The sequence below is a fragment of the Aplidium turbinatum genome, chromosome 12 (assembly GCF_918807975.1).
Source record: "Aplidium turbinatum chromosome 12, kaAplTurb1.1, whole genome shotgun sequence".
Taxonomy (NCBI): Eukaryota; Metazoa; Chordata; class Ascidiacea; order Aplousobranchia; family Polyclinidae; genus Aplidium; species Aplidium turbinatum.
In genome coordinates this window covers 100,631-237,935 of record NC_137483.1, presented here as the reverse complement: position 1 = coordinate 237,935, position 137,305 = coordinate 100,631, and the positions used below count along the sequence as shown (strand labels likewise).

At 38.5% G+C, this 137,305-nt stretch overlaps 5 protein-coding genes and 1 long non-coding RNA gene across 6 annotated transcripts; 4 read left to right on the top strand and 2 right to left on the bottom strand.

Annotated features, from left to right (window-relative positions):
* Positions 1-1,480: 1,480 nt before the first annotated feature.
* LOC145780765 (uncharacterized) lies at positions 1,481-2,299 on the top strand. The gene is made up of 3 exons (XR_014290670.1): positions 1,481-1,566; positions 1,792-1,910; positions 2,203-2,299. It is a non-coding gene; the product is annotated as an uncharacterized LOC145780765 (long non-coding RNA).
* A 20,071-nt stretch (positions 2,300-22,370) lies between these two features.
* On the top strand, positions 22,371-23,516 carry LOC145781246 (general transcription factor II-I repeat domain-containing protein 2-like). Its single transcript, XM_082593024.1, has one exon. It carries the CDS (start codon positions 22,371-22,373, stop codon positions 23,514-23,516), a length of 1,146 nt encoding a protein of 381 aa, XP_082449150.1.
* Positions 23,517-23,543: 27 nt separating this feature from the next.
* On the top strand, positions 23,544-24,269 carry LOC145781245 (general transcription factor II-I repeat domain-containing protein 2-like). The gene has a single exon (XM_082593022.1). It carries the CDS (start codon positions 23,544-23,546, stop codon positions 24,267-24,269), a length of 726 nt encoding a protein of 241 aa, XP_082449148.1.
* Positions 24,270-26,704: 2,435 nt separating this feature from the next.
* LOC145780997 (ubiquitin-associated and SH3 domain-containing protein B-like) lies at positions 26,705-90,015 on the bottom strand. The gene is made up of 17 exons (XM_082592691.1): positions 89,791-90,015; positions 62,253-62,306; positions 62,102-62,178; positions 59,948-60,057; positions 47,688-47,889; positions 46,961-47,133; positions 45,236-45,336; positions 36,554-36,667; positions 35,982-36,105; positions 34,489-34,629; positions 29,575-29,713; positions 29,348-29,457; positions 29,021-29,126; positions 28,789-28,860; positions 27,761-27,931; positions 27,585-27,691; positions 26,705-27,352 (listed from the first exon to the last, which is right to left on the bottom strand). Exons 1-17 carry the CDS (start codon positions 89,898-89,900, stop codon positions 27,218-27,220), a joined length of 2,046 nt encoding a protein of 681 aa, XP_082448817.1. The 5' UTR covers positions 89,901-90,015; the 3' UTR covers positions 26,705-27,217.
* An 8,675-nt stretch (positions 90,016-98,690) lies between these two features.
* On the top strand, positions 98,691-99,443 carry LOC145781244 (uncharacterized). Its single transcript, XM_082593021.1, has one exon. The coding sequence runs from the start codon at positions 98,691-98,693 to the stop codon at positions 99,441-99,443; it is 753 nt and encodes a 250-aa protein (XP_082449147.1).
* A 15,454-nt stretch (positions 99,444-114,897) lies between these two features.
* Positions 114,898-119,286, bottom strand: LOC145781241 (uncharacterized). The gene is made up of 2 exons (XM_082593019.1): positions 118,602-119,286; positions 114,898-115,003 (listed from the first exon to the last, which is right to left on the bottom strand). Exons 1-2 carry the CDS (start codon positions 119,273-119,275, stop codon positions 114,898-114,900), a joined length of 780 nt encoding a protein of 259 aa, XP_082449145.1. The 5' UTR covers positions 119,276-119,286.
* Positions 119,287-137,305: the final 18,019 nt, after the last annotated feature.

The following is a 137,305-nucleotide window of genomic DNA, read 5'->3' as shown; positions in this document are numbered from 1 at the left end:
CCTCTAAACAGTTTTAAAAATAACGCACTACATCTAAATATACGCGGTAGTTTGTTTGTTTTTCCGGACACCTTGAAGAAGTTACGGGCTCCTAACATTATCCAGGGCCCGAGTTCAAAAGTACTCCCTGAACTCCCCTGACACCGCTACTGGTGGGCAATTCCCAGCTTCAGGAGCAGTCATGTTGTGTCGAAATCGCTCCTCAATTTCTTGAAGCGAGATTTCACAAAACGATTGCTACTTTTACTTTCAACAATTCGGCAAATCGTTTTTTCTCCTCCCGCGGTGCATAGAAAAACACTGCAGACACAATAATTGTTGTGAAAACTCCATTATGACGTCACTACTTAAACTTTGACTGGGCAATATGACGTGTTGAAGTGAAATAGGCAACAAAGCTTTAGAATGCGGCGATGTGTTATATCAACGTGAGGAAATGCAATTTAGCAGAACTTGGTTTGTTTTGATGAAGGAAGACAAAGGCCATGACTTAATCCTTTGCTAAAGGGATTATGACGTCACTCGATTCACTTCGACTGTTCAAGCATGGCGGTTGTGCGCAATACACAATTACGTGGAGAGCCGAAAGCACAATGCATATGTGAACAGCGCTAAGAGGAATTTTCGCTTCTTGCATCGAAAATATAAAAAATCGAATTCAATTGAGATATTAGTTTTAGCAATGATCAATTAGAAATGAGCCAAAAGAAGTTTTAGAAATGATCAAAATGAAACTATAGGAATGACTTACGACAATGTTTATGAAAACCTCTTAAGTGAATGTCTTTTATTCATTGAACCTGAAATAATTGTGTAAAGTCGTTTTTGTCACTAGGCTACGTTTACACAATTTAAAGAAAGTTATAAAACTCAATTTAGAGAAAGTTATAAAACTCAATGACCAATGGAAAACTTTCATATGAAATATTCTCGTGACAAATTTAGTGCCAGTGCTCCTAGATGAGTGCTAAGAAGATATCAGCAAAGTAGCAGAGCTTGTGATGTCCCACAACATGTGTAGGGTTTTGCTCAATCTTTGATTTTGCTGCTCCGGCAGTGTTTGCCTGACTGCTTGAATGTGTTTGTATTTTTCTGTCGTGTGGATAGGTCTGTGATGGTTGTAGAGTATTTGCAAATGTAGCTTTCATTGCCGTCAACTGAATAATAATAATATGTTTTATTTTGCGCCCATTGCGCCCACAACATAGCCTACAGTAGCCTACACTGCGACCTACATACGCAACTCACGACTGGAATCTTAAATAAAACTTTAAACATTGGCTGTCATTTGTAACAGTCGAAAATTTCTGTAACAAGTGCTGAAGCTTTTTAATATGATGGATGAAACCCCTGTCATTACATTCGATTTACATTTTGCAAGTGGCAAATTTAAGTTAAGTTGTTGGCAAAAATGCAAGCGATTGTATCAGTGGACTTATTCCAACTATTATTATCGAACACAACACAGTTCAAGTCATGTCGAGAACAAAGAAAGAAAAAAAAAGATCGTGAAGTCTAAGCACTCGTTTGATTGTTTAAAAAAGAATCTGAAAAAGGTTGTTCTTGGTGAGTACGGATAAATGTTTCTACTACGACTAAATGATTATGTCATAACTATGCCATTTTGCTCTTTTGATTAATGTATGATGTAATTGTGAAGAGTATTGAGTAATGTATGAAAATGTTTTAGTGGTGTACTCGCATTGATGTGAACAACGAACATGGTGGTTAGTAGGCTATGTCGGCATTTATATACTGATTTAACACTTCTTTTTTTACTTTCATGATTAGACATGGTGATGGCGCACGACAAAGCTGCTGCCGTGCAGCAAATTGATGAAGAGTTTCAGAGTGATTTCGAAATTGGAAGGACAGGCAAGGTGGCCGAAAACGGCAAAAACTAACTTTTGGTGAGCTTGTTGTATGTTTGAAAGACAACTGCGAATGTGTTGCTTTAGTTGTTGAATAACTATCTGTACACGCAATTAGAATGTATTGGAACTTGATTATCGCTCTGCGTGGCGCAGAATCGAATGATAAGTTTTTTGTCACACACGTTGGAGAGAGGGATATTACCATGGATATTACATTGATATTGCAGATTGTCAATTAACTTCGTATTATCCTGGACAACAACTGATCAAAATCCTACACTGTTGCCAAACAGCCCTCTTGAATTAAATATTTTTGTTTCATTCGCAGGAATTCAGAATGATAAAGATACGCAAGAAAAAGCTGCTGATGTGCAATGAATATCCATCTGTCAATACGATTTGATGTAGCTTGTTTCTAATAAATGTGAAAATATAAGAAGCTCGGCTGTTACTTTGCTTTGTCACAAAGGGAGTAGTGTTGCTTATAAATCCGTATTGCTGCTGTTCTTTCGCCCAAGGATTAGCTAGGTTCAACAATAAACTTTTGGTGATGAGCGAGGTTTAGGTACAGAGACGTTTGGCAAATGTAAATGCCAATGCTGTTCAGATGTTTTATGCACCAGCTTGCTTCGCATGGCCAACCTTGGTCAAAGCGCAGGCATCACAATAGTCAATAGGTCAGATGAAGCAGCGTCATGGTGCATAAAAGTCAACCAGAATTTAGGCGCCAGATGAAGCAAAATGGTGCACAAGCCATCTTGCCAACGCTGGCCAGATACAGATGCCAACGTTGGCAAGATGAAGCAAAATGGTGCATAAAACATTTTGCCAATGTTGGCAAGATACAGAAGCCAACGTTGGCTAGATGCAGAAGTCGACGTTGGCTAGATGCAGACGCCAACGGTGGCAAGATGCAGACGCCAACGCTGGCCAGATGCATCCAAATGGTGCATAAAACATTTTGCCAACGTTGGCAAGATGCAGAAGCCAATGTTGGCTAGATGCAGAAGCCAAGGTTGGCAAGATGCAGAAGCCAGCGTTGGCAAGATGCAGAAGCCAGCGTTGGCAAGATGCAGACGCCAACGCTGGCCAGATGCATCCAAATGGTGCATAAAACATTTTGCCAACGTTGGCAAGATGCAGAAGCCAACGTTGGCAAGATGCAGTAGCCAGCGATGGCAAGATGCATAATCCAACGTTGGCAAGATGCAGAAGCCAACAGTGGCAAAATGCAGACGCCAACGCTGGCCAGATGCATCCAAATGGTGCATAAAACATCTTGCCAACGTTGGCGTCTGCATCTTGCCAATGTTGCGGCCAACTTCTTGCCAATGTTGCCCCAACAATCAATGTTTACTGGGTTATTGAATAGACGTTTCAAGAAGTGTTTCTCTCTCGGTCGATACATACAGACGAACGGATTCGGGAATCTTATGTTACAATTTTCCCACGAAGAGATTATGGTTTACCGCTGTGACCATAAAAAATAAAAGACGAGTTCTTGTCAGTTGGTAGGTCAAGAAGAAATTAAAGCAAGAAAAATAAAAAACGATTTGTTAGCTGGTAGGCCAAGAAGCACTTGAAGGCATAAAAATAAACGACGTGTTTGTTGTCAGCTAGTGCAGAAGAACTACTTAGAAGTACAAGAAATAATAAAAGAAGATTTGTTGGTTGGTAGTCTACACTCTTACAGAAGCAAAGAAAAGTAAAGACAATTCTTCTCAGTTTGGTACAGAAGAAAAATAACTTTGACATTCATTGGCAAGAAAGAAGATTAAAAGACAATCCATCTGTGCTTGTAGATTCAAGTGGAAGAATCCAAGCAAGTTTTGTGGACTTTAGGACTTCATACCCGTACAGCTACGGTATCGTGCATTTAAATTCTTTTTTGTATTTTTACGATCTTTGCAGTTAAGTTTTTTATAACTACTGTAGCCCAATAAATTTGTGTGTTAGTGTAACTTAATTTTTTTAATTGTTAATTTAGCCCCAACATTTAATATGTCTACACTCGGTGGCGACAAGGACTCGACCGCCGTAGACTCGACTGAGTTTAAGCCTGATGATGTTCTTTGCGGTCGGGCAGGCCATTCTGGGGAGGGACCCAGTAACGATGAGGCTAAGTCAGTTCGAGAGGCCCGGCATCTTAGACGGAATATTTTGACTCAAATTGGGAAACTTTCTGTAGCCCTAGGTTCTTTGAGTGATAAGCAGGAACTGTTAATTTTTAGATCTAAGTTATCTACTTTAGAAGAAGAATTACGGCATTTCCATGCTCTTTTGACTAAAATCTTTAACTCTGCAATCTTGGCAGAACTTCGTGATAGGGTAGATCCCGAATTTAACTCGTTAAAAAATAACTTTGAACAAAAAGAAAGTGAGTTCTCAGATATGTTGGATGCTGACATACATCCTGAGGATAGCGCCTCAAATGTAAGCACTAGGATGTCTAGGACTTCGTCTCGGATAGTGGCACAAATTAACCTGCAGCTAAGACGAGAGGAGCTCCAGATACAAGCTGAGGCCGAAGCGAGAGCTGCTGAGGCTGCCGCGAGAGCTGAGGCCATTCGAGCTGAGGCTGCCGCGAGAGCTGAGGCCGAAGCGAGAGCTGCCGAGGCCGCCGCGAGAGCTGCTGAGTTCGCACTCAAAGACGCTCAGTTGAGGGCTGAACAACGTAAAGAGGTAGTTTTAGCTGAATATCGATCAGAGTTGGGCTCTCGGCGTAGCTCTAAGAAGGGCTCTTCTAGGCATTCCAGAAATGAACATCAATCGCAGTTTAATTTACATAACCTTTTCCAAACGCCCGTTCAACCTGTGAGTGGACCAGGGCAATCCACACGTTTTCCAGCTGTTTCAGGAGTTCTCGGGGCCGCGGCTAAGGGTCTTCCGAATGCTGTAGAGCCAAGGTCTGCGAATTACAACCGAACTCCTCCCCCAGAGCGTACAGGTCACGGGGTCGCCATTAGTAGTAATGCTTTGCCCCCTTCACAGTTTTCTGCGCCGCTAGGTTTTGATCGCCCAGCTGCACGTAATTTGGGTGGTTGTGAGAGGCGTATCGCGTCTCCTGATTTTAACGTGTGTGAGAATCGTGATCGGGCTGTGCATGTGACTGAGCCCACTCAGCCCCTTAAGGGATATAGCTTGTCTTCTCCCGCTAAATCGAGTTCTCAACAGCAGGATTGCTTTTTTGAATACCAAAATAGTAGGACGTTTTTCGATAAGGCGGCCTTGATTGGTTACGATGGTAATAATATGCCATTTATCTTCTTTAAAAATCGTGTTACGGCCTTAATGGCAGCTTCGCCCTTTAAGGGGACTTGTTTGACTTTGCTACAAGCAGCTTGTGTTAGAACAGCTGCGCAAACGATTACTAATTTGGTTTCTGACACCCCTGGCTTGTCAGAGGAAGACAGGATAGAAATGTCGTTAGCTCGCTTGTCCCAGCGTTTTGGGGTTCGTGGAGGTCTTTTCGCAGAACCAGAAATTAGAAAGTATCGCTATGGTAGCAAATTGACTTCGACCTCTTCCAGTGATCTGAAAGAGTTTAAAGATGAATTATCACAGTGTTTGCTTTACGCGCAAGCTTATGGTCAGCGTGACAAATTGGAAGGACGTTTTGTCTTGGATTTGGCTAAGCGACTCCCGTTTGACGCTAAGCAGCGTTATCTTGACTTTTTAGGTGATCAGTATGGTGGCACTAATGAGCCTACTTTTCAGAGTTTGTTCGATTTTGTTGTACGAGAGGAAACGCGTAAGTCGACTGATTTTAGCATTATGCTAATGAGCGATTCTGGTGAGTCGCAGCATTTTAAAAAGTTTGGCAAAGGAAAATTGCCTTCATGTCCGGTTAGGCAGACGTCCGTAAAACCCCACGATGATGTGATGTCAGGGAGTTCGCAGTACTCGACTGTTGTTGGCGCATCGCGCGGTGGTGAAGCCAGACGTAAAAACCTACCGGCATGCATTTGTTGTTCGTCACGTGGTCAAGTTGAATATCATTTTTTGTCTAATTGTAAAGAATTTTTGCGCTTGACACCTAAAGATCGGAGAGATGTCATTGTGAAAGCTGGCAAATGCTTGAATTGTTTGCGCCAGCATATGGTTAGGGATTGCGTTCATGCAAATAACTGTCGTAAGTGTGGGCCTAACAACGATAGGAAACACTATTTTCTTCTGCATGATTTTTATGTGACGTCATGTGATTCTCTGGATTCTGTTGGGAAAGATGATGCTCGTGCCAGAGTTCCTGTGCGTAATGTTAAAATTGGAAATGTTAAAGCAGCTTTTAACCGCGTTACTGCTGCTCGTGTTTTGAATCCAATGACTGGCAAATCGAAGTTGGTGTATTGTCAGCATGATCCTGGTTCGCAGTTGACGTTTGTTTCGAGTGATTTGGTGTGTGAACTTGATCTTAAACCGTACGATAAAGCGTCGTTTAAAATGGATACCCTGGCTGGTCAGAAAGCTACTTGTGCTGACCTTGTCAAACTCAACATCCAGTCGTTAGAGACAGATGAACTGTTTTGTGACATAACTTCAGTTCAGTTCAGTTGTTTTTATTTCTGACCATCATATCAAAACAATACACGTCAGCATAGCAAAGGTCGAGAAAAAGGTAGAAGCGACAAAACGCGAACGTTAAAACGTGCTTGTGACCGAAGTAAGTTATTGAGTTGAAAGAAATTTGGCACGGTCGCAACACCTTCAGAAAAATTTAAGATATAAAGGGAAAATAAAAAAAGAAAATGTTACAAAAACAACATATATTTAAGCTATAGCTTTATTAGCCCACATAGCTTTAGCTGATATATTTAAGATTTGTATGGACAGTTGCTATGAAGATCGGCCATGGTGCGTTATCAAGAGTGCTGATGGTCATAAGGGGAACACGTCTTGATGCGTTTAGCTCATAGCAAAGAAGAGCAAGGCAGGCAAAGAAAACCCCACAAAGAAATCCTACCACGGGCAAAGCCATTTCAAGCGCAACGCACCATAGGCCTTGCACGACTCACAAAATAGATAGGCTATAACTTGACGACATAAAAACAATGACAAAAACAAGTAAAACAAACTAGCAAAAACAACATCATCATCTTGCGGAAATTTAATTATACCCACGAAAGTTATGTCTTGAAGATATCAAGCATGCTTTGATAAAAGTTGCGTTGATAAAGCGATAATTTTACACCTCAGTCAGCTAAACTCGTCACCTCCACACTGATCCAACGTTAGCAAACGTTGAATCAATGCAAAAACGACAGGCATCGCCAGTTGGGATGTAGTAGTGGCATGACACAGTAATATGATAAATTTGGGTTACCGTATGTTTTACACGTTAAACCATAACAAAAAACAAAAAAAATCCAATTCGGCATGTTAGAAAAATAGATCAACAATCAAACAATAGCATGACGATCCAGTCCAAGATATTGATATAATAACAACTGGTTGGAGCACATGGCCACCGCTTCACCGAAAGATGGCGATTGGTCGAAGAGGATGGAAAAACTTCTGCAGATTCTGTCGAACTTCTGTGGACAAAAAAAAAAAAAAACACAAGAACCAGAAGGCCAGTAGGAGTACTTACAATCTTACTATTTTGCTAATAAATCTACACACATTGGCCTATCATTTCTGGGCAAAAAAAATATATATATATATATTAGTAAGTTTGGTGCATGTAATACTTAGATAGGATTATTTCAAGGAAGATTTAGCTTGTTCATTTTTGATTTAAAGCCTTTTACAGTTTTGCATTCATTTCTTATAGTAGGGGAAAGCTTGTTCCAAACTGTTGGCCCCATGTACCGTATTGATTGTTTGCAAGTGTTTATTCTGCAATATATCGGAATATAAGGAGAATTACTTCTTGTTGTTAGGCTACTTGATTGTTTACACATAATTATATCATTGAATGTTGTGGGAAGTAGCTTTTTTGAATATTTAAACATGAAAGTTGCAATCTCTGTATTTTTTATGTGGTTAATTGATTTTAAATTATTGAGTTCCATAACTCCTTTTATGCTTTCTCTGCGGTTAATGTCAAATGCAATACGAAGAAAGTTATTGCATGTACGTTGCAGCTTTTGCAATGTAGTTTTGTTTTCATGACACCATGTTGAGATACAATATAATATCTGACTCTCAACTAGAGAATGGTAAATGGAGAGAAGTGCTTGTTTGTTTAGGAAAGGCTTAATTTTTTTTGTCACGCAGAGTGTTGATCTTATTTTTTGAAGTAAGATTTCCATATGAGATTTCCATGACAAATGCTCGTTTACAATTATTCCCAGAAACTTTATTGAGGCAACTTGTTCTATGTTGTTTTTTCGAATATTTAAGGGTGGGTTGCATGATACAGTGTTGTCAGATTGGGCGATTTATCTGCAATTGGGCTACTTTTAGTTGGGCTTGGCGCTAAAAAATGTTGGTTTGCGACTTGCGCTTTTTTGGGCTACTTTCAGACTTTAATTTGGCGCGAGACCGCGCTTTTTGGCTTTCTATTTGCATTTATTCGCCGGTATCGGTGTGAAATGTGGAATGATAAATTATAACAAATCGTAACAATTGATGCATTGTTACGCTATCATTGCTGTAACGTGCTGACCAAAAGTAACCTTACGCCTGCTGCTTTTCTTGAGTGTCCTTGCGTCATATTGCCGTTGTGAAATCTGCGTTTGTTAGTAATTTGAAACACTAACAGTAATTGTGCGTTCTCTTGCAATCGGTAGTTTGATCCACATCTACGTAGTTTTACATTTTTTTAGCGCTGTAGCCTACATCTGCCGCATGCTGCATTGTTTGAAGCACTCTCATCACACTGAGTTTCCTTTGTTTAAATCAACCGTCTAGCACAGGGGTCACCAAGCTACGGCCTGCGGGCCAGAACCGGCCGCGAACTCATTTCATCTGGCCCGCCACGTGCTGCGGAAATTACAGCTGCAACTACAACTGTTAAGGAAAAAAGTTACCAATCTTTTTGTAAAGGAGTGACGTGTTCTGTTTTTATCGTTAGGCCACCACAAATGGGAACAGCCTAGGCCAAATTTGAAAAAATGTAATGTTTTTTCAAGAGAACGATGCCCTCTAGTGTATCACAGCAGGGGATAACTTTTCCAGCAACCTTTCAATTTTCATCACAACTTTGCTATTCCACCGCTGACTTTGTTATTTATTGTGCTCAATTCAAGTCAATGGAGATTTTAAATAGTCGTATATCTTTTCGCAATTTACATCCGGCCCGCAGCTGTTAATCTCGCACCAATCCGGCCCTCAGAGAAAAAAGTTTGGCGACAGCATTAAACTAAAATCAGTCTGGCTTTTGCTCAGTCATAGGGTGGTGTGTTAATTTCAGTCTTTTCATGAAAGTCACAGTGTCAGTTCAGTTATGGTTGTAGTTTAGTGATTTCGATTCAGTTCATTGTATTCTGTTTGTTATCAAAGCATTATTTGGCTGCAAAGTTTTCGATCAGGAAGTTTGTTTTTACTTTGCAATAAACTCATACTAGTAGAAAACTAAGGTATCATTTTCAGATCATCCCCACTAGCCTACTATGCTTGTACTCGGGATGTTGCTTTAACAGTTACAGCTATATAATTCAGAAGAAGTTCAAATAATTCGACGTCCGCTACAGTGAACAAAGATGTTCCTTTTGCCATGCCCGCAGACGCCCCTAGAAAACTCGCGCCTTCGGCTGTCGACGTCGCGACGTCAAATTGGGCTACTTTTAGATTGCTTTGGCGCATTTTTGGGCTCTTTTTTTGAAAAATTTCTGGCAACACTGGCATGATAGTGTCTTGCTTCCTTGACTTGAAAATAATATATGTTTGGTTTTGGTGACATTTAGAGACATTCGATTTGTTGATAGCCATTGATCTATGCATACAAGCTCTTGATTTGCCATATCATATACAGTAGAAACGGTTTTATTTTTATATATAATGGTGGTGTCATCTGCAAACATAATTGCAGTTCCGTGTTGAAGGCAGTTAGGAAAGTCATTTACATAAATCAGGAATAGAAGAGGGCCTAAGATAGACCCTTGTGGGACACCCAAAGATATGTTGTTAACATTAGAAGATAGTGTGCCATTGAAAACCACTCTTTGTTTTCTATTACTCAGGTAACTCATAAACCAGTCATAGGCCACGCCTCTTATTCCGAAATGATATAATTTAGCTAGCAATATTTTATGGTCAATGGTGTCAAATGCTTTAGATAAATCAAGAAAGATTCCTAATGCAAGATGGTTGTCATTGAGTATACTGGTAATACTTTCTATTAGCATTGAAGCAGCATGGCTTGTGGAATGATTTTTTCTGAAACCAAATTGATTGTTATAGAAAAATTTATGTCTAATTAAAAACGAGTATAATCTGTTGTACATGATTCTTTCTAATATCTTTGAAAAAACAGGTAGTAGGCTGACTGGTCTGTAGTTGTTTGAATCTTTGCAGCTACCCTTTTTAAAGATAGGTATCACCTTCCCCAATTTAAATGAATTTATAAATTTTCCACTCGTTAAAGATAAGTTAAATATATGAGTTAAAGCATGCAGTATATTGTTTGGGGTTGACTTTACAACTATGGATGGTATTTCATCGATGCCACTGCTAGTTTTTGCTGGCATAGCATGAATAATATTGTTAATTTCATTCAAAGTAGTTTGATAAATATAAATTGTCTCAGAGCATGGAGAATCAAGATATGTTGAAAATATTGTATTTGATTTGGGAATTTTTTTTGTAAGGGAATGGGCAGCACAGGAAAAGTGATCATTGAAGTGATTTGCAATAGTTAATTTGTCAATGACTGTACTATCATTTATTTTGATGCCATGGTTAGTCTTAGACTGGGATTTACCTAATAGATTGTTGATTGTTTGCCAAGTAGCTTTCATATTAAACTTTTGCTTTTCAAATTTAGATTTATAAAATTCCTTCTTTTTTTGTTGAACTGTATGGAAGTATAAGTTTCTTGCAGAGGTGTAGTTCTTTTTGGAGTGAATAGTTTTATTTGCTATGTACTTTTTAAACAAACGCTCTTTTCTTCGTAATAGATGTAGTAGTTCTCTATCAAACCAAGAATTATTCTTTTTTAAAGGTGTTTTTTGTAAAGGAAAATGCTTATTAAATTGACTAGTATATTCTCCTATGAATGACTCATAAGCTTCATCAGCATCAGTTTGATTTAAGCAACATGTGATGTCCATATTTTCCAGAGCATTTGAGAAATTTTGTATGTTTGAGAGATTAAATGATCTGGTATATTGATGACATGTAACTGAGGGTTTTCCAATATTTGTACAATGCATAACTGGGAAGTGGTCTGAGATTGCATTAATTAGAATTCCACACCGACTTTCATTACCTGTTTGCACATTGGACCATATTTGATCTAAGACTGTTGCACTGGTGTCAGTTATTCTAGTAGGTTTATTAATTAGTGGGTAAAAAGAATTTGAGAACATCAGGTCTGTAAAATTGCCTACATTGATGTTTTCATAATCCAATAAATTATAATTAAAATCTCCCATTATGTAGCATTGTTTTGATGTACCTATGTTGTTAATGCACTCACTAAGAAGGTTTTGAATGTGAAAGCAGGGATATCTAAAGAAGGGGATACGAAGGCTTTTATTACGTGTGACAATAGAAGGGCTATTGTTCATCGCAAATAATCTCTGTTTATCGTAAAATGACAATTGGCACCGATAGTAGTTTAATAAATCTTGTTATGATAACCTGCATTGCGCTGTTAGCATCAGGCCTGGATACTCACTGCATGCTTATGGTTACTTGTTAATTCAACTACCCGTATACTTGCTTTACATTTAGCCTACCGCAAAGGCTTTGTTAGAAAAAACAGCTTTTTGGTAACTTTTCAACTGTCTTTCCAAACAAGTATTCTTTAAATATGTTCTATGTAACATTTACTAATTGTCTTCTGTAGCTGACTGTACCAGTTGCACTACAAAACTTTCTGCAATTTTGAAAAGAACCGCATGTTTCACGCGCTGCAAACTACCGCCCTGGTAGTGTCATCAGAATAAGGCAATCGCTGTGAGCCTTCATATCCCCTTCTCTAGATATCCCTGTGTGAAAGATGCAAGAAGATTGAGGAAGGAATGATTGGTCCTGTTGAAAAGCTGAATGATGAAGTTGAATCAGTAAATGCCTTTTGCTATCTAGGAGATAGATTGAATGCCAGTGGTGGTTGTGAAGCGGCAGTGACTGCAAGAGGAAGGTTTGGTTGGGTGAAATTCAGAGAGTGTCGAGAGTTGTTATGTGGTAGAAGATTTCCGTTGAAAATGAGAGGAAGAATTTATACTAGTTGTGTGAGATCTGCAATGCTGTACGGAAGTGAGACATGGTGCTTACGGGAAAACGAATTGGCGATTTTAAGAAGAACTGAGAGAGCGATGGTGAGAGCAATGTGTGGTGTAAAGCTGATGGACAAAAGGAATACCGAAGAACTTATGAGCTTGCTTGGGTTGAATGAGAGTGTTGATAAGTTGGCAAAAGCGAATGGAGTGAGGTGGTATGGGCATGTTTTGAGAAGGGATGAAGATGATGTTTTGAGAAGAGCGCTGGAGTTGCGAGTGGAGGGTCGGAGAAAACAAGGAAGACCAAAGAAAACATGGAAAAAGCAAGTTGAGGAAGAAAGCAGCAAGGTGGGCTTGACAAGAGAGGACGCGTTAGACAGATCGATGTGGAGGCAGGGTGTGAAGACGATTGCGGCACTTGGAGGTGAATCCGGCCACCCTCGGTAACGGGGACATCACCGGATAAAAACTGGACTACTACTACTACTAAGAAGATCAAGAAATTCCAAATTTGACTTAGCATCCAATGCAGGTGCTCGATAAATGCTACCACAGGTCACTTGTTTGCCACCAATAAAAATATCAACAAATAGAGATTCAAATACTTTTTCTTTCATAATGGTTATGTCATCGCGCTTGGTATACATAATGTCACTTTTTAAGTATATTCCTACCCCTCCACCGCGACTGTTTATCCGAGCATTTGATATGAATGTATAGCCTGGTAGGTTTAAGTAAGGACCTTTTGAATTAGGCTGAATCCATGTTTCGACAACAGAAATTAGATCAGGACTAATGGGTATAGACATCAGCAGGGCCTCAAGTTTGGTGAAATTATTTACATTGACTATGGACCGAGCATTGATACATAATGAAGAGAAGACTGGCCCCAGTGAGCAGTCCATTTTTAGTTTGTTGACAGTTGTTGAGTCTAAATATGTTTCAGATATGTTAGGCATAAAAAGGTCATCTATGTCATTGTTGCTTGTGTGAGATATACTAGCAAACATATCATTCAGATAGTCAGGCTTAAAGGTAAGATTTGATACACTGTGGCTTCCAACCAGTGTAGCTAATTCTGTATTGGATAGATGTACAAAAGGGGGGTTCCAGTCACTGCACAATGTACATGTCCATTTTTTTGTGTCCTGGTAAGTTGCGCTTTTTTTACAACATTTGATATGAGCTTCAATGGGACAAGTTAAGCAGTTAATAAACTTTTGATTTTTTCGGATTGTTTTCATGCAATAGTTACATTTTGGTTTTGTATTCATGAATAAAAACTTGAAAAAATAAAAAGGTATAAAGTAGGGTTGGTTCAAAAGATAAGCTTTACAAAGGTTCTAGGGAATGCACCAAGTAAAAGGTTCCTGAGTTTGGTTTTACAGTCATTTATAATAATATGTCATATGGTTTGTTTAGCTTCAAAATAGTTGAAAAACAGCATAATCATTTATAATAATATGTCATATGGTTTGTTTAGCTTCAAAATAGTTGAAAAACAGCATAATAAAAACAGAGAGAGACTGTTCACAGCATAATGTAAACTATATAGTTAAATAAGCTTATATAACTGTAAACAGGTAACATGTAATATGTAAGATAACAGGTAACATGTAATATGTAAACAGGTAACAGGTAATATGTAACTGTATAACTGTAAACAGCATTATGTTATTAACAAAATAGTTTAAGATGACTTATGGTTAAAGATTTTAGGAATGTCTGAAAAATCATCTATGACTTGCCTTTTATTATCCCAGAAGCACCACACAGTTCCTTTGGATGTCCAGACATCCTTGAAGCCAAAGGCATCTCTTGCTTGACGAAGTAGTGCAAGACGTCGCTTGGTCAAGGACTCTGTGATTGACAGTTTAGGACCATCATCAGTTTTCAATTTACTTTTGCAATAAAAAATTTCATCCCTTGTCATCCTTCTAACAAATTTAATAATTATTGGTTTATTTTTATTTTTTGATGGCAAGGGGTGGCATGCATCTATGTCTCTCACTGTAAGACAGTTTGTTGGTTTAATGATTTTATTTAACTTTTTTACTACATATTCAGAATAATCAATGTTACTTCCCTTGCTTGGTGTATCATTGCATCCATGCAGTATGAGGCAATTGCTTCGCCCATACTGCTCCAAGTCATCCAGCTTGCGATCCGTTCTGTATGCAGACTGTTGGAGGTGCCAAACTTGTTCTTGGAGAGCATAGACCTGTTTGGATAGCTCCGACAACTCCACTTGTTGAGCCTGCTGCAGCCCATCTGCAAAAGATGAAGACACAGCAACAGCAGGGGGTGCAGCAGTGGTTAGGTCATTATTGAATTTTTGTTCATACCTTTCTTGTCTTTTCAAAATCTCTTCCATGCCTGTCAGTATCTGATCCATCTTTGCCTTGCTGTCCTCAGAATTCATGTTGCAGTTTGATATTATTTTTGGGTTATTTAATACGATATTATTAGTGAAAGGTACAGGAACCTATACAACACTCTGCTACTCCAGCATTCCCTGAAACTTATTCAAATAGAATGAACTTCGAAATAGAACTTCGGTGGTTAACCCAGCTTGGGCTGACGATGTTAAAACTTTACCGCATAAACAAGATTTAAATGGTTTCCGTCATTTTCATGACGTGAATATGTTTCATTTGAATGATTGTAGTACTGTAGATGTACTGATTGGCAACGACAACGCTTATTTGATGTGTGCAAAAAAAGAGCGTGTTGGTGAAAATCGTAGTGAACCACATGCTTTGCTCACTCCTCTCGGTTGGTTGGCTTGTGGTGGTAAGTCACCCTTAGATGAAAGCGTTGCTAAAGTGTGCAGAGTGCAGACGTCTTCAGAGTCGGATGTCATCTCTGGCTTTCAGCGTAAAATTGAGTCTCGTGATATGGAAATAGCAGACCTGAATAAAGTCATTCAGGATTTGACGTTGCAAAATGAAACCTGTGAATTGTCTCGCAATGATAAGTTGGCTAGAGAACTTGTTGAACCGAATATTGAGTTGAAAGATGGTCGATTTGAGATACCTGTTCCGTTGAAGGAAGATATTGATCTACCTAACAATTTTGTGTTGGCGTCAGATAGAGCTGCTGCTTTAAGAAAGAAAGCTTTAAAACAACCTGAACTTCGTGATTTCCTTACTGACACCATGAAAGATCTTAAATCAAATGGCTATATTGAGCGTACTGGTGAAGCAGGAAATGTCAAGGGATTTGAATGGTATTTACCATACTTTGTTACGTCACAATTAAAAAAGCGCATTGTTTACGATGGCAAGTCTGAATTTCGAGGAACTTGTGTTAATGATGTAATGTTTTCGGGTCCTGACTTGTTAAACCCTCTGGTAGATGTCTTGGCTAGATTTCGGCTTGGTAGATTTGGTCTCATGGCTGATGTGACTAAATGCTTCTTTCAAATAAAATTACCTGAGTCCCAAAGGGATTTGTTTCGTATATTGTGGTTTGAAGATGATGACCTTGAAAATGGTAGGATGGTACCATTTCGTTTTTGTGTACACCCTTGGGGAATAAAGAGTAGCCCGTATATCGCTTGCTTGGCTATAAAGAAAATGATCGAGCAGAATCCCAGCAGTGCTGGTGAATTGACTCTCTGCAATATTGCAAATAATATGTACATGGATGATTTTATATTTTCGGCTGATAGCTTAGAGGAAGCTCAGCAAATCACTCATGAATCAATTGCTTTGTTTGATAGCCGTGGGTTTAAACTTGGTAAGTGGAGTGCTAACAAGGAGGCTATGATTGTCTTGTCAAATTTGGATAATGAGATGCTTTCACCTTTGATTCGTGACATTGACTTTCAGACTGAAAATATGACTTTGCCATCAGCGAAGACATTGGGTTGTGTGTGGCAAACCGAGTCTGACGAGATGCGTATCGCATGTTCCTTAAAGCCCTTAGCTAAACACACGCGCCGAAGTATGCTCAGTCAGCTTGGACAAAATTTTGATCCGCTAGGCTTTGGAGCGCCATTTTTTCTAAAAGCACGCCTTATACTTCAGCAATTGGCGATAGACAAGTTTGATTGGGACACCGAGGTCCCTGATAGCTTTGTTAAAGAGTGGGAGTCGTGGCTTCGCTCTTTGGACCTGCTTAAGGATTTTTCGTTACCGAGATGGTATTTTGCAAACTCTGGTGTGTGCAGTCCGGATGATATTGTTTCATATCAATTGCATGGGTTTAGTGATGCTTCGAATCAAGCTTTCTCTTCTGTTGTTTACTTACGTAGACTGGTTAACGGAGTTCCGAGTGTGTCTTTCGTTCTGGGTAAATCTACCATTGTTGTAAAAAATCAGTTTTCTTGGCCGATAGCTAGGAAAGAGCTTGTTGCCGCTTTGAATACAGCCAGACTCGTGAAGCAGGCCTACGAGGCATTGAAGATGCCCGACTGCCTTAAGTATTTTTGGTGTGATTCTCGTACTGTGTTGCAGTGGGTTAAAAACCCTGATTTACGTTTGAATAAGTTTATTACGCGTCGAGTTGAGCATATTTTATTGTTGTCTGGAGCCCAGGGTTGGCGTTTTTGCCCTACCGATATGAACCCAGCTGATGTTGGCACAAGGCCAAATCTTATTACAAAGAAAGAATTTCGAGAGTTGTGGTTAAATGGTTCTAGTCTTCTCTACCAGTGTGAGGAAATTCCATCTGTAGAAAATGCCACTCCAGTACCTGTCCATAGCCTATATCTTCGTGACGAAGAGGAGTCGCTTGACGTTGGACAGGGTGGTCTTCACAGATTGATCGAGGCCGCACCTTCTTTGTATGTTATGAAAAAGAGAATCGCTTATTTGGTTGCTTTTGTTGAATTTTTGTGCTGTAAAACGAGAAAGCGTAGCTTTGTGAAGCCAAAACTGGATGCATCTTATCTTAACAGTGCTTCAGAGTTGGCTGTGAAGTTTGTTCAGAAGAGCGTGTATGGCGATGTGGTACATTTAATGACCAAATGATCGCCGGATGCCCTTGAGGAAGTGATAAAGCGGGGTAGTGTTGGCGCTTCGCAACGTGAGAAGGAACGGTTGAAAGAATTACGTTCACTTAAAAAGTACAGACCTTGTGTAGATGACGCTGGTGTAATCCGCATTGAAGGGCGCTTAAGTAATTCTCCCGAGATCTCTCTTGAAGCAAAGCATCCGATTGTTTTGCCTTCGAAGCACCCCTTCACTAGGCTTGTTGTACTGTCGCATCATAATGGAAATGCGCACTGTGGAGTACAGCACACTTTGTTGTCTACGCGACAGAAGTTTTGGATCGCTAATGGTAATGCTTCCGTGAAGAGGTATCTTAATGATTGTGGTGTATGTGCGATTGAGAAAGCTCGGCCTATAAGGCAGCTCATGTCTGATTTACCTTTGTCTCGCACAACTGCCCATAGGAAACCCTTTTTTGATTGCGGCTTAGACTATCTTGGACCTTTAACTTTCGTTGAAGGTAGAAGTCACAAAAAAGCTTGGGGACTCTTGTTCACATGTATGGCATCTCGCGCTATTCATGTTGAGCTGGTTACGTCATTGTCGCTGAGTGATTTTTTACTTGCCTTTACAAGGTTTACAGATTTACTTGGGCAGGTTAATGCTATCTATTCCGACAATGGAAGTACCTTTCAGGCAGCATCTAAGAAGTTACCCGAGTTGATAGGATCAGCTGAATTTCACAACGCCCTGAGACAGAGAGAGATAAACTGGAAATTTATACCTCCGTATGCTCCGGCGCAAGGTGGCGCCTGGGAGGCAATGGTTAAACAATTTAAAATTGCATTTTTTCACATTTTGGACTCTTCAATACGTAAGCCCAGTTTTATTGAACTGCTTACGTACACAGGCAGTGCCGTTCGGATCGTGAACGAACGCCCTTTGGTACCTTTGAGTGACGACCCTAGAGATTTTACTGTCATCACCCCTGCCTCACTTTTGACCCCATACTTAGACCCATACTGTGCTGTTGGGCAACCACATGATCGTGACCAACTAAGAAGGGATTATCGGTTCAATTTGTCACTTTCTCATCAGTTTTGGAGTAAATGGATCGATTTTTACTTGCCAGGTCTTCAGGGCCGGAAAAAATGGCTAAAAATGGCCGAGAATTTGGAGCCTGGTCAACTTGTAGTGGTAGGTTCTCTCCAGGACATTGGTAAACGTGGGAAGTATCAACTTGGGAGGGTGCATGAGGTAGTTCCACAAATTAGGAAAGGGAAGCCTGTGGTTCGTAGAGCTAAAGTTGCCGTCTGCAACTATGATGAGAGTACGGGGAAAGTGAAAGTAGACTATGTGTTGAGGGATATTTCGTGCCTCGCCCCCGTAAAGAACACTTAAGTGTTAGGGTTTGAGCCTGGTTTTGTCTGCGGTGGCCGACCCTTGTCTGAGCCCAGAACAGTCGGTTATTATCGCAACCATGGTATATAGCGTCATTTTTTGCGTGTACCTAATACCTATGGTACCAATTTCATGTATCGTCGTGTTTATTCTTATTGCTGTTCATTCTTTGCATGCCCTTTGTATTTGCGTATTAACTTAAACGTGAGTGATTCAAACAATTTGTGTATCATGTGTTTTTATTCATTGGCTCACAATTGTCGTCAATTCTTTTTTAGTTATGCCATGTCAGACTGTCATAACTAGGGGCCGCTATGTTCCAGACGGTTGTTCGCCTGGTCAAACGTCATGTAGAAACCGTTCGGGTCTACTGAATATTACGTCATGGAAATTCCTAAAACATGAGCCAAAATTGCACCATCGTCCGTAAGACTCGTGTCAGACCGGTTTAAACCTGTTTCAGTTTGAAACCTGTTTGGACATGTTGTTGCGTCGCGCTACTGCTGGCGTGCCTTTGAGTTATCACAAATTTTTCTGATTCATTCTTGAAGTTGTTTGTTGGAAGTCGGTCGCACATTTAACTGGTTTATTTGGTGCTTGCTGGCTGGACAAACTCTCCGTCTTTTATCCAAGTAATCTGTATCGTAGTGACAGTTTTAGAGGTGTACGGCGTTGCACCAGTCATTTCGATAGCCGCGGGCTAATTTTACTGGAATACACTTTGAATAGACGTTTCGAAGGTGTGTTTATTTTTCGGTCATTACGTACAGACAAACGGATCCGGGAACTTTATGTTACAATTTTCCCACGAAGAATATTATGGTTTACCGCTGTGACCAGCCTGCAAAGCTTTACCTAACGCTGTTGTGTTCATAACAAGTCATTGTTTACCATGGGAAAGTGGGCAAAATATGGCCATCTCTGAAATTGTTAGATAAGGTTGACGTGAATATGTATGATCATAAACGTGTAGGTAATGTATAATTGGTCAAAATTGGACAGACTGTGTCTGCTGTGCAGACCTGTATTTAGTAAAGTTACATCCTATTTGTTATTTTAATTGGCGTTAAGATGGCGCTGTTAAAACAAAATAAATTGACTTGACCTTGAAATTGAAATTGTTCCAACAATTTCAATTTGAAATTGAAATTGTTCCAACTATAGGCCCATATCACTATTGTCCCCCTTCACCAAAATATTCGAAAAATGCCTGTATGAACAAATGTACAATTATCTAACAAAAAAAGACCTAATCACACCACATCAGTATGGATTTAGACCACAATATTCCACTTCGTTAGCTGTGTCAAACGTTTGTGATAACATCTTAACTAACCTAGATAATAAAGATACAACTTGCTCTGTATTTCTTGATTTAGCTAAAGCCTTCGACACAGTTGATCACACTATTCTCATACAGAAACTGCAAACATACGGTTTTCGGGGCCTTCCATTACAATTGTTAAAAAGCTATATCAGCAATCGTCTACAGCACACGGTCGTCAATGGAATCTCTTCAAACTCAAGACAGGTTACCTGCGGTGTGCCCCAAGGATCGACATTGGGACCCCTTCTTTTCTTACTGTATATAAATGACTTACCAAATTCAAGAAACATGAATGTTAAACTATTTGCTGACGACACCAATCTTACGATGAGCGACAAATGTGAAATAAATTTGCAGAACAATGTGAATGCCGAAATGCAAAAAGTTTACAACTGGTTGAAGCTTAATAGATTATCATTAAATTTCTCAAAAACTGAATACATGCTAATAACAAATAAAAAACACATAAAAAATTTTAACATTAACATTGGTAACACAAGCATTCAACAAAAAGATCAAATAAAATACCTTGGCGTTTACATAGATAACAAATTAACATGGAAATATCACATAGATAAAATTTGCGGAAAAGTAGCAAAAGGTTCATGGGCGTTGCTTAAACTCAGAAATTATGTCAACACAGACACTTTAAAAGATGTGTATCACGCTTTGATTTACTGTCATTTGCAATATTGTATTTCAAGCTGGGGAAAGGCCTGTGACAGTGCACTGGATCCATTAATAAAATTACAAAAAAAAGATTATAAGAATAATTACGAAACAAAATTACTATGCTCACACTAATTTTTTATTTTTCAAAATGAACATCTTGAAACTAAAAGACATACATAACATTGAAATAAAAAAACATATGTACAAAGTTCATATGAATGAGTATCCGTCTACGTATTGTGATTTATTTACAAATGCTTCATCTATTCATCAGCATAACACAAGATATCAAACAGGCAACAATTATTTTATAAACAGATCAAACACAGAATTTGGCAAGAAGTCCATGCAGGTATTGGGACCAATGCTCTGGTCAGAGGTTCCAAGTAGGCTAAAAAACTTATCATTTTATTGTTTCAAAAAAGAGATCAAAACGTTAATTTTACAAAGCTACAGTGCATCGTAAGTGATATGTTATGGAAACCAACTTGTCAGTTGCTTCGGAAACTTTATTATTCTCTGCTTGCTTCATGGAATTTTGTGTTTTGGCCTACGTTATCATCAATATGTTTTTTTTTATGCGTATGCTGTTGTTGAAGCGCGGGAACGTTTCAATTATTATTTTTCTCTTGTAAGCTTATTTTAAATGGCAAAATCGTAATTTCCGTAGGGTGGCAATTGACTAGTAGACCGTATGGTCGTCTCGTTGTCTCCCTGTCGGTATGGGAACTTGTGTAACTTTTGTACTGTGTATATTGCATATTTCAAACATGTACCTATGTTCCTGTTACTGACAAATAAAACATTGATTGATTGATTGACCTGACTTGACTAGTTGCAATGTACTTATCTCAATTTTTACACATTGATTGTTCTTTTTTTACAGGTAGGCTACATGCTAAATTCATCGTAAAATTATAAGATCTAGATATGTTAGACATCAGTATGTAGCCTATGATTGAATTGAGACTGTCAAAAATATTTGGAAAGTTTGATGCATATTGGAAATTGGGCTAGTTTTGGGCTGGTTCAGTGATCATTTTGGGCGGGAAACATTTTCAAAGGTTGGCAACACTGGTCACAGTGCAGTTTGTAGTAGCCCAGGCTTGCCAGATTGGCCCTTTTGGGGCCAAATTTGTGAAATTTGGCCCTTTTTAGAGGTAGTTGGCCCCCAAAAAAATTGTTTGGCCCCTTGGCCCTTTGTTTTCAATATTTGGCTCTTTTTGGAAGCAGTTGGCACATACTATCAAACTAGCTATTTAAATAAATGTCTTTCGGAAATTGAGACTGAAAAGTGTTATTACGATTTTTTAGACAGTGTTTAGCTGACAATATTTATGCCAATGCCAAACATTCGAGTGGAAACACTGTAAAAGATGAAGATTTGGAATTGTTCTTGTAGAATGTAGACTGTGTTGTTGCAATGTTGTAACGTTATTGACGTTGTTAACGTTATTATGTTTTATTAGCAACGTTATTAACATTATTGAACAATTTGGCTCTTTTTTACCCGGTTTGACCCTTTTTTCGACATTGTTTGGCTCTTTTTCTCAAAAGCTGTCTGACAACCCTGTAGTAGCCTGTAGTATTTTGTAAGCAGTTAAAAGTGTCAGATACTCTTTGTTAAATATGTAAATCGCCATTAGTTATTTATCAGTAACTTTGGCAAGTTTGCCAAATTATTGCCAGTTGCCTATACCAGCGTTATCTTTACTAGTAAGCCTAGTTTCCGTAGTCTAGAGCAGCATCTAACTGAAAATCTTTTATTTAGTAAAGAGTTTAGAAACGATATTACAACAATACAGTATAGTCTTGTATCGATTAATAATTAGCAATGGAAAAGTGTAAGAAGAGAAAAGGTGCGAACGAAAACAGAATGTTCAACCCCTCATGGACAGATTCATTTGCTTTCATTGCTAGCGAAACTTGCTTGCCGGTATGTTTGTTATGTGATGAGAAATTAGCAAACAACAAAAAATCAAACGTTGAAAGACATTTTCTGAATAAGCACAATGTCTTTGCACAAAAATATCCTGCTGGAGATCAGCGAAAAAAAGCAGTTTTAGAACTTCGGCGGAGATCCGATCAAAGCAAAACTTGTTTCAGTAAGTGGATGAACTCATCCAGATCAAGGGCTTCTGCTAGTTTTATAGCGGCTCGAGAGATAGCCTGTCATGGAAAGCCATTTACAGATGGAGAATATTTAAAAGAGACATTCATCAAGATATCAGAACATCTATTCTCAGACTTTAAAGACAAGAATAAAATCATTCAGAAAATCAAAGACATGCCCCTCTCAGCAAAAACTGTCAAAGACAGAACTATAAGAATGGCAGCCAACATCAGTTCTCAACAAATTTCGGATATCAATTCAGCCCCAGGATACTCTATTGCCTGTGATGGTTCAAAAGATATCAGTGATGTTGAGCAAATATCGCTGTTTTGCAGATACGTAAATTCTACTGGATTAAAGGAAGAATTGATTGAAATAATACCACTAAAAGGCCAGACGCGAGGTGAAGACATCTGTGGGGCAGTTTTAGACTGTCTCAAAACAAAAGAAATAAACGCAACTCACTTGGTTTCGGTAGCTACTGATGGAGCACCAAATATGATAGGAACGCAGAAGGGGTTTGTGAGTTTACTTCAGAAGGCACTGGATAGAAAGCTGTTGACGTTTCACTGTATGTTACATCAGGAGGCATTGTGCCCTCAAACATTTCCCCGAGAGTGCAATGAAATGATGAATCTCGTCATTCGAGTAATAAACAAAATAATTGCACAAGGATTAAACCACCGACAGTTTCGTTCATTATTAGATGAACTTGATAGCACATATCCAGATCTGCGGCTACACAACAATGTCCTATGGCTATCCCGAGGGGAGGTACTGAAAAGATTTGCTGTGAGTTTGGAACACGTAAAAACGTTTTTAAAAATCAAAGGGCTCTCTTTTCCTGAATTGGATCAGCCAGATTAGGTAGAAAAGTTGCATTTCATGGTGGATATGACATCGCACCTCAACACGTTGAACAAAAGCTCGCAAGGAAAAGGTAGCACAACCCTGCAGATGCTGGAGGAGGTTTTGGCTTTTGAGCGCAAGGTGACAGTGTTTGCCAGAGATTTACAAAGAGGTACACTACTTCACTTTCCCTTTCTAAAAGAGTTCAAAGAAGCACACAACCAGCTAAATTTTGTTTACTTTCAGCAAGCTATCATCGATATGCAAACTGTGTTTCAACAACGATTCTGTGATTTTAAGAAGGAAAAAGACACGTTATCCTTCCCTATTACCCCTCTGGAAATCGATCCATTACTGCTGAATATGACTGCATCCACAGCTGTAAGTCAATCTAGTCTTGAACTTGAAGTGGCCGACATAGCTGACAAGGATGTGTGGGTATCTAAGTTCCGAAGCTTGAGAGCTGACCTTGAAGATCTTGCTCGCCAGAAGGCCACGCTTCGTCACAACCACAAATGGAGTGACCTTGAAAAGCTACAAAAACCAGACAAGCTCGTGTTCGATACGTGGAATGCCATACCTGACTCTTACATGAACATGAAAAAATGTGCATTTGGAGTTTTGTCGATATTTGGATCAACATATTTATGCGAACAAAGTTTTTCGGTAATGAATTACTTAAAAAATAAACAACCCTCACGCCTAACAGATGAGAGCTTGCAGTCCCAGATGAAACTCAAAGTGTCATTTTATCAAGCTAATGTACTGTAGATGTGCTGTGCAGTGAAATTCAGGAGCAAATATCGCATTAGCTGGGTGAAATAAATGATTATTTGAAAATGTATGTTTTTACCCAATACTGTGCCCGTAGGTAGCCTACTAAAAAGTGTTGTGTTTAATAGTCAGGCTTTGTTTGTTGAAATTCTAGAATATTCGCATGTACAAAGCAAAAATTGAAAGAAATTCTACATGAAGTGTAGGCTATAATTACCTTTGGTTTTTTGTGGCCAACTCGACAGTTACATGTTATGGCTCCGAATATGTCTTAATTTGAAGAAACTTGGGAACATTGGCTCTTTTAATGCTAAAGGTTGCCGACTTCTGGACTCTATTTGATGAATTAAAGCAAAACGTTAGTAATTCTAATCTAATTTGGTAAAAACTTGTTTACTGTAATTCTAGTTCTAATGATCCAGAGTTATCAAATTAGCGTTTTTATCCTAATGAGAAAGTTATGTGATGACTGTGTCAAACTAATTCTAATCTAGTTTAAACTCTATTCTAGTTTGCGAAAACTTACCTAGCTCTAATTTTAAGCCTAGTCTAATTTGTAAAAACTAGAATAGCTGTAATTATAGGCTAATCTAATATGCTCAATTGCTCAAATGTCCTCTTTTTAGCATTGCTATCATTTTCAATAAGGTTTTATTTTTATGTGACCTTGGCGAAAGCTAAATAATGCTAAGAACAATACCAAAAAGGAAAAGTAGGCTATGTTTTCTGTGAGCTGTGGCAGAAGTAGGCTATCCTTGTTTAAGAAAAGTGTTTATTGACTTTGAGGTTGACAACACATTGCTTGCTGTGGATATGGTGGATAGGCTACATTTATTTCTGTGGTAAACGAAGGCAGTGTTACTCGATGACCATGTCAGATGTATTTCTATTGTTCGACTCTTGTGTTGCCTATTTGGATGAATAGACCAATAATTTCATTTTCTGAGTTCACATCCTTTGATTAGATGGTTATTGCTTATGCTGTCTTAGGGAGGGGGGGGGGGGGGGGGTTTATGCAAAGCGTTACGTTAGCGTCATATCGGGGGGGAATGGTTCAAGCAAAACGTTACGTAACGCTTTCGAGTACGGAATGGTAGTTTTTTGTGCTGAATTCGTAGTGAAAAAGCGTTACATGGGGGAGGGGGGGATTGAAAAAAGCGTTACGTTGGCGTTACATGGGGGAGGGATCAAAAATTCGGAAAAAAAGCGTTACGTAATATTTGAACGTTCCCTTACACCAAACAATAGGATAACGCTTTTCAGCGGTGTGTGAAAGTATCTGTCAGGCTAGCTAGTGCAAAGGCATCTAAAACCTGATAGCTAGCTTGCATTAGCTTTGTTTGAATGATGGCACATTAGAAAATGGACAGAATAGTTCAAATATTGCAGAACTATAGATTTTTTTTAATGAATTGTTAAAAATTGAGCAATTCTTCATCTACAAAAAGCTATGGCTCAAAATGCAAATTTATAAAATACGAATGTTTTCTGTGGAGAAAATCAAATGAACAGCAAAATGTTCATTGACTGAATCTGACAGATAAATATTTTATGTTTTTTATTTGTTACTTTTGCTACATAGGCCTATAATCATCTAAGAAGACGTAAAAATTCTCTGGCATCTTACTTGCTTACTAAACATGTCCTCTTTTTGGGTGATGAAAATATGGTAGGCCTAGGTTATAGGAAGTGCTAGTCCGGCCTATAAAGCATTTTAAAATCACTTGAACCTTGTATGCAACGGCTAGGCTAGTCAAGACTAAGCTCAATAACCTACTAGCAAAGTTTGTCTCCAAAGCAATACTGTTAGTTTTTTTAAATTACAGCTTAGAAATAGCCTACATCAACTTTTCAACAAAGTTTGAAAGTATTTTTTCAAAATTTGGGGTAAAAACGTGCTCAGAACGCACCAAATTTAATGTGAGTTTGGCTCGACACCTCCGCAATTATGCTGTGAAAATGTATTTTTCAATCGTTTTGACTTCGCAAGGTGCCAGTTCAAGACAAATGTCGCAATAGCGAGAGAGCGCTAGTTCCAAACCAGCGGATGGCCAGTGGCCACATCTATCTGCAGACAGCACTTGAACAAGTGGAAGCTTTACCCTGTCAATCTAAGTGACCGGCCTTGCGTCAGTGGTTCAAAGCCTCTTTCTACAGGTAGGTTATGTGAAACCGCCAGGAACAAAGTTCCAAACAGACTTTGTCAACCCGAGATGAACATTCTTACCATCAATTTACATAAAACTACAGCAGGATATAGAAGCTTCCAACGTAACCAACAGAAACCTTGCAGGTTGACTGGTATGCGAATTGGGAAACAACCCTTTGGCTAGAAATGAAAACTTTAATTCCCATCAGGGCTATGCTTGTATTTTGCGGTTTGGAGCGAAACGACTTTCTTCGCTACAAATAAGTTATATGACATCACCAAGTGGTAGCTACATATCTGTTTATTGCACAGCGAATAACGATCGCCCGATATCAGACACAACATCTCACTAATGTGGGGCGGACACAAATCATGAAGGAGGAGCAGACACAACATCTCACTAATGTGAGGACACAAATCATGGAGGAGCAGACACAACATCTCACTAATGTGGGGCGGACACAAATCATGAAGGAGGAGCAGACACAACATCTTACTAACATGGGGAGGACACAAATCATGGAGGAGCAGACACAACATCTCACTAACATGGGGCGGACACAAATCATGGAGGAGGAGCAGACACAACATCTCACAAATGTGGGGAGGACACAAATCATGAAGGAGGAGCAGACACAACATCTCACAAATGTGGGGAGGACACAAATCATGAAGGAGGAGCAGACACAACATCTCACTAACATGGGGCGGACACAAATCATGAAGGAGGAGCGAAGGACAAAGATAATCTCAAGGGAAGCCACAAAAATATAAACTGCGCGTTCTTTGCATTTCATCACTCTTGCAGCATCTTCCAATCAAAATGGGGGTTTGGGGCGTGTGTCATAGTAGGGTAAGGGGGTTCAATTAGCTGCCAAACCCCCATTTCTTCAGTGAAATCCTCAAGAACTAATGAACCGCAGTAGGGAATCTAAACAGATAATGCAAGTTATGAGAAGTGGTTCCCAACCCGACAAGCAACCATCACATTTGTTCACTTCTGCTTTGAAGGGTTCAATTAATGGGATGAGCAGCGTTAAATAATTCTACAGGTTCAAAATTGAGCTGTCAGTAACGACCGAGGATGGGAGGGCCAGTGATTCGACACCCCTAGCACGCATCACAGCTATACGTCACCAAACGAAAGCAAGAATACTCCTCACCTTTGTAACAAAGCTCACAAACTGGGGCATCGGTCTAGGATTGAGGCCTTGCATCTGCCTGGTGAGGCCGTCCAAGGATCCAGCGTGTGCGGTGATGAGGAGATCGCCTGGAGAGGGTTGTATGTTAGTCCACAACCAAGGTGTTGCTGGAAGTTAGTGTCGAATCAACATCTCACCTGAAGTCTCCTGAAGTGCGGATGTGATGAACTTATGGCAACGGTTGAAGTAATCTTGGCACCTCTCGTTGAGAGCCATGGACTCCGGTTGTGTTTTCGAGCGGTAGGAGGGAGACACGTTGATACCGAACGCGGTAAGATGAGAATGGTTCATGAACTTCGGTAAGCCACCTGCGTCATAAGGACACGTTTGTGACGTCTGAGGTAGTGACGTAGGAAGGAGGCTACCATGCCTAACTTAAACTCTTCGTCATAAAAAATATGTCTGTATGCTGATTGCTGACTTTAACATTATTTGTCTTAGCAGATGACTAGGGAACTGTGTTTCGAAACATAGTGCAAACCGCTACCACCATAACCCGCAGCATAAGTGTAAAACAGGTCGTTTGTGTCTACATTGTGAAGTATTCAATCATAATCAGACAGATAAAACCAAGCAACCACGCGGCATTTAACATCATACATTAGAGTGAACATAAAACTATAAACTACGAACGTTTTCGGCCATACTCAAGATAGCCCTTCTCAAGTACCGGAAATAACTGATTTTACAATAACATCTACATTGAAAATAACTGATCTACACAATGAACTGAAAAACGAAATGCACATGAATGAAACTGCAAAGCAGAGGAGAAAGGCACATCACATGGCAGTTAATTAAGCGAGGCAAGAAACCACATCACACAACAAATTATGAAAAAACGTTTAGGAGATAGGAAGCACCTGCGGCAAACAACTGCGTATTGAGGCGAGGATTGCAAGATTTTATGAGCAAAGCCTCGTGGATTTTCGTATCAAATTCGGTGGAGCATTTACGCACAATTCTAAAAGACTTCAAGGATGGTTTCTTGACAATCATAATTGACATGAACGTCACCGGTGCTTTGACAATGGATTCTATTGTGGCCACTTTGAAAGTGTGTGGCTGCTATAACATCACGATTTATTTTGTTTTAACAATATCTTGTATGTGAAAGTGTAGCAGCTTCCAATGGTTCACAAAGTGTGGGTTACCAAAACCTCACCTTGGCTCCATTTCATCCACTCGTAAAGTGATAAATCGACGTTGATTGCGCATTTCTTGTCCAATTCCAAACCTAGAAGTGTCAACCAGTGTGAGAACTGGCCAAGTGACCTTTGACCTTATTAGCATTGACCATGTGACATTTGACCCTACGGAATTGAAGTGAATCGTGAACCATTCAAGTAACATTCCAGATAAGCTGAATGCAATATTCAACTTCTGACACGGCCTACCTCGCAAGATGGAATCAGCCGTTTGCAAACAGCGAAGGGAGGGGCTGGAGAAGACGTGGCTTATTTGGGCCCCGGTCAGCTTCAGTGCCTGCCCAGTTAAGTAACCCTGCATGACAAAGTGACATTGTGAATCATACAATGTAGCGCATCATATCCGTCACAACATGGCATACCGCTTTCGTCATCTATGCCATTGATTGCTCACGTCGACGGGGTGCTCCATAAATTCGTTCTGTTGGTGCATAAGTTGAATATTGCCAGGATGAATACAAGCATCCAGTAAAACAATGTAATCTGATGCAAACCTTACATCAACAATATTCAAACCTGGTGACGACCCATTTCAGTGATGGGGCTGTCGTTCTTGAAGTCAGTGGGGCCGCCGGGCCGGTTAGGGAGCTTCTTTGGCATGTTCAGATTCTTTCGATGGTATCGGCCTAAAAATATACAATGGACATCAACTTAGCAGATAACAAGATATGACGATCGATGCTAGGGAAATAGCGTTATGGCGTAGTAAGCAGCAAAGTGACCGGCATTGTTACGTCACAAACCTTCATTATCAAAAGACAAATTAATCCATTGTTTTCCAAAAGTGACGTCAACTCTTTCAGCATGACGAAATATGTAAACGCGTCGTGACCTTTGAACTATCTTGGATGGGACCGGGACGATTCCTTTCGGTTTCTTCACCTGAATGAAATCCGATAAAGTGACAATTAGATCAAGCGCTACGCGCATGTGGAATGCGATGCTATGGAAACTCAGCAATCATTTAAATGGTGAGAAACATTTCTTTTCGCAGCTGGCAACACTGCTTAGGAGGTATAAGGTGACGCCTTCCAATGGTAACCAGGGGCGGTCGACAGAATTTTAACTTGGCGAACATAAACAAGGGGGTCTAATGCCACATCATCCATGTTTAGTCTGCCGCCAGGTTGTATGATGGTCTACGGTGGGGAGGAATTGCTTTCAAAATAGAAAGAAGTTGTTTTAATTTATCAGACGACATCTTTCCAAACCGTTCGGCAAACCACTAGCGCTTGTGATTATGACATGATAATAAGGAATTGATTCAATAAAGTTGATTACACCCGAAGGTTTATCAACCATCAAACACCGGTGGTCGTGGTATTTTCACCAAAATGACTGAGACAATTTTTCATGCTGATTGCGAATATGAAGCCGATTTCTTATCACGTCATCAGTATTTTATATATTTTTTGCTTTACACTGCTAATAACAATGTATTGTGAGAAGCATGTCGTTCGTATTGTTGCTTCACCGTAGTCATTGTCTTAATTGTGTCACTTTGTCATGACGTCATAATAGTTTAATTATGAGTGAATAAACTGATCTCCCTGGACCTGCTTGAGTTTTGAAACAGAGATTTAATGTTGAAAGGTTCAAGTGATGCAAGAACACTGCCCGAAAAGTGATTCTCCCAAGCTGCTTCACCAATCTACCGAAATGATTTCACAAAAGAAATAAATCTTTTAAAAGAAGCTTTGCAACTTTTAGCGTCAAGATTAAAGGAAATAATTCCTTGCAAAGAGCCCAACTTTTGCGTGGCACAGACTCAGAAAAATAATTCACACATTTTAGTAAAAAAAATACTTTTCCTTACTATACGGATAACAAAATAAACGAAATCACTTAAGTTCAGAAAATTTTTCAAAAAGTTTTATCAAAGCTTTATAGTAATAATAATAACAATATTTATACAGCGCCACATCCACAGTCAAACTATGCTCCTGATAATGGTGATAATAATTAATACGGTACTTTCAGTCATAATGTTCATTGAAATAGAACGTTTTCAAGCGAGCTTTGAATTCATTTAAATTTTCAGCTTCTTTTACACAAATAGGCAAACAATTCCAGCAACTGGGAGCAACAACTGGGAAGGTGCGATTTCCATATTGTGTCTTACATGAACGGTTGCACAAGAGCAATTGATGTTGAGAACGCAAAGTTCTGGCAGGTTAATAATGAACAAGCCAAGTGTCCAGATAGTTCGGAGCAAAACCATGGAAAACTTTATAAATTAATAGACATATTTTGAAGCGAATACGATACAATACTGGAAGCCAATGCAGGGATTTTAGTATAGGAGTAATATGCTCAATTGCTCATGTTTACGTGTTAAAGTAATTAACCGAGCGGCAGCATTCTGAACTCTTTGAAGACGCAAAATAGTACAATGTGGAATGTTACTTAACAATGAATTTGAATAATCAAGCCTGGATGTTACAAGTGCATGAGTTAAAGTTTTACAAGCCTCAACAGTCAACATTTATGAACTGTTTGATGGAACCAATATTTCTAAGATGAAAAAAGCAAGATTTAACAGTGGAAGTGGAACTGACAAAGTTTTAGCAATAAACAGTTTCCGAACCTGACTGACTTTGTTTAATTGTTCGGTTGCACCCTAAATGAAGGATTCTTGTATGACTTTCCATCCTCAATTACATCAAGGAACCAGAACAGAAGTTGGGAGACATCAGCTTCGACTTTGTAGCGCCCTGCGTTTTCACTTTAAGGCTTTTCAATCTTTCTTAACGCTTGTTACCGCCTTGATATCAACATTCTGTTGCACAGATGTAACGTTACTCTGGAAGTCAACCAATTCATGTAGTTTGGCAAGTATGCTTCGGGCTTCCTGAAGTATGATTAGGAATTTGATTAGGAATTTGCTTGCCTCTTAAGAAATCGTTTGCCAATCAGCTAAAAGCATTCTTGCAACCTGCAGTTTCAATCACATATGCGTAGTTATTCGTCTTTTCAACGTTATAGTTTACAGATGCTTCATTCCTCAGCGACTATGTATATCGCGTTTTGGCCAACCATTCGACAGAGAATTTTAGTTTTGCTTTAGTCTTTAGTTAATTTTATTTTAGTCTTCACACCCTGCCTCCACATCGATCTAACGCGTCCTCTCTTGTCAAGCCAACTTTGCTGCTTTCTTCCTCAACTTACCTTTTTCCATGTTTTCTTGGGTCTTGTTTTCTACGACCCTCCACTTGCAACTCCAGCGCTCTTCTCAAAACATCATCATTACTTTTATTATGAGGATGTTGAGGGTTTGATTGAAGCATTTGCGATATAATATTCCAAAGATTGGAAGTTGTTTGTGGATAGTTTGAAGGTAAGCATAAAATCTGTGTTGCCATGCGAAAGATCATTTTCACATCACATGTCAAGAAGGTAAACACAGAAACGATGCCACCATCAGCACAACTGACTGAAGACTTGAAAGTTGCAGCTCAGCGACACCAAATTGCTCCGTTTTCATTGTCTCAAGGACAATTGAGCAGCGGAAATAGTGGTCACCAAGAGATAACTTTCTGCTTGGAGCAAAATATGACATCACATAAATTTCTACATCAAAATTTGGTGAGAGGTATGGACTAAGACTGGGAAGGATTTAGGTTCCAGCTGGGAAAGTTTTTGGCTTCATCATCTTCTTCATGCTGAAGTGCAAACAGACATTTTCAGTGGAATCAGGAGACTGTTGACGGAAGATTACGAAAGGAAATCACACTTTTTAGTTTTTTCCTAAAAATATTTCCACATATGAAAAAGCATAGAAGGCGTGTATTTTATTGAAAGACATCCCTAGGTACAAACCTGATGTGTTGTTATTGATACAATTTCATTGCATTAATATAGTCGTCTCATTTCAATAAAAAAATTTGTTTGATCACGATAGGACAATTATGTGCCACAGAAGTAGTAGACCAGTTGTAACCCGGTAACGTTACCGAGGGTGGCCGATTCACCACCAAGTGCCGCAATCGTCTTCACACCATGCCTCCACATCGATCGAAAGCGTCCTCTCTTGTCAAGCCAATTTTGCTGCTTTCCTCCTCAACTTACCTTTTTCCACGTTTTCTTGGGTCTTGTTTTCTACGACCCTCCACACTTGCAACTCCAGCGCTCTTCTCAAAAGATCATCTTCATCCCTTCTCAAAACATGCTCATACCGTCTCACTCCATTCGCTTTCGCCAACTTACCAACATTCTCGTTCAACCCAAGTAATTTCAATGAGAACGTTGAAGGCGAATGGCACAATTTTGTGTGAACCAGTGGTTCTCAACGGGGGAGGTACCGCCCCGGGGGGCATTTTGATTTTCCAGTGGGGCGGTATGATTACCTCGGCTTAAGGGGGGCGTTTTGATCATTAGGAGGCATTCTGGTTTAACCCATCTACCGCCCAGCGTAACGATTTCGTCAGAGCTCTTATCTTCGCGGTCTTCACATTTCCTACCTCATACCTGGTGCAAACGGGATTCAGCTGTGTTGTTCTGCTGCATTCCAAACAGCAAAACCCACTTGACATATCCATAAGAGGTGATCTTCAAATGTTTCTCACTGACTTTACACCAGATGTGAAGAAACTGGCACATCTCACCAAGCCCAAGGTTCACACTGACTACCAGTAGGCCTATACTGTTTTCATGCTCGCAAATATATATTTGCTTTTCATCAAATATAGTTACTAGCCTCTAAAACCCTTACAGCCTGTTTCACCCTAAAAGGGGGATCATCAAAAGGTCCTTATTCTAATAGAATTCTATTTGAATAAGGACCTTCTGATAATCCTCCTTTTAGGGTAAAACAGGCTGTAAGGGTTTTAGAGACTGGTAACTAGCCTATATTTGATGTAATTCGCTCTGCTTGGCTTTTTGCTTGGCATTGAGCACTTTTTGTAGTATTAATATTTTTTTTTCGCTTTTCGTAATTAATCGTTTTTGTTGGGGGGCGGTAAAATTTTGCCAGTTCATGAAGGGGGCGTTGGGCCAAAAAAGGTTGAGAAACACTGGTGTAAACCAAACCTTTGAGTCGAGTTCGATGTTATAGTTTGGTGTTATTCAGCGATGAAATACACTACGAGTGGCATTACTTTGAAGCAACAGACGTGATAGGTAGAAAGGACGCGAGATATGGAGTCAGCACCTTGAAACATTAATTGCAAATTAGGTATATTTGAATGTTTTTAGTAAAAACATAAATTGAAGTTGAAAAGTGTTGATCAGAGTAATATTAGATTCGAATGAATAATAACAGTGCAGCTTCCAGCGCGCTTACGTTCTACTTATAATGGAAACATAAATTTGGCCTAGTGGCAGGTTTGGGTTGGACACTAGAACTGACGTCACACTGTGTCATAAGGAGCTGATGCTTTATTTCTTTTATCAAAGCTACCCTCTTGGCTATGACGTCATCGGTGGAGTTTTGTTCAGTCAGGAATGCAAGAGAGGTGGGGTTTTGTTCAGTCAGGAATGCAAGAGAGGTGGGGTTTTGTTCGGTCAGGAATGCAAGAGAGGTGGGGTTTTGTTCGGTCAGGAATGCAAGAGAGGTGGGGTTTTGTTCGGTCAGGAATGCAAGAGAGGTGGAGACACTCCCAGTTTGTTTGCTAGAGTTGCGGATCTAAGCGGCACCTGGTAACATGAAAGATACTTACTTGAGCGTATACGTCATCTTTGGGAGGGCGGGGTGGGGGTTCACTTGACGACTGGTTGCTAGGTAACGAACCAGCAGGGCGTAGAGATGCGTCACTATTGGTTTCAGCGGCAACGCTCTCCGAAAGTGTCGTCTGGATATCCTGACAAACAATGTCGTGCGTGATAATCATGACAGTGACGCAATAATCGAATAAAAGCAGAAGAGTAATCTATTAGCTACAGTAGTGTTGGATGAAACCTTCAATTAATTAAAGTTCAAGAAGTTTAGGAACCATGGTAAGACTGACTGGTATTACTAAGGCAGTACAGAACAATATGGACAAAGCAAAAGCATGAAATTGAATTAAGATCGAGAAGATGAATCAATGTTCAGCAATGCCAACGCTAAATAGTAAGTTGGCAATCTCGTTGTGGTTGTAGTATCAGGGGTTAAAAAACTTTTAATAATCTGCTGGTGTCAAATTATTCTGCATGTGGCAGTTTGAGTGGCAGGCATGATGGGGGAATCACAGACCACATCATCAACTACAACAGTGCACCAACTGCGCGGCTCGGACGCGAAATTTTTTTTCCCACAAACTTTCCGTCTTATTTGCATATTTCTGTAAGCGTAGCCATTACTGGTTACCGCTAAGCGAGCGTAGCCTAACTGTTTTTACCGATTCATTTGTTTCGCGCGGATTTCAAAGTCAGCAGCCAATTTTCGCCCTCCAGGTCCAAATCTAAACATTGAACTTGAAAAAATACGTAGCCTGGAGACACACCTAGTCTAGTCAAGTTTAAAAAAGTTGAAAAGAAATTGATTCTGATCACTCTAAAAGTAAGATTTTCCGAATTAATGAAAAATTAACCCTAACCCTACTTTTTTTGAAAAGCTTTTGTGCACCGTAAAAATTAATTTAAAGAAAAAAAATTGACTTCGATGGGCGTCGAACCGATGTCCTCAGGAACATAAGGTGCAAGATGAAACTACTAAACCAAACACGCCAACGAGAAATGTTGCATTCACACTGTATTAATACAAACTCTATGCGAAGTACCAAAAAGTTCGTGGGAAAAAATTTTGCGTCCCGGACGCGAAATTTTTTTCCCACGAGATTTCTGTTTTATTGATTCTAGTCACTCTAAAAGTAAGATTTTTCGAAAGTGTTTTGAGAGATTGGTTGATTCAGATTGCGAAATAACTATTTACCAATGAAATTCTACAATGATAATAAAATATAAGCTTTCCCTAACCCTATTTTTTTGAAAAGCTCTTGTGCACCGCAAAAATTAATTTAAAGAAAAAAAAAGTTTGACTTCGACGGGCGTCGAACCCTCGTTCTCACAAACACTAGGCAGAGGATGAAACCACTGAACCAACCGTGCCAACGAGAAACTGTTGCATTCACACGGTTTTAATACAAACTTTTACCAAAATATGTAAATGAGACAGAAAGTACGTGGAAAAAAAAATTTTGGCATCATAGCTTGAGATTGAACTACAAATCACCGTGTGCAGCAAGCCGTGGGAAGAAGTGTACCCGGAAGTATGGAATTCATCAGCTCCTCTGGAATATCTGCGGGATAGCTTGGAATCTTCTCTACTTGAAGCTTTGCAAGAAAGCGAGAACTTTCTGAAAATCATGAGGATTTCAAATGGAACAACGAAGCAGCATGCCGGTTGTGCCCACAAGGCACGAAGTTCTAAGTGTTCTGATATACAAAATGCATGTTATAGATAAACTGAATATCTTGCTGCTTCAGCAAAAAATCACCATGAAAGCGCAGTCACTCAAAGTATATTACATAATTTCCCAAGCTGTTAGTTGCGTACAATCTCCGCATTACGGACACAAACGACATAAAACCGTGCACCAACTAACCTAACTAAGAATGCTCTGAAACCAACAAACACAATAAGCTACATGCAAGAACAAGGTTAGGATCAGTTTGAAAACACGTACGAAGCTGCACGAAGTGATCATGGAAACCATGCGGTGGAGACGATGACGTATCCGCATGTAAGTTCCAATATTTAAAAAAAGATCCGACTAAAACAAACACGAAAGCAGCCGTACTCACTTATGAAGGGTCCAGGTGGCTGTGTCCGTGGACTTCTCTGTGTGGCTTGAAGGAAAGAAACCGCTGCAACCAGTCATCCATGACGTGCCGTAGAACCAGCCCTCGAAGCCGCTCCTGTTTGCAAACAATGTTCGGCTTAATGACGCAACAACCGAACAGTAGAAGACATGAAACCTTGGCCGGTTCCGCATCCAAATTGATTCCCAGTGGTTGCAAACATCAATTCACAAAACGGAAAGTTAAGGAAGGCAGCCTTTGTGTTCACTTTCACGCATGTCCTTAAGTGTCTAACCACAGCACAGTCGCATGCTTTAGAGGGGTAATAAACCAGTATCCACTAGATTGTACAACCATGAAGCCAATTATACCAGAGCTTTGGTAGAGAGTTTGTCTTGTTGAACGATAGGCACGCCAAGCCCAGCAACGTAATCAAATGTAATAAACTTAAATATGTTAAACTTGATTACGTTGCTCGGCTTCGTGTGCAAATTATGCAAATCAACAAAAATATCACACTGAGGGACAAGAAACCGTTTAGTGAAACTGCAGTCCCGGCCACTAAAACGAAACGGTCGCTACCCACCTTCTACCTCGTCATTAAGTGGCATGTTAGAATATATCCGCGCGCTCTACAAAGCATCGAACGGACGCCCTGACTAGCACCGGGCAGACAGTCTCACCACTGAACTACTTATAGCTGTCAAGTAAGCTGAGTCAACATAAGAACAAGATTGAAACATTTGAAGACTTCGCTTTGCCATAAACAGAAGGTTGACAACAAGGTCACTAGGTTGAGTTTCTACACCAGGGGTGCCCAAAGTGCGGCCGGCGTAAACAATATGTACGGCCCCCGTCTATGCTCGTAATCTACCTAAGCTATATCCATATATGATGAAAAAAAATTAGCAGCTCGTCGTCGTCGTGTGAGCCTCTGGGGCCGAGGGTCTATCTTTTTACCACCCCAGATTCACGATGTTCCCGGACTACACTGGAAGGCTACTAGAGAGCAGCCAGTCTTTGGTTTCATCATCCATGACACGCAGACCTTCCACTCCGTTAGATGGCTTGAAGATGGAACAGTCATTGATGATGTGGTCTGCGGTCTGTTCCTCGGCACCACATTCACAGGAGGAAGAGGCCATTCCCCATTGGTGCATGGTTGAGCGGAAAAGGCCGACGCCCGTACGGAGACGGTTGAGGCGCACCCATGCCTGTCTTTGTAGTGTTAGGCCGATGGGGCGTGTGCCGACGTCGGGGATGAACGAATAGAGTCTGGTGGCACTTGACTTCCATTCAGAACTCCATTTATGGTCCGCCCAAGTAGCCGCAGAGATGTCTTGTACATCAGCTTCGTTGATAAGAAGTTAAGCGGCTGGCACGAATGGGTGTCTTGATTTCAGTTGACTGGGGGTGCTCGTTTGGGAGAGCAGAGATCTTGTGATGGAGAAGGTGGTTAGGCTCCAGTGCCCGTCGACCGAGGGACAGAGTGGCTTCTTCGCGACGAAGCTCAGCGGGTTGGATGCCAGCGAGAATGGGGAGATTGTCCAATGGTGTGGGACGCAGGCATCCGGTCACTGTGCGCAGGGCGCTTCGTTCTCGACAGACTTCGTTCTCGACAGACGGACAGGCCACACCCTCGACATGAGGATTAATTCATTGCCTGTATAATCAAAATTGGTTGATGATGATGACTTTATTAATTTTTCAGAAATCCCAATTATGATGCAATGTTTCTTCCCTTATACCCCAGTCCTCAATTATGGTAGCCTTTCATTACTAAAACCTACCATTATGACACAACAATGCAGTTGAGATTGGATTCTCGAATCTTTAATAAATTATGCCAATTGAAAGCTTTTTTAATAGTTTTATGCAAATAAGGTAAAACTTAGCATTTGATATAATTCCTTGCAAATACCAAAATTACTTCTTTTTGTAACACCAAAGTATCGGCCAAAATATCGGCCTAAAAACGTGATATCGGTATCGGCAAAAATATTGGTATAGGTACATCTCTAGTAATAATCATACATCATTTCTCATTTGTTAAACAGTTGCACAGTCAGTCAACCCAGCTTTAATCGAACCGCATCTGGACCAAGTCAAACTGGTTCAATTAAGCGAAAGAACAAACTTTATTAATTTTGCGTCTTTCTTCTTCGTGTGAACCTTTATCGTCTTCGACATTCCAAAGGTCAAGGGGCTCTGTCTTTTATTACCCTTGAGCAGTGGCGGCGACTCGGTCTAAATACTGTTTAGGCAGGTATCGAGCAGCCACTGAATTGGTTCGTCATCCTGTTCATGCAGACCACACGTCATTCCTCCATCTAAAGATGGAACTCGTGTCTTGAGTTTCTCTGTGTTGCTAAAGCCGCACAAGACAACGTAAAATAAACACAAACTCAAATTTTTATCAGTCAGGGAAAATTTTTGCGGGCGCGGGTTGTGAGGTGGTTGGTTTCATTTCATTTCAAACCAAAGTTCACAAAATAAATCTCATTTCTGGTTAAAAGTTTCGTTTTTGACTTGAATTTGCGCCAAGTTTTAAAATAATTAATTAACTAATAAAACTTTTCTGCTTTTAGTGAACCACCCAGCAAACTGTCCACTTGAAGCGGTTGACTGTCTCTTATCTTTAGTCTCGTCCTGTTGCTCAACACAACAAACAGTGTAGGCTACCAGCCTCATTTTTGTAATCAAATATCGATTTCGCTTTTAAAGCATCTTCAGTTTGATATTGTCAGAGAGAGAGAGAGAGAGAAGTTTTAAAATAGGCTGCTTTTGGGCTTGTTTCAACTTGTAAATGGAATGAGCTACTTTTAGTTGCAATTGGGCTGGAAATATCACACGTATCTAGTCCTGGTTCGACTCTCGGGGTGTGCACCTGAGCAAGGCATTTCAGAACTGTTGTCCATTCAGCGGCACCTAGTGGGGCAACAAGACTTCAACAATCGGAAACTTCACACTGACAATCTCGGTGACCGGGCCTGCGTCAAGAGCCTCTACAAGTATGCAAAACCGCCAGGATCAAGCTCTCAAAGAAGCTTTCTCAGACCGAGGAGAAAGATCAAATCAATCAACCAACCTTATCACTAATAGCTCTGCAAGGGCGTAGCGCAATGCCCAACATCAACTATAAGTGTAATCTCGCTAAACACAAGAACAAAGCTATAACCAAAAAAATAATTTTGGGTGGGAGAGTGGTCCAATCAAGCAGCGAAAATTGTACAGAAAAATTGATTTAAGCAGTTTGGGAAGCACTACCCTACAATATACAAACATAAGCTTAGGCCGAATTTCACGGACAAAATGAGTGAAAATTTGAATGCGGCCCGTGGCTACAAAACTTTGGGCCCACCTGCTCTACACTTTTCTTCAAAGCCAAGTTTTCATCTCCAATTATGATTACGTTACTCAAAGTATATTTAGCAACCAAATCAACAGAATAAAACGCTTTTAAGACAGCGCCTTGGTCTGAAAAACATGAATTCGTAGAAGCTACTGCATCACGTGACGTTGGAACAACGTGGTTCAGACGAACTGGTTTTTTCATATGCAAGGCTCACAAAGGCTGCAAAGGCACATATTTAAAAGGCACACTATGGCTGAAAAAACATCACTTGTGCCCACAAGTTGGCACAAGCATAATATTGCAATGCACTGCAGTGTGAGATCACAATTACAGGAAGCATACACCGATGACGTAATGTGCATGCTGCGTTTCCGTTTGGAGGCTTCGCTACAAGCTGCGTTAATTTGAAAGGTTTGATTCGATGGAATAAAGTTTGGCTTCATGCAATGCCGAGGTACAACTGATGCCATCTTCATTATCCGTCAGCTTCAAGAAAAGCACCTCACAGTAAATAAAACTCTTTATATGGCTTTTGTAGACCTCGAAAAAGCTTTTGAGCAAGTGCCGAGGAAGGTGATCTGGTGGCCATGCGTAAGCTGAATGTTGATGAATGACTAATACGGATAATACAATCAATGTACATGAATGCTAGGAGCCGTATGCGTGTTGGAGACGGATACAGTGACACTTTCAGAGTGGGAGTGGGTGTACATCAAGGTTCTGTATTGAGCCCGCAGCTCTTTATAATCTTCTTGGGAGCCCCTGTCTCTAGAGCTGCTCGCTAGCTGCCCTTGGGAGCTGTTGTACGCTGATGACCTTGCCATCATCGACACCTCATTACAGACACTTGTTGGAAGAACCACATCTCGGAAGAAGGGGATGGAAGCAAAAGGCCTAAGAGTGAACATGGAAAAGACCAAAGTAACGATTTCTAGTCTCAACGTGGACTCACTGAGATCAGAAAAGCATCCTTGCTCGGTATGTCTCAATGGAACCGGAAGAAACTATCTTCTGCACCAATTGCTCTCAGTGGGTCCACAAGAACTGTAGTGAAATAAAAAGCCCACTCAGACCAGACCCACACTACCTATGCCCACGCTGTAAGGGCACAAATAGACCCATAGACGGTAGGCCAGTAAGCGAGGTTGAGGTTGAAGGTGGCACATTTGACGTGGTAGCTGGACCTGCCTGGTCAAGCCTAAAAACAACTTCCAGTTTGGAACTTTTTTATCCAGGCTTAAAATAAGAGACGTTGGTGAACTCCTCCACACATGGACAGGGTGTCCACTAGGGTGTTTTTAATTTTCTCATATCGTAAGTTTGATTTGTACAGGGCACCAGGTTGTTACAATTGGTAAGAAAACAATGTCTTTCAAATTTCAAGAAATTATTTCAACATTTACAACTTGCGCAAGGAGGTTGAAAAATTCGCAAAATCAATAAAACAAGCAACTTTACAACATGCAACCAAATAACCAGCTTTATTCAGTACTTTTAATATGCACGCATTTCAGGTACGTTTATAGGATAACAAAGCAAATATAGCAACAAAGCAACTATTCCTCTAACAACCTTTACACCGTGTTTCACCCATAACCGAGATGATCAGAAGCAGTGGCGTATTTAGAAAGCTTATTAGGGGGGGGGGGGGGGGCAATACATTGTGTCAGTCAACCGTGTAGCGGTCCAGAATCACCAAAAATACCGTCATATGATATTTGAACGGCCCCCTACTTTAAATCAAGAGTGATTCCGCAGAAGTAAGTTACTGTTCCAATCAATGAACCAACAAAAGATATCAAACACTTCAGAACATAAACAATAATGGAACATAAACAATAATGGAACATAAACAATAATGGAACATAAACAATAAGTTAGTCCTTACGACCTCGAATACTTTTGAATATTCTCGACGATTCGCAATGACAGCCATCGCATCAAACTTAGAGTTTGCGCTTGGCAAATATGTCAATGACTGCATCATACTCGAGTACAATATCCTTGTTTAAATACATCTGAGCTAGACCATCCAAACATGGCTTTTAAATTTTTTTGGCTACGGGAATTTTTTTTCAATGATGCTCCACTACCTGCAGAACGTACTGTTTCTGCTCCTCATCTCTGGTCAATGTCGAATTGAACTCTGTCATAAGCGCCACTCCTCGTTCTGCCAAATCGTTTGTCACCCTCAGGGCAGAAACTGTTTCCTTGGCACTTTGGTACGCCTCATTTTCAGCCCAGTATTTAGGATCAAGGGTTAAGAAGCTTTTGTCTAGACCAAGTATTGTGAATAATCGTTCAGTTGCAGTAGTGCAGAAATCAGACAGTTTTCTCTCAGCAATATCGGTAGGTACCACGGCCCGGTTTGGCGGATCTTCAGATCCATGACTGTTTGCCATACTGTGAACCATTTCCCTCTTATCAATGTCAGTGACTCTGCTGTCAAACAGTGCAAAGGCAATGAGACCTTCCGACAAGTACCACAGGTGTCTGGAGTAAGCCTTGAAGGCTAATTGAGACACTTCTCCATCAGCATACGTTGTTAAGTTCTTCATAAAATTCAGGTCGTTGAGAGGTGCCTGTATGGCTGAATCACAGCTATACCAGTGGCCTATGTAAACACTCACAATAAATAAGCACATGCGTAGCAATTGACTGGACGTTTTGGGCTGCGTCTGTCTTCGGCCAGTGGTACGAAGGTCCAGTTGGAATTGCTTCCTGAACAGCCATATTTTAAGGGAATGTATCGCTCGTGCCATCCATCTGGCTCGATGAAGTGCACCACGGTAACGGAATTTGACACCTCTCTTCGGCACTCCTCCGAGAAATATGATACTGAGTTCTAATAATTCAGCGTAATCGTCCCGAGGATGATTGAGATCCAGCTTGTCGGCCGCTAACTTCAGGATTTCTGCGCGGACAGGTTGTAACTGATCGTCCAGAGACGTGCTGAAGTTCGCTTGATCTATATTTGGCCAGAAGTCGCGAAACCGAGCGAATAAGTCGATGACTGGGGTCTTAGAAACAGCATCTACCAGAGAGAAAACTTTTTCAAGGACAATCTCCGACATGTGATGTCGACAGGCTAATTTCAAGAGTTGTTTCTTGAGAGAACCTTTGATCAAAACACAGACTCCGTTCTGCCAGCCAGTGTTGACACTGGTTGTGTCGTTGCACGTACACATTGCACGTACAAGATCCGCTATGCCCCAACTGGTTATAGGCGAATTCTTCGTAAACAATTCTTCGTAAAGCAATTCTTCGTAAGCAATTCTTCGTAAAACAACTGTTCGTAAACAGTTGTTGGTGAAATGAAATCCGTAAAAGAATTTTTCGTAAAGCATTTCTTCGTATACACCAAATCTCCATTGCATGCACGAATAAATGCTTTGGGAAGAATTGTTTTACAAAGAATTAACTTTACGAAGAATTGTTTTACGAAAAATTGCTTACGAAAAATTGCTTTACGAAGAACTGTTTACGAAGAAAACGTCGGACACCGCCCCAACTATATATTTTGGAGACCACTGCTTCAGCTTCGACGATTGATTTTCCCGATTCTAGTTTTGGTACAGCCAGAAGTTTGGTAACGTCTTTGCCAGACACTAACATTGGCAAACGGTCTACTTTGATGTGATTGTATTGCTCATAATCACCCATGATCTTCCCATCCCAATGTATGGTCAGTGGGGTGCAAGGGTCAAAAGCATCCCTAATTTCGTCCGACAGCTTTTGGCGATAGATCTGGCGAGCTTTGTGAATTGAACTTGGGCTAATCATCAGATCACCGGTTGGATGGAGCAATTGCTTGGACACCGCCAGTGCATTTAAAGTATGAACGGCCTTCCTCGAGGTAGTATTGGTCCTGTCCAATGCTGCTGCTATCTCGGGGGTTACTACAGCAATTTTACCTCGTCGGAATTTCGGCAGACAGCTTGCAGCACTGGACCCAGGCTGTTCGGAGCACGTCGATCCACCAGCTGATGGATGACGCCCATCTCCAGACTTGTCGAGAGATTATCTTCTTGCTGAGTATCCATTTCTGAATCACTGGATTCCAGTATGGTTAAATCAGTAGATTCGGCAACACGAACTGCTTCCGCCTCAACTCGCTCTCTCCCTTCAATGCTTTATTCCTCACTCGCTCGTCTCTCCTGCATAGAACCATATCAACGCCAACCATGGAACCTAGACGCCCCTCTTCTCTCTGGACAAGAAGGAACTGGTGATCTTCTTCTATGTTGATCATTTCCAAAGCATTACTGTGTGCTATATCGAATAGGTGATCCAATGATTTCTTGAAGTCTGTCCGTTTGACTAACTCAAGCGCACTCTTACAATTGATAGAATTTTTCAAGTTTTGGCATTCCTGGTGTAATTTTTCACCTGATTAATCACATGGTTTTGATGGCGTGTTGGAATTCGTGCTCGACTCCAAATAGGCAAAAGTAAAGATATTGTGTTCTTGAAACTACTTTTCAAATCAAAACCTTTTTTACAATAAAAATCAAACAAAACTTGAAGCACTTCTCCCTTCGATGGTAATTTTACAGCGCTGAAATGACCTGAACTGCTACCTACCAGCCAAATTTTATCTTTAGACCTTGTCACAGCCATTGTACAACCGCAAACTGTTAGTAAACTGAAATAAATGCAACAGCACAACAGGCTTGACAGTGTAATTTTTGTAGTTTTACGAGGTGTTGCAATTGTGACGTAACAATGCTTTATTTGTTCTGTGAAGTGACGTAGCCTACAAGTACCGGTAATTGCTTATATTCCGCTGCTAGATTATAGGCTAAACAACCTAAACTTTAGCTTCCTTGCGCAAGTAGTAAATGTCGACGGATTTCAACAAAAATTTGCCAAAAGGATATTTTTACTGAAAGGAAATGAACTCCACCCTGCACATTAATATTAACAATGGTTAGAATTTTGCGTATTACGCTAAAAACACCCTAGTGTTCACACATTGACAGGGTCTCCACACAATGACAGGGTCTCCACACATTGACAGGGTCTTCAATCTTTACATATGGACGAGGTCTCCGGACAATGACAGGCCATTCACACAATGACAGGGTCTCCACACACTGACAGGGTCTCAACACATGGACGGGGTTTCCACACACTGACAGGGTCTTCACTCTTTACACATGGACGGGGTCTCCACACATTGACAGGGTCTTCACTCTTTACACATGGACGGGGTTTCTACACGAGTACACGTGGACAGGGTTTCCACGCATGGACATTGTCCGTACACCAAATTTCCTAAGGAAAAATACAAGCAACATTGCAACAAAGCGTGAAGACTGAAGACTCACTTGTTAGCGACGTCTTCTGGTCCGACAAAGATGCAGTCTCCGTTGATCAGTTGAAGGTGGTTGTCCGACGTTGGGGCGTTGGGGTAAAGAACGCGAAGTGTCTGTGAGGGAGTGGGAATATTACCAATCGATTACACTGGTCTACAAAAAAAGAATTTTTTTTTTGCTCCATGAACTTTGAAGACTGATTTAGAGTAATTTTGGGGTGCTGAATCCGAATCTGACCTCAGATTTATCCTATCACGTCAGGTTTGTGAAATATGATAACAACAAATTGCTACTTTCGTCAAAAGTGGAAGATTTGGCGTTGCGTTTACCACCAACATATGCAGTGCTGTAACGAAAGGTTAGTGTTAGACAGGCCAAAACAGCCTAAATATGGTTACTGAACAAGCATTGCCATAGGCTTGCTTAAATCTTGTGGTTTCATGCAAAACATTGACGGGGGGAGGGGGTCAGTTACACGTATAGCCTCCCCTTTAGCTTGTTATTACTGCCTTGTTAATAATGTTGCTTAGAAAACAAATTGGTATCAAAATTATAATTGGTAGGTGTATTTCAGCTACTTATGCACCACATGGCATGGATTTCTGGATCTTGCACAATGTGTATGTGCAATAAACGCAACGTCAAATCTTCCACTTTTGACAAAAGTAACAATATGCTGTTATCATATCTCACAAACCTGACGTGATAGCATAAATCTGAGGTCATATTCGGATTCAGCACCCCAAAATTACTCTAAATCAGTTTTCAAAGTTCACAGAGCAAAAATCGTGTAGACCAGTGTTATTGATGTGTCTGTAAAATAGACAGATACAACCTAGCAACCACAAGGTAGTTAACAATACAATAAAGTGAAAAAATAAATTATAACTTACGAACGTTTTCGGCTATACACATGTTAGCCCTTATCAAGTAACAAAATGACTGATCCTATACATAAATTGATACAGTAATACACAACTGATCTAGATCACAGTTGGATCAATTATATTACAATTACACCATCAATTTTTTTAATTATATTACAATTACACCATCAATTTTTTTAATTATATACTGTACAATACAATTACTTCCAAATGTAATAAAATCAATAATGTCTCGATCGAACAAAGATAGAAGACACCATACTCAAGTTTCACCCTTGTTTGGGATCACCAGTGGTGCAAATCCATGTGTCTTGAGCGGAAATCGAACTTCCAACTTGATTGGGAATCGAACCTCCGTCGAGATTGTACCACGGTGTCCAGTATGCCGTTTCCAACCAAGTCGAAGACGTCCACAATTCCCATCAAGTTGGAAGTTCGATTCCTGCTCAAGACGACATGGATTTGCACCACTGATGATCCCAAACAAAAGTTAAACTCGAGTATGGCGTCTTCCATTTTCGTTCGATCGAGACATTATTGATTTTACAAACCCCCAGATCCCCTTAAAAGTAATTAATTACATTCAACTACAATTATATTTGACCCAACTCTGATCTACATGCAATGAATACAATTTGTTACTTGATAAGGGCTAACCTGTGTGAAGCCGAAAACGTTCATTACGTGTAGCTGATTTTTTCACTTTATGGTATTATGTTAACTACCGTGTGGTTGCTAGGTTGTACCTGTCTATGGTTCAGGAAAACACCTTTTTACCAAAATGGCTTTGATATTGAAACCAAAGCAGTAAACTAATGCAAGTGATGCAGCTCTTTTAAATAGTTTTTACCTCGCAGTCTCCAAACTTTGGGTCTTTTGAATAAAGGCGAACCTCCCATGCAGAAGACATGTTTAAGTCTAATTGCTTGGCAAGCTCTTCTAACTGGTTGAACTGATTAGCAGGAAACTTGTAGGCCAAAGTAATATGAAGCTGCTTGTTACTGTGCGGTTCAACTGACGCTCCTGTGAGTAAATTGGTGAAAAATCAATCAAGCGTGAGCTCATCTTTTCCAGGTTTATGGATTGTAGGCTAGCAGAACATTCAGAAAGGTTTCACCACGGAGTCTTCAATGCACTATACAGAATAAGTCAGTTGTTTCATATAATAAAATAGTTTTGGCCTAGCACAGATTCTAAGAACAAAGAATACAAATGCTTCTCTTGGTACAATTGTTAACACTATTTCTTGTAAAAAGAATTAGCTGAAACAAGGTTTCTCAACTCATTTGAGTCAATCGGTCACCAGGCCAACTTTTTAAACTTTGTGGAAGCCCAAAGGCCAAAATCAGAACACAGAAGAATTTAATCCAGAGCTCTCATTAAACAATTGCCACATTATTTTCGTGTTGATCTGCTTCAAGACTTAACTGTTATGCAATAGAAATAGCTTCTATCATGCTCAACTATGTCGAATCCCTACAAAAGACTTGTCATGTCCAAACACAAAAGTTAAAGTCCTCTTTCCTCTGCAGTATTTTTTTTCATAAAAAACGTTATATCCCAATTGACAATATCACCTGCAGTGCTTAAAGCTTCCTTAGAAAAATTGTCCGACAGCTTCCTCAAAAATCCCGCAGCTTTATCTTCAAGAAATAATCCAACGTAATTCTGAGTGGAGAAGTACTCCACCTCGAACCTGGCGGGGCATGACTGGGCGGTGGTGCGTTGACATGCTACGGTCATGGCTCGGACCAGCTTGGCTACGTTTTCATTTTCACACTGAAATGAAACATCAACGTTCGTTACAATGGCGATAATTAACGTTCATAACCGGGCAATATATTCTTCATAATGACTCACACATTACAAAAAGTCATGTACATTTTTATTTATTTAATTAATTTGTAATTTTTCGTTTGTTTTTGGTCCAGTTGTGCTGACATCTATTGATATTGTAAGCTAATTCTTATTTCGACTCAGTTGTGCTGACATCTATTGATGTAGTCTAATTTTTATTTCGACTCAGTTATGCTGACGATTCCTAATGGAAGAAAACCGGTTCCATAACATAAATTAAATCTTATTGAAATACTATTGTGAGTGTTAGCCTGGTCAAATGTTTTAAGGTTCAGACCAAGGAAAAAAAGCTATTGATTTATTTTCTTAGTGATATTGCTTTCTGTATTAGGTAGATCGCCCATTTGAGGAAGTGTCATAGTACCAGATCACATTTTTCAGTTGGTTTTTCCCATTTCTAACCTTCTGAGCATTTTAAGCTAAAAACCAGCAGCTTAACTTGTTCTTAAATAAATTTTCTTTCCACCTTAATGCAACAATTGCGTATAATGTTAAAGTAATGTTCGGTCTGCAACAATTCTAAAAACAGCCTTTTTCAGAGTGACTGATTTGGTGCCGCCGATTCGTAGATGACCGATTCGATGCTGCCGATTCGTAGACGACCGATTCGATGCCGCCGATTTGTAGACGACTAATTCGGTGCCGCCGATTCGTAGACGACCAATTCGGTGCCGCCGATTCGTAGAAGACCGATTCGGTGCCGCCATTCGTAGACGACCAATTTGATGCTGCCGATTCTTAGACGACAGATTTGATGCCGCCGATTCGTAGACGACCAATTCGGTGCAGACGTTCTTTAAAATCCCACAACAGTTTCTGTTTATTTAAAAAATTGTTAAGAACATTTAAAGTACCGGCAGGCGGTTTCCATGTTTAACCTACCATACCAATGGCAATGAAACTATTCATGTTGTAATTGTGTCACAGTGAGGTAAACAATGATGATCGATGTGAATGGACTTGTGCATTCATTACCTTAATGACGTTGCATAACGCTAATTAATCATAATTATCATACTTAGTATTCGCTTGTTGATTGTTACAGTTTTTCTGTGTTTATCCTAAAGCCCTAAACATTGATAACACTGTGCTGCGTTAATTTTAAGGTTACTAAAGTATTGACGGTTCTTAGTGTACTTTTTGATGCTGAATCCAAAACTGTTATCCGTTTTCTTCCATCAGGTCTAGTTTTTTGGCAAATTGCATTTGAAATTTTCGACAACTGCTGCTTTCAGCGTCTTGCGATTGAGATTTGTGATGTCATAAAAATAACTTAGCAAATGAATTAAGTTTTGATGAAACTTCAGTGACATCACAATGAGAAGAACATGACGAATGCACCTGATGCTTGAAAAGTTAAACATCTAAACTGGTTTTTACAGGCTGCGTTAGTGTGCAGTTAAGATGATAGCTATTGTATTTTATTTGGAAATTAACTATGTAAAGACTTATGTGCACTCAATACTTTACCACGTCAGTATATTTGACACGTTTGTGTGATAATGATAAGTTTTATTTTTACAGTACAATGAGAAAGTGCAAAAATGATGCAGACAGGTTCTGTTATATGTGGCAAGGTCACCCTGCATAGTCGCCAAGCAAAAATTATGCAGTTTGTTAAGAAAGCATATTATGAGTATTTTGGAGTAAAACTAGGCGATCAGGACAAGGCATTTGCTCCGCACATATGTTGTAGAGCATTCGTTGAAAGCTTGAGATTATGGAGCCTAAAGAAAATAAAGAGCTTTCCTTTTGGTATTCCCATGGAACGGAGAGAAGGAAAAGACCATGTCACTGATTGTTATTTTCGCATGATCAACTTACAAGGTATGCTGATACTTGTACTGTATGGAGGCATTTTCATTTATTGTTTGATTTAAGAGTAACAGTGTTATTTTTCATTTCAGGAATAAACTGGAAGAATAAACAATATGTGAAGTACCCTGATGTTCCTTCAGCCATGAAACCAGTATCACATGGCCCTGGTATCCCTGTTCTAGAACCACCTGGAAAAATAAGTGAAATGGAGTGTTCTTCATCTGCAGAGAGTGAACAAGACACATGGGATGCAGAGTAAAGTACAAGCCAACCCAAGCCTCTTACACAGCTTGAGCTGAATGACCTAACACGAGATTTTAATCTCACCAAAGAATAGAAGCATAGAAGCCCTGATTAGAAAGCATAGAAGCCCTGATTACGAAGCACAGGTTAAAGAGCTGCTTGAAAGCTTTCAACCCTTGGAGCCCGGATGTCTGTGAAAATGCACGAAGACCTTCGCCAGATGGAAGAAAGGTACCAAGGATACTGGGACGTAAACATGCTTGCAGATTACTGTTGGTGCTTAAAAAGAGATCTTTCCAATTCCACACATAGAAGAAAATCTTTGAAGCGACAATTTTTGTCAGCATAAATCATTTGTATTTATATTGTTATTGTATTTATCGTCGGAATATCATCATGCGCCGAACAACGCTTTCTGTGTTAAGCTATTTTGAACACTTCGTTTTTATTTCACACATTGATGTTGGCAAGTAGGTATTTCACATTTAAAACACATTTGTGATGTTAAGTGTTTACGTGTTTATAGTGTACATATTAACTTCTACTGTTAGGTTGATCGCCGTTGAACAAAATTATGTCTTAGGAAGCTTTCTTGGTTAGTTGTAAGTGCCTTTATTTCAACTGTGTCATTATATTTTTGTAGTATTTAAAATGGCTGTCATTGTAAAAACCTTGCATTCAAATAAAAATGCCATCTTGCTAAAATTGACAACATGCATGACCAATTAAGCTACCACAGAAATTAGTTTCTCTGTGCACAATAATGACCAAAGCTAGCATAATTAAATATGTGATAAAAAAAAAACTTGACCTGATTGAAAAAAACTGGTTACATTTTTGAGTTCAGCACAAAAAATTGATTCAGAAACACTTAAAACATCTTTGACCTTTGCGAAAAAATTTTCAAACGCAGCACAGTGTAATTTACAAAAAACCAAAACCAAAAGAGGAAATAAAGGTTTTGAACAACCCAGCGAATTCTTATCTATTTCCATGTTTAGTTTTTTGTTTGTTTTGGTATAGTTGTACCATGGCCACCTGGAGATGCGGCCTGATTTTTCACATTTTGTAGATTTTGATTACAGTTACTGCTAGTGTTTGAGTGACATTTTCTGAGATTTTTTTAGTTTTTGCTGTCTCCTAATGATACAAAAGCTTATTGTTGCCTTGGGAAAGCAATAGCAACTGAGAAAAAGTAAGTTGAAAAACACTGAATCAGACTGTTATTGAAAAATTAGCAGTCTGACTAAAATTTTCGAAATCAAATTTTCTTTGTTTTTCAACATCTGAGGATGTTAAAATCTATTGTGTCGTCTGGGGAAAACAGTAAAGAAAGCGTAAAAACACAATTTTTAGACAAATTTATGTAAAAATTCGCCAAAAGCTAGCAAAACCTGAAATTTTTTGCAAAATGTGACAAATCAGGCCGTATCTTTAGGTAGCCATGGTTGTACTGATCAGTTCTTCTTTATCTTGGGTTTGAGGCCGCCGCAGGTCACGTTGTTAAATCCAGATGCAGCAGCCAACTGATGAGTGTGTAACACGTAGCATGCTTCTAACAGACAAATTCCAATTATTAGAAGATTTGGCCGGAACCCATGAGAACGCATTGCAACCATGCAAATGCAAAACCTAAATTCTGCTCTCACGCAATTTAGCGCACAAACATCTGTATTTTGGGAGCGACATCATTGTGTAACGTTTCCGCTTTCATACATCCCACCATAATGTTACTGATAAAAAAGCACTACAATATGAAATGATGCTGGGAATTGAACAGTACTCATAACGTACAAGTCGTATATAAGCCGAAAAGATTTCCATTTTTTAATACAAAAAGAACGACTCTGAAACAGGCAGGAGTTGAGTGACCAAAATTCAAGTTAAACCTCATGACGGAAACATGTTGCTTTTCTGACACCCGTCACAATGAAATAAATTAGATAGACAGGATGAGCAATTCGTAATTTCCCGAGTAGGAGCTTGAAATCTTAATTATTGTAAAATAATAGATTCTTAGACGACAGATTTGATGCCGCCGATTCGTAGACGACCAAATCGGTGCAGACGTTCTTTAAAATCCCACAACAGTTTCTGTTTATTTAAAGAATTGTAAAGAACATTTAAAGTACCGGCAGGCGGTTTCCATGTTTAACCTACCATACCAATGGCAATGAAACGATTCATGTTGTAATGGTGTCACAGTGAGGTAAACAATGATGATCGATGTGAATGAATTGTGCATTCATTACCTTAATGACGTTGCATAACGCTAATTAATCATAATTATTACACTTAGTATTCGCTTGTTGATTGTTACAGTTTTTCTGTGTTTATCCTAAAGCCCTAAACATTGATAATTTACAAAAAACCAAAACCAAAAGAGGAAAAAAAGGTTTTGAACAACCCAGTGAATTCTTATCTATTTCCATGTTTAGTTTTTTGTTTGTTTTGATATAGTTGTACCATGGCCACCTGGAGATGCGGCCTGATTTTTCACATTTTGTAGATTTTGATTACAGTTACTGCTAGTGTTTGAGTGATGAGCATTTCGTAATTTCCCGAGTAGGAGCTTGAAATCTTAATTATTGTAAAATAGATTTATCGGTACCGGACGACTGGTTTAAATTGTAGGCAACCATACCCTAGACAGAAATACCCTAAATTAACCTCAACTAGAGACGCAGAGTATCTCAACGAGTAAAAAAAGCCTACACTGGTGGCTCGTCCAAGCACAAAATAATAATTTAAGGCAATATTTGGTAAGGTTTTAAAGGGTTGCTAGCTGTATATGAAGTCAAGACGTACAAAAGAGAAACCAAGAAAGTGATAACACATTGATATTTTATATTTACTCATATTTAATTTTGACGTGATTTTCTTGAACCGTACACAAATAAAACCTAACCACCACACGGCATTCAACATAATATAATAACATGAAAATGAAGTAAGAATTATAAACTTTTTCGACCATGCCCATTAGGGCCATTACCCATGTTAGCTCTTTTCAAGTTACCAACTGAGGATGTGAATTGCAATACAAAACTGAATACATACACACAAATTGAAAAAAGACACACATAAGAATGAAACGATAAGGCAGAGGAGAGGCAAAATCACATGACGCTCAATTGCGCAAGAAAAAAACACACATCAATAACGCAAAATTACATTAAGACATTTAAGTGCTAATCAGACGTTATCTTAATTGCTTCCAAATCGCATGACGACTATTTTCGCCATTTAAAAAGATTGTTTGAGAGCCCAAATTAATTATAAATGGGCTAAATATAAATTCAGAGAAAGCGTGTTTGGCGTACCAGAACTCGACTTTCTATGCTGTCACATTTCCAAAGAAGGCACTTCACCTTTTAATGACAAGAACAAGACAGCAGCAATAAGAAATACGCCTTAGCTGCAACCTATTTTGGAGCCGCAAAAACTTCTAGGTTGTCTATATTTTTACCGCAAATTTATTCCTAAATGCTCCAACACTCTTTAAGAGCTTAACAACTATACACCTGGGCAATTACCAAAAAAGTGCAAGAAAGCTGTCCCTAGAACTAACCAAAGTAAGCGAGTCCACGTTGTCGAATACTACAGGCCTGGAAAGATCCTTACCTTACACATCGGCAAGGCATGTTACATTTACAAAAACTATTCACTACGATAACACACATCCACAAAACAATCAAGTTGCTTCAAGCCCACCTTGCACCCCTAACTCAGCCTGTTGATTCCCAAGACTTTGATGAAATCGAAGCTCTAGCCTATACAACCAGTCAAATTACGACTTCGAAGATTTGCAGTCAACCTTGATCGCTATCAGTGCTTCAAAACTTGGCAATGAACGCATTCATGATTTCTTGCAGTCCAACATCGACAGCAGTGACCGCGTAGATATCCAATCGATGTTATCGACAATTAGCCAGTAATGTCAAATGTTTTTTGGCAATTTTTTTCATCTATTATAAGCCCATTTATTAATATTGCTAGGCCTTGCTAAAAGCCTATGATTATTATCTGTTGGCAAATTACAACAACGCAGACAATCTCAGCACCAACCCACACAGGAACAAAGTGGAAAAACCACAGAAGACCACCTTACACAAGGTTAACATTACTCAACTCCTCCTGAGCATGAGGTAAAACTGCACCCCTCCTCAATAAGAGGAAAAACTGTATTCTATTTGAACAAGAGCAGAAAATGAATAAATAAAGCTTATTAATTTGTGCGCCACTCCGGCGACACTCAGACAAGTAAGTTTAGAAAGATTCTCTTTAAAGTGGCTACAAAACACCTGACATTGTTCATTCACTGATATCGCATCCGGAATGGCCCGTTTCGGTGAGTCCGATTCGGTGAGTCCGATTCGGTGAGTCCAATCCCTTAATGGGGGATTTTTTCAATTTTTTTTTTTAATTATCGGGTACCGTAACCTAATTATCATTGCCGTGTTAGGGTTAGGGGTTTGCGGTTAGAGGTTAGGAACTCACCGAATCGGACTCACCGAATAGTAGCAGACCCTATGGCATCATCATCTGTCTCCAACTGCATATCACTGCAACTCCAGGTGCCCATTGTTTCATCTAGCCTACGTCCACTAGGCCATTCCTTCTCTTATCGCCCATTCACCGACATTGTATCATCTGTATAACCCACCTACAGTTCTAACGACCTTCTCGCATGTTCCCGTATTGCTTCAAGCACCTCATCAGCCGGCATTTGCCGCAATGACTACGTCATGCCGTCTTGTAGTTTCAACCACATTTATGCTTTTTTATCATGATATACTATCGTGTACGTACGTTTCTCGGCAGCCGATTTGTAGCAAGAATTGACAGCGATAGACACGTGTTTCGCCCATGAGGCTGGGCTCATCAGTATCGCACCATATTCTAGCCACAAATTTATTCGACCACCGCTTTACCAGTCAGTTTAACTCTTATCTTTGTGGAAAGAAAAGAGCCAACAAAACCAGCAGGCGCCACTTCACATCGTGTACGTACCTTACTTATTGCATGTACCTCACAGATGCTACTCTGTATGGTTTTTAGCAGATGCGGCCTAGGGTGTACCATTTTTCAAAAAGTTTTTTGAAATTATTGCGGCTATGTATTACGGGTTTCCACTTTTGTTAAAAAGTATTTTGGTAGAGTTTCAGAATTTTCTCGCCAAAACTGTCGTTCTGCCGCCATTTTGAAAAAATGGCGTCCAGATAGGATATTATGAAAATCTGCAGCCTTAAACTGGCGTAATGTGATCATATAATATGTCGATTACGGGGTTTTTGAGGTTGCAGAACTCGAATTTGAAGTTAAAAACACTCTACGGCAACAATTTTGCAAAGTGAATTTTGACATATAGATGTGACCAGACTGTTTTGGACTGCAGATTTAATGAAAAGAGCATGTTATTGTCATTTTAACCTTGAAATGCATGTAGGCTATGCATAAACTTTTCTAGTCGGTGTGATTATATCAATCAGTATGAGGGAAAAATTAACATGTACTTTCACATCCGATGAAAATCCACTAACTAGTCCACAGTAGGCTATAGCCTGTACTTAGTTACTAACCTACCTGCTTATTAACTAATGGACGGCAACAGAGTAGCCTACCCCACGGCAGACCAAAAAGTTCGAAAAGCCGAAGTGAACTCTTCCTACTGGGTAAATGCTTTACTTCTACACGACGAAGATCATCATTAGCTCAGTGACTCGAAGAGTAGCTACTGATCGTACGCATTACGCAAGTTACAAGATTCAGATTAGTAATGGCACTGAATGAGACGGCCGGTGAAGCACACCGCTCACTGGCACAAAAATAAAGTTCTTCCTCATTGGGAACACTAGCGAAAGACTAGGTGTTCCAAAGCTTCCTAAAAGCTCTGACGTTCTTGCTAGGCTGTTGTTCCTTAGAGATGAAAGTCACAGAACGATCAACCAATCTATCGTGATAGCAAGGGAGGAAATTCCCCTGGTATGGAAACATCATTTTGGCGTGGGTTAGGTATTTGGTAAGAAAAACGAGAAACAATCTGGAACAGAGAAGTAATCGTGAAAGGTTATTGTTAAAAATGTGGATATAGACCGGCATCTGAAGAATTTGTATGAAACTTGGTATCTAGAACTTGATTCCAGGCGTGAGAGGAATAATAGTGATTCATTTAAAAAAACGTTAGCATGATATGGAAGAAAAGCTCAAGGATCCTCTGAATATATGTAAGACTACTTCGCGATCAATTCTCATGCATTCCGGTATTATTGACTGGGAGACAGATTTGGAATATCTGAAACATCAGCTCCAGAGAGATCAAGTAGGCTAGGTTGCGCATTGGGCAGAGAGATGCTCTGTAGAAAAGACGGGACTGAGCTAGAGAAAAACGACACAGTGCAGCTGGTGAAAGGAAACAGAAAGAGGATGTTGCTGACAATCTGAAAACCGTGAAGTTGGACTTAAGTGCAGATGAAGAAACAGAAAGTGACAGTGACAACTGGAAAACTCCTGAATGGAAAAGAAAATGGGTATTACGTCGCCTAGCCTATACCTTTAACATCTGATCGACTTGGATGAGCTATCGGCAAAGAACAATGTTCGCTATGTGGCTCAAGCGTCCGGCATACAAGTCGAAGATACTAATATCAGTCACAGCAGCTCATAGACTGGCTAATAAGACTATAGGTCCTCTCACTCCCAAATTAATTATCAGAGATGAGTTCCAGGCCCCTGATTTGGCAATAATTCACTGGGCCGGTAAGATTCTGAAAATGAGAGGAAATGTTTCATCAGAACAGTGCTGTGTAGGCCTATATGTATCTGGCAGTAGTTTTGATGATGAAGGTAATACAGAAAGGAAAGCTTCTGGGGGTGCATGAGACCAGACGGCACCAGATCATCTCAGGAACAGGCCGTTATAAAATTGGTGGAAGACTGGAGAGAGAAAGGTGTCATTTATGGAGGTATTTGATACGACTGCCGTCAATTCAGGGAAGTGGCAAGGTAGCCTACTTGTAGGCTACATTGCTGGAGGCAACAATTGGGAAAACAATTTGGAACTTACTGATCAAAAGTGGCAAAAAATGCCAGTGTCAGAATGGAAACATTTCAGTGATTATAAGAAACTAAGCAAATTCGTTTTGAACGTAAGGATGGTCAACGATATTGCGGAATGCGGATTAAGCTAATCACTGATTTTATTGACAGGTGTTCTGACGAAAGCCACCGGCAAGCTCTCTTGCTTGTCTTGCAAAGGCACAGAGAACAGTTTTAAAATTACAAAAAAGCTACCTTAGCCAAACTCAATTGTTAAAGAAATTCGTCAAAAATTCAGTGAATTGAGTGTTTGCATAACTCTGGTAGGCTATTGTGTTGATGAAATACTGGGAATTGAAATCAATCAGGACTGAAGCATAAGGAATAGCATGCTGAAGAAACAGGGATTGATCATGTCTGAGAGTGATTAACTCAATTTGTTTGTAAATGAATCGTGTTGTTATTTCAACAGTTTAACAATATTTCAGGAATGCTCATTCTGGGGTGAGGTATTCTTGGTCAGGTTGTGTCCATGTCTGCAAAATTTCACCATAAATTTCAAGTGGTAAAATTTCACTTTGCAAAATTGTTGTCGTAGAGCGCTTTTGACTTCAGATTCGTGTTCTGCGACCCTAAAAACCCCGTAATCGACATATTATATGATCACATTACGCCAGTTTAAGGCTGCAGATTTTCATAATATCTCATCTGGCCGCCATTTTTTCAAAATGGCGGCAGAACCACAGTTTTGGCGGGAAAATTCTGAAACTCTACCAAAATACTTTTTAACAAAAGTGGAAACCCGTAATACATAGCCGCAATAATTTCTAAAAACTTTTTGCAAAATGGTACACCCTAATGCGGCCCTCAGTCCTCACTACATGGTTGCTGCCAGACAAGATGTGAAAGACCTCCAGAAACTAACAGCACTACGACAGATGACACGTCAGAGTTCTCAACGACATCACGCTGTGGCCCTCATCCACTTACCTCGGCATGAGGAGTCTGCTACTATTCGGTGAGTCCGATTCGGTGAGAGCCTTTTTCGGTGAGAACCTTTTTCGGTGAGAGCCCTATTCGGTGATTTTTTTGAATTTTTTTTTGAACATTATTGGGTACCGTAGCCTAATTAAAATTCCTAACCCCAAAACCCCAAACCCCCTAACCTCAAACCCAAAACCCCAAAAACCCAAACCCCCAAAACTCCCAAAAAACCCAAACCCCCAAAAACCCAACCCCCCAAAAACCCCAACCCCCAAAAACCCAAACCCCCAAAAACCCAAACCCCCAAAAACCCAAACCCCCAAAAACCCAAACCCCCAAAAACCCAAACCCCCAAAAACCCCAACCCCAAAAACCCCAACCCCCAAAACCCAAACCCCATACCCCTATCCCCTAACCCCTATAACGGCAATGATAATTAGGCTACGGCGCGCAATAATTTAAAAAAAAAACTCACCGAATAGGGCTCTCACCGAAAAAGGCTCTCACCGAATAGGGAACTCACCGAATCGGACTCACCGAATCGGACTCACCGAATCGGGCCATTCCGCGGCATGAGATGCCTCTATTCAGAGATGCCTTTACTTAAAGAAGCTCTACGGAAAGGACGTCATCACAGCTAACCTCGCAGCAGCCGACATGTACCGAAGCTGCATCGCCACCTTATAAAATATCACCACACGTATCACCGAAACCATGGACTGTCCCAAACGCATCTGGTTTGCTTTTTGAAATGATTTTCTTCAAACTATTTCTTGCTTCAAGTAGGCTACCGTAGCCTACATGTTGGATAACTATTGCTTCACAGAATCACAGCAAGTGTCGAGTGACAAAACTGTGATAACAATTAAACATTAGCAAACAAAAGTATTTGTAAAAGACAAGATCCTTATTCAAATAGAAATAGATTCTAATTGATGTAATTTGCTCTGCTTGGCTTTTTGCTTGGCACTGAGTAGTGTTTGTAATATTAATAGTATATATATATTTATTGTGTAAAAGGCAAGATATATATCATACTTAATTTTAATGGATAAAGTAGAAGTTGCATCAAGTCGTCTAGAGGTGCAATGTACGTATACAACTATATACACTTTGGTAAAAAATCCTTGTGAGAAGTCGGCCGAGACAGAATGTCCTGATCCTGTTTTTTATTTTATATACATTATGTCAGCGCCATCTGTGACTTGTATTGTTATTGCCTATATTACATTGCAAACGCTAATTTATGAAGATGCAAAATGCGACACTTCAGACCTACTTGAAACTGTTTCTTTACAACTAGGTTTTAACTTGCAAATAATTTCTTAGAATGTACATCACTCTCCTGAATGATCGCAATGAAATAACAATAATGCGTTTTTATATATCGCTGTATCCATCGCAGAATGCATTGCTCCTCAGCGCTTTACAAAGCAGACAATGTGAATTATTGTAAATCCAGTCAGTGAAAAAATCCCATCATGGGATTTTTAAGAATTTCTATCTTCATGCGACAATTGTATTTTAGTCATAAAACGCTGTTGACAGTGTGTCTGCACCAAATGGGTCATCTCCGAATTGGGATATCTCCAAATCGGCTGCACCGAATCGAGCCATTCCGAGTAATGTTTGGCTGGGATATTTCTACAATTGCTTTTAGATCATTATTCAGTTTAAGTTTATCTGCACATGATCGCTATAAAAGTCAAAACAGAACATTTTCTAATATATCACTTTTTTTCTTTGGTAGGCTACATTACAATACTTGAAAAAAGTTGCAACTAATTGGATTATAAAAATAATGGAAATAATTCAAAATATCTTGTTGCATATGTTATGTTCATTTTGGAAGAGTTTGAAGTTGTAAATAAGTTGCAACAACTCGCCCTAGTGTTACCTTGAAGAACGAGCAAAGTGTGACGTGAGGAAATGAATTGTGGACACCATTCCTCCCACATGAAACAAGGGATTGTTGCCAAAACTCATCCAACTTTGCTCCAAATGGTCCTAAAAGTATGATACTCACGTAAGACTTTCTAGTTTGTGTGAACATGCTCTCTTTTTAAGCCATACTTTTATCGCTTGAATAGTCCCACTACTAGCTCAACCCTACAGTAAGTCAATAAGTTTTATATTTATTGTATTAATCAACATAGCCTGTCCCGATAGCTCAGTTGGTTCAGCGGTCGGTTTAGTACACACAAAAAAAACCCGGCAAGATCAAGCAGCACTTCATTCATTCATAGCTTGTCACGCCAGTGTCGGAGCCAGGTAAGAGCATTGTTTGTGATGTTTTTGAGGTCGTTGTCATCACATGAAGGGCTAAGGGGGCAGTTGGTGAGGATGCGCTTCATCGTCTGATTGTCTAGGCCGCAATCACACGTTGGGTCAGGAGTCATCTTCCATCGGAAAAGATTGCTTTTATTTCTCCCGACTCCGCAGCGGGCTCTGTTTAGGCAGCACCACTCTCTTCTCTCAAGGGTGGGAGTTTGTTGTAGACTTTCGGAAGGACTTGGGATGGCAGGATGTTGTGTCCTATCGGGCTCAGACGTCCACATTTCTAGTCGTGCAGCTGTCGCGCTTGTGTGTTCCAATGGGCCAACTTTGATGAAGATTTTGCGTGACTTGAGTCTTGTTGGAATAAGTTTGTGTTCATAGAGAGGGTGGCGTTGGTCGGATATTTGTTTTACTCTTTCCTTATTTGTAGTGACTTCTCTTCGGATATGAGGCAGCGCTCATTCAGCTGAATGAGTGTACGCTCAATTCCAATAGATGGAATCCCTTTTTCTTGCTTGCACTACCTCACAAACCCAAAAATCTGGAGAAGAGCTGGAGTCTCACGAGCCACCAGAGGACCTACAGAGTTATCTTCCGATATCTCTTCTCTGTGTTCACTTCAAAATTCCCGAAAGGCTAATCTATGCCCACGTCAACCCAATCATGATCAACCAACGTCCAACAGAGCAAGCTGGGTTCCAGCGCAAAAAAAATCTACTGTAGATCAGGTCACAGTCCTGACTCAAGACATCGAGGATTGCTTTGAGGCAAAAAAGAAGGCCGGCGCTGTCTTTCTAGATCTCACAGCTGCCTATGACACCGCGGCCTTACTTGCAAGCTGCTTCGCCTGTTTCCTGACAGACATATGATTTGTATGATTATGGAACTTGTCAGGAATCGAAGTTTTACCCTCACCACCGGCAACTCACAGCGAAGCAGATTGAGATAACTGAAAAAAGGCATCACACAGCGATCGATCCTGGCTCTACTGCTTTTCAACATTTACACCCACAACCAGCCAACCACGGTTTCCACAAAATATGCATATGTGAATGACCTGGCAATTCTCCACTCTATAAAGTCGTGGAAAAACCTAAAATACACCATGAGCCAAGACATAAAAACCTTCTCAGCTTATCTCCAGAATTGGCGACTGAAACTCAGTAAAACCAAAACTATGGCAGCAGCTTTTCATCTACAAGATCGGGAAGCTGACTTGAGGTCTGTGTGTCTTGGATGATGAAACCAAAGACTGATTGCTCTCCAACAGCCTTCCAGTGTAGTCCGAAAATATTGCAAATTAGGGGTGGTAAAAGGATAGACCCTCGGCTCCAAAGGCTCACACAATGAAGAAGAAGTGGTTGGAATAATTCACATATGACGATACTTCATCAAGCAAAAGTTACCTGGCAATTTCGGTGACCGGCCTAGCGTCAGTAGTTCAAAGCCTCTACAAGTAAAAATTGCTACGATTAAGCTATCAAAGAAGATTTCTCTGTCTGACGCTGAAGATTTAACAGTTACTGCAATACTGCTTCATTCAAATTGCCCTCATGTACAAATAGTGACTGAATAATCATCTTTGTCTGGCCAGTCAGCAAAGTTATGGAGCAGAAACAGTATTGGATCATTTTTTATGCTATAAGCGATCTGCTGACTTGTCTTAGAAACTTTGTATTCTTATTCATTAAACGATTAACTTTTACACGTAGGCTACATACCAAAAGGCATAACACATGAAATAAAAGCTAAATATAAACTCAACCGTAGTTACCAGTAGGGCAAGCATAAAGAATAAATTCTCGAGGTGTTGCCTGGTCCAGTGTTGGATCTTTGACATGCGCGAATATCCTGAAGGGATAAGACACATTGTTATAAAATAATATCTGGACTGTTTGAAACAAACAGATCAATTTATAACCTACCAGTCACAAGCAACTTGCACACCAGCATCACCAGTTGCTGCCAGAGCTTTTAATCTGAAATAATAAAACAACAAGAAATTGAAAAGCGTCACGCAAACAACTAAATTTATACACAACATTCGAAGCAAACCAGACATACATTGGTATGTCAACCAGACATTTGTTGACAAGGGCCGGGGAACACTTAAACCCAAACTTAACAACCAAAATTGCAATTAAAAAGCACATCGCCTCTTGTGAAACGTGCACTATGCTCATAGTAAGCCTACACCCTACATGCTGGCATAACTCAATAAAATAATGCACTAGGGCTGTTTAACTATGAGGCCTTCTTGCATAAATGAGTTTTAGTGTTAGGGTTATTTTAGTACAAAGTGGCATTACTTGATTTCTGTGTACTGTACAGAAACATCTGTGACGTGTGTTTTCAATTTATTTTTGAAAACTTACTTCACAATCACATTCCTAAAGCCAAATTTGAATTTTGTTTTAAGTGCCTTGTAGTGTTTTTGTTCATTTTTTCGACTTTTTAATAAAAACTGGACAAATATGATGTTCTGGCTGGTTTTTTTTTGTTGCTGAGACTTTTCGGTCATTTGTCCGAAATGACTTGAAAAAATTCGGTAATTTTTTCTGATGAAAATATTTCCTTTCAAGTAGCTGATATACAAACCAAAATTTGCACTTCCAGATTAGCTACAACATTAAGTTTCGCTGAGAAACGTTGTTTTTTTCGGACATTTTAACCGAATTGACTATATTTTTTTCGGACATTTTGCTAAAAAATCTGTCAATGACCGACAAATGACCGAAAAAAAACAAACTCCAGTGCTCTGGGTTTTTTGTTTTTTTTTAAGTGGCTTTTTATAAAAAAAGCATCCGTTTTTTGGAGGTTGGGTAAAATACCGACAACCCTGTTCTTGGTAGTTGTGGGTAGAGCTGAGTCGAAGTGTGGGAGTAGTTTTGAGTTTGCCTTTTTCTGGTAGAACTCGTGGTGGATTATGCTTATCTCTGTCGATCTTTATGGTGAAGACCAGCACAGTAGTGAGATAGCGTTGTCTGCTGTTGGTAGTCTCATTTCAAAGTTAATAGCTGGTTGCACTTGATTGAGGGCGTTTTAGATGGCTAAGGCTTCTCTGTTGTTGATTGTCAGCAAGAATCCAAACCTTGCCGGCTACAAAACTGCTCACTACAGAACGACGACATGTGTACCACCAGGAATTGTGTTTACAAGATCCGGAATGGCCGTTTCGGTAAGTCCGATTCGGTGAATCCGATTTGGTGAGTTCTCTATTCGGTGAGAGCCTTTTTCGGAGAGTTCTCTATTCGGTGATTTTTTGAATTTTTTTTTAGCTTAATTATCATTGACGTTTTAGGGTTAGGGGTTAGGATCTTATTTCAACGTTTAAAAAAAAATTCAAAAAATCACCGAATAGGGAACTCTCCGAAAAAGGCTCTCACCGAATAGTAGCAGACCCACAAGATCATATGCAAGAAATGGAGGAAAGCTACATAGGCAGCACGATCCGCTCACTTCACTCCCGCCTGAAATAATACCTCAGCTCAGATAAAAGTTCAGTCTCTGATGATTAGCAACAGTGCCTCGCTGAGTTTGAATTTGTAATCATTGCCAGAGAAAACGATGCAGTTCAATTACGCTTCAAAGAGGCCATTTTCAGAAGTAGACAGAGTCCAAAGATCAACAACCTTGCCAATAGGGAAGAACTACGCCACCTAATCTATTAATCAACTGACTCAACAAAATTTCACAGCAATGGCGCCTAACATTGTATCATACCAATACAGAGACTCAACAGACAGCAGCTTCAAGCCAAACAGAAGAGTCACATAAAACAACGACTCACTGACAGACACCATTCGTCATAGCACATGACTGGGGATTGGGGAACTGTGTTCCGAAAGTTAGTGGAATTTGCTATTACCACAGGAACGCGCAGCATCAGGCTAAAACAGGTCCTTAATATCTACATTGTGAAGTAAGCAACAATCATCCTGCTCAAAGCAAAAGTCAATCTATTGCAATGCATAAACTAGTGCATGGCTGAGAAGATTGGGAGCTGGTGTACAAGTCTCTGCGCTGGTCATAAATGATATAAGTATAACGTCAGGCCTCGAAATTTACGGCGGAAATGTTCGACGTCACAGCAGGAAATGTCCGTGGGAAGTACCATCTAGATGGGTCCTGGTTTTTTTTGCTGAGACTTTTCGGTCATTTGTCAGAAACGACTTGAAAAAATTCGGTCATTTTTTGTTTATTTCGGTCATTTTTTTCTGATGTAAATATTTCCTTTCAAGACAGGCCTCGAAATTCGTTTTTGCTGACGGCGGACAAACGTGTCCGATCTGAGTAGCTATCTCGGCGGACAAATCAAGTCTCATGGCGGACACACCAGTTTTAACGTCGATCGTCATGCTTAATCACTTTATCTTGATAATTCTTCGCCATTTGAGAACTATAGCTACGGTTTAGAAGGCTTTTTTTAATTTTACCGAAGTAACTCTGAAAGGCTTTCATCAGACCAACGACGTGTGTTTGAAGAGTCAAAGCGCCGTCTAGCTGCCTAATACGCAGGGTTGAGAAAAACCCGGGTTTTTTTTAAAAAAGCCCAACCCGCCCGGGTTTTTTTAAAAAAACCCGGGTTTTTTTGGGTTTTATTGGTTTTTTTTTAAAAAGATGCAAAAAAAGGTAGATTCATGCTTATTTCACCTCAAAACTACATTTTACGAATGAAGTGCCTTTCACTCACAGTACATGCTTGCATAACTCAATAAAATAATGCACTAGGGCTGTTGTTGCTTGAATGTTGCATCATCCATTAATTTCAAGATCAAGTTGGATGTTGCATCATCCACTGATTTCTATACCAAGTTGATGCTACCGTGGTAGAAATCACATTATTGCATCATTTGCTTTAGATTTGAAGGCAAGGAGCATTTATGCCATCATGTTTAAATATTTTTTATCATTTATATATATATTATATATAGTAATGGATGAGCATTGAGCAATTGAGCGATTGCGTGGCCATTGGCCATTTAGGCAAATGCTCTGAAACAGCCATGCGTTAGAATCCAGAATCTGTAATTGGTAAATAGCCTCCTAAATTGTATTTCACATCATATATACAGACTACAGTAGAGTAGTACTTTCACCAGTTTAACTATAAGGCCTTCTTGCATGAATGAGTTTTAATGTCCGCTCCGATAGCTCAATTGGTTAGCGCGTCACTTCTGGAACGAAGAAGCTTCAAGATCAAGCGGCGCTGGTTCGACTCTCGGGGTGTGCGCTTATGCAACGCACGTTAGAGACTGCTCTCCATTCAGCGACATCTAATGGATGGAGTAGTTCCCCGGCAACAAGACTTCAACAGGCGGAAACTTCACTCTGTCAATCTCGGTGACCGGGCCTGCGTCAGTGATTCAAAGCCTCTACAAGTATGCAAAACTGCCAGGATTAAGCTCTGCATTGAAGCTTTCCCAGTCCGAGGATAAAAATTCAATCAATCAATCAATGTAGTATACATACACAAAGTGGCATTACTTGATTTTTGTGTACTGTACAATATCCACTGCGTTTTCAGTTTATTTTTGGAAATTTACTTCATAATCACATCCTTAAGTCCTAATTTAAAGTTTGTTTTAAGTGCCTTGTAGTGTTTTTGTTCATTTTTTTTAATTTTCTAATAAAAACTGGACAAATATGATGCTCTGGGTTTTTTTATGGGTTTTTTTGGGTTTTCTTAAGTGGGTTTTTTCAAAAAAACCCACCCGGGTTTTTTTGGGTCAGGTAAAATACCGACAACCCTGCTAATACGCCGCATAACAGGAGAAAAGGGATTAAAACAATTGCTGCGCGGAAACAATCGGCCACCCCCACTAGTGGGGAACAAACCGACGATGGATTATGATGATGATGATGAACTGATCAAGTGATTAACTTCCACCAATCGAGGTCGTGTGGCTTCTTGCGTCACAATGCTCTGGGCACGAGTCGGAAAACTTCTACACTAACGCTACTATTTTCCAGTGATGCACGCGCATACAAAAAATATTGACGTTGTCAGCGCAAACACAAACGTTTGAAAAACCATACGCCATATGCGTCAACGTAACTTGTAAAAAAAGTTGTCGGCGTCAGCGCATACACTAGCGTAAATCCATTATGTTTGCTAGGTGCCAAACATTCACAAGGTATAAACCACACGAAACAAACAAGTTTTATTTTGAATTTCCACGAAGAAACACAAGCATCTGAAAGTGTTCATCTGACATTTTGCTGTGTTTTGGTTCCAATATGAATTTGCCCATTGAAAACATTCTTTCAACTTATTGAAAATTTGAAAAGTTTGATAAAAAAAATTCAACCAACAACTAAGACATCAAAAAGTATGCGTTGACGCCAGGGGTGCAACTAGGGGGGCTGTCTAGTCGGCATGACAGCCCCCTTTAAGATTTGCAACTTCAAGAAGAGGGACGACTAACTAGACTGAGACTTACGGTATGTACTGCTTAACATGTGTCAGTTCAAGCTACGTTCTATGCATACCAAACTTGTTTCACACTCAAGTCGCATAAACCGCAATACAAAATATTAACAGACCGTCATTTATTCACGCAAACTTGTGTCATAGAATTTTCTTCCTGAATTTGTATCGATCGCTTTAAATGAATGATTTCGTCCGAGTACACCGGTTCAGATAACGCAAGCTTTAAAGCACCCGGCGGCCATCGCCGCTAAGTAGGCTAGTGCTTGAATGACTGCCGGTGCTACCTCCTCAGTCGGCCAAGTTTGGCCGCCGGTTTCTTCCAGCCAATTATTTAATTTCGCATTAGAATGATCGTGGATTAAATGTCGAAAATATGTAGTATCAAAGAGTGACGCAGAATTAGGTCAGCGCGTCATAATCATCACTGTTGCATTGCGCGGGAACATTTGCTATATAAATGGAATATATCCAGCTGCGATCACCAGCGCTGTAAGTCTTGTTTGCAATTCCCGACGTTTATTTTAACAAAGTGTTAATCCGAAGTACTAATTTACATCGGCTGGCAATATTGTCGTTTTTATATCGATTCAATGTTGTAATAGCTAATCCTTTGTCTTGATTGGGATTACGAGAATGAGGGTGGAAAAACTAAAAGGATTTGTTTTCCTTTCTTAGAATTTGGTTTCTAAAATTTGGTAAATTGGATAACTTAGGATGCAACCTTATTAACCTACAAAACGAAACTGCAGCTGGCTTTAGGCTAGTCTGATTCGTAATCTTCGTATGGTCGCAACTTCACACATTCTTAAACCAATATTATAATTTTGGTATCAAAAAGACGGCAATTAAATTTTCTTTGCAATCTTGTCAAATTTGACATGCATCCAGGCCCTAAGCTTGTGTGGACTACTTTTTAAAATGTGGGCCTGGAGAGCAAACAATTTGCTGCCTACTTTCGAAAGCGCGGGAAACTTTTTTTGAGAGTAGCAAGCGCAGACAGAGCGAAAAAGGTCGCTTCGCACGTCACAGAATTGGATCATTGCGCTGTCAATTTACATTAGGCTAATATTCTAACAACCTAATAACTGTGATATATTCGCTTCTTCAAATAATTGTTAGCTTTCTCTCTTGTTGCCGACCCCTTTTGGTTTTTTCTAGTTGCGCCGCTGGTTGACGCTATGCGCTAAAACACCGCAAAAATTTTACGGCGTAGCCTCAAGCGCAAACTATCCAAAAAAATGTGGCCGCAAGCGTTAGCACAAACAAAAAGTCTACGCCACAAGTCTGCGGCGTAGACTTTTTGTTTCATTAGGATTTTTCTAGGTTTATTTTTGCTTGTCATGTGAGCGAAATTGAATTTTCCCTGAACCTTTTCTTACGGTAATACCAAAACTAAAATTTTGCTGCATCTTGCTGAAAAGCCTACCCATATGTATAATCTAATTTTGTAACCAACCTTGCCGTATCAATATTACTCGGAGATCAAAGCCAGACATTGTGACGTAAAACTTGAACTAGGTTGCGCGTGGTTACTGATTAGTGTAGAAGTACGGTACTCCCATCAATTCTTGGCGAAAAATTCACCTTTATTACGCTAATTCAATGTCATCAATCGTTGAAGCAACGTAAAAAATCAAAAGTTTTCCTGCTTGAATGGAAGCTAAAAGAGATACGATACAGTAGGCTATTCACATTTTGTAAATGCGCGCTAGAATGCACGGGAAATTATATTCTCGCAAAAATTGTTCGTGCTATGCAATGACGATTTGTATCGCTAGTTCCTGTGTTATTTCTCGGACAAATATGACCGATCTAGATGGTACTTCCAGCGGACATTACATGCTGTGACGGCGGACAAGCCGGACATGTCCGCCGTGAATTTCAAGGCCTGAGCTGATACAAACCAAAATTTGTACTTCCTGACTAGCTACAACATTAAGTTTCGCTGAGAAACGTTCGGCGTCGTCATGTGAGCGTCTGGGGCCGAGGGTCTATCCTTTTACCACCCCAGATTCACGATGTTTCCGGACTACACTGGAAGGCTACTAGAGAGCAGCCAGTGTTTGGTTTCATCATCCATGACACGCAGACCTTCCACTCCGTTAGGTGGCTTGAAGATTGAAGTTTTATTTGAGAAAAGTTAGAACAGACAAACATTTCTTCAACGTTCATCAGCGAAACTCAACCTTGCAATACCCGGCCGAATTGACTATATATTTTTTCGGACATTTTGACCGAATTGACTATATTTTTTTCGGATATTTTGCTAAAAAATCAGTCAATGACCGACAAATGATCAAAAAAAAAAAACCAGGATGGTTCATATTTGTCCGCCGAGAAACACAGGTCCTAGCGATACAAACCGTCATTGCATAGCACAAACAAATGTTGCAAGAATATAATTTCCAGCGCATTCTAGCGCGCATCTAGAAAATGTGAATACTGTATCCCTTATCTTCCATTCAAGCAAAAAAACTTTCGGTTTTTACGTTGCTTCAATGACTGATGACATTGAATCAGCGTAACAAAGCTGAATTCTTCGCTAAGAATCGATGGGAGTACAGTACCGGTACTTCTACACTAATCACCAGCAACTTAGTTCAAGTCTTATGTCACAATGTCTGGCTTTGATCTCCGAGTAATATTGATAAGGCAAGGTTGGTTATAAAATTAGATTATACGAGTAGGCTATTACAGCATGATGCAGCAAAATTTGTTAAAGGCCTACTAAATGAAATTTTCAAACAGGAATTAAGCAATAAAATGCGTAAACTGAACATTCAAGAAAACATTTCAAAAAAAAATTACCAAATAAAATTTGTTTTCAATGGCACTGGCAAGTCCCAAAGTCCAATGTTTCATTTATTTTTAATTTTTTTCAAAATGACCAAAAAGTGCAAACACTGCTCGAGATTACGCCACTATCGACAGCAATAACATAAGCCACGTTACCACATCTGATGTTTTAACATCAGACCTGAGGTTTTGAGTGAACTGTTTGATGTTTTGATGTACACACATACATAGCCTACAGTTAAACCGCCCGCAGTAACAACTATTGCGCAATCAGCTGATTGCTAGTCCATAGTGACGTAGACTGTACAATCGCACGCTTTACTGCTCACGCCCAGTCCCGTTTTGAAAGCTCTGACAAAAGCACGCGCGGAATGGTGATCAGCCCGAAATGGGGCGAAATTTTAGTGAAAATCGTTTTATGGTAGCATGTTAAACACAAAGAACGTGGAAAATCGCCAAGTTAGGTTTTTCCTTCAGTATATATCCCTTTAAGTTTTGGTATTAGGCCCAGGGAAAATTCACTTTTGCTCACATGACACGCAAAAATATACCTAAAGAAAAAAGCATAGTAAAACTTTGCACAGCAGAAAATAGTAGCGTTAGTGTAGAAGTTTTCCGACTTGTGCCCAGAGCATTGTGACGCAAGAAGCCACACGACCTCGTTCGGTGGAAGTTAATCAGTTATGTGGCGTATTAAGCAGCTACAAGTAGAGATGTAAAAAAACGTTTTTTTTTTGTTTTTTTTACCTATTTTGACATTAAATGTCACAATATGCAGCCATTAGGGTAAACTCATTGCAATAGCGTCTTTTTCAGTAAACAGTCTCATAACTCGTATAACTTATTTCAAATCAGACTATACGTCTGGTAGGCTCTATTGCAATTTTGTAGATCTCGAGTCTCAACACACGAGCCATAAAGATTTCTCATCGTCTCAAATAGTAACAGTGTCCTATGGTTGGCACGGGTCTGCTACTATTCGGTGAGTCCGATTCGGTGAGTCTGATTCGGTGAGTTCCTAACCTCTAACCCCTAACCCTAACTCCTAACCCCTAACCCTAAAACGGCAATGATAATTAGGCTACGGTACCCAATAATTTAAAGAAAAAATTGAAAAAATCCCCCATTAAGGGATCGGACTCACCGAATCGGACTCACCGAAACGGGCCATTCCGGGTTGGCACATCTCAAGTATTGTCTGTAATTTGGTCCAGCCAGTTGTTAAATGCAGTACCACACTCGTGTACAGTTTCGAAGCCACCTGGGATTTTGGTTAACGAGCATGTTAGGACCAGGTGGTCAGTGTCCTGTTTCTCTGCTTCACAAAGGCACTTTTGACCAGCACACCACACCTTTTCCAGTACAACGTCAAGAGGTTGTTCCAGTAGATGTGCATTTGGTGCAAACTTGATGAAAACCACACAAGCGGTTCTCGAGTTATAAGTGAAATAACCTTAGCCACTAGGTGGCTTCATAGATACGGAGCAATAGAAAAACGGCAATATCTCAAGAACCGCTCAACATATTTGGATAGTTTTTAGCTCTACCCCCATGTTTTCTGGGTGGGCTATCTGTTTATAAACATTAAAACAAGTTTTGGCTATTATATACTTTTTAAAATAAAAAGAAATTAACCTCTTGTCGTTATGCATCGATAAAACCATGATGCGTATCTATAAAAAAAATTTCTTTTTTAATTGGGTAGAGGAAAGATAAATGAAAAGTTTGGCAAAGTGCTGAAGTCCCAACTTTTAGCCTAAATCACATTTGAATGTAGTGAAAGATGGAATATTTTGATGTTTTTTTATTTTCCCTGAAGAAGTTCAATACTCCTTTGTGATGTCATAGTCATGTTTGTTTTCCCTTAATCAGACCATTGTGCTGTCATAGACATGGTTAAAAGAAGTATAGTTGCACTTAATCCATCCAATTTGAAGTAGTTTGCAGGACTTCGAGACTTTAGCACTTTTCTGTTTTTGCCAAACTTTTCGTCAATCTTTCCTCTATCCAATAAAATTTTTTTTTTAAAGTTACGCATCATGGTTTTATTGGTGTGTAACGACAAGAGGTTAATTTCTTTTTATCTCAAAAAGTAGTAGGCCTAGTTCCAAATTAAAATAAGTTTTCACCTTTGGTGTTTGTTTTATATTTTTATCCTGCATTGCGGGAATATGGGTAAAACTTTATATTATACTTGTCAGGAAAAGTATGTATTATGAAGCATTTATTCACTACGTGAACACTGAGCAGTGCTGAAAAACTCCACTTTAAAGGGAAAATTTCTTCATTTAGGGTTGGTAGATACTAGCAATAGTCAACATGGGTGGTGGGCATTTGAAAGGAACATTAACCTAAACCTTTTCCGACAAATGCACTTACTTTTGACAGCTAAAAATATCAGTGATAAGATCTCTTGCATTATGTCACAAATGATCTGCAAGAAGCATCAATGACAAAGTGTCTAAGACCTTACAAGTTGCAATACACGAAAAGAATACTTATGTTTCAACATTTGTAAAGTATAATATACATCGTTGTTAAGCTATCAGTTGAAAAACATGTTTAAACAAGCTATTGGCAACAGCTTACATTAGTAAATTACCACAAACCAGGTAATGTGTGTTCTAAATGCTGTCATCTTGTTTTTGCCAAAATTTCGTCAACCCATTGTGTGTGTACAAGAATAAATAGTCCCGGTATACTAACATCTAACATCGTAGGCTAACTTCCATAGAAGGAAAAATAAATTAACTCATCCACATTATGTCATGTATCAAATTGCATTAATTCAATGTTTGTCAAGTCTACTGCCACAAACGGGTCTGCTACTATTCGGTGAGTCCGATTTGGTTAGTCCGATTCGGTGAGTTCCTAAACTCTAACCCTAACCCTAAAACGGCAATGATAATTAGGCTACGGTACCGGACAATTTAAAAAAGTTGAAAAAATCTCCCGTAAAGGGATCGAACTCACCGAAACGGGCTATTCCGGCCACAAACATGCCTGAGAATGAATAAGAAAGCGAAACAACGTAGAACTATGCAAAAACATATGCTTCTGCCAAGCACAAACACTTAGGAAATTCAGCACAACCATAAAACCATTTTTACTAGTTTAATGTTTTTCAAAAGCACTATAATGAAACTAAGCTGCAAATTGTAAAAAATTTGCAACTTTTCTAGAAAAATATGACAAAAAAACTAAATAAAACAAAAAACGCGTGTTTTTTTTGGCCCAATTTGTTTTTGAAAAAAAACGGTTTGTTTTTTTGCATTTACAACTTTAGCCTACACGGCATTTTGACTAAGCGCATGTCGTTGGTCTGATGAAAGCCTTTCAGAGTGACTTCACTGAAATTTTAAAAAGCCTTCTAAACCGTACGGTAGCTATAGTTCTCAAATGGCGAAGAATTATCAAGATAAAGTGATTAAGCATGACGTTCGACACTAAAACTGGTGTGTCCGCCGTGAGACTTAATTTGTCCGCCGAGATAGCTGTTCAGACCGGACACGTTTGTCCGCAGTCAAAAAAAAAACGAATTTCGAGGCCTGTACGTAAACATAAATCAAGATTGGAATCGACCAAGCCATGTAGGGTGAAATGAGTGAACACTGGACAGCTATAGTGTTGGGCAATATTGAAAAAAAACAAAAAAACGATACAATATTTCAAAAAAGTGCTCGCTATTTCAATACTTTTCGATATTTTTGTTCTAATTAAGAAAAGAGTTTCTCAGCCTTCGCTATTAGTGTCGGCAATTGCCGACGCAGATGCATGGATGGCGCATTAGCGTCGGCAATAAAAATGCAGAGGCCACACGAGCGCTTGTATTTGTAAGGTTAGGGTTAGACATTACTCCCAGTCGATATGCCACAGCCATAGCTTTGTTCTGTAGTCAATACCCTGATGGAGCTCTGCGAAAGAGGCGTGTGGACTGTGGATGGGTATCAAAGCACGACAGCCGCAAAACGTGGACGCTTCATTGCGAACGGCGAAAACAGTGTAGATTTACAGCCAAGCGACGAGCCTCTTGATGTGTCCGATTCCAGTGATGACGTGACAACCTCATCCTCCGATACAGCACCTGATGATTCCGATTCTGACAGCTAGTTCTTTATCGAACAGACTTTGTGTTGCTCGCAGTATCCCAATTGTGCCGAAATTATGTCAGTGCATATGTAAATCCAAGCAATCTTCTCGCTGGGAGCTGGGAGCTGTTAATTTGTTACCGGTACCTGGTTGAGCAATTAATGTTATTGTACAATAATTCAATGTCGCTAGATGGCGAATTAATGTAAAACAAACGTAAATTTCTTATTGGGTATCGTTGTTACGCAATATATCCCGCTGGAAAAATTAAAATTAAATCGATTTGTGCTGATTTGAACGTTGAATCAACCCAAAATTAACTACTTTTCCCCAGTGCCGTGAGTTATTTAACACCGTAACAACGTGCACAAACGTAAATTTCTTATTGGGTATCGTTGGTACGCAATATATCCCGCTGGAAAAATTAAAATTAAATCGATTTGTGCTGATTTGAACGTTGAATCAACCCAAAATTAACTACTTTTCCCCACCGTGAGTTATTTAACACCGTAACAAAGTGCGCACAACAAATCAAACAATGCGGTCATGATAGACTACTCTAGTATATTTTTTGCTTCTCGTTTTACATGTTTTGGTAGAATTTTTTTCGTAATAAACGTTCACAGCAATTGCCAAGGCAATTTCAACCTTTGCTGTTTGGCCTTGGCAACGTTTTTGTAGGGATTTGCAGTTACGAGTTAGGGCTGTGATAGTTAAAATATCGAACGAAATTGAAATAAATATCGATATTGAAAATACATCGTATTGTATCGAAAATTCGATATATCGCCCAACACTAGACAAAGACAGCTATCAAGTCAAGTTATTTTGTTTTAATGGCACCACATATAAACAAACAAGCAGATTAAATGAAAAGTAAAAACAATACATTAAATAACGTTACAGAGCTGTTAGTTCTAAAGAATATGGCACAATTAGGATGGTAGCAAAAAACCATAAGCGGTCTTTTAGTCAGCCACCACTCCATTACAATAAATGTTATATGCTATGTCTATTATATCATATATAATATACATTCAATCATTCGTGCACACATGTGTGCAAAGCCAGGCAAACTACTTTAATAAACAAAAAAGGTTTAGCCACTGACATTAAAAACAACTGCCTTTGGTTTGATTTTCATCCCCAGATTGAACAAACTGAGGATAAAAATTAAAACCAGCAAACAAGATGAGGTCAACGACCAATCTGTGATTGTGTGCTAAAATACAGCATTCACCCGGTACTTGACAACTGGGCGAGACAAAGTGGGCGAAACCCACTTGGGCGAGACCAGGTGGGCGACGAGCCAAGTGGGCGACGGACCAAGTGGGCAACAAGCCAAGTGGGCGACGGACCAAGTGGGTGACGGGCCAAGTGGGCGACAGCCAAAGTGGGCGACGGCAGCGAAAGTTTAGTGGTGGTGACATATATAATTTATCTAGTTGCTTTGCAGCGTCACGATTTATCGTGAAGCTTGAGAGAAACCCCTCAGAAAAGAGACAAACGAATGGCCAAAGAGTGGTTGAAGTCATCGAAGCTTGTCAGTCGTTATAAAGTCATATTTTCTGTTTTAGATCATAAAATATGACTTTTAATTTTTACTTTAAAATACAATAATTGATTTAAAGAAGGGAGGCAATGAGAGTTCTCACGCTGAGTTTCACGAAGCATTGGAAGCAACATTTTCATTATTTTTTGTAGTCTAGCATAGTCTAGTGATAGCGCTTGCTGTTTGATGTTAATTTGCATTGTGACATCATCTTGACACATTATTTCGCAACACACAATTCAGTCTCTGAATAATATAAACACTTGCGGAAGGTCACTAGGTCAGCCAGTGCTGAGATCTTAACTCCTAAGTAGGCTAGCTGGTTTGGTAGGTACATGCATTAGACATTTGAATTTTTGTAGTGATTTTCAAGCAAAACAGAAGTTTTTTGTTAGTTGTTCGAGTTTGTTCGCGTTTTCACTGACTTAATAGTGGCTCGGAACTTTCTGCCATATTTCGTACTGAAGTATTATTCTGACTTGTAAGTACCGGTAGCTGAGTATCGTTTGAAAGCGGAATGGCCCGATTCGGTGAGTCCGATTCGGTGAGAGCCCTATTCGGTGAGAGCCTTTTTCGGTGAGAGCCCTATTCGGTGAGTTTTTTTTTTAAATCATTGCGCGCCGTAGCCTAATTATCATTGCCGTTATAGGGTTAGGGGATAGGGGTTAGGGGATAGGGGTTAGGGGGTTTTTGGGGTTTGGGGGTTTTTGGGGTTTGGGGGTTTTTGGGGTTTGGGTTTTTGGGGGGTTTTGGGGGTTTTTGGTTTTTTTGGGAGTTTTGGGGTTTTTTGGGGGTTTGGGTTTTTGGGGTTTGGGTTTTTGGGTTTGGGGTTAGGGGTTTTAATTAGGCTACGGTACCCAATAATTTTCAAAAAAAAATTCAAAAAAATCACCGAATAGGGCTCTCACCGAATCGGACTCACCGAATCGGACTCACCGAATAGTAGCAGACCCGTTTGAAAGACGCTTTCGATTGTGGTGACAACTATGACTTGCCTTGCATGTTTTATACGAAGTATTCAGGTCATTTCAATTTGTGAGCACGCTTCTCCAGAATGTCGTGACCTACTACATATATATCGTTGAGGTGAAACCAAACCGGGTTATGTCTACTTTTAGGTTTTTTGTTTTATTGCAGTTTCTCGGTTTTTGAACATAGCTCTTTCCAGCACTCCAGGTTTCAGCCTTGTATGTAATCAAATTCAAGGTGAAGCTATGGACATACTCCCAAATATCTCGCATACTTTGAAAGCAAAACTGGGCTATTTGCAATTCTGTGGACATAGCCCTTTTCTAGCTTGATAGTACAAATAGGTCTATGTCTAATGCTACCATAAATTATGGACATAACCCCCTTATTATGGAATCGTGCCAAGGATTTATGTTCAATTTTCCATTCAGGTCATGATGCAAAGTCAAAAAAAAAATGCAAAAGATTCAGTCCTTTCTATAGAATTGTAACATATTTGAATTGCCAAACAACATTCGTGTGGAAATAACTTGTGCAGTGCACCTGAATTAATATGGTATGATAACTGGTGTATCATCGTGCATTCATGTTATTGTTAATCCTTCCTTTTCTGGTCAGGTGGTTAATGACCAGTCTGGTTGACAGTCACTATACGGATATTCCTGCGCTCATGGTTCGCTTCTTGCTTAAGTCACACTTGTGGTAGAGTGACAGAAAACCTATTGCTACATTAAGACCTTAGCTGATACAAAGCGACATTTAATATAACTTATCAAACAGTTTTTTCTTTGTCAATTGTGAAATGGTATTGACACTAAAAACTTTACTTGTCCCAGATGGCAATTTAGGTATTGATAGAAGCTGCGTTTCTCCTTGATAAGAAGCTAGTACAGCAAGGCAGTCGACACTTTTTTTCGAAGTGTCTTACTGTGTATGAACAAGCGCCACTCTTGAGCTCTGTATTGTGGTACTTCCATTTTCAGCAGAAGCCCTTTGATGTCTTTGCAAACAAATTCATCTTGTTGGCAAAAATATGGAAGCAATTCTTTTTCTCTAGCACGGTAAAATGCTATGGAAGCTCCCATTCCAAGACAGTTTTTGTCTTTGAGTCGACATGCCAACATTTCTGCTTCTTCTCAAGATAGGTTAAGATCCCTGATGAGATCACTCAGCTCCTCCGTGTTTGTATGTCTCTGGAATAGCTGAACTACTTTCAAACACACTTTCACCGCTGTTACTTGCAGAACTTTCTACCTCTTCATGAAACTCATCATACTCCATGGCCATGCACTTCCTCACAGTGAGGCACAGGTCATTGAGCAAACTCTAAGTCTGGGTAATTCGAAGTGTTTTCTTGTGACGATTAAACCCCTGTATGTCTACCAAACAGAAGTACCGTAGCAGTCATTGAAATGTCTTTTTGGTTCTCTCCGAACCATTGGTAGGAGAGAGAGGGGCTAGTTGGCTCAAAACTTTTGAACTTCCTGTCATTTCAAAATTGCACAACCAATTTCAATGAAACTCACATAACACAAGCTCTTTCGGTTATTACTGCCAGGCCCTAAGCTAAAATTAAGCTATCTGAACTGACATTCAGATAATTGTGATATTTTAATTTTATAAAATGTGAGCCAACACGCCCCACCCATGGGGTGTGTTGGCTCAGCTTATGGGGCTAGTTGGCTCTACCTATGAAATACTGCTCTTATACACATATCATATGGCAGAACATTTGTTTACGTTGCAAAATGTCATTGATAAAAAAAGAAGGAAAAAAACAGTAAAATTGTGAAAATATTCCAAGTAACATCGAAACAAAACAATAACTACTGATATTTTACATTCGGAAAGAGTTTGTAGTGTCAAATTGAATGAGAGAGTGCAGACTCGACGACCTCCTACGCCTTCAGGGCTACGGTCTCTCGCACTCTCTCATTGGATGCACACTGTCAGTTTTTGTTTTATGTATGTTTCGGCGTTTCGCATTCAAACAAAAATAAAATGACCATCCATCCAAATTGAGTCTTTAGCAGGTATGCTGTGGTTATTACTCTTTGACTTCATCAAGGGCGTCATCGAACAATAATTTTAAACAAGCTTTGGCAGTACCACCAATTGTGATAGGAGGAGGAAGAATTTTAACAATGTCATTCTCACAGACAGAATCAATATCCTCTGGTTCTGGTCTAGCCAACTAGCCCCTCCACATGTGAGCCAACAAGCCCCATCTTGTAAAAAATTATTAAAAAATCATTATTGATTTTGAGAAATTTAATCTTAAATACCTGCAGCAAACATAATACCAGCATAATATGTCTATCACTTCATAACATAGTTACCTTTCCAGCATATGTATGTACCATGATATTTTGACTCAACCATTTAGACAATATCTTAACTTTGAGGATAAAAATCATGTTTTATATCTACTCAAAACCATGTGGAGCTGCGGACTGAAACTAAGATGGCTGAAATTTGACGTACAAACAAGTCGTGTGATAAAAGTTCAAAGTTCACTGAAGCTCACTTTTTAAATCAGGGCCTGAACCAACTAGAGAAGGTGGTTAGGCTCCAGTGCCCGTCGACCGAGGGACAGAGTGGCATCTTTGCGACGAAGCTCAGCAGGTTGGATGCCAGCGAGAACTTAATTCCCAACTTACGAAGTGATATGCTACCATACAATATATTTCTGTTTGAAGAAACCAGCTCTTTACCACAAACACGAATTGTTGAAATAGGCTACAAAACTGGGCAACACTAAAAGGCGGAAATGCGAAAACGCGGAAATAAGCCGAAATAACTTTAGAATTAAAACAGTCATAGTATTTAATGATCTCACAATTTGCTTCTAAGTAATATCTTTCAATGATATATCAACATAAGAAAATGTTCGGTATTGAGTTGTGGCTAAAAATCGCATTTCCGCCTTTTTCCTATTTCAATAAATTCCATTAAATTTCGAAATTTACTCCAATAACTGTGGAATTAAAACAGTCAAATTATTTAATGACCTCAAAATTGCTTCTAAACAATATCTTTCAATGATATTTCAACATAAAAGTAGGTTTGGTGGTGAGTTGTTGTTAAAAATCGCATTTCTGCCTTTTTCCATGTTGCAACATTTCATTCTTTCATGATGAAGTTGTTGCTATGTTAAACAATATGGACGCCAAGATCGTATTTCCGCGTTTTCTAGATCGGCATTAAATCGCTACTTCTGCGGACAATACACCATTTCACGCCCAGCTTATTTCCGCGTTCCGCATTTCCGCCTTTCAGTGTTGCCCTACAAAACTCCATTTGCAATGACTACATGATTGCAAACAAAGCCATGCTCTTTCAAAAGCACCGTGCATCAAATCCAATCCTCGCAGTGTAACGGGCTATGTCCAGTTTTTGTTTTACAACCGGTTGTTACTTTGAGAACCTCATTGGGCTATCTCCAAAAAAGGGTGTAAAAAAAATGGGGGGTGGAACTCAATTTTGAAAAACATCTAGTTGTGTGCAAACCAAGGAGAGCATGGTATGGTTGTAAGTATGTGGCACTGGTGTTTGATCCATTTGAGATATCAAAGACATTCAAAAAAATAAATGTTTTTTTGCGTTTATCTCAGTTTGATGATTTCGAACATAACACCATTTGGTTTTACGTCAACGATATATAGGTCACCAATCGAATGATTGTCCGCAATGGGCGAAATGAAGTAAAGCTGGGACAGTAGGGTGTTCCATTTTGACAAAAAATTTTGAACTTGCACTTACAAGTAATAGTGATTATGAGATGGGATTTTTGGTTAAACGAAGTATCCTTTTTAAATTTTTGACCAACTCGAACGTTTTGAGGTCCCATGACCCCCTTGAAATATAGAGAAATACCCCCTCGGTAAACATAAAATTCAAATGTTTGAATGATCATAACTTCTGGTTAGAACGTAGTAGAACCATCATCTTTTCATTAATTTTGCATGGTTTTTCATGTTGAACAAGATTACATGGTTTTTAAGGTTGTAGAGTAATTTAAAAAAAAAGTTTTTTTGCAAAGTTTCAAAAAAATTACAATACCGTATTTCGCAGCGTATAAAACGACCCATTGTATAAGACGACTCCTGACTTTACAAGCAAAAATCTGTGATTTAAGGTATTTTCGCCAGATAAGATGACCCCCCCACTTCCATCTGTTGGCTATACCGTAGGTGACATTGCAAGTCACTGCATACACTAGTGATACTGCTCTAAGTTTATCGCTTGTTTGCTGTATTTCACGTAGTTAATAACGTTACAATTGGAAGCTGGTATAGAAGTCCCCCCCCCTTGGTAACTCATGACAAAGACTGGACTCACCAAACATAGAGGGTAAAACTACTTTACCTTTGCTTTACTGTTCACACACACTTCAATCCACATGTTTTGGTCAATTCCTCTTTGTCATGAGTTGCCAAGGGAGGGGGGACTTGTATACCAGCTCGCACTGTTTGACGCGCACCTTCTATTTATCGCATGAAAACTCGGTTAATCCCTTTGTTAAATAGGTTCTTCCCGCTGTGAACAGCCGCTTACTACTTCCATTATCTGCCCAGCTGAGTTACACGTTGATTTACCATCTCAAGACGTAGCTTTACCTTAAAAGTCCGACCTTGGATTTTCAGTTACAATTGAGTTACAGTTACAGTACTGCAGTTAACACAGGCTCAAAAAAAGGAATAGTGACGAGAATCCTGAAATATTGCAATCTGAAATACGGCTATGATGTAATATCGCTTGAATGTTTGTATCATTGCATTGAGCTGCTGTGAGGAGATAGGAGATGTCATAACAGCTATTGATGGCAATACAAAATCACTGGATCTTTTAAGTGATGGAGCTGTGTTTAATTTCATTAGCCAACTTAATGGTTGATAAACTACAAAATTACAGAGATAGGCTACTTTGATTAAGTCTTCAGAGAAAAGCAAAAAAATCCTTATCCAATTTTTGAGAAAGATAGCGACATCAATTCCAGGCAACATATCCATAAGAGCTGACCAAGCTTCACTCTTAGTCCAAAGCTGTGCAACATTCCAGGACATTCCTGTTGAGTTGAAGCAATACTTGTTCGTTGCACAGGAGGCTGTCCATCATGCTCGCTGGTTGACTAAGGCTAATGGCTATCTTCGTATTCAACTTTTTAGGCCATTTGCACTCAATGCCACTCAACTTGCTGGATAAAGGTCTATCAGTCAATTTATAGTTGATGTGTATGCTCCAATGTTTATGTCAATTTTTTGCACCCCAGTGCTGTAAACGAACCAGCCATTACACTTTTCAATAGAGATTTGATGGCAGTGTCTGACATAGGCGCCGACTCCGGGGGGGCGGCGTCCCCCCCCCGTGAATTTAGCTCGGGGTGGCTGCCCCCCCGCAAATTATTTAAAAAAAAATCGTAAATCAAATGTTTCCAAGTTCAGATTTGTGTTAGTTTGACCTTCATTGCGGATCGATCTCAATTAAAAGATCTTGTTGATCTTATTTATTGCAACAAGAGCGCTGCTCCTAAGATAACAAAAGAAACAGAAATACGGTAGCTGATAAACGCCAGTATGGTGCCGTTGAAGCATAGTAACAATGATTGAAAAACGTTTTTCTTGATTTCTTCTGCTTTGTTTTTTCTTGGGAGTGTCAATAACGAGGTGCAGTCCCTAAGTTTGCTGCTTGCTCAGTTTAGTATCTACGCGTATTAAGAGCTAAAGTTCAAAGTGACCAGCATATAATTCGAAGTAGCCTACAGGCCTCGAAATTCGTTTTTGTTGATGGCGGACAAACGTGTCCGGTCTGAGCTGCTATCTCGGCGGACAAATCAAGTCTCACGGCGGACACACCAGTTTTAGCCGTCGATCGTCATGCTTAATCACTTTATCTTGATAATAATTCTTCGCACGGTTTTAGAAGGCTTTTTAAAAAATCAGTAAAGTCACTCTGAAAGGCTTTCATCAGAACAACGACTTGCGCTTGAAGAGTCAAAGCGCCGTGTAGCTGGTCAATACGTCACATAACTGATTAACTTCCACCGAACATGGTCGTGTGGCTTATTACATCACAATGCTCTGGGCAAGAGTCCGAAAATTTCTACACCAACGTTACTATTTTCTGTTGTGCAAAGTTTCACAGGCTTTTTTCTTTAAAGGGCGGGGAAACCCAAATTAACTTTTTGCGAGTTTTTTTGTTTCAGCGTGATGTCATTGTGTACAACATGCGTTTTAGCAAAAAAAAATCCAAATTTTGTTGCCCTCGTCTCGCTAAGGCCGCTTTTGTTTGACACCCGTTTGCGAGGTCTCGCGCGCATCAAGCTGTGATGCTGTTCGCTGTGACGTCACAAGGTACATATAGTTGTGGCCAAAAGTTTAAGACCAGACTTGATTTATGACCATTTTTGCATTACTTCAAAATACTGCATCATATATTGTTTCAGTTGCATCATGTTTATGCATCATCTTATATCTGATGCAGTATTTTAAAGTAATGCAAAAATCGTCATAAATCAAGTCTCGTCTTAAACATTTGGCCACAACTATCTTGTGACGTCACAGCGAACAGCATCACAGCTTGATGCGCAACGAGACCTCGCAAACGAGTATCAAACAAAAGCGACCTTAGCGAGACGAGGGCAACAAAGTTTAGATTTTTTTATTGCTAAAACGAATGTTGTACACAATGACATCACGCTGAAACAAAAAACTCGCAAAGTTGATTTGGGTTTCCCCGCCCTTTAAGTTTATTTTTGCGTGTCATGTGAGCGAAAGTGAATTTTCCTTGAGCGTTTTCTTTCTTACTGTAATACCACAACTTAACAAATTTTGTTGCATCTTGCTGTAATAACCTACTCGTATAATCTAATTTAGTAACCAATCTTGCCGTATCATTATTACTCGAAAATCGAAGCCAGACATTGTGACGTAAAACTTGAACTAAATTGCGCGTGATTAGTGTAGAAGTACCTGTACTCTTATCGATTCTTAACGAAAAATTCACCTTTGTTACGCTGATTCAATGTCATCAATCGTTGAAGCAACGTAAAAATCGAAAGTTTTCCTCCTTGAATGGAAGCCAAGGGATACAGTATTCACATTTTCTAGATGCGCGCTAGAATGCGTTGGAAAATATATTATCGCAAAAATTGTTCGTGCTATGCAATGACGATTTGTATCGCTAGTTCCTGTGTTATTTCTCGGCGGACAAATATGACTGATCTAGATGGTACTTCCCGTGGACATCACATGCTGTGACGGCGGACATGTCCGCCGTGAATTTCGAGGCCTGAGCCTTCATTATAAAACTTGGCGATATACAATGTCGGCAGCCGTGGCCGAGTGGTTAGCGCGTTGGGCTCGCAGTCGAGAGCCTGCATGTTCGACTCCAGTCACCCGCACTTGCTGTTGTTTCTCTGGGCAAGAAACTTAACGATAATTGCCTCTACCTAGTGGTCGATTTCGAGTAATGGGTGGTACCAAATTTAAGTCATAAGTAAAGTAGACAACCGGAAACAGACATTGCCGTCGGCTGCAGCGTGGGTCAGGTGTATGTCGGAAGGCGTACACCGATGCATAGCGCTCAAGTCCACTTTCCCGCAATGCAGGATAAAGATAAACAAACAAACAAACAATGGCAGATAGACGCAAACAAACATCAGCATTTTGAATGCAAGCAATCGGACGGCAAGAAAGTTTGCCCCCCCGGCAATTTTCAAAACCCGGCGCCTATGGTGTCTGATCATGCTATTGTAAAGTATGCGATGCCAAGTTTTATCAGGCATGGAAGGTTGGAAGCTTGTGGGTTTCCCCAAAAAATGTCACCCTGGCATCTCATTCTGATGAACCACCAATTTTACCAGAAAACATCAGCAAGATTGCAAGAAAGCCAATAGAGGCCAAAAAACTGAGTCAATGCTTGCGCTATCAAGTAAAAAGACACTCATTTCATTTTATGATGCCACCAGTAAGTGTTCTCCATGTCTTTCATTGGGCACACCGGATGCATGGTGATCGTTCAAAAACAATCAGATGAACAATGAAAGAGTCATTGGACTGCTGAAACGATGTGTCATCTAAAAACGAGTCAAGGATAGCACAGATGCCAATGATGATGATAAATTAGAAAAGACTGACAATGATATTTGCCAATATGTGGTTGCAATGATGCAATAAGATGTCGCATGTTTAGTTATGGTTTAGCATGTTACAAGTTTAATATGAAAATTTAGTACGTTATCGTGAATGTTTTACATTAACTTTGGTTAGTCTTTTGTGTTTTCTTATCTTGTATTTTCTAAGTTGCCTTCTTCTTCTTTCGTTTGAGACTAGATCAAATCAAATTTGGGCAGGTGATGGAGAGCCAGGTGAGTGTAGCTTCGTCCAGTGTTGCTATACCATGCGTTCCATTTGGTGCCTTATAAATCGGACATTCGAGAATGACATGGTCAGCAGTTTGTTCCTTCGCGCCGCATTCGCAGGCCGGTGAGGGAGCCAAACCCCACTTGTGCATGTTGGAATGGAAGCGACCGACTCCGGTTCGGATTCTGTTGAGCTTGACCCAAGTCGGCCGAGGCAGGTCCATACCAGGGGGGCGCGCCACCGGGTGAGGTATAAAACGATGTAGTTTCGTGTCGGTGGCACACCACGCTGCATTCCAATTGTCTTCCATGAAGTGTGCTGCGCTGATGGCATGATCGCTGAATGGATGTAGTAATTCTAAGTTGCCTGTGGAGTGTATTGAAATTCCTTGTATTACTTTCTAAGTAGTGAATGCTATTATCAAGTTTTGTTTAAAAAAAAATATCAAAATCAACTTTTTTGCAATTTTTAAAAAATTACTTTTTTTCCCTTTCATTTCAGGACTTTAAAAACCATGTAATCTTGTTTAGCATGAAAAATCATGCAGAATTAATCAAAAGATGATAGTTTTATTGCATTCAAACCAGAAGTTATGACCATTCAAACATTTGACTTTTATTGTCTAACAGGGGGTATTTCTCTATATTTCAAGGGGAGTGTGGGACCTCAAAAAATTGGAGTTGGTCAAAAATTTCAAAAGGATATATACTTCGTTTGACCAAAAATCCCATCTCATAATCACTATTACAAAAAAACTTTTTTGAAATGGAACACCCTACTGGGACAGACGCATGCGATCAAAACAAAGACAAGTGTCTGCAATCCCAGGCCATAATCTTATGTGCTAAACGTTGTAGAGGAAAACCTCCATCAATAGGACAAATTTTGCGTTTTGCTAATTTTTTTTAATTTTGTAAAAATGCAGTGGTTTTTTTTTTACAACACTTATACCGATGCATGTTTTTTTCAAATAACACTTGGTTTGATTTGTAAAAATTTGGTCATTTTTTGTTTATTTCGGTCATTTTTTTCTGATGAAAATATTTCCTTTCAAGTAGCTGAATAACAACCAAAGTTTGCACTTCCTGACTAGCTACAACATTAAGTTTCGCTGAGAAACGTTGTCGTGTTTTATGTGAGAAAAGTTAGAACAGACAAACGTTTCTTCAACGTTCATCAGCGAAACTCAACCTTGCAACACTCGGCCGAATTTACTATATATTTTTTCGGATATTTTGACCGAATTGACTATATTTTTTCGGACATTTTGCTAAAAAATTGGTCAATGACCGAAAAAAAAACAGCCGCACAATTAGTGTTCTAGAGCTAGACGCTATAAATCGTATGTGCGCGGAAAATCCAAAGTCTCACAGAGACTTGCTATTAACTTACGTAACTTACAATGTTGTATTTGAAAGTATCAATAAAACTTTAATGGACAGGATCCACCACAGACTATGCGAGACTTCTCAAGAGGCACAAGTCATAATTTTAACTTGGGCACTTAAAGTCAACTGATATTTTTTAATGCGAATGCTCTAGTCTAGACACTGCGTAGCCGCATCACTATCAGCAGTTTACAGAACACACTGTGACTGACAGTCAATACTAGCATACGCGTCGACTTCCGAGGGGGGTCGGGGGGCGACGCCCCCTGTAAATTTATGGTTGAGGGGCAAACAAAAATGATTATTACAAGTGGTGTTTCAAAGATAAAATACTTCGCGAATCGCGAAAGAGATTTAGATCATTTGAACGGACTTAAAGAATGCTGAAAGCGAAAAATAGTCTTACGTTGCTCTTGCCCGCAAAACAGCAGTTGATCGCATGGCTTTCTCATAAGCAGTGCCGGTCTTTGGGGTGTGCAAACCGTGTGATCGCACAGGGCTCACAAATTAAGGGGCCCTCAATTTACTCAGAAAATGTAGTGATTTTTGTCATTTCCTATGGAAAAATTTCGATTCAATCCTTGAAGTCAGTTTCGGCTTCAGCTGTATTTCCGAAAAATGCCAAAGAAAACGTGATCTTATCGTTTTGCTATGCCACCGAACAGGGACAGCACCATTTTACAGTAATATTCATACTCAAATTTTTGTTAAACATGCTCTCAGAATGCAACAAATACAATGTAATTTTTCAAAATTTTTGCCCGCCGCCGTCAACCTCCCCCTCCCTTTCAAAATAGTCTAGCTACGCTACTGAATTGGATCATTGTCATTGGGGCCCGCAAAGGATATTCCGCACAGGGCCCAAAATACCCTCAGACCGGCACTGCTCATAAGGTATGGAAATTTCGAAGTAGGCTAGATGGTAGAGTAACTTACGCTGCTGGAATAGTCACGTAACTATTCACTGCAATATTAAGTAAACCAGCTAAATTAGATGCGCTGTTTTCAACGAGGTCTTCCCGCTGTGAGATCAAATATGATTCAACAGAACGCATTGTTTTGTTCGCAATGTGTGAGAATTAAATTGAAAACCGATAAAAGAAAAGGTGTTTAATGGTCTTGGTCGCAGATATTGCTTGCTTTAACGACGTCTTTTACCGCTGTTATCACCTAGCCAACCTGACATGATTGTTTTATGCGGCCGCTAAGGTTTGACATCGACTTCAAGTCTTCAACGATCATGGAATGTTACGTAATTAGAACGATTATTATTATGTATAATATATCCTACACGCAAAAACAAAAAAAAATTGATCTCTTAAAACAGCTCTTTCCGCTGTTTTGTCTCGTGAGCTTTGCATATTGCTCAACAAGTGCGTAAAGTTTAGAATTGACAAGAAATCATTAAATTTAAAAATTTAATTTGAATCACTGCAAATAAACGTATTCAAAACTTTTATTTCGGCCGACACCATTACACACTCCGTAATCTACGTCGGCAATGATTTTGCCCTATAGCAAAAATGTGTTCATTCTGAAAACTGCCGAGCTTGTCCCGTGTACAAGTTGACCTGCCTTTTTGAGGTGAAAATCACTTGCGAACATCTCGACCTATACGCGGTTTTCGATAAGAGAAAACACTTTGTGGTTGTTAATGCTTTGAAGGTAAGTAATTAGCAAAACGAAGCTAATAAAACTGATAGCGGGTTTCCACTCTGCTTGAGATCATGATTTTTTGCGTTTTATTTCGATAATTTTGTTCTTGATTGTTGTTATTCACTCGCACGAAAAGGAAATGAATCGGCTTGTTTTCCAACTGTTTCAATTATGAGCTAACAATATCAAAAGTTTCACGACTAGGCGTACTGCATGTGTAAAACTAATCGTTTCAAGCAGCGGCTCTAATAAATTCGGTTTGCGACCTAGGTGTCAATATAAACAAGACACTAATCTACTGTAAATCAAACACTATTTTAATGGAGTAAAATAGCGTTATGGTTATGACGTCATCACCTTTCTCGCTCCCCAAGGTTTTTTGAAAAGTCGGCGCCTATGATTACTAGGGCCATTTTTTATGACCTAAAAATTGAAAAATATGACTTTATATTTAGAAATATATGACTTTATTCTTTGAAATATATGACTTTATTTTTAGAGCATTAAATTTATGCTAATCTCCGTAGTTAATGATTCGTATGTAAGTTTTTACATGTATTTTGAACAATAACACACTCGAACAACTAACAAAAAACTTCTGTTTCGCTTGAAAATCACTACAAAATTTCAAATGTCTAATGCATGTACCTACCAAACCAGCTACTTAGTAGTTAAGATCTCAGCACTGGCTGACCTAGTGACCTACCGCAAGTGTTTATAATATTCAGAGACTACAAAAAATAATGAAAATAATGCTTCCCCAATGCTTCGTGAAACTCAGCATGAGAACTCTCATTGCCTCCCTTCCACAAATCAATATTGTATTTTAAAGTAAAAATTAAAGGTCATATTTCATGATCTAAAACAGAAAATATGACTTTATAACGACTGACAAGCTTCAATGACTTCAACCACTCTTTGGCCATTTGTTTGTCTCTTTTCTAAGGGGTTTCTCTTAAGCTTCACGATAAACCGTGACGTCGCAAATTGCAAAATAATGTGTCAAGATGATGTCACAATGCAAATTAACATCAAACAGCAAGCGCTAATACTAGACTACAAACAATAATGAAAATGTTGCTTCCAATGCTTTGTGAAACTCAGCGTGAGAACTCTCATTGCCTCCCTTCCTTAAATCAATTATTGCATTTTAAAGTAAAAATTAAAAGTCATATTTTATGATCTAAAACAGAAAATATGACTTTATAACGACTGACAAGCTTCGATGACTTCAACCACTCTTTGGCCATTCGTTTGTCTCTTTTCTGAGGGGTTTCTCTTAAGCTTCACGATAAATCGTGACACTGCAAAGCAACTAGATAAATTATATATGTCACCACCACTAAACTTTCGCTACCGTCGCCCACTTTGGCTGTTGCCCACTTAGCCCGTCGCCCACTTGGTCCGTCGCCCACTTGGCTCGTCGCCCACCTGGTCTCGCCCAAGTGGGTATTGCCCACTTTGTCTCGCCCAGTTGTCGTGTACCGGCATTCACCAAAGTTTTACAAAGCTATTGTGTTTCTTCATTGTATGTTGTATGAATACATTCCCTATACTTCGCTATTTTCTAACCCTAATCTTCAGGGTTAGGTGAGAGTTTTGGCTGGGTTAGAAAATAGTAAAGCAAAAGTAAAGCATTCAAGACACTTAACAGCTACTTCAACCTATATTTTTGGTCAATATGGCATTTTTCATCAGGGCTGAGACGTACACCAGCTTCAAAAATTTGAGGTCAATACTTGCCACAGCGGAATGGCCCGTTTCGGTGAGTCTGATTCGGTGAGTCCAATTCGGTGAGTCCGATTCGGTGAGTCCGATCCCTTAACGGGGGATTTCTTCAATTTTTTTTTTAATTATTGGGTACCATGGCCTAATTATCATTGCCGTTTTAGGGTTAGGGGTTAAGAGTTAGGGGTTAGAGGTTAGGAACTCACTGAATCAGACTCACCGAATCGGACTCACCAAATAGTAGCAGACCCTGCCACAGCAACCCCAAATGAAATATAACCTGGAAAAATTAAAGAGATACCACCACTATTCAGTTTAACTAAATTTAAATCATTTCGATTGTTTAGGAAACAAACATTCAGGGATCTGAAACCCACATCCGACCATCTCCAAATTATTGACATCACAAGAACACATGAGTATGGTGTGGCTGGCTAAAAATCACTAATGACAATATTAAAAACAGGCATAAAACATTTTCAAACTTACGCTCTATCTTTGGGAAAACCCATGCTCAGAAGTACTTGCAAAGATGAAGTATTGCGTAACAATGTGTCTGCGGCATTTTGCTGGAGAAATAATCCTTGGTCTTCTGCCATATTAAAAGTCACTGCATCATACTAGAAACAATGCAATTTGTGTTCCACTACTTTTGTTTAGGATAGGCCTACAGTTTTTTTTTTAATTTTCTTAAACTACAAATTTTTTCTTTAATTTTCTGAAAAATATTAAATACCGTTTGTCACAGTTTCTTTCTATCTCTTACCAGGAAAGAGACTTGGAAAGGTTCAATGACGTAGCTTAATGGTTATAACCGAAAAGCAGTCAATCAAATGTCGAATAGTTCTCTTAGTGAAATGATAATGAAAATTCTTGAAGGACTTTAACGAATGGTTCAGCACTTTCAGCAAGTAATCAAAATAATAGTAACAGTGAATAGCAATAGATTCCAACGCTTACAATTATTAATCGAGTTTCACGTAATCCACTCACAGCTTCTCATACGATTCTAATTTCAATCAGAAATTATATTAGCATTAACTTTGCTTTACTCGTATTCAATAACTTCAACGCTCGATCAACAATAATCTTTGCGTCTATTGCAAACTACTACTACTACAATAACGATCTCTCATAATAATGATATGCAAATTACACCACTATTTATTAGGGTGTACCAAAAAAAATAAAACTTTTTGGATTTTTTAGCCTATTTGCTAAAACTTGCATTTGGGGTCACAACCAACTTTACAACAAAAATTTTTCAATTTCAAAGACGTCTCACGCCGGTATTCTGCGTTTCCGTGACAACGCGACCAAAATTTCATATTTTGGTCATATTTTCAGATCCGTAAGTGCTAGAGACTTCATTCTTGGTGCTATGGATGCAGAATGTCCACTTTCCTATCACCATTCAATACATTTATATATATACCCTAAAGTCTTTACTTTTTGAGATTTTTGCTAAAAACTGATTTTTGCCATGTTGTCATAGGGATTTATCCAAAAATAATCTTAAAAAACATGAAATTCAACAAATAATTCATGCTAAATGTGCATATTTATACTGGTACCGGTATGTATGATAGTTTAAATCCAGCTGCTTTACTAACTGCTTTTCATTTGTTTTTTGAGACAATGCAATTTAAGTGGTATAACTAGCACAGTACAAACCGGCACCAGCCAGTTATATTACAAAGCAAGAAACATAAAATGTTAAACAAGAATGTTTGTCTTGTTGCAGACAAATATGAAATTAGCCATAGCTAGGCCAATAACACAACTTGTATTTGCAATAGGCTTAGACTTAAACAATATCATAACCAGAAAATCGTACATGTGGTATATCTGTAATGACCACCAAAAAAACGCGGGATAAAATTAGAACTAAAATGGGTAGTCAAATTAAGAGAAACAGTGAAAAACTCTCAAAAATGCTCAACATTTGCGGTACAATCTACTGTACAATGGGATGGCCAACTTTTGCATCCTACAACACAGCACACTCAAACAAAAACGCAACACATGGCTATACTTTTGCAATGCCTCATTGAAGATGAAGAGATCCTCTTGTCTCTAAGTGATGTGAAAAATAGTGACTTTGAATCTAATGCGATAATTCAACAATTACAAAAATATTGTGTTGATATATCCCAAATTGTTGGTTTAGTGTTTGATACCACTTCTGTGAACACTGGTTGTAACAAATGTACTGTGATTCGTCTTGAAGAATATTTAGATGAAACCTCCTTCTATTTGCTTGCCGGCACCACATCTTTGAGTTAGCATGTGGTGTTGCATGCAAAACTGTTTATGGACTGGAAAGACATCCTCTCCAAAAGACATCACATTTAATGCTTTTAAGGAACTCTGGTTACGATATTTGTGACAACAGTGCTTGGCCACGATGGACTAAGACCAGATGTGAAGATGTGCTGATGTTTTGTTACCTGGCCCTGAGTATTCAAACAAATTCCGTAAGGATTATACAGAACTTCTTGTGCTTTCTGTTGTGTTTCTCAGAGGAGCATTACCAAAAAAGGAGAACTTTACATTTAAAGCTCTAGGAGTCCAGGTGCCACCAGTTATGCTAGGTGGATGGCAAAGCTTTTCTACACTTTTAAAATTGCTTTATTTCAATCGCAGTTGAAAGCAAAAAGTGTTTTCAATGAAGAAGTTCTGAATAAGGTGTATTCTTTGGCAACTTTTCTTTCTCTATATTATGTAAAAAGCTGGTTAGAGTGCACTAGTGCATGCGATGCCGCACTGAATGACTTACTGCTGTACAAGCAGCTGAGTAAAGATATTCCATTAATGAAGAATGGTGCATCTTATCTCCCTGCTCAATTGAGTCACATTGCTGAAGAAAATTTGAAGAAGCTAGACTGCTATCTCTGGTATCTATCTGAACGCTTGGTGGTGATGAGCTTGTTTGGCGAAAAAGTAACTACAACAGAAAATTCTACTTTGAGAAATCCTTTTAAAATGCAAAAGAAAAAAAAAACAACCACACGTCAGCATAAACCAGATAACTGAACAGCAAATGCCCAAAAACATCAGCAAGGACACGCAGCTGCGAGATTTATTTGGCTCAGAATCATGGATTCTTCTGGACACAATTGGAATAGACTCTTCTTTTCTAAACAGCCATCCAAGGAAATGGGCAGAAGACAGCAATTTCTTGAAAGATGAAGAAATGGTTCACATTATTTGTGTTGCTAGTGATTCATGTGAAAGAGCATTAGGTTTGTTGACAAAATTCCACAGCAACCTCATCACCACAGACAAGCAACAGAAACAGTTTTTATACAAAATAATCCAACAGTTTTCGAAAGAACAAGCTATTACTGCAACATCATCCAAAAAATTCACCAAACAAAATATGATCAAATACTTTGCTTAGCTTCTAACACAAAGAGCTTATTGAAGACTGCTATAATGCTATATAGTATGGTCAATTTAGGGTGGGGTGAACCAAAAATTTTGCTTTGTCTCGTTGATATTTCTTGTGGAACAACTTAAAACGACCAGAAACCGAATTTGAGGAAATTTTGATCTTGGGAACCTACCCACTTTTTGCGTTGAAAATTCTGCCTTTTTTCGAAAAATATGCAAAACATGCTTATGAAAATAGAACTTTAAAGACACTTTTTTTGGCTATGTTCAATATACTATTTTACACTGCACTAATAATGACTTGGACTAGCTTCTAATACAAGTTTTGTTTAGGTTTTGAGATTTGATTGCTTTAATTTTTTTGCAAAAACATGCAATTTTTTTCAAAAATCGAATACCATTGCATTTTAAAATCAGTTTTGGGAATATAAAATGACAGTTATGCAAAATCAACTGGATTTAACAGTCACTAATTGAATTGTAACACAAATATACTAGCACTTGATTTTAGTGTTAACAGTATTTGCAAATGTGCTTGGCTGTAGTGCGCCTTTGTGTCTGCAACAGGAATCAGATTCCTGGAAGCTATACCAGCACGGATGAATCCATCTCTTCTATCAAACCCACACACTTTGTACGATGCATCAGTCACCAATTTCACAATTCTTTCTACTGATTGGGAGTGGTTTGGATAGCTTTTCACTTCTATTTTGCTTTCACGGTATGAGATGATGTCATCAGATGTAATTGTGGTTGTGAAGATAGGTTCATAACATAAATCTATAGTGATGTCGGAATAATGGTTGGCCTCATAATTTATCGTTGGAACAACAATCTTCCAAACGGATCTATCACCAATATTTGCCCCATTGCGAATTTTCAATATTGCAATGACTGCATTTTTTCGAACTTTTCTGGAGTCATCCGCAAGCATTGCTAAACTGCTAAATAAGTAAGGTAGGCTATTCACCATGTGGCTGCTCCACCAAAACATAATGACTTCTTTCACATGTGTTAGCCCCCTTGTATCCTCACGATGACCAAGAGTCTGGTCTTTTTTGCCATCAAAATAGAGCGCATCAATTTGTTCATCGGCATCATTTGGCCGAGAGTCACCAATTAATTTGTTTCTGAATGCATTTCTTTTCCTCCTCACTTTGTTTTTGTCGATTATCATTGTCTGATCTAGTTCGGTCACTAAGCCAAGGCCGCAAAGTAGTGCCGTACATATTGTTGCAGTAGCACGGTCAGATAAACCATACCGTATCTATCAGCTTCTCGTTCGACGTGTTTTAACCGTAGTCTCATTTGGTCACCTAAACAGAGAAAAGAAACATAAATTAACCAGATTATTGTCTGCTAAAACACAGAATCATGCTTTCTAATGATGTTCTGTAAGAACATTGAGTATGATTTTATTGTAATATGATATCAATATTTGTGATATTAAAAGTAGTTTTGTTCAAAGGTGCAAGTTTGATGTGCATAGCATCATAAACTGTCAAATTCTTTTTAGGCTATAGTGTTTGAATTAGCATGAATTAAGTAATGTTACTGGTTTGATAAGTAAATAGGTTCGTTGTCATTCTAGATTTTTTTCAATGCAAATTTACAAATACACTACTGAGTCTTTGGACCAGTGGCGTAGCCAAGGGGGGGGTTTTGGGGGTTACAACCCCCCCCTTTGGCACGCGTGTGACGTCACGATATTGAGAATGATGTTTTCAGTTTAAAAAAAAATTGCCTAATTTTAAACAAAATTGCAAGAGCGAGTTTTGCCAATACCAAACATTCAAACATCTCAGCCAGGACTTACCAACAAGAAAACACAGATACTTAGCTTTATTTCTGAAAAATGGCGAAGAAAACATGATCTTATCCTTTTGCTATGCTACCGGACAGCACCATTTTACAGAAATATTTGTACCCACACTTTTGTTGAAAATGCTCTCAGAATGCACCAAATTCAAAGTAATTTTTCAAAATTTTCTGGGGGAAGACCCCCAGACCCCCCGCCGCTGGGTGGTCAAAACCCCTCCCTTTCAAAATTCCTGGCTACGCTACTGCTTTGGACTATCTTTATATTGAAAAGATTGAGCTACTTTTTGTCTGGTCTTTAGTTTTAGTGAAGTTAGGCTGGAGATTTTCAAATAATCTGACGACAAGGATATTCATCAATTGTTACCCGGTTATTGCTGTAAGTCAGTTTAAATTGTTGTTGAATCCAGCTAGGCTTAATATATATTTTTGTGCCACATAAGAGTGCTTCAATTTGATCGTTTATTTAATTGGGACACAGACAGGTCTATGAATGCACGTTAAAGTTAAGTTAGCCTTGTTTTGCTGTTTTATTTTAAAATGCATAATAAAATGCATAAAAAGATAAAATTTGGGCAAACTTAGAAAAATTTGGGCAAATTTTGTTCGCCTCCCCAAAATGTTTTACTCTCCTACGGCTATGCCCCACCCTAATGGTCATTCCCCTAACCACGAATTTTTTTTTTGAAACACAAAATGTTTTTCATCACCCACTCTTTAATTCTGAAGATATATTTTTTTGGTGGTAATCCACTTCTAGCTACTTGCGTCTACCTTACAAAACAATTCATTTCAGGCGAAAACTAAATCAACTTTAGACAGACGGAAGAAAAGCGTCACATAGGGGAAGCATTTTCGAGGAAGAATTCTTAATGCGTAAATGCGCAGTTGGGGAAGTCAGGGATATCTAAAGAAGGGGATACGAAGGCTTTTATTACGTGTGACAATAGAAGGGCTATTGTTCATCGCAAATAATCTCTGTTTATCGTAAAATGACAATTGGCACCGATAGTAGTTTAATAAATCTTGTTATGATAACCTGCATTGCGCTGTTAGCATCAGGCCTGGATACTCACTGCATGCTTATGGTTACTTGTTAATTCAACTACCCGTATACTTGCTTTACATTTAGCCTACCGCAAAGGCTTTGTTAGAAAAAACAGCTTTTTGGTAACTTTTCAACTGTCTTTCCAAACAAGTATTCTTTAAATATGTTCTATGTAACATTTACTAATTGTCTTCTGTAGCTGACTGTACCAGTTGCACTACAAAACTTTCTGCAATTTTGAAAAGAACCGCATGTTTCACGCGCTGCAAACTACCGCCCTGGTAGTGTCATCAGAATAAGGCAATCGCTGTGAGCCTTCATATCCCCTTCTCTAGATATCCCTGGGGGAAGTTCGTGGATAATAATTTTTTTTCAATTGCACGTTTATTTCGTAATAAATTTGCTTCCATTTGACATGGTTAGCTCCTGCATACTTACTGATTATTTTCACATAGTTTCATTTGAAAAAAAGAACAAACCTTGGCGTAATGGATCCCGAAAACGATGTTGGTCGGTAGGAAAATATGCATAAATTTCCTCGGATCCGCAACTTTCCTAATTTTTATTTATTTAGTGAAAAAATATCAATCCAAAGATTTTAAAGACTTGAGAACACAATAGCAGAGATAACATTACTCATCAATTGATTGATTAAATCTTTATCCTCGGACTGGGAAAGCTTCTTGCAGACTGCAGAGCTTAAACCTGGGAGTTTCGCATACTTGCAGAGGCTTTGAATCACTGACGTAGGCCCAGTCATCGAGCTTGACCATGTGAAGTTTCCGATTGCTGAAGTCTTGTTGCTGGGGAATTATTCCATCCATTAGATGCCGCTGAATGGAGAGCAGTCCCTAACGTGCATTGCTCAAGCTCACAACCCGAGAGTCGAACCAGCGCAGCTTGATCTTGAAGCTTCTTCGTTCCAGAAGTCACGCGCTAACCAACTGAGCTATCAGGGCGGATCTTGTGTTGCTCACGGAAGAAGGGTCCGAATAGATTAAGTAAACATCCAAGAAAATGGTCACCGTACGTAACTGAATGTAATGGAACGAAGGATTTATTGAGGAAATCTTTATCCTTTGATTAATAAAGCTTCTTTGAGATCTTAATCCTGACAGTTTCACATACTAACAGTGGCTTTCAACCGCTGACGCAGGCCTGCCACCGAGATTGACAGAATGAAATTTACGATTGTTAAATTGTTGTTGCCGCAGAGTTATTCGATTAATTAGGTGCACATAATGGAAAGCTGTCCTTGAAGTGCGTTGCTCAAACTCACACCCCGAGAGTCGAACCAGCACCGCTTGATCTTGAAGCTTTTTTGTTCCAGAAGTCACGCGCTAACCAACTGAGCTATCGGACGCTAACCAACTGAGCTATTACACAACGCAACAGTGGAAAAAAGAAATTTATTAAAGAAATTAAAATCAACAACACAGCATAATATGAACTACACAGCGACATTGCCATTTGTTGCCTTTTAAGAGGCAGCATGGACGCAACAGATATTACGTCACATGCTGCAAAAATGGAGATGTCCGGATTTAAATGATCCGGGACATTTATGAAAATTCCCGGGCTAGTTGGCACGTCCTTAACGCAGCAGTGGACCTCGAGCTTGGACAATGGTCCTCCTTGATCTTCAAGGAAGCGCCTGCATATCCTGCCAATGTAAAAGATTTCTTCTTTTCTTTAGCCCCATACTAGCCTGTAAATATAATATATGTATATACATGTTTAAATAAGTTTCTACACTCTCTAATGCATATGTCTTAATTACATCTGCATCCTAGGCAAAGACTTACTCTTCATTACACTTCCTCACTTTTTCTATAAACTGATCACAACGGATATATAGTCCGAAACATAGCATCTTTTCACAAATTGGGACTAGGTGGGCAAATTTTCAAAAAAGGGCACTTTTAGCGCGAGATTTATGTTAAAAAGGGCACTTTTCGCGCGTAAATGATGGGAAAAAGGGCATTTTTCTCGAGCTTAAAACATGTAGGAGCTTAAAAATGTAGATTTCTCAGACAAATTGTTGTTAAAAATGCATATTATACCTAGACTAAACTTTTGAGACCCATAATTGATTCCTATATTCATCTCCGCCCACAATATGTTATAAATAGCCTAATAATGTAGGTAATAAAATTTAATTTAGCAACATTTAGTTGCAGAGGTCTCATTTTACTAACGTAAAAAGAAACAACTACGATACATAATCTATAAAACACAACTGCTTAAGATATTATAATGAGCAGGCCAGGATTTAGGGGGGCAGAGGGTGCAGGTGCCCCGGAGGCCCCCCTACGTGGACAAAATGTAGTTTTGTGTTATTATTTTTTTCAGCCTTCGAAGTTTCTGCAAAATGCTGTGCAGTGCTGGATTAATGCTACTGTAGACGTAGAAGTGGTTTTTCACGGGGGGCCCTCGATTTAAAAGCGCCCCGGGCCCTCCATCAGCTAAATCCGGCCCTGATAATCAGTTGAATCTTTGCAGAATTAGATGATTTTAAAGAGCTGGTATTTTATTTTGATGAAAATCAGGAAACAAACTTAATTCAGACATTTAGAATCTCACACAAAATTTGAGGTAGGCTACTCACAACACAAATTGCTAATTAATCTGCTTGAATAGAACATTAAGAATATTATAAGTGATGTTCGCCCTTCGTTTCTGTAGTATACCTAAAGTGATTGTACGGCATGCAACGTGATCTTGCCTGTAGCTGCTAGCCGTTTGTTGCATTGTTACAACAAACTGTAGCCTACGTGTTTCACAGTAGCCTACGGTAGCTTTGTAGTCAACCTACCGTCAGGTTATCTGTTTTGTTAGTTTATGTATCTTTGTTAAAAGGAGGTTAATTCATGTTTTGTTTTCTAGACTTTCGTTATAAGTTAGTTTAAGCTTTAATAAAGCAAATACAATGTAAAGAATAGTTTCATTTCAAATAAACTAACTTATAACTTACTATGGCAACTAGCACGCTGAAAGAAATATTGAAGCCGGCAAGGTTTGATGCAGAGCCTAACGCGCAAAATGCAACAAAGGTCTGGAAGCATTGGTTGCAGAAGAAGACAAGCTCAGCGTGTTGTTCGCCAATATTAACCCAAATGTCTATGAAATGGTAGAAGACTTTCCTAGCTACGAAGCAGCAATCTCGAAACTAAATGGAGTGTACATAAAGACCCCAAATTCGATATTTGCAAGACATCTGTTAGCTACAAGGAGACAACAGCCAGCGGAGTCTCTCCATGATTTTAAGAGAGCATTACATTCGCTTAGTAAAGACTGCGAACTAAGGGATGTCACTGCCGAGAGGTACCGTGAGGAACTCATTCGAGATGCTTTTATAAATGGGTTGGCTGCAAACCATATCCGCCAACGATTATTGGAAAGCACGGAACTGACTCTTGAGGCTGCCTTTAATATCGCAAACTCTTTAAGCACGGCACAGGCAAACTCTGCAGCCTATACGCCAAGAGTGGATGACCTCGCTGTACTAACTCCCTTCCATGATGAACCTAACCAAGACAGCGCTTTGGGAAATTGGAACATGTCTGCAGCCATATCAAAATCTAAGTCTTGCTACTTCTGTGGTCAAAAATATCACGATCGACGGCGATGTCCAGCTAAGCACGCTCAGTGCTTCACATGTGGGAAACTAGGCCATTTCGCTAAGGTGTGCCGTTCTAAAGTGCCTTCCTCCAAGAGTTATACGCACGAGAGTCAAATTAGTAGCTCAACATCCCTGGCTACGACGTCGTTGCAGTCCTCTGTTTCCGCGTCATGTCCTGGAAGCTTACAGAGTGCATGTTTGCCTATCACACTAAATGGAAAATGCCTCACCGCTCTAAGGGACACCGGCAGCTCCTAAAGTTACATCGACTCAACAGTGTGCAAGAACTTACAGTTAAGCGTTTATCCTTCATCCCAGCAAGTTCAAATGGCTGCTTCCAATGTAAAAATGAAGTCTACCGGATTTTGTTTGGCTAACTTGAAAATACATCAAACCAAGTATGACATGACTAGACTAAATATCCTTGAAAATCTCTGTAGTGACGTCATTCTTGGATTAGACTTCCAAAGTCAACACAATCAGTTAATTTTCGAGTTCCAAGAAGTATCGCCGGACCTTGTTGTTTCAAACAAGTTAAGTTGTGCCGTAACTGCAGCGGAGACCAGCAAAGCATCCTTATTTTCAAACTTGTCGCCAAACGTCAAGCCCATTGCTACGAAATCCCGACGCTTCAGTCAAGAAGACAAAACCTTAATAAACGAAAACGTCGAACAACTTCTTAAAGACGGAATCATTCAACCGAGCCAATCCCCTTGGCGAGCTCAGGTAGTTGTAGTTAAAGACGATACTAACCGTCATAAAAAACGACTGTGCATAGACTATTCCCAAACGATTAACATTTTCACGGAGCTTGACGCATATCCATTAACGCGCATAGATGATATGGTAAATGAACTTGCAAGATACAAGGTGTTCTCGACGTTTGATTTACGCAGCGCTTATCATCAAATAAAAATAATCGTGTCCGAAAGTAAATATACTGCGTTTGAAGCCTGTGGCAAACTTTATGAATTTACCCGCATTCCCTTTGGAGTAAAAAATGGCGTTGCTGCATTTCAACGAAAAATATCAGAATTTATCAAAGAAGAGCAGTTAAAGGACGTATTTCCATATTTGGATAATGTTACCGTGGCGGGACGTGATCAAGAACAGCATGATAAAAATGTGCAAGCTTTTCTAGAGGCGATCCGAAAACGAAAGTTTACTCTAAATGAGACCAAAACTATTTCCTCGGTATCGAGTATTTAGATTCTTGGATACGTGGTAGGAAACGATGTCATAAAACCAGACCCTGAGCGCATGCGTCCCTTACAAGATTTTCCGTCGCCAAATAGCGCTGCTTCATTAAAACGCGTGCTTGGGATGTTTGCGTATTATGCGAAGTGGATACACTGTTTTGCGGACAAAATTCGGCCTCTTGCCCACACAAAGCAATTTCCCCTTTCAAATGAAGCTATGAAAGCGTTTTTGCAGCTGAAACTGGAACTGGAAAATACAGGTCTGAAATCAATAGACGAACGTCTACCTTTTGTCGTTGAGTGTGACGCTTCTAATATTGCTTTGTCTGCTACACTTAATCAAGGTGGCCGCCCTGTTGCATTCATGTCGCGGACCTTACAAGGGAGTGAGCTAAACTATCCCGCGTACGAGAAAGAAGCTACAGCCGTAATTGAGGCCGTCAGGAAGTGGTCGCATTTGTTGGCCAGAAAAACGTTCACACTGATTACTGACCAAAGGTCTGTTGCCTTTATGCTGGACAGCCGTCGCCGTTCCAAAATAAAAGCTAATAAAATTCAGCAATGGCTGGTGGAAATGGGTTCTTTTTCTTAAGAAATCAAATATCGCCCCGGCCAGAGGAATGTTGGCCCGGACACTTTCACCAGAGCATTTTGCTCATCGTCTTGTTCAAGCACACTTCATGACATACACGACAGCCTTTGCCACCCAGGAGTGACTAGGATGCTACACTTCGTTCGATCCAAAAATTTGCCCTTCTCCACAAACGACGTAAAGAAAATGGTCTCAGCATGTAAAATATGTGCAGAAGTCAAACCGCATTTTTTTCGCCAAAATCGTGGAACATTCAGTTCAGTTGTTTTTTTATTTCTGACCATCATATCAAAACAATACACGTCAACATAGCAAAGGTCGAGAAAAAGGTAGAAGCGACAAAACGCGAACGTTAAAACGTGCTTGTGATCGAAGTAAGTTATTGAGTTGAAAAAAATTTGGCACGGTCGCAACACCTTCAGAAAAATTTAAGATATAAAGGGAAAATAAAAAAATAAAAAATGTTACAAAACAAATAAACATATATAGGCTATAACTTTATTAGCCTACATAACTTTAGCTGATATATTGGAGATTTGTATGGACAGTTGCTATGAAGATCGGCCATGGTGCGTTATCAAGAGTGCTGATGGCATAGCCGTAGGAGAGTAAAACATTTTGGGGGGGCGAACAAAATTTGCCCAAATTTTTCAAAGTTTGCCCAAATTTTATTTTTGCGTATATATTTCAAAAGCACAAAATTACTCACAATCTCTGAGGTAGTGCATTTAATAACTCTACAGGCATCAACTTGGCCGTGTACGAAAACACAGGCAACATAACATAGGCTACAACAGCAATACAAGGCTAACTTAACTTTAACGTTCATTCATAGACCTGTCTGTGCCCCAATTAAATAAACGATCAAATTGAAGCACTCTTATGTGGCATAAAAATATATATTAAGCCTAGCTGGATTCTACAACAATTTAAACTGACTTACAGCAATAACCGGGTAACAATTGATGAATATCCTTGTCGTCAGATTATTTGAAAATCTCCAGCCTAACTTCACTAAAAGGCCAGACAAAGAGTAGCTCAATCTTTTCAATATAAAGATAGTCCAAAGACTCAGTATTTGTAAATTTGCATTGAAAAAAATCTAGAATGACAACCTATTTACTTATCAAACCAGTAACATTACTTAATCCATGCTACTTCAAACACTAGGCTATATAGCCTAAAAAGAATTTGACAGTTTATGATGCTATGCACATCAAACTTGCACGTTTGAACAAAACTACTTTTAATATCACAAATATTGATATCATATTACAATGAAATCATGCTCAATGTTCTTACAGAATATCATTAGAATGATATTGTGATATTCTTACTTCATAATGAAGCAGCTACTCAAATTGCAAGCACTGAAGAAAAGCGACTCCCAGGTAGTAACTTCAAACTTAATCCTTGCCACAACAGATTACAGACCACATTACCAACAGCACTATTTACATTGCCTGATGCATCAACTGCATGAATTGGATGACAAAACATGAACAAGATAACATGTGTTTTTATATTTGATTGTTGTTGCTCTAATACTGATCATAGATAGTAGGCTTAATAGCTGAGCACATCAACCCCAGGACTAGCAAAGACAAACAGCAGTTTAAACAAAAAACTTCTTTACATAATAGAAAACATTTAAACCGTAGCCCACAAATTACACGAAACTAAATGCTGGAAAATTTACAAATTGTTTTCATTTAATATACTTTTTCACTTTGTGCAGGCCTATGCGTAGTTAGTTACCGAGATCAAATGCTCACAAAAGTGGTGTATATGTGGCCTCACGACTGTTGATTTTTAGAGTTTATAACAAATGCTTAACTTGTTTGGCCATATCTAAAAATGATAAGCTATCTTTGTAGTATTTAAGTTAAGTTTTGTGAACATAGCATAACTCCTGATAAGATTAATTTATCCAAGAACTAGATAATTTTGCTCATACAACTACATTAGTACAAGAATCCAGTAGGGTTTCAAAATTCTACCAATGAAGAAATGTAAGCTAGTGTGTATACTGTATATATCCTAATGAATATCTGTAATAAGCTTACATCAGCTCGCCAAATGCATTAGTTACATTTACTTTCTTTAGATAGTGAATCGAAAGTTACATTCTGCCCAAATTTCTATACCATATACAAAAGTTTTCAAAATTGTCGATGCTACATTTACATTCAAAGAAAAATGTTAATGTATTTCATACAAAGTGCAACACGATAAAGTTACTAAACTGGTAAAATGTTGAAAACTCATGGTAAGAATTAACGAAGTGGCTATTTTTACACACTTGTTGCCATGCTTGCTTGTGAAAGGTGTTGCCAGAGTTAGGATTAACTTTTCTCAAATTAGGGCAGAATTCCTTATCTGGCAACGCTATTACGGCTATATTTACACTATTATAGTGTAAATATAACCACAGCCATGAATTAATTGATTCAAATAACTAGATATTTTTGCCCAAATGATTTTTACAAACAACTACATCACAGTAGTAGGATATTAAGGAAAAAACCCAAAAAACTCTCAAAAAGTTACCAGTACCCAGTAAGCCTTTAACCCTTTCTGGTATTCGTGTCAACGACACGCGAAAAGCACGAGACGGGACCATTTGGCCACGCCCTGATTAATGGGTTATAACTCAGCCACTAAACATCGCACATTTGAGAAAATTTGCATGTACATAGTCAAATGCTTTTATTTTATATTGAAATTATTTGTTTTCGAAATAAATGTTTAGTTTGTGTATTCTGAAGACATATGTTGCAAAAAAGCTCTAAAAACGCGAATTTTGCTGGTATTTAGTCATTTTATATCCGATTTTCTTCGTTCGAATTTTAATTTTGATGATTTGTGAACATTCAAAAAAATACTTTGAAACAAATTATTTTTTCCTACCATAAATACAGTATTTTTCATATTCATACTACATCAAGCGATTTTGAGTTTATTGTGATGAATTGCACTGATAGGTTCTCCACATGTGGTCATGGCTGCTTAGCATCGCAGTATCTCTCATGACAAATCAAGATGAATGAAAGCATAAAATAGTTGTCTCGTCCCAGCCAGCAAATCATTTTTTTACATTGATTCAACCTTCGCAGATTGATTTTCTGGTTGAAAGAACTCTAGGTTATCACATTCTTTCCCAGCCAGCAAAATTGGTCCTTTTTACATTTATTTAACGTCTGCAGACGTCGAATCATTGTTGAAAGTGGTTGATTTACTGGCTGGGTTAGAAGTGTAGGTACGGTAACACGATTTCCAGTCAGCTGTTTTTTCAGGCGTTTCATTTTATAACATAGAGTGTAGCTTTCATTTCAACCTGCCAAAATGTTTTAGAATCAGAAAAAAAGCTTCTTTTTGATACTTTTCAATGTAGCTAAACGTAGAAACGATATAAAAACCAACTTTTCTGCCTGGGCTGCTGTTTTTTGCTAAATTTCCCAGACAGCAAAACCCGTCATTTTTCAGACGTTGAATCAATGTAAAAATGTCGGGTTTTTCTGTCTGGGTTGTTTAACTTGAGTCTGGCAATGTCGAGACAATGTACCCGCACAACAACGTGTCGTTGGTCCAACGTTAGACCATCGGAAACGTCCCGTGGGCCCTCCGTTGGTTTCCGATGTTGGCGCGTAACAAATTTGGCCAGCGGGCCACCTTGGGCGAATCGTCAGTCACAAAAATCGGTTGGTTAAACGTCGATCCCCAGGTGGCACACTGTTGGCCAACCCTTTCCCAACCATTTGCCACCTGCGACCAACCTGCGACCAAACACTTTCGTTGGTTCGACGTGGGATCCACGACGCAATTTACAACTATCCTCACTGTGGCGAAAAAAGGCTTGGCTAATCGTAGACCCATCGTTGATGCACTGTTGGCCAACCCTTTCCCGACTATTTGCCACCTGCGACCAATCTGACGACCAAACGCTTTCGTCGGTTCGACGTGGAATCCACGACGCAAATTACAACTATCCTCACTGTGGCGAAAAAAGGCTTGGCTAATCGTAGACCCATCGTTGATGCACTGTTGGCCAACCCTTTCTCGACCATTTGCCACCTAGGCTACGACCAAACGCTTTTGTTGGTTCGACGTGGGATCCACGACGCAATTTACAACTATCCTCACTGTGGCAAAAAAGAGTTGTTTAATCGTAGAACCAACGTTAGTGCACTGTCGGCCAACCTGACGACCAAACGCTTTCGTTGGGTCGACGTGGAAGACGCAATTTACAATCATCCTCTCTGTGGCGAAAACGATGTGGTTACTCGTGGGCCTAGCGTTGGCCATCATTTGCTAATCTACGACCAAACGCTCACGTTTTGCTCTGACAAGGGTTAGACATTACGACCTCACCAAACCGAAAACGTTTCTTAACTTTGACCACTTCGCAGTAAACCTTATCACCTATCATACTAGCATTCCACTCGGTACAACATTGCTAGAAAAGGCATTCATACAAGCAAAAAGTAGGACAGATGGCAGTTAAATTTGTTTTTATTTCCAACCATCACAGCAAAAACAAAGAATATGCTAAATATAACAGCGGTCCAGAAAAGGGCATGAGGCAAATTAAAATCAAATTTCCTGTCTTCCTCTTCTCAAACTTCTCAATCCCTATTTCTTGCGTACTTCAGCCAGTCTGTTTTTTTTTTGAAATAGCCAGTCTGAAATAGCGGCATGGATATTTGAATTTGTTGCTGTGGACAAGTTATGGGTTCTTCGTACTCCATCTAAAAATAGTAATGTCATTGGGATAAATTGCCAATAGCTGGTCCAAACCAATATGTCTAGTGGAAAAGGTTAGTTGCTGAAGCCACGTAACTAACTCTAACAAGCAACTTTTTCCCATAAAGCAATGAACTAATCACACTGAAAAAGCTCTGAAAGCATCTCCCATGGATAAACTCAGAATTACACTGATTACAACAGTCTGGAAAAGAAAATGAGAATTATCCTGCTACAAATAAACTTTGAAATCATTTCTTCAAAGATTTTGCGAATTACTTCTATTACAAATACAAAATTATGATTTTTCGTCACTGTAATAAACACCTTTTTCATGCAACCTTGCATCAAATTAACTACAGAAACTTTGTCTGTAGTTATTATTCATTAAAAACTGAAAGTTTGTTAAAAAAGAAACATAAGGTAAAGGGGTAAATGCTTAAGCCGACCATGCTTGTGCTTGGAGTGAAAAAGGATTATCGAAATCTGATGTAGCCTCATCATCATCCGTCATCATCATCATCCATCATCATCAGCCTATTCCTCACAAATAGAGCAAGTTTTCATCGACCTGAATATTCAAAACAATTTACTTTAAAATGTGAAAATGACCTTAATGACCTAACAAAAACTTGACCAAATAATTTAGTGTTTTTTTTAGATTTTATGTTAAAGCTAATTGCTTTTAATCAATTAGATCGCACCAAAATTGCAAAATTGCGATACAACACAGTCGTCTGAGCCACAAAACTGGCAACTTAAAAATGAACAAATTATTGAGGGTGAGCTTTTTTTATCAATGTAGGAGGAAACACTTTGCCTACAAGTGTCCATTTAAAACAAACTGACTTGAAATAAGTAATGGTATTGAATTGACTTTTCATTGATCTATTAAATAAGTATCTGGAACCTTTTCCTTACTTTCAGAATCCTTACAGAAACGCACCGCGCAAGCTTGCTACAAAAAGTTGACTTCATTGAAAAAACAGGAGATAAGCTATTTAGTATTATCGAAACTAACACAAAAATCAATGCACAGTACACACCCAGGTGTGTCCTAAAATCTAAATTTATGAATAATCATATATCGGTATTGCATTATAATTAATTCTAGTACTACATTGAACTAATTGAACCCTCTCATGCTTTATCAAAAATGCTAACAACAATAAAAACAGCGATATGCAGTAGGCTACTTATGCACTCACCAATGCTTTTCCAGGCGACTAATGATATTATTCGAGGCTGGAGCTTGTAGGCTTAAAATCTTCCGCAATTTCATTGGTTGGACCTTGCTGACATACCAAAGCACCGCAATATTATCTTTGTAATTCGTACAAGCCCTCAGGCCTCAAGCCGTCACAACTCACTGTGAATAAATTTGAAAGCAGGGCAGCATAGGAAAAAAGTGAAAAAAGAAGAGGATGACCTAATTAACACCAATGCATGACCTAATTAACAAAGAGCTGTTTATGGCCAGCCAGCAAAGCATGCTTCTGTATCAACATCTGTGAACGTTGAATCAATGAAAATCAATTTCTGCTCTGTTGTCCGGGTGAATCTAGTAATTAACCTTAATTCAAATCAATCAAACTTTGGATTTAATTAAACTACAATTCTATTTGGGTTAAATCACTGGCGAACAAAATCAGGCATTTTACATTGATTCAACATCTTCAAACATTGGATGAATGTGAAAAAATTGGACTTTGCTTTTCAAAAGAAACTTTTAGGTCGAAACGAAATACTTCGAAAATTCGAAGCAAACGAGATGAGAACAACAAGTTTTGTGGCTAAAAGAAGTAATTTGTATTGAACACTCGAAAGTCTGAACGGTTGAGAAATAGTTTTTTCCCACCACAAACATTCATATGATCATTTGTACGCTACTTTATGGGGGATATTTGCGGTTATTGTTAAAACATGATGAAATCATTTTTTTGGTCCAAATTAAATTAATTTATTTTGATGTAGGTAGTTAATTCTAGTCAAACGTTAAATACGGCAGATGTAGGCTAATAAAAATTCTCATTCTCAAACAAGACAAAATTTTTGCATTTTGAGTTTTCTTGGTTATATTTTCAACAAAATATTATTTTTATATGAATTTTTGGCGACGGCTTATATTTCATTTCCAAAAATTTCCGATATGCAACCGATTTACTGACTTCTAAACTATTGAAAAGCTGTAAAAACGTTTATCAAAAGAAGATGAATTTCTTTAATCAAATTTATGCAGCATTTGGTCATGTAACATTTTAATATAGGCTATTTGTATGAGTGATTGTAACATTTTGTTTCGTGAGACTTGTCTTTTTTCTAATTGAAAACTATTTGATTCAATTGCATAAGCATTTTGAATTCTATGGACTTGAGTCGGATTGCAAATAAATAAATATAATAAAGTTAAGATTTGTTGGCAAAAGGTTTGCTTACAACCGAATGCCCACGGCGACGAACGCGCTGTGGGGCCCACCATTGGCTCAACGTCGCTTCAACAAACTATTTTTTATATAGCGTTTTTGTTAGAATAAACCTTTGTTCACTTTAATTTCGTCAAATTGTAACATATACTGGCCAATGCTTCGAATTATTTTGTTGTGAATACAAAAAATGATATTTGTTGTAGAAAGGTTGGTTCACAACCGAATGCCCACGGCGACGAACACGCTGTGGGGCCCACCATTGACTCAACGTCGCTTCAACAAACTATTTTTTATATAGCATTTTTGTTAGAATAAACCTTTGTTCACTTTAATTTCGTCAAATTGTAACATATACTGGCCAAAGCTTCGATTTATTTTGTTGTGAATACGAAAAATGATATTTGTTGTAGAAAGGTTGGTTCACAACCGACGACGAACGCGCTGTGGGGCCCACCATTGGCTCAACGTCGCTTCAACAAATTTTTTTTATATAGCGCTTTTGTTAGAATAAACCTTTGTTCACTTTAATTTCGTCAAATTGTAACATATACTGGCCAATCCTTCGAATTATTTTGTTGTGAATACGAAAAATGATATTTGTTGTAGAAAGGTTGGTTCGCAACCGAATGCCCACGGCGACGAACGCGCTGTGGGGCCCACCATTGGCTCAACGTCGCTTCAACAAACTATTTTTTATATAGCATTTTTGTTAGAATAAACCTTTGTTCACTTTAATTTCGTCAAATTGTAACATATACTGGCCAATACTTCGAATTATTTTGTTGTGAATACGAAAAATGATATTTTTTGTAGAAAGGTTGGTTCACAACCGAATGCCCACGGCGACGAACGCGCTGTGGGGTCCACCATTGGCTCAACGTCGCGTCAATAACTATTAGTCATATTAAATTTTTGTTGAAATAAACTTTAAAAATTCTTCATTTCACAGAATTATAATACATAGCCTACTTGCCGTATTTCTTAATTCGTTTGCCAGAAACACCAAAATTGAGATTTATTCTCAAAAGGTTGGCTGACCACCGAATGCCCACGGTGACGTACGTGACGTTGGCTCTTCGTTAGTTCAACGTTGTGTTAACAACCTATTTATTATAATGACGTTTGTTGAAATAAAAATTTATAAAAGCTTCAATTCACAGAATTGTAATGGGTACTTTTCATTATGTAAGATTATTTCACCCGGAATATCAAAATAAACAATCGGTGACTGGAGGTTGATTTTCAACTGAATGCCCACGACGACAAATGCGACGTTGGCCCACCATTGCCTTAGCATTGTGTCAACAATCAAGTTTTGCACAATATATATTTGGTAAAAAAAATGTTTTATGTGGTTTATATCACCAAATTACAACATGCTGTACCCTTTTTTAGTGATTCTTTGTTCAGTTAAAGAAATAATGTTAGTTGGCAAATGGTTGTTTTGCGACGAAAAGCCAACCGCGACGTTCGCGACCGTTGGCCAACGATCAGCCGACATTGTTTGCTGTGCGGGTAAGAATAGTTAATTTTACTTTTACATAATTAAAAATGAAATGTACCACAACTCTGGATCAACACACAAATGATCGTGGAGTTATGAAAAATTCAGTTTACAAGCATTTAGAGAAACACAATGCTCGCTGTTCTGTTGTGAGTAGTCAGGTAGTGCTTACGCCGGGAAGATCGCTCCTTCTCAACTGTAGCCTACATGTCATGAATGGCATGACATACATAGTTTCAATATGTGCTTTGTGCAAAAAGGCATATTGCATTTGGAGCGACGATCAGAAACTTTGCCGAGATTATTTCTTTTTTTGAAATAACCCGTTCCTCTGATGTCGTCTACACATAATGGTACAACGCTTTGTGGATAACTGTGGTTGATAATTCGGTTGTGATTAGCCCTGTTTTTCTTTTCAGAAGTAGCAAAGTGTAAATACTAAACTAAAGTAACGAATCATTCCTAGTAGCCAAAGTTTGCTTTTCATGTTTTGAACGCGTGGAATCTTCGTAAAAACTGGTCAACTTCACTTGCCGAGATTGTGCAATGACGCAACAAAAACTGCCTGGGATTTAGATAAAACGATAAATTGCACTATGAGTCCCATTGCGTTTAGTTCTAAGTTTAAATGTGTGATTGATGACTTGACTCGCGGTTGACTGCGGCCACTGTGTATACAATAGCAGAAGCGATGAGTCATTTCGAGGCCGATTGCCAAAATATAGGAATTTAGACAAAATTTCTGAACAACCTGTGACAAAATGCTTATTGTGAACCACATAATGTTCCAAAAATAACCAAATTAGGTTTAAACGATGCTCAAATGATAAAAAGTAAAAGTCAAGAAATATCAGCGCTTTAGGAAAATTCCTTCTATATAAAATTTCAAAACTAGTGAAGGGCGGGACCATCAGGTCCCGGCTGATAACAGGTCGAGCTATATCTTAGGCTATATATCTAATGCAGCCTATGTTTTAGTGAAAATCAGTGATAAACTTACATTTGTTTGCCAACTGTGCTCTTTTACAGTTACTTTTTGCAGTTTTAGAATTGAAACTTATCATTTAAATGCCCAGATTGCAATACCACATGCAATAGTTTCTAAAATCGATGATAATGCATTTTACATTCATTGAAAAATATCAATGCATCTCATAAATTATAATAATTATATAAAGTCTATAAACAGGTGAGACTTCGAAACATCATGGTAAGATTGATTTGCCCAAATAACTTGACATTTTTGCCCAAATTTGCGACATTTTTTTTTCAACGGGGGAGCAACCGCCCCCCCTGCCCCCCCATCTCCTACGGCTATGGCTGATGGTCGTAAAGGGAACACGTCTTGATGCGTTTAGCTCATAGCAAAGAGCAAGGCAGGCAAAGAAAACCCCACAAAGAAATCCTACCACGGGCAAAGCCATTTCAAGCGCAACGCACCAGGCCTTGCACGACTCACAAAATAGATAGGCTATAACTTGACGACATGAAACAATGACAAAAAACAAATGAATCAAACTAGCAAAAAACAACATCATCATCTTGCGGAAATTCAATTATACCCAGGGAAGTTATGTCTTAAAGATATCAAGCGTGCTTTGATAAAAGTTGCGTTGATAAAGCGATAATTTTAGACCCTTGTCAGCTAAACTCGCCACTTCCACACCGATCCAACGTTGGCTAACGTTGAATTAATGCAAAAATGACAGTCATCGCCAGCTGGGATGTAGTAGTGGTATGTCCCAGTAATATGATAAATTTGGGTTACCGTATGTTTTACACGTTAAACCATATTAAAGTGACAAAAAATATCCAATTTGGCATATTACGTTAAAAAAATAGATAAACAATCAGACAATAGCATGACGATCCAGTCCAAAATATTGAAATAAAACAACTGGTTGGAGCACATTGCCACCGCTTCACCGAAAGATGGAGATTGGTCAAAAAGGATGGAAAAACTTCTGCAGACTCTGTAGAACTTCTGTGGACAAAAAACACAAGAACCAGAAGGCCAGTTGGAGCACTTACAACCTTACTATTTTGCTAATAAATCTACACACATTGGCTAATCATTGCTGGGCAATAAAAAAAATATGTATATATATTAGTATGTTTGGTGCATGATGTAATACTTAGATGGGATTATTTCAAGGAAAATTTAGCTTGTTTATTTTTGATTTAAAACCTTTTACAGTTTTACATTCATTTCTTATAGTAGTTGGAAGCTTGTTCCAAACTGTTGGCCCCATGTACCGTATTGATTGTTTGCAAGTGTTAATTCTGCAATATATCGGAATATAAGGAGAATTACTTCTTGTTGTTAGGCTACTTGATTGTTTACACATAAGTATATCATTGAATGTTGTGGGAAGCAGCTTTTTTGAATATTTAAACATGAAAGTTGCAATCTCTGTAGTTTTCATGTGGTTAATTGATTTTAAATTATTGAGTTCCATTACACCTTTTACGCTTTCTCTGCGGTCAATGTCAAATACAGTACGAAGAAAGTTATTGCATGTACGTTGTAGCTTTTGCAATGTAGTTTTGTTTTCATGACACCACGTTGAGATACAATATAATATCTGACTCTCAACTAGAGAATGGTAAATGGAGAGAAGTGCTTGTTTGTTTAGGAAAGGCTTAATTTGTTTTGTCACGCAGAGTGTTGATCTTATTTTTTGAAGCAAGATTTCCATATGAGATTTCCATGACAAATGCTCGTTTACAATTATTCCCAGAAACTTTATTGAGGCAACTTGTTCTTTGTTGCTTTTTCGAATATTCAAGGGTGGGTGGTATGATAGTGTCTTGCTTCCTTGACTTGAAAATAATATATGTTTGGTTTTGGTGACATTTAGAGACAATCGATTTGTTGATAGCCATTGATCTATGCATACAAGCTCTTGATTTGCCGTATCATATACCGTGGAAACGGTTTTATTTTTATATATAATGGTGGTGTCATCTGCAAACATAATTGCAGTTCCGTGTTGAAGGCAGTTAGGAAAGTCATTTACATAAATCAGGAATAGAAGAGGGCCTAAGATAGACCCTTGTGGGACACCCAAAGATATGTTGTTAACATTAGAAGATAGTGTGCCATTGAAAATCACTCTTTGTTTTCTATTACTCAGGTAACTCATGAACCAATCATAGGCCACGCCTCTTATTCCGAAATGATATAATTTAGCTAGCAATATTTTATGGTCAATGGTGTCAAACGCTTTAGATAAATCAAGAAAGATTCCTAATGCAAGGTGGTTGTCATTGAGTATACTAGTGATACTATCTATTAGCCTTGAAGCAGCATGGCTTGTGGAATGATTTTTTCTGAAACCAAATTGATTGTTATAGAAAAATTTATGTCTAATTAAAAACGAGTATAATCTGTTGTACATGAGTCTTTCTAATATCTTTGAAAAAACAGGTAGTAGGCTGACTGGTCTGTAGTTGTTTGAATCTTTGCAGCTACCCTTTTTAAAGATAGGTATCACCTTCCCCAACTTAAATGAATTTATGAATTTTCCACTCGTTAAAGATAAGTTAAATATATGAGTTAAAGCATGCAGTATGTTGTTTGGGGTTGACTTTACAACTATGGATGGTATTTCATCGATGCCACTGCTAGTTTTTGCTGGCATAGCATGAATAATATTGTTTATTTCATTTAAAGTAGTTTGATAAATATAAATTGTGTCAGAGCATGGAGAATCAAGATATGTTGAAAATATTGTATTTGATTTGGTAATTTTTTTTGTAAGGGAATGGGCAACACAGGAAAAGTGATCATTGAAGTGATTTGCAATAGTTAATCTGTCAGTGACTGTACTATCATTTATTTTGATGCCATGGTTAGTCTTAGACTGGGATTTACCTAATAGATTGTTGATTGTTTGCCAAGTAGCTTTCATATTAAACTTTTGCTTTTCAAATTTAGATTTATAAAATTTCTTCTTTTTTTGCTGAACTGTATGGAAGTATAAGTTTCTTGCATAGGTGTAGTTCTGTTTGGAGTGAATAGTTTTATTTGATATGTACTTTTTAAACAAACGCTCTTTTCTTGGTAATAGATGTAGTAGTTCTTTATCAAACCAAGAATTTTTCTTTTTTAAAGGTGTTTTTTGCAAAGGAAAATGCTTATTAAATTGACTGGTATATTCTCCTATGCAAGGCCGGATTTAGACCGTGAGAGGCCCTAGGCTATTCCATTTGTGAGGCCCCTCCCTATTTTGAGCTCCGAAATTCTCTCTAAACAACATCACATGTCATTGCTTAATGTTAAAAATATGAGTGTATTAAACTCTTCGTTCTTTTAATTTTCCACATTCATGGGTGCAAATTTTTAATTAAAAGAATAAAAATTTAGTTAAAGCAGTTTTGCTTTTAATTTTAATTTTTCTGATCAAACAACCGTTACAATAATTGTAAAGTTTATTTACGAGCAGTGGCGTAGCCAGGAATTTTGAAAGGTTTTTTTTTTTGACGACGTATTCGCCTAAAACGACACCCAGCAGTGGGGTTCTGGAGGCCTCTCCCAGAAAATTTTGAAAAATTACTTGGAATTTGGTGCATTCTGAGAGCATTTTCAATAAAAATGTGGGTATGAATATTCCTGTGAAATGATACCGTCCGGTGGCATAGCAAAAGGATAAGATCATGTTTTCTTCGGCATTTTTTGGAAATAAAGCTAAGTCTCTATGTTTTCTTGTTGCTAATTCCTGGCTGATATATTTGAATGTTTGGTATTGGCAAAACTCGCTCTTTTAATGCAGTTTCGTTTAAAATTAGGCAAGCTTTGTTTTAGAGACATAAAGAGACTGAAAGCATCATTCCCAATATCGTAACGTCGCACGCGTGCCAAAAGAGGGGTTGAAACCCCCAACCTCCCCCCTGGCTACGCCAATGTTTACGAGGACATAAGAAATAGTTACAGCAATCAAATAGAGTAGCCTAAGACTAGACTATCAAATTTCTTTTTCTAGCTTTTGTCAAAGCAAAATCATGCAACTTAAGACATTGTCGATCTCAGTTTATTTTTAATGCTTTTGAGCCTTGAGAAAGATCTCTCTCCTGAGCAGTTAGTGATCATTAAGCTTAGAAACAGTCTTCCTTGCACATAGAAGTTTATCAGTTAGTTTCGGGACTTGGGTCAACATCTTCCGGATACGCTTCCTTTAAAAGTTTTAAACTTTGATTGTCCATTTTCAGTTTTAGTCAAAACTCTGGTGGGCTAAGGTTATCACTATCATGCAGATTGCAGAGCATTGCACGCTTGAGGCAAAGCTCCATATTCTTCCTGCAAATCATCTAAATCTTCTTCGTTAACAACAGAAGGAAAGTTGATGCTGCCACTCTCAAAATTTAAAAAAAACACTAGATTCTCCAAGAAAACCATTAAATTATTTCATATTGTTTTTTGCAGAGAAGACTGCGGCACTTTAACATAGAAGCTTCCAGCAGAAAGCGAGCAATAATTGCCTCTATTATGATGCAAACGAGTAACGACGTAATAATGACTGTTTGCAACTTGTGTATAGAATTTTCTACTCTGAAAAGCTTGATATATATACTATAGGTAGCCTACTTTAGGTAGGGTTTAAACTTGTCAAGTTTTTAAAAGAATTACAAACTTTGAAATCGAATTTCGAGGCCCCTGGACGTTGAGGCCCTAGGCTTCAGCCTGCCTAGCCTATTGGTAAATCCGGCCCTGCTCCTATGAATGACTCATAAGCTTCATCAGCATCAGTTTGATTTAAGCAACAAGTGATGTCCATATTTTCCAGAGCATTTGAGAAATTCTGTATGTTTGAGAGATTAAATGATCTGGTATATTGATGACATGTAACTGAGGGTTTTCCAATGTTAGTACAATACATAACTGGGAAGTGGTCCGAGATGGCATTAATTAGAATTCCACAGCGAGTTTCATTACCTGTTTGCACATTGGACCATATTTGATCTAAGACTGTTGCACTGGTGTCAGTTATTCTGGTAGGTTTATTAATTAGTGGGTAAAAAGAATTTGAAAACATCAAGTCTGTAAAATTGCCTACATTGATGTTTTCATAATCCAATAGATTATAATTAAAATCTCCCATTATATAGCATTGTTTTGATGTACCTATGTTATTAATGCACTCACTAAGCAGATCAAGAAATTCCAAATTTGACTTAGCTTCCAATACAGGTGCTCGATAAATGCTACCACAGGTCACTTGTTTACCACCAACAAAAATATCAATAAAAATAGACTCAAATACTTTTTCTTTCATAATGGTTAGGTCATCACGCTTGGTATACATAATATCACTTTTTAAGTATATTCCTACTCCTCCACCGCGACTGTTTTTTTGAGCATTTGATATGAATGTATAGCCCGGTAGGTTTAAGTAAGGACCTTTTGAATTAGGCTGAATCCATGTTTCGACTACAGAAATTAAATCAGGACTGATGTTTATAGACATCAGCAGGGCCTCAAGTTTGGTGAAATTTTTTACATTAACAATAGATCGAGCATTGATGCATAATGAAGAGAACACTGGCCCCAGTGAGCAGTCCATTTTTAGTTTGTTGACAGTTGTTGAGTCTACATATGTTTCAGATATGTTAGGCATAAAAAGGTCATCTATGTCATTGTTATTTGTGTAAGATGTGCTAGCAAACATATCATTCAAATGATCAGGCTTGAAGGTAAGATTTGTTGATACACTGTGGCTTTCAATCAGTGTAATTAATTCGGTGTTGGATAGATGGACAAAAGGGGGATTCCAGTCACTGCACAAGGTACATGTCCAATTTTGTATGTCATGATAATTTGCACTTTTTTTACAACATTTGACATGAACTTCAATGGGACAAGTTAAACACTTAATATATTTTTGATTTTTTCTGATTGTTTTTATACAATAGTTACATTTTGGTTTTATTATCATGTATAAACAAGGAATTGAAAAACAAAAAGGTATAAGATAGGGTTGGTTTAAAGCTAAGCTTAAAAGATAGCTAAGCTAAGGTTTAAGAGAATGCATAAAGTAAAAAGGTTCCTGAGTTTGGTTTTATTGTCATTGGTAAATATCATATGATTTGTTTAGCTTCAAAATGATAATTGAAAACTGCATAACGTTATAGCCTAACAAAATAGATTAAGATGCCTCATGGTGGTTGTCATAGCCTTGCCTCTATCCATCCTTTTCAACCACGCATTTTCGAATGGCATATTTCCAGATGTTCTCAAAATTGCTAAAGTCATTCCAATTTATAAATCTGGAAGCAAACTCGAAACAAATAATTATAGACCAATTTCTCTACTCTCATGCTTTTCAAAGATTCTAGAAAAGTTAATGTTCAAACGTTTGACGTCGTTTATAAATAAGCATTCGATCTTAACGCCTACTCAGTATGGCTTTCGTGCCAACCATTCAACAAGTCATGCTGCTTTAGACATTATTACCTCCTCATGCGAGCAAATGCAGAACAATGAATTGACTGGACTTGTTTTACTAGATCTTAAAAAAGCCTTTGACACAGTTCATCATGAAAAACTCTTGCATAAACTTGATCATTATGGAATTCGAGGAGTTGCCAATGCCTTACTTACTTCCTACTTGAAAAATCGTAAACAATTTGTGTCTATTGGTCAAGAAAATTCTACATTAAAAGAAATAAAATTTAGTGTCCCTCAAGGGTCCATATTAGGACCGCTTCTCTTTTTACTTTATATAAATGATATATCTAACTGTGTTTCTTCTGTTCCTAGATTATTTGCTGATGACACTTGTCTTGTTATTAAAGCCGATAATTTATTAAGTCTTCAAAATTTAATTAATCTTGAACTGAAAGGAATCAAACGTTGGATCACAGCCAATTCACTTACGATAAATGCTTCTAAGTTTAACTTTTTAATAATTGCACCCAAGACCAACCAAAAATCAACTAATGTTGAAGTATTTTACGGCAATACCCAACTAAAAAGTGTTCACACTGCTAAATACCTTGGTATCTTAATTGACAAAAATCTATCTTTTCTTCCTCATATTGATGCTCTATCTTCCAAACTCTCCAAATCTGTTGGCATACTCTCTAAATTAAAACATTGTTTATCTACCAAAGCTATGCTTCAGATTTACTATTCTCTTGTGCATCCTTACCTAATATACGGACTGACAATTTGGGGGTCGTCATACAAAACACATATTGGAAAGCTTGGTGTTTTGCAAAATAAGGCAGTCAAAGCTGTTGTGAAAGGCAAATGGGCTGACCATGTTACACCCTTTTATAAACAACTAAATATCCTAAAGTTAAAAGATCTGTACAACTTTGAAATTGCTAAGTTTATGTATCAGTTTAGTTTTAATTTATTACCCGACACTTTTCAAAACTACTTTAAAAAATGTAACCAAATTCACAACTTTTCTACTCGAAACTCGACCAACCTAGATTACTATTATTATCGATACACAACCACAAAACTACAACGCTCAATAAAATACTCTGGCGCAAAAATTTGGAATAATATATCAGATGAAATTCGCAAATCCTCATTCACAACTTTTAAAAGAATGTACAAAAAGAAAATTATTGACTCATATTAAACAAATGCTAAATTAACCTACTAATCAGTTTTTTGATTTCTTATCTTCTTGGACAGCTTCACCGTTTTTTATGTATTATTATCTCTTTGTCTCAATTATTCAATTATAATTATCATTGATGAGTTAAGGGTGGCTGCTTGACTTGAAGACCTTGAACGGTTACTTCGCAGCCTCCTGCTGCTGTGATGCTACCATCATTTTTTACTCGTTTTTTTATTGTAAACTTTTCAACAGTTTTACTGTACATTGTGTTTTGATTTATTGTACATATTTTTCGCAGCGGCCAATAAACAAACAAACTTTCAAACTTTCATGGTTAAAAATTTTTGCAATATCTGAAAAATCGTCTATCACTTGCCTTTTGTTATTCCAGAAGCACCACACTGTTCCTTTGGATGTCCAGACGTCCTTGAAACCAAAAGCATCTCTCGCTTGACGAAGTAATGACAGACGTCGTTTGGTCAAGGACTCTGTGATCGATAGTTTAGGACCATCAGAATCAGTTTTTAATTTGCTTTTTGAATAAAAAATTTCGTCCCTTGTCATCCTTCTAACAAATTTAATAATTATTGGTTTGTTGAGTTTTTTAGATGGCAAGGGGTGGCATGCGTCTATGTCACTCACAGTAAGGCAGTTAGTTGGTTTAACTACTTGATTAATTTTATTTACCACATATTTCGAGTAATCTACATTACTTCCCTTGTTTGGGGCGTCAGTACATCCATGAAGTATGAGGCAATTGCTTCGCCCATACTGCTCCAGGTCATCTAGCTTGCGCTCTGTCCTGTATACGGAGCGTTGGAGTTCCCAAACTTGCTCTTGAAGAGCATAAACTTGTTTGGATAGCTCCGTCAGCTCCAAGTGTTGGGCCTGCTGAAGTCCATCTGTAAAAGATGAAGACACAGCAACAGCAGGGGGTGCAGCAGTGGTTTGTACAATAGCATACTTTTGCTCATACCTTTTTTGACTTTTCATAATCTCTGCCATTCCTTTTAGTATCTCATCCATCTTTGCCTTGTCCTCAGTAGTCATGTTGCAGTTCAATATATTTTTGTTTTTAGCTTTGGATTATTTTGTATGATATTATCAGTAAAAATACAGGAACCTATACAATGTCTGCTACTCCAGCATTCCCTGAAACTTGTATTCAAATAGAATCTGGGTAAAAAAAGGATTTTCGGATGGATTTATTATTGCAATAGAGGCACAAGTCTACGAATTAATTAATTTAAGTAGCAAGATACTAACTGATTAGAATTAAGGTTAAAAATAAAACAACAAAGTGAAATGGAAAAATAGGCTAGGAATTAATTTAAAACTCGATAAAGCTAAATTTAGGTTAAACAATGAACATATAGCAATTACTGTAGTATACAATTAACACGACATAAATAATTACAGTTTTATATGATTCCTTTCTTGTGAAATGTTTTTCCTTTTCTTCGGGGAAAGGATAGGGATACCAAGCCCGGACTAGAATTAGAATCCCAGGGTTTGATTGGGGTAGAAATAGTTAACTAGGATAGGGGTAGGGATAAAAAAAGGGGGGGTTTTCAGAACAACTCACTTTTTCTTTAAATTCTTTCTTTTCTTGACTGAGATTTGGAACTAAGCATCCAGTAATTCGCAGTCGCACGACAGAACGGTGATCTTTTATGTTTTCTTTGTAGCCTTTTCTTTATTTATTTCAGCACTTTTGCAATAACAACTAAATCATCTGGCTCACTTACTAATCTCTTTTCTTCTTGTGTCTTTCTCATACGAAAGATTTATTCTTGTCAGTATAAAGTATGACTTTTAATTTTTACTTTAAAATACAATGATTGATTTGTGGAAGGGAAGCAATGAGAGTTCTCATGCTGAGTTTCACGAAGCATTGGAAGCAACATTTTCATTATTTTTTGTAGTCTAGCGTAGTCTAGTAATAGTGCTTGCTGTTTGATGTTAATTTGCATTGTGATATCATCTTGCCACATTATTTTGCAATTTGCGGCTTCAGGGTTAATCGTGAAGCTTAAAGTGCCTCTGACAGGTAAATAAATTCGCTAAATTTACGTAAGATACCAAAAAGATGACACTAACAAACTTCCCTGACCAACAAATCGTAAAAAATATCAACAGGCTACTAAGTTACACGCTTGCAAACTTTCGTTGACATCGGCGAATCTGGCACTCATTCAATTGCGAAAATAAAAACGGCAACACTGCTGTGACGTCACAGTAAGCGGGAAGGATACATTCTTTCTCTGTGATGACTTGGTAAAGTATGGTACGGCTACTGCAAAACGTGAATGTGTGGGGCTCTGTTGGTCTAAAGCATGTGCAAATTAAGAATTACCGAAATGAAAAAGTGAACTTATTATTACTATCAGGTTTCGATCAAATAGGTTGAGTTTACTTTTATCAAACAGCATCTCAATTCAATTAAAATTGCAGTTTCATAGGGCTACAATTTTCATACTTTTTTATTTGTCCTAATCTGGCTATAGCCATTTGCAGTGTAACAACAGTATTTCACAAATAGTACCTTTAATTTATGATTGAGGCAATGCCTACAAATTGCTGTTTATGTGACATTGTCAGTGACAAAGACCGTGTGCTTTCTTTTCCCACTTTCCCACAAAACAAGGTACTGAAAAGAAAATGGTCAAAGTTTTCTTCAAGTGTTCGAAAGTGGGATGGGCCATACAAAACTAGTCGTATATGTTCACTTCACTGAAGATGATTTTGTTAATAGGCCTACCACTCAAGTAAAAATGCCTACAGGCATATGTTGGAGTGTATACTACAAGGTGATGCTCTCGGAAGCAACAATCGGATTGTGATGCCGTCATGCATTGTTTGGCGAATCCGAAACAATTTTCCAGATCCAGATGGCCGTTACACAGGATTTCAATGGCCAACTGAAGGCACATTATGAGAGAGAGAGAGAGAACTTTTATTTATTTTTGAATAGTGATGATGAATTAAATATGAATGATGATTCGTACGATTTCTTCATTTTTCACTTCAAGTATATTTTAGGTTTTGTAGGAACGTATCCAGTACAGTTTTATTAAACTGCAAAAAAAAAAATCTTCGAAAAAAACAACCGCTTGTAGGCCTACCAACTCCGACCAAACTGTGATCCACCAGTTACATCTAAGAAGCGTTTGTTTCATCCGTCGCTAACGACGTCCACTTAGGATGACGTAATACCACCAAAGTCGTCCCAGAGCAGTGAAATATGGAGTTTCGCCTGTGGTGGCGCTGCGGAGCAGTCGTTTTATTAAATTACGCCCTAACCAGTCGAGCTACGAGGTTAAGATTAAAAAAGTTCACTAAGTGTAATTCTGCGCTAGGAAATGCTTTAAAAAGTTACTATACTTGGATCCAACCTGTCAGGAGCACTTTAAGAGAAACCTCTCAGAAAAGAGACAAACGAATGGCCAAAGAGTGGTTGAAGTCAGTTATGAACGTTCCCTAACCGTTATCAAAGCTTGTCAGTATAAAATATGACTTTTAATTTTTACTTTAAAATACAATGGTTGATTTGTGGAAGGGAGGCAATGAGAGTTCTCACGCTGAGTTTCACAAAGCATTGGAAGCAACATTTTCATTATTTTTTGTAGTCTAGCATAGTCTAGTGATAGCGCTTGCTGTTTGATGTTAATTTGCATTGTGACATTATCTTGACACATTATTTTGCAACACACAATCCAGTCTCTAAACATTATAAACACTTGCGGTAGGTCACTAGGTCAGCCAGTGGTGAGATCTTAACTACTAAGTAGCTGGTTTGGTAGGTACATGCATTAGACATTTGAATGTTTGTAGTGATTTTCAAGCGAAACAGAAGTTTTTGTTAGTTGTTCGAGTGTGTTATTGTTTAAAATACATGTAAAAACTTACATACGAATCATTAACTACGGAGATTAGCATAAATTTGATGCTCTAAAAATAATCCATTAAAATAAATTTTTTGACAGAATATCTAAAACTAAAGTTATATTTTTCAATTTTTAGGTCATAAAAAAATGGCCCTAGTAATGACTGTCAGTCACAATGTGTTCTGTAAACTGCTGATGCGGCTACGCAGCGTCTAGACTAGAGCATTCGGATTAAAGTTTTATTGGTACTTTCACATACAACATTGTAAATGTAAGTTAATGGCAAGTCTCTATGAGACATTGGATTTTCCGCGCACATACGATTTATAGCGTCAAGAACACTAATTGTGCGCTGTTTTTTTTTCGGTCATTGACCGATTTTTTAGAAAAATGTCCGAAAAAAATATAGCCTAGCCAATTCGGTCAAAATGTGCAAACAAATATGTACATAGTCACTTCGGCCTGAGGATGGGTTTCTTTTATGTCCGGTTTTCTTTCTCCATCCTAATATTATTATTATGACTGCTCATCCACATCAATATTGGAACTGGCAAATTCAATCCACAACACTTTTCATTAGGCTGTCATTTATTACTACATGTGTGCTTCTCTCTGTTTTTGTTTTATTTTTTGCTATTTGTTTTTTGGGTTTTGTGGCCGTGCTAACTACTGATACATAGCCTACTACATAATTTTTCATTCAGGCACGTTTTAAACCTTTCAAGGTTTTGCCACCTTTTCCGGTTCGTTAACGTGCTGGTAGGTTTATATCGATTTTTGTAGTTAGCATCTTTTTCATCCCGGACGCGTTAATGACGAAAAATAAAATGATTGATTGATTGATAGGCTACAGGGGTTGTTGAAGGTTGTTTCCCTATTACTGCTTCAATCTTATGTAGCCTATGGTGTGATAGTTCAAGCCCTGGAGAGATCGCGAGTTTATGAATGGTTTTACGAGTTCCATGGCGTTCCCAACCAAAGTCGAAGGATTTTCGCTTGCGTGGATCAGTCCCTTTGTAGCGATCCATTATTTCGTGATATAAGTTTCCCTTTCTTTTACTAAAGTGAACTACTTTAACTTAAATTTATTTCCTAATGTTTCTGTAATTTTCCATGTAATCTGCTCCCGAAGTCAATAAGAAAAAGGGAACTGACAATAAAATGATTTGTTCGCATTTGGCAAGAGCTCAGTTAGACCAGTTCAGCTCTCAGAAAAACATTAAATTGATTGTTTAATTGAAATGTAATGACTCGTGATAATGTTTCACTATCCTATAATTTCATTATTCTGTACTGTTTAAATTCAAATTGTGTTATAGACCTACAATATTATACGAACACCTTCTGACAACTTAAAATTATAATTCGAATAACAATTGTGTGGAAATTAGTTCATGGAGTCAGATAGCCAAACTAGATAAATTAGATAGATGGAACTTTCATCAAGCAGTTAGACAGCCTTAATATCAATTCAAATATAAACAAACATTCTTATACTTAAATATAACTATCCTTACACGTAAAATATTGTTACCACATTATTATACTTAAACATGTAAAATATATGTTACCATATTGGTGACCTCGCACGTAAGTAGGTTTTTAAAGGTAAGTTTAACAAGATAACCAAAATATAAAGAATCTGGTAAGTAGATTATGCTACAAAATTTTTATTTCTATGTCAAAATTAAAATAATGATAACAACACGAGCTCATAATTATCTTCTCAAAGTATGTTAACAGACTTTCACGCGTTGGTTTGCCAACAATTTTTCTGTAGCTCATTATAGCCTACTTTTTAAAGCACCACGCCAGCAATTTATTGCTCGTCAAATGTAACTGATTTTTGTTGTACGATCAATGGATGTAACGAAGCTAATTGTTCTGCAGCAGACAGCCCATTTAAACTGCCGATGTCTACCATTTTCTTTTTATGCCGAAGCGCCGTTCGTCAAATGTAATGTTGTTAAACGTTGCTTATATAAACTGATTGCCAACAAGCTGCCTTTGCAGGGAAACTATTGTCATGTAATTTTTTGTAGGTTATCGCAGTTTCAAATGTAATTTAAATCCTTAGCTCATTTTAATATATATTTTTTTATCTTTGCCTTCCTACATGCAACTAGCATGGGAGATTGCCAGGTTCGAGCCTCAATCTCATTTTTATACAAACGCGCACGTGCAGGCACAGCTCTGCAAAGCGTTATGGTGTCGCTTCCAAGTAGGGACAGTAGATACCGGGACGCGCAACTCCGTTGTTCCGCCAACATTAGAAGGGTAAATTGCCAATTTGACATTTTTTTCACGCTTTGCTGCTGGCTTGCTTTCAACTAAATAGTTTAAATTACTTCAAAACCAACTTCACTCTTTTTATATAACCCATAAAAAATACATTATTTTGTAAATAAAAAAAAAAATTACCCTTCTAATGTTGCGGATGAACGAAAAAGCGGATGTAGTTACGCATCCCGGTATCTACTGTCCCTACCGGTACTTCCAAGCAACCATCCGTAAGTTTGTGCGTCTTTTTACTCCGACAAGGGAATCTCCAAATAGGAGAAATCATTGTGAAGACTTTGCTTCACAACTTTGCCACCCTTATGTTTTCAGCTGAAGCAATCAGCTCATATAACTCTGTGGCGCAAAGACAGGGGAAATCATGCGAAGCCGCCCATAGAGGTTGTAGTTTTCGTTCGCCCCAAATTATTTTTTTTAATATTACTAGGAGCTAACATGATTTAAGAAACGTTGTTTAGCCATTTTTGGCCGCTGTTTTTTTTTTGCAATTGCACTACTGTGTATGCACACTTTTTTTTACCCTGACAATGGAACTTTTGTTTAAGCTTGCTTGGCATTTGGCCATATATTTTCTTTTGTCTCTTGAGAAGGCAGAATCGCTGTCACATGTTCTGGTGCTGAGCTCGACAAAACAGCACTATCCATCACACTTAACTTTTACTCAGCAAAACAATCCATTGATGATATCACTCGCCTTGACTCAACTGACACTATATCATTTCTTCAACTTGTATCGAAATATGGCTGATCAACGTTGGATAACCGTCTTGTAGCACATCGCTGAAAATCTTCCCGACAACCCATGTGGTTGACTGCAAATCTTAGTGTTCACGTTGCGTGAACAGTTTTCGATGTTTTAGTTATGTTGCTGTATAACGTTTTTTCTTAACAGTGCTGTTATCACCACCAATGGAGTCACACGCTGTGAAAAGCAATCGCATGAACTCTCCGACCCCGGAATCGTAACTGGTCGAAAACACAATCCATCAGTGAAGTCATCGGCCGCACAGTCGATGGGCAGCCTTTACTCATGTGATTAAAAGCTGCAAATCTTTGCGTTTACATTACGTTATCTTAATATTGTACTCATGTAACTTTTTACTGTAGTTGTTTGTGTATTTTTAACAGCGCCAAGCTGTTGTTTTACGACGAATTACTTTAAAGATTGTCCACAATGGCCAGTCTACCATTCGCCCACTTGTTTATTTTACAGTCTGCAGTAGCCTAATCGCAGAATTAGGTTATTTTTGTTTGTTCTAAATACATGTGTTTAATCAAGCACGCAGTTGTTTGCAGGGCAGTTACAGCTTCTTCCAGTATAGCCATCTCAAGTACTTTGGAATGAGGTGCACCTCAAGCCACTTTGGCAGTTCTTCGATGTCTGGCTATATAAGCTGGCCATTTTGCGTTTCAACAGTTCTTGCCTACGCAGTAGGTTACATAACTTCGTTGCAAAAAATGCAAATATTGCATTAATGCGAATTCGTTGTCTTTTTCTGCAATTGTCTGCATTCCTTCCAATGCAAAAATCAGTGGTTGTCTATTTCAACCATTCCCTCTGTATAAGTTGTCTGCTCAACGTTTTTGTTTTAGTGTGTATGGTTGAATATGACTGCAACTGAGAGTGTGGCATGCAAATGGTTGGCATGGCATGTTACTAACCTATTTAACCTATATTTGGTCACGCATGCATATGCCCACGAAACATTACTTTCCATACTGCATGAAACAACCGCATGGTTTTGAATCATGTACTGTATCTTTTTTATTTCTGTTTTTATTAGCAGTTGCTGAACGACTGTTCAGACTAATGAACATTTACGATTTTGTGAATGGTATTTAGACCTATCGAAGCGTATGTTCTTTTGTTATGTATTAGTTTTTTCCGCATTGCAAGTAGCACCTTCACATTTCGTACAGGTCGACTATCAAACCAAGTCGACAAATATTTCTATAGTCGGACGTGTAATTGAATTTATTTTGCCTTTTCTCAGAAACCATCATTAACAACCAAGACCAACGCAAGTGTTCTGCCTTTTTCACCGCCAGAAAAGAAAAGTGCTTTCAGAGCTAATGCTGCAGCGTCTCTCTAGCGCCATGCAACGAATACAAAAGCTGTCTTGCTGTGATGGCGCCAAACGACGTCGTTCGACAAATCCTTGCGACGACAAAGCAAGACAAAGCTACATCATGATCAAGCCAATCACAAGGCACTGTCTGTTCTTTAACGAAAAGAGTCAGACAAACAATGAATGCCTCCTAGGAATTGCGACGGCGCCCATAAAGCAATGAAAGTTTTCATGCAGCGAACTCAAATACTCGGCACAAACTCAGACATTCCTTTGCGGAAGGCGGTGAAACCACGCAGAATCACTTCGCCACACGATACCACAATCACAACACCACATTATTATCACAAACACTCAACATACTTATTTTGTACCATATCTGTTACGATTTTATTCATTACCGTTTTTAACTCCTTAAATTTGAACTAAACTTGGTACCTTTGGTTCCAATTTAGCCCAAATTTGGGGGGGCCTTTGTAGCGATCCATTATTTCGTGATATAAGTTTCCCTTTCTTTTACTAAAGTGAACTACTTTAACTTAAATTTATTTCCTAATGTTTCTGTAATTTTCCATGTAATCTGCTCCCGAAGTCAATAAGAAAAAGGGAACTGACAATAAAATGATTTGTTCGCATTTGGCAAGAGCTCAGTTAGACCAGTTCAGCTCTCAGAAAAACATTAAATTGATTGTTTAATTGAAATGTAATGACTCGTGATAATGTTTCACTATCCTATAATTTCATTATTCTGTACTGTTTAAATTCAAATTGTGTTATAGACCTACAACATTATACGAACACCTTCTGACAACTTTAAATTATAATTCGAATAACAATTGTGTGGAAATTAGTTCATGGAGTCAGATAGCCAAACTAGATAAATTAGATAGATAGAACTTTCATCAAGCAGTTAGACAGCCTTAATATCAATTCAAATATAAACAAACATTCAAGCAGTTAGACAGTCTTAATATCAATTCAAATATTAACAAACATTCTTATACTTAAATATAATAACCATTACCAAACCTGTATAAGTTACGTAAAATAATTATTACCACACCTTCATTTAGTGCTAAAACTGTAGATGCGTTGACGTGGCAAGTATCCAAAAAATAAGTAAACGCAGTAGTTGTCCACCGTGAGGACTTCGCTTTGCACGTGAATGAACCCATCCTTTGGTCGATGATATCGGTGCCACCCTTTGTGAAGTCGTAAAGCTTATACAAGCCTGGCTTCTTTTTGCCGTCATCCTTGGTAATTCCCAATAGAGGTTGCATGGTCGTCAACATCAACACATTCTGCATGCCAGAACTTCGTCTGCCAATAAATTTCGTACAAAAATTCCTCCCTACCACTCACTTGCTTCACTTCCAGGGGTATTCCTCTACGTATAGCGTTGAGGGTTCCCACTGACGTTATACCCCTGTCAAGCAACCACTGCACGAGTGGTATGGAGGTGTACAAGCGGTCATACGAAATATTCCACCTTGAAGGTCACCATGTTGTTCCAGGCTCATCACCATTCCTTTTACCACTTCTTCTGTTCCACGAACGTAAAAATGAAATGGCTCTTCCTTCGGTTTATCTGAATAGACCGATGTCGTAAATGTGTATGGGAATCTGCTGGCGTTTACCGACTTGAACAGAAGGCCATATTTCGCAGGCTTGTTTGGATTATATTGCTTGAAGGCAATTTGTGTCCTCATGGGGTATAGCGTTTCGTCCAACGACAAGTAGTCACCTGGAATGACATGTTTGCCGCAGTTTTCGTTAAACATTTCGAATACGACTCGAAATGCGGCAAACCGGTCATTCTTCCAACGTTGCGGCCTAGTATTTTGGTCGTCGAACGAAATGTTTGAAAATAAAAATTTAAAGCGGTTCTTGCTCATTGTTGCACTAAACACGGGATGCCCTTGCAGTTGATTGAACAATACATCCGTGGAATGACCAGCCTGTCCTAAAAGCCCTCGAAAATACCCCAATCCAACAAAGGCCAGCATCTCCTCGTTGTTGGTTGGGCCAAAATAGCAGTAGCCTACCTGCTGTCATCTAAAATTCTCTCTGGCAACTGAGAAATGAGTGTGGCAATTTTTCTATTTGTTTCTTGAACAATAATATTCAAAATGTTTAAAGAAAAAAATAGTTCCCATGCTTGCCGAGGAGTCGTGGCTTCTTTGGCTTCTCCTCTAACACCAGTCGGGCCAGATATAATGTTAGCCCGGCCCCTTCTCCCATTGTGCATCGGCCTCGCATTAGACCAAGTAATGCTGACGCCGCTCTCTTGTCTGTTCTTTGGTTTTTCTACAAAAGTTGTATAAGACTTCAGTGTGTCGGGAAACTCAACATCATCGTAGTTGTTCATGTCGAGAGAGAAATCTATGCCCGTTCACTAGTTTTTTCGATGTTATAATCCGTCGTGGTGGCGCAAACTCCAGTTGAACATCGCCCATGGAAGGTAACTGGTCGTCAATCTCGATCGGAATCGCTGTTGCGGAAGTTGACGGAGAAGAATCTGCTTCTTCATCTGAATCGGAGTGCCATAAATCCTCCAAATCATCCGCCTGGATTTCGTCGTCAGAATCCAGTAAAACATGTTGCAGTATTTCTTCAGCACTGAATCTTTCCCTTGCCATGTTTTATTTAAAAGTGAAAAGGAAGTAATTGGATTTTTTTTATAATGGCGTTGAAATACTAAGGAAAATGTATAATGAAACATATTGTTAGTGACATACAAACTAGTTAGAAAAAAACTGTTACACAGAATTATAAAAGTCAAGAATAAACCAAAACTTTGCAATATAATAAATTGTCAGACCGTGGTCAAAAATTGTGAAGTTTTGCAATCAGAGGGCACTTTACATATTTACTGATGATGAAACTACTGTATATTAATATTATGGTTATCTATAGTGATTCAGATTAGCTTCTTGAGCAATGCTTTCACGTTCAATTCAATTCAATTCAATTTATTTTTCTTTGTCAGAATGCAAAAGAAATGATATTGTGAAAAAGAAATACAGTAACAAAACTAACAAAAGGAAAAGGTGGCAAAACCTTAATGGTTTAAGACGTGCATGAAAGGATCTAATATTGCGGTATATGCATCAATAAATATAGTTAAGCACGGCCACCAAACCTGATACTTTAAAATAAGTTGATGAATTAGTTAAGAATCAGTCGCCTCCTCGTTCCTGGAACAACTGGAGCGCCAATTCTTAAAGCAATGAGAACACGACTGAACCCAACATCACAAAAACAAACTAATATACACAGTTACACACACATATTGAAATTACGTAACGGACTATCAAAACAAGGACTATTTACAGATTTCATACAGAAATAAAGTGTTCGCAGCAACGATATTAAGTAGCCTATATATTGCAGAACAAATACATAATATGGCAGCTCATTATCAAGATAAAATAGTTAAAAAAGCTTTGTTTTTTAAATTAATTTCCTGTGCATGTAAGAGCATAAGAAGCATGATGATATAGCAGCGTGTTTTTGGTATTTCTAATAAGAGTTGAATCATCTTTTATAGCGTCAATGAGGGATGGAGTGTTTTTGGTATCGCTAATGAGAGGTGGAGATTCTTTGGTAGTGCCGATGAAGGATGGAGTGTCTGAGTTGTTTCAAGCATCTTTTCCAAACCAACCTAAATAATAATCTTACGAAAAGTCAAGCGATCCTCTGAACGAACATAATAGCTTATAATAATCAGGGAGTAGTTAGATGCAAGCTGGTAGTAACTTAGTGATATATTCTTATCTGGCAAATATTAAATTATACAAAATGGTATAGTAGCTTATTCATGAAAGAGTAAAGATAGTAATCATCATCCATATCCGGTCGGGTGTAATATATAAGATATACGTATAGTAAGATATGTTAATGTATAATATAGTAATATATGATATGTAGGATAAATTTACAAAAGTGGCATTTGGAAAGGCATGCTATACCAGGATATGGTGCAACAATCAATAATACAGTCAGATAATTAAAGAGTTACAGCATAGGTTGTTAGAGGTTAATTTTCAAAACGCAAGTGCTTTTTCAAGTCACTGCAAAATATTGAAAAGGTTTCAATTTCAGTGATGGTTTTCGGGAGATGGTTCCACACTTTAACTCCACTAAACTGAATGGATTGTTGAGTCAAGCTTTTGGAGAAGTAGGGGAGGAAAAAGTGATTGTTGCTTCTGGTTGATATTGAGTGCAAATTGTTATTAAGTTGAAATAGAGGATTAAAGCATTGGGGTAAGTGATTGTGTTTGAGTTTGAACATAAATTTTGCAGTTTCTATTGTGTATAGTTCGTCAATTGTGAAGAAATTATGGGATTCAGAGTGATTTGATTCATGTTTTGCAATCATTTTTATAAATTTGTTGCAAATCTTTTGAAGCTTTTTTAAAACAGTTACATGACCATGCTTCCATACACTTATGCAATACCGGAGATTGCTTTCAATTAAGGAATGATAAAGGCAAATCAAATTGTTGGTGTTTAGGTAGGGCTTAACCTTGCAGATAACTCCAAAGTTTTTGCGAAGTTTTTGCAGTAAAGATAGCATGTGGGGTTTCCATGACAAGTCTTCGCTCAGCAAAATGCCTAGAAAACTAATAGTCTTGACACGTTCAATGGGTTGATTGCATATAGACAGTGTGTAAGAGAGGTTTGAAAGTTTATTTGTATTATTGAATAACATGTATTTTGTTTTTTTTACATTTAGTGATAACTTATTTGCTGCTAACCAATTTGTTACTCCTGTCATTTCCTCATTCGCCATTTCGAAAAGTTTATCATAATTTTTACTGCAAAAGAATAAATTGGTATCGTCAGCAAACATTATAGATTCAGAGTGTACTAAACATCTCGAAAAATCATTAACATAGATTAAAAATAATAGTGGTCCAAGGATCGATTCTTGTGGTACTCCATAACATATTTCTCTTTTAGCAGACATTGAGTGAGATACTTCTACAACTTGAAATCTGTTTTGTAAGTAACTTCTGAACCACCAGTCATGGGCTATTCCCCTAATACCAAAATAGTAAAGTTTGTTTAGCAGAATGTGGTGATCGATAGTATCAAATGCTTTGGACAGGTCCAAAAGTATACCTAGTGTTGTTTCTTTTCTTTCAATTGCATTTGAAATTTTATCAACAAGATGTAATGCTGCATGACTTGTTGAGTGATTTTGTCTGAAACCAAATTGCTGACCATAGAAGAAGTTATTGCCTTCTAGAAAATTGTATATTCTATTGTACATTATTTTCTCAAGTACTTTTGAAATTGATGGTATTAAACTGATAGGTCGATAATTACTGCAGTCTTCTGCTTTCCCTTTTTTAAATACAGGTATTACTTTAGATGTTTTAAATGATGATATGAATTTGCCATTGGTTAAGGATAGGTTAAATATATGTGCAAGTGCAGTAAGTATATTGTCTGGGGAAGCTTTTATAATTTTTGTTGGTATTTCATCAATGCCACAACTTAGTTTGGATTAAAAGGAAGAAAGAATTTGCTTAATTTCAAGAGTGGTGGTGGGCTGTAAAAAAATTGATTTACTAATAGGATTGGAAAGGTATTCTGAAAATTGTGAAGTTTTGTTTGGGATTTTATCAACTAGCTTTGATGCAATTGAAGAAAAATATTCATTAAAGTAGTCAGCTTTATCTTTGTTGTGAGTTAAGATTTTATCTCCAGCAGCCAGACGGGACCATTTGTTGCACTTGCTTCTCCCTAATAGCTGATTTAAAACACTCCAGGTGCTTTTAAGATCATTTTTGTGTTTTAACAGAGCAATTTTGAAATGATTTTGCTTTTTGAGTTTCAGTGATCTAACATAAAAGTTTCTCAGAGCATTGTACCGGGATTTATTTATTGCAGATGATTTTCTAATGTACGGTACTTTTTATATGCAAGTTGTTTTTTTCTATGAAGTTCACAGAGTTCAGCATCATACCAACATTGGGTTTTCGTGTGTTTTACTGATTTGACAGGAAAACTATTTTTAAATAATTCGGAGTAATTGTTAAAAAACCTATTGTAAGCTGCATCAGTGTTAGTTTCTTCCATTATATTTTTAGTGTTTAACTCTGATAGTCTTTTAACAAAATTACAGATGTTTGTGTTACTAAAGCACCTTTTCTCTTTGAAGTGGGAAAATTCTTGAATTAAACCTAATTGAGAGCATTGTATTACAGGCAGATGGTCAGCAATGCAGTCAACTATTATACCAGCATTTGTTTTGGCATTATAGACATTTGTCCATATGTGATCAATAGCTGTGGAACTGGATGAAGTAATTCTAGTTGGTTTAGTTATCAATGGATGGAAGCTGTATTCAAACATTGCATCAACATAGTTACTTTACTAGTGTGACAGTTGTTATGGTCTAATAGATTGTAATTAAAATCGCCCATAATAAAACATTGTGCATTTGATTTTGATATTGTTTTTATAGTTAGAAGGAGTGTCTGCAGAAAATCAGAGTTGACAGCACAAAGTGATTGAGGGGATCTATAAATAGTACCACAAGTTAACTTTTTTTTGTTCACGAATAAATCAACAAAAAGAGATTCAAACTTTTTTTCTTTCATAATAGTTAAGTCATTTCTTACAGAGAACATAAGATTATCTTTAATGTACAGTGCTACTCCTCCGCCCTTCTGTTTGCATCTGCTGTTTGCAAGAAAAACATACCCTGCTAGGGAGGTAAATTTACCAATCTGATTTATTTTTAGCCATGTTTCATTGATGGATATAATATGTGGTTTAATTGTCATGGAGGTTAAAAGTGCTTGAAGTTTAGAGAAATTGTTTGGGTTGGATAGAGATCTAATGTTTAGATGCATAGTTATCAGGGATTCATTTATTTGCATATTTGCTAATAATGAGCTTGCTTCAGTTGAACTGATATACACATCATTGACTTCAAAATATAGATCTGGTTCATCATTACTGGCAATTTCATTTGCATTTTTAGATGAAAAAAGCTTGTTAAGTACTGAAGGTTCATTGCTGAGGGGTTGAGGAGCTGTGTGTATGAACAGTTCTGAGAAATTAGTATCATCACAGTTTAAAAAGGGTAAAGAGTTTTGCAGACAATTTCTGCATAAGTAAGAATGATCAAGTTTTTTACATGTACCAGTGGGTATTCTTATATTACTGGTAGTGCATTTAAAGTGATAAGAAAAGCCACACATGCTGCAAAATGTGGATTTCTGGTTGCTGCGAACAACCTTATTACATATGTTACATTTAGGTTTAAGCATAACAAATAAGGAATAAGGACTTACCTGTATAGCTGTGAAAAAAACAAACCAAACTAAATGCAGAAAATGTAGCCTACTGGTTTAGTGCTGAAAGCACTATAATTGTGTTGTTGTTATTTTGGGAATAAATGGATCAAAAGGACAATAATAAAATATACTAATGTCAGTTGAAAGAAAACATATTTTTCTAATTGTCAGACTTGTAGTCCATGTACTAATTTGCGACCGTTTATCTTCAGGGACCTTTAAACATTTTATATGTTAACTTAAACAGCTCCAAATTTTTCTCTGTCAAATTATTTTCAGTTGCAAAATCTTTGCAAATTTTGAAGTGGACACCATTACAGCGATGGTAGCAAATTCATACATGGACCCCAATATGTATAAAGTTAATTTTAGTAGTTTATTTATCAATATGTCATTATCTGAGAAAGAACAAGTTTCTATTTACAATTTAAGCTGATAAAAAGTAGGTTATTATATGGATGTAGCTAAAATCAAGTTTATCTATTTACTTAACTCTTCAATGTCCTTTGTTGAGTGAACTTGGTGCTTTTTTTCCTTGACATAGGCGAAAATGTTGCCATTGAAGGTGTAGACATTACTTTTTCCGAGTTTCTCTTTTGCCTGATTAACTAATAAAAGCCTTTTTTTAGTTAGAGATTCAGTGATTGCCATTCCTGTACCTTTCAATTTTGTTTTTGACTTAAATATTATGTCACGAATAGACCGCCTGGTAAATTTTGCAATCATAGGTTGTTTTTTAGACCTTTGGGACAGTGGATGGCAAATACTGATGTCCCAAGCAGTTACCTCAGTACCAGTACTCATTCTCCTATTAAATATATTTAAAACATAATCAACAAATGAGGCATGGCTGCTTGATCTATCAGGCATGTCTGAGCAGCCATGAATGATCAAGCAGTCACGCCGAGAATACTGTTCCTGCTTGTCCAGCTGTTCTTCAAAGTTTTGTATGGCAGAAGATATGCCACTTATCTTCTTGGCAAGGTCATCTATTCGTTTGTCTAATCGTTCAACAGCATTTTTTTTAGGACCTGAAACAAAAGGGACAGGATTAGTATCAGTTTTAGTTTCAGAATTTATGTCACCACACTGACCTTTGAGAACCTTTTGTTCTTCCTTGATTTGAGCCAAGCTGTTCAACACATCTGTCAACATAACTCTCAAGTCTTCTTTGCCTCCCATTGCAGTACCGTAATTAATAGTAGACTAGTTGAATAAAGATTTAATGGTAGTTTTAACACAGACTTCCTAGGCACTCATTTACCCAGTGATGTACGCGCATACAAAAAATATTGACGCCGTCAGCGCAAACGCAAACGTTCGAAAAACTATACGCCGCATGCGTCAACGCAACTTGTAAAAAAAGTTGGCGGCGTCAGCGTTAGCGCATACTCTAGCGCAAACTCATTTTGTTTGCTAGGTGCCAAACATTCACACGGTATAAACCACTCGAAACAACACACTTTTCAAGCCACTTCGCGATTTCTCGTTACAAGAAATTATCTTTTTTGGCCGGAAGACACATCTGGCATTGAAAATATAAGTTTTTGCCTTTCGAAGAAGAGAGCTTAAAATACTTTTCCATGTAGGGCCATGGATTTGTATTATCATGCTCCATTTCACTTGGAGATTAGTATTACCGTAAGTTATTCCCTGAATGCAATAGTGTAGTGTAAGAAACTGTAGCATATGCCTATCAAGAAAATTCTAGTATTATACTAACTGTCGCTCCTAGTAATATACAGTACTAACTGTCGCTCCCTAAAAATCCATTATAAAAAACACTATTTTTAAAATGACTCCGTTTGAATGAGACCAATGTTGCTTTTAATGCCATGATTCTCTCAGTAAGCTCTATGCTTTTTTCTGATAAAATTTTTAAAAAGTGGGTTAATGGAAGACAAAACTGCCAGACACAAGCAAGTTTAGATTCTGAACTGCCCAACTCTTTGTTATTAGCATTCAGGGATAGTTAATTAGCATTACTACTTACTAGTGTTATTAGCAGTAGGCTACTCAAAAGCCTCTCACAATTGGCCCCTGGATGCATGTTTTGCTAAACTGCTTATCAAGTTACAAAACATATATAATTACATACTTACGCAACAGAATGTATAAATTGTCAAGTAAAAATTACCTTAGCTTGATAGCCTACTGTTTGTAGGCCTACACATTACTACGCTACATAGCCTACAACAAGAATAACCGGCAAAGTAGTGTAGGTACTACATATAACATACAGAGTACAACATCATGCAAGCAATCACGGTCGGAGACCAAATATTTGAGTTTGTTTAGATACATAGGCTGCACTGCTCATTGCCTGAGAAGTTTCTGATTTGCCCCAAAATGCAAGACTTAACTAATATAAATTAAAGTAGCCTACTCACAATTGCTTACAAACGCCTTCAACACTGCTTGACTAAAAAAACTTCACACTACGAAGCCAAGTCATTGTTTACATTTTACATGGAGCGACATTACCAACCTACCTACATACTTGCTTGCTTAGGCTACATTACATTCCTGTTCTGACCCGTAATTTACTAAGTAATTTCTCAGTAGGCCTAAGTTGTTTTAACTAATTCTTTCTTTTTTTCTGCAAGACATCAGTCTCCACGTGGGACTCTAGGGTCAAAGGCAGTAGTGCGATATACAAACAAACTCCAGCTGACTGAGAACAATGGGCAATTGCAAGACGTCAACATTTCGCAGTTTGACAAAAAAAAATTGCAAACAACAACTAAGACATTAAAAAGTATGCGTTGACGCTATGCGCTAAAAAACCGAGAAAACTTTACGGCGCATCCTCAAGCGCAAACTATCCAAAAAAATGTGGCCGCAAGCGTTAGCGCAAACAAAAAGTCTACGCCGCAAGTATGCGGCGTAGAATTTGCGGCGCATACGTACATCTCTGCATTTACCTGAAACTTATTCAAATAGAACGTTTATGATAAACTACACGTAGAAGAGAAATCCAACAGGCGTTTGCACAATTTAGTCGTTTAGCGACGTAGATTCGACGAAAGCGGCATAATAATTAGTAGGCCTACCTGGTATCAATATTGGCTGTTTCTGCAATGTTGTGTTATGACCATGAACGCCACGTGGCTTGAAAAACAACATTATAATGCTGCATAAAACCATGTGCATGAAACTGATACTAATCTATCTAATAAAATTATCTTTGATGTAAATTCAACGATTAGGCAATGGTATATCTCAACTAAATTATCAAATATTTCATCATTTTGACGGCTGGAATGCATTGTTGAACCTAAACCGAAAAATATAGATGCGCTGTTCATCCATAATTTTTGATGTTTGTTTATATGTTTAGTGAAAATAAGCTGTCATTCTTGTTATTATATTGAAAATGAAAAGAGCAGTTTGCAAAACGTCTATATTACCATGAATGCGGTTTCATCTATTTTGATTGTCCCTTGCTGCAGGCCTACTCAGACGAATTGTAATTATCACAATTTAACTTTTCCCAACTATGAGCACTAT

Coding starts and splice junctions, on each gene's coding strand:
- LOC145781246 (XM_082593024.1), top strand. CDS start 22,371: ATGGAAAAGTGTAAGAAGAGAAAAGGTGCGAACGAAAACAGAATGTTC.
- LOC145781245 (XM_082593022.1), top strand. CDS start 23,544: ATGACATCGCACCTCAACACGTTGAACAAAAGCTCGCAAGGAAAAGGT.
- LOC145780997 (XM_082592691.1), bottom strand. CDS start 89,900: ATGGCAGAAGACCAAGGATTATTTCTCCAGCAAAATGCCGCAGACACA. Junction 60,058..62,101: donor TCTTTATGCTTGCCCTACTG/GTAACTACGGTT, acceptor TCATACTTTTAG/GACCATTTGGAGCAAAGTTG. Junction 47,890..59,947: donor CACTTTGCTCGTTCTTCAAG/GTAACACTAGGG, acceptor GTTTCATTTCAG/TGTGAAAATGAAAACGTAGC.
- LOC145781244 (XM_082593021.1), top strand. CDS start 98,691: ATGGTAGAAGACTTTCCTAGCTACGAAGCAGCAATCTCGAAACTAAAT.
- LOC145781241 (XM_082593019.1), bottom strand. CDS start 119,275: ATGACTACTGAGGACAAGGCAAAGATGGATGAGATACTAAAAGGAATG. Junction 115,004..118,601: donor TGCTTCTGGAATAACAAAAG/GCAAGTGATAGA, acceptor AAATTTTGAGAG/TGGCAGCATCAACTTTCCTT.